The sequence below is a fragment of the Melanostigma gelatinosum genome (assembly GCF_949748355.1).
Source record: "Melanostigma gelatinosum genome assembly, chromosome: 22".
NCBI lineage: Eukaryota > Metazoa > Chordata > Actinopteri > Perciformes > Zoarcidae > Melanostigma > Melanostigma gelatinosum.
This window is the reverse complement of record NC_136655.1, coordinates 13,622,908-13,764,351: the sequence shown is the minus strand read 5'-3', so window position 1 is coordinate 13,764,351 and position 141,444 is coordinate 13,622,908. Positions and strand designations below refer to the sequence as shown.

The 141,444-nt window shown below is 44.5% G+C and overlaps 9 protein-coding genes across 11 annotated transcripts in view; 5 read left to right on the top strand and 4 right to left on the bottom strand.

Annotated features, from left to right (window-relative positions):
- The window catches only part of LOC306796043 (uncharacterized protein), a 28,574-nt gene extending 8,556 nt beyond the window's left edge, over positions 1 to 20,018 (top strand). The window contains exons 2-6 of the mRNA XM_079294816.1: positions 5,329 to 5,808; positions 17,252 to 17,443; positions 17,542 to 17,695; positions 17,795 to 17,980; positions 18,101 to 20,018. Coding sequence (XP_079150942.1) covers positions 5,553 to 5,808; positions 17,252 to 17,443; positions 17,542 to 17,695; positions 17,795 to 17,980; positions 18,101 to 18,425 — 1,113 coding nt within the window. The 5' untranslated portion in view covers positions 5,329 to 5,552 and the 3' untranslated portion in view covers positions 18,426 to 20,018. The remainder of the gene's footprint in view (positions 1 to 5,328; positions 5,809 to 17,251; positions 17,444 to 17,541; positions 17,696 to 17,794; positions 17,981 to 18,100) is intronic.
- Positions 20,019 to 25,803: 5,785 nt separating this feature from the next.
- On the top strand, positions 25,804 to 27,341 carry LOC306796122 (uncharacterized protein; the record flags this gene model as incomplete). Its single annotated transcript, XM_079294897.1, has 3 exons — positions 25,804 to 25,969; positions 26,124 to 26,358; positions 27,269 to 27,341. The coding sequence occupies 3 exons, from the start codon at positions 25,804 to 25,806 to the stop codon at positions 27,339 to 27,341; spliced, it is 474 nt and encodes a 157-aa protein (XP_079151023.1).
- A 1,176-nt stretch (positions 27,342 to 28,517) lies between these two features.
- On the bottom strand, positions 28,518 to 41,700 carry LOC306796020 (basic helix-loop-helix ARNT-like protein 2). The gene is made up of 17 exons (XM_079294787.1): positions 41,455 to 41,700; positions 37,519 to 37,609; positions 37,362 to 37,415; positions 37,230 to 37,271; positions 36,843 to 37,000; positions 36,672 to 36,754; positions 36,485 to 36,577; positions 35,618 to 35,732; positions 35,354 to 35,503; positions 33,760 to 33,994; positions 33,320 to 33,426; positions 32,975 to 33,125; positions 32,656 to 32,708; positions 32,440 to 32,551; positions 31,375 to 31,465; positions 30,904 to 31,126; positions 28,518 to 30,507 (listed from the first exon to the last, which is right to left on the bottom strand). Exons 1-17 carry the CDS (start codon positions 41,495 to 41,497, stop codon positions 30,350 to 30,352), a joined length of 1,959 nt encoding a protein of 652 aa, XP_079150913.1. The 5' UTR covers positions 41,498 to 41,700; the 3' UTR covers positions 28,518 to 30,349.
- A 4,426-nt stretch (positions 41,701 to 46,126) lies between these two features.
- LOC306795981 (serine/threonine-protein kinase 38-like) lies at positions 46,127 to 57,380 on the bottom strand. The gene is made up of 14 exons (XM_079294736.1): positions 57,111 to 57,380; positions 54,217 to 54,356; positions 53,825 to 53,876; positions 53,584 to 53,706; positions 53,367 to 53,450; positions 53,152 to 53,275; positions 52,853 to 53,007; positions 52,650 to 52,752; positions 52,472 to 52,533; positions 52,145 to 52,262; positions 51,172 to 51,295; positions 50,987 to 51,082; positions 50,177 to 50,268; positions 46,127 to 49,947 (listed from the first exon to the last, which is right to left on the bottom strand). The coding sequence occupies exons 2-14, from the start codon at positions 54,342 to 54,344 to the stop codon at positions 49,823 to 49,825; spliced, it is 1,386 nt and encodes a 461-aa protein (XP_079150862.1). The 5' UTR covers positions 54,345 to 54,356; positions 57,111 to 57,380; the 3' UTR covers positions 46,127 to 49,822.
- Positions 57,381 to 59,038: 1,658 nt separating this feature from the next.
- Positions 59,039 to 61,936, bottom strand: med21 (mediator complex subunit 21). Its single transcript, XM_079294163.1, has 4 exons — positions 61,889 to 61,936; positions 61,390 to 61,504; positions 61,093 to 61,193; positions 59,039 to 59,399 (listed from the first exon to the last, which is right to left on the bottom strand). The coding sequence occupies exons 1-4, from the start codon at positions 61,928 to 61,930 to the stop codon at positions 59,220 to 59,222; spliced, it is 438 nt and encodes a 145-aa protein (XP_079150289.1). The 5' UTR covers positions 61,931 to 61,936; the 3' UTR covers positions 59,039 to 59,219.
- A 77-nt stretch (positions 61,937 to 62,013) lies between these two features.
- Positions 62,014 to 65,010, top strand: fgfr1op2 (FGFR1 oncogene partner 2). Its single transcript, XM_079294319.1, has 6 exons — positions 62,014 to 62,302; positions 63,233 to 63,369; positions 63,541 to 63,658; positions 63,831 to 63,973; positions 64,129 to 64,242; positions 64,550 to 65,010. The coding sequence occupies exons 1-6, from the start codon at positions 62,278 to 62,280 to the stop codon at positions 64,685 to 64,687; spliced, it is 675 nt and encodes a 224-aa protein (XP_079150445.1). The 5' UTR covers positions 62,014 to 62,277; the 3' UTR covers positions 64,688 to 65,010.
- A 643-nt stretch (positions 65,011 to 65,653) lies between these two features.
- Positions 65,654 to 77,114, top strand: tm7sf3 (transmembrane 7 superfamily member 3). Its single transcript, XM_079294196.1, has 12 exons — positions 65,654 to 65,883; positions 67,435 to 67,589; positions 70,637 to 70,787; positions 71,117 to 71,237; positions 71,942 to 72,113; positions 72,238 to 72,415; positions 72,883 to 72,969; positions 74,053 to 74,133; positions 74,251 to 74,403; positions 74,503 to 74,603; positions 75,216 to 75,378; positions 75,462 to 77,114. The coding sequence occupies exons 1-12, from the start codon at positions 65,808 to 65,810 to the stop codon at positions 75,713 to 75,715; spliced, it is 1,692 nt and encodes a 563-aa protein (XP_079150322.1). The 5' UTR covers positions 65,654 to 65,807; the 3' UTR covers positions 75,716 to 77,114.
- A 4,209-nt stretch (positions 77,115 to 81,323) lies between these two features.
- gas2l3 (growth arrest-specific 2 like 3) lies at positions 81,324 to 102,864 on the bottom strand. 2 transcript variants are annotated; one of them, XM_079294826.1, is made up of 9 exons: positions 102,819 to 102,864; positions 92,597 to 92,652; positions 88,323 to 88,509; positions 86,734 to 86,852; positions 86,504 to 86,645; positions 85,156 to 85,219; positions 84,941 to 85,082; positions 84,267 to 84,371; positions 81,324 to 83,687 (listed from the first exon to the last, which is right to left on the bottom strand). In XM_079294826.1, the coding sequence occupies exons 2-9, from the start codon at positions 92,618 to 92,620 to the stop codon at positions 82,320 to 82,322; spliced, it is 2,151 nt and encodes a 716-aa protein (XP_079150952.1). In that variant the 5' UTR covers positions 92,621 to 92,652; positions 102,819 to 102,864; the 3' UTR covers positions 81,324 to 82,319. The 2 variants fall into 2 exon arrangements, with proteins under 2 accessions (XP_079150952.1, XP_079150951.1); XM_079294825.1 differs by lacking the exon at positions 102,819 to 102,864 and adding an exon at positions 94,601 to 94,756.
- Positions 102,865 to 111,292: 8,428 nt separating this feature from the next.
- On the top strand, positions 111,293 to 139,598 carry arid2 (AT-rich interactive domain 2). Of its 2 annotated transcripts, none has more exons than XM_079294288.1 (21): positions 111,293 to 111,719; positions 111,843 to 111,936; positions 112,872 to 112,969; positions 122,455 to 122,588; positions 126,199 to 126,417; positions 126,803 to 126,870; positions 127,885 to 127,954; positions 128,295 to 128,545; positions 129,724 to 129,820; positions 129,913 to 130,122; positions 130,322 to 130,486; positions 131,226 to 131,304; positions 131,407 to 131,541; positions 131,679 to 131,890; positions 132,362 to 134,685; positions 136,832 to 136,980; positions 137,055 to 137,193; positions 137,325 to 137,410; positions 137,556 to 137,679; positions 137,813 to 137,904; positions 138,014 to 139,598. In XM_079294288.1, exons 1-21 carry the CDS (start codon positions 111,628 to 111,630, stop codon positions 138,123 to 138,125), a joined length of 4,950 nt encoding a protein of 1,649 aa, XP_079150414.1. In that variant the 5' UTR covers positions 111,293 to 111,627; the 3' UTR covers positions 138,126 to 139,598. The 2 variants fall into 2 exon arrangements, with proteins under 2 accessions (XP_079150414.1, XP_079150413.1); XM_079294287.1 differs by having other exon boundaries at positions 128,283 to 128,545.
- The last annotated feature ends 1,846 nt before the right edge of the window (positions 139,599 to 141,444 follow it).

Below are 141,444 nucleotides of genomic sequence, written 5' to 3'. Positions count from 1 at the left end.
GAACAGTCAACCTGTAAGGAACGTGATTTGTTTTCCCACCAAAATACGCACCACGTGTTGTGAACAGAATGCTGAAGGACTCTTCGAGGACACTCGATGACGATGACGATGTTGTTGATGTGTTATACGCAGTGCAGATCCACTGACAGTAATGAGTCGACTTAGTTTGGGGGCAGACACGTCCGGGGGAAGAAAGCAGTGCGAGCAAAGTATTCTCACTAAAAATAAAACATCAAAAATACTACGTTTACGAAAACGTTCATGAACACCTTTATTCTACCTGAAAATTCTATTTGGACAGCTGAAAATGATTTGAACTATGTACAATGATGTCGTGCCAAAATGACTAAATGGCTAATTTAAGAAGAATCCCACTGGGAAACAACTGCTAATGATCTTTTAGCTCCTCATCTTACCATCGCTAAATGATCCAGCCAGCTGTACTTGTTAAAGCCTGCCCTCTTTTTTAAGGACCCTCGTCTCACAGCACGTTCTCAGCCTAAACTCCTCAAATACGGCAGCTCGCTCAGTGGCCCTGAACTTCAAACTGTGACGCTCTACGTGGCTTTAGTTATGGCGGGAGTAAAGGAGTACGACAGGTTAATATAAAACAATAAAGTCTGCGTCGGGAGGAGGTCTCAGTGGTGGGTTGGCTCCAAAAGCACAGGACTTTCACCCAGGAAACCGCTGTGTGTACCTCGTGAAACCAACGTTCAGGTAACGTAGAACCGCAAAAGGCTCTGTCTAGAGTCGGCGTACGGTTGGTCCGTTCTGGGCTACTGTAGAAACATGGCGGTGCACCATGGCGGACTCTTGTAGATATGGAGAACTTATTCTAAAGCTAACAGAAACACAATGATTCTTAGTTTCACACCAATCAAAGTTTTTTCTGATGAATATCATATTCTATTTCTGCCAGTAGATCCCCCCCCCCCCCCCCTATATCCTACACACTGGACCTTTAAGTTGATGTGGCGAACATGTCAGCAAACTTGTTGAATTGTCATTGAACAGATTAGGCGCAACATTAGCATTCGTTTGGAGTCGTGTTGGAGCACGAGAGATCTCTTTCATGTCACACGTGGTCATTGTATCCCATAATTATTTAAAATAAGTCCAGCTTTAAGTTTGAAGGCATAGAAATGAAGGCGATGGTTCGCAAATGAGGTTTTAGGAAACGAAATGTTCAGACTTTCAAGCTTAGACGCAGACTTAATGTATGCAGAGCAGTGTTAAGTACAAATGAAATCAAAGTTTGACTTTCGACAAATTAAATAAACAGAATATTTCATTACAGGCCAGGCTTCCAGGTTTGGGCTACATGCTGATGTCTGTTTATGAAATATAATCAAAAGTGTCACTGGAATAAACAGTTTAGAGGCTTCCAGGCACCGCAGAGAATCCTGTTTCAGACTGCAGCCCACTCAGAGCTGCTGTTGGCTCATCATCCCCCCGATTCCTCACGGGGGGATCTCCATCATTCGAGCTGCTGCCACAGATTAACCGAACCCTGGTGGGAAAGGGCCGCCTCGTTGGAGGAAAGCCCCTCTGTGACCCGGCACTTCCATACTTAGCACTGATTATTGGCTTTATATGCTGCTGTGCTCAACACACACAAACACACACACACACACAGAGTGTTCATGTGCATGTTTTGTGTTATGTAACAGTATTTAAAGTGCTCTAAGATGTCACATTAGGGATGAGGTTGATAGTGACAGAGCTGCAGATTGCCTCTGCGCCAGTGAGTGTGTGACAGACACATTTATAGTGTTTAATTCTTTTCAAAATAGCGACACTGTACACATTTCCAAACTGCGAAAACGCTGCTGTTGATATTTTAGCAAATGGAGAAGCAGGGAGAAGTCTGCATTGTAATTCAGACTGCAGATATTAAAGCTGCCCTTCACAGCGTTTTAGCTTCTTTTACCTCAAACGTTTTGGTTTGTTGGCCCACAGCTTTACTGATTTGGTTCACATCAACCTCGTCTCCAACCAGGAACATGAATTGTCTTCTGTGGTGGCGGCACATCACCAGGTAAAACGTTTTGGAGAGCTCGTGGCCATTTCACATGTTCCTGCCCAGCACCAAACAGCTGACAGACCCAGCTAGAGACTATAGCATTCAGCAGCTAAAGAGAGAGATGTTTTAGGAGTTAGGAGACAAAACATAATAGGAGAGTCAATATCCAACAACCATTTCAGCTTTCAGCCCGGTCTCACAGAAATAACTACTATGGCTGCCACCACTAAAACTGTAGCGTCCAAACCTTTAGCAGAGTGTAAACCTTGAGTCCTACATGCACATAGCTCACACCGACACCGCTCGTAGGTGAAAGCAAGACGTGTTTTATTGATCCAATTCTCTCGTACAAGTTAGTGAAACGACTTCCTTTCTTCCTAAAAGTACCGCCGATTACCTCGACACACTTTAAAGATCCACAGGTTAATCCACAAGTTGTTCCACAACATAATCCACATAGCACGCTCCATACGACACGGTCGGAAAACTGCGGCTCCATTCTGCTCCAGATACTACCAACTGTCGCAACATCCTTGAAACATTCAAAGTAGAAACAGATGTGATTCAAGTTAAACATGTAAATACAAGTACATATTTTACAGCAAATTGCATTTGGCTCGTACAAAAACAATGCCAATGGAAAGTCAATTCGGATCATTTTCTGTGATGGACACACAAATGAAAAGCATCCACGTGAATATGAAGCGTTGACAGCTAGGGACGTTGTTTTAAACAGTGAGGAAGACTGTTCATGGTGGACGGGAGAGGAGGTGGAAGGGTCAACAAACACAGGGCTTTCAACCAGTTGTTGTGAAGTGATGAGTTTGTGATATTTCTCTTAAATCTAATGTTTGTTTTGTTGCCTAAGCCTTAGTTTACGAACTTATTTTAAGCCCAACCTTGATTTTTCTTGTGTCAGGGACACTAAAACTGTGTCTCAGTAAGCCTCTCCTGTGTCCACTTTGGCAAAGCCGTGGCTGTAAATAATGTAGTTCGTGGCAGCAGAGCCCGCCGCGTCCCTATTTACTGGCCGAACGTTTGATAGACGGCGGTTTTCTCAGACGAAAAGCGCCGGATCTCACTTCATCTGTCTTTCCTCCGCTCTCTGATTGTTGTCCTCCCGCTCTCATGTCATAGCTACCACCTGCTCCTCTCTCGCTCTTCAATTGCTCTGCACCTGTCTCTTTTCTTCTTTTTCTTTCATCTCTTTCTCCTATTTTTGGTCCCACATGCATCAATTATTCACGTCTTCGTATGGACTTTCTTGACTAGAGAGCTATCAACAAGAGCCTCCGGGGTCATCATATCACACCTGAGCATCATCCTGTGACACGTGAAGCATCACATGAGGATGCACACACACACACACACACATACTACCGGTACAGATGCACAAAAGGGAGATAGTGTACACACTCAGAGACGCAGGGGAAGGTAGACAGGTTCAAAAGTCACGTGTTTTCACCTCGTGGTGAAAAACACAAGAGATCCATAAATATGTCATGTGTATATGTTCACCGTACATCTTTCAGCACATGATGCAACACACAACCTTCTGATCTGGAGTCAGACGCGCCACCATTGCGCCACAAGGGCCTGAGCACAATAATTTACAGTTGATAGGGAGAGAAATGATTCGTGTCGTAAGTATATACAACAGCCACAGAATACTGAGGTACTTGATCTGTAATGAAGAGTTGACCTAAGTTGTTATATTCTCTTACCTTGATAAGTCAAACTGTTCCTGTGCCTTACATAGCCGTAGAAAGGCATCCAATGGCTGCTGGCAGTAGGGAACACATTCCTCCTTCAGTTGAATTCATAACACTGTGTCACCTGTAATACATTAACCTGACATCGGAAGCCCTCTTTGGAAAATATTTGGAAAAGGGCAGGCACTTTAAAAAAAGGTGATCGGATGAACCATCTGTCAATCAAACGCTTGCCGAAGCCAGACAGCCAGACGTTTTGCAACTGAAGTACGGTGGAGGGCAATTGCTTGTCATCCACCAAAGATGGCAACCTGAACAAATTGACTTTCCAGATCCATGTACAAAAAAGCAAGTTTAGTGGCCAGATATATGCGTGTGTCTGGTGGAGAAATTGAGCGTGTAATGTTACACCAGTAAGAAAATACGAGTCCCTCCGTTAACTGTGGTCATGGACAGAACGTCTGACAGCACGACATGGACTCAGAGGTTTGACTTTATTGAGTTTTCAAATGGGAACTGCAAACAAGAGCCCAGTGGTTGTCAACTCGTTTACCACGGACATAGTGTTTCGGTTTCACGTGTGACCGTGTTTACGGGTGACTCTCGGCCGAATGTTGCTCGTAGTGAAGGCAGCTGTTAAAAACAGCATTACAACCTCAAAACCGAAACAGCCGTTGCTCTCAAACGAAATTTTGTCAAACTTGTTGTTGGAACATCTATTCTGACAACCGAACACACAACAACCAGACACTTTGATTCTGTTTGAATTCAATGTTTAATGTTTGTTAGATCGTCTGGATGGCTGGGGGCAAAGTGCCGCTTCCGTTGCCAACATACTCGCGCATACTTTTGATGACGTCGGCTGTATAAGGGTCGATGCATCTCCGGTTCTGATAGAACTGACGCTAACCTCTTTAGGAGCCGCCATTGTTGTTTTGCACAAACGCACATTAGCTCTGGCATAGCCTTTAGCTACAGTGGCTTTGTACCTACACTATGTTGCTATAACAATACGTTCTGCTTGGTTTTCAGTCCGCTTCCCAACCAGTTATACTCTCCATACAAACTTTATACAGTCTGGGCAGCTACAAGCGTTCGATTAGCCTGGTGGCTGAGCTGGGGGGGACACAAGCTAACCCCCTAGTGTGGGCTCCATCTGAGAAATCCAGTAGCGAGCATTGATCAGTCTGAATGGTTTCCCGGCAAAAGTCTAAGTGATACCTTTGACCGTCTCCAATCGATGCGCTGCAACTGCAGAGTGAGAGGGAAACGTGCTGAGAGGGGCAGAGAGAGGGGAGAGAGCAGCGACCAGGAATACCAGGACTTTAGGCTGCATGAGGTACAGCTCAGCACAGCTCAGCGAATGAGTTACTGTTATGTAAGAGCTCAAGTCAGCCCAGCGGGAGATCAGAGAGGGAGAGAAAGAGAGAGAGAGAGCAACAGACCGAGAGAGCAGCGAGAGCACGAGCTGAGGGACAGAGAGGAGAGGAAACAGCAGCATGTGAGAGCAGATTACAGCTGGATGTACCGTATACACACACACACACATGCATACATGCACACTCCTTTACTTCCTCTCCTTCTCTGTCATAGCTTCTCGCAGCATCATGAGTGGGAGCGCAGAGGGGGTTTTCCTCTCTCCGCCAAGGGAGTGAGGAGGACAGAGAAGAAGAAGAAGAAGAAGAAGAAGAAGAAGAAGAAGGGGAAAGGAGTGGGAAAAACTAGAAGGGGGAGACAGGAAAAAACAGAGAATGCTGTGAATCCCTCCTCCTTCCTTCCTCTTGCAGAGCTCTTCTCCTTCTTCATCACCTGACCCCATGTCTCCCGAAGTGGGACCCGCCGCTCGGAGCACAGGCGGCCACCTCTGGATGCTCCTGTGCCCGCTGCTCTGTGCTCTGGTCCTGGCTGGGGGCTCCACGCTGAGCTCAGAGGACTCGCAGAGCACCGCTGGCACATCGCCTCTGCCTGAGGACTGGACCGGCACGGCGATCCGGCTGCAGCCAGACCTGCAGACACAGACGGAGGCACAGACGGAGGCTCTGCCAACTCAGAGCACCACCAGCAACTATACAGGTTAGTCAGTCCGACAATCCATTTCTTCATTTTTTTCCCCCTGTAATCTTTCTCATCAGTGTGAGACGAGGTTTCATGATGATTTCTTCTGCAAAACGTGGAAAAAGTTAAATTCACATTGAAAGAATTCTTTTGTGCAGTCAGACCTAAACTTACCAATGTTTGGGCCAAAATTCCCTTTTAAATTGATGTAGGTATGTTCTTTACGCCGGATAAAAGACGAAACCTTTTGCTGCCTTTTAATGGAATAAAAGTAATCTTAAAGCTTGGTTTTAGCTTCTCAAGTGTGAATAGTAGCGGGTTTCTTCGTCTTCGGTGATTGTTAACTGAATGTGTTTTGATTTTGGACCAAAAACACCTCTTCAAATGGGTCAACTTGGGCACTGGGAAATTACCATGGCCATTTTTTTATTCAAGTGATTAATCAAAACAATATTGGCAACTTTTGCAAAAGTTCTCGTCATGGTCACAGACTACATTTTGATTGCCAATACCAAAAATGCTGACTCCATACAGCATATAGATTTAGATATTTACATAATTTATAGTTAAGCCTCTAACATCACAGAACCATTGGCATTAAAAAAATTTAGATTTACAGAAACTAGACTAGTCTGTAAAAGTTCTTGAAACTGTAGCTGTTGATTTTGGTTCTCCTTCTCCTAACCTCAACCCAAGTATCCCCTGTGATACTTAGCCTCAAACTAAACTAAACCTTAACTCCAGAAAGCAATGTGCTCAATCCACTGTGGACACGATCATCAAAATCACATTCTATCCACAAACATGAAAGTGCTTTGAATTTCAGCATTTGCATGGACTCGGTCAAAGCTGGTTTGTAAGTTGTTTTTTTTGCATGAGCTCCGATCCAAGAGACTCGCCATGAAAAAAGTTTTCCCCGAACGAGAAAATACGATGATTTTTACCTCGAAACTTACCCAGAAACTTCGATGCATTCAAGTAAACATGTGCATGCCTTAATGTGTGTGTGTGTGTGTGTGTGTGTGTGTGTTTGCAGTGTTTGTACATGAATGTGTGTTCCCTTGAACATTTATGAGAGTGGGGAGACTTTTGTAAAGTATTTGTAATGTGTTATTATGTCAATATGTCGATACAAGAATCACAATACGACAAACTTCAGTGATTCTACATGTGTGTGCGAATATGCACTTTTGTGTGTGTGTATGTGTGTGTGTGTGTATGTGTGTGTGTGTAGGTGTGTGTATGTGTGTGTGTATGTGTGTGTGTGTGTGTGTGTGTGTGTGTGTGTGTGTGTGGCGGCAGGTGATGCAGTTAAAGACAGTTTGTTACGTCCAGGCTGGAGAGAAAGCTGAAGCGCCGCTCGCATGACTTCACCTCCACTGGAGCATGAGCCGCCTTACTCTTCTCCTCCGCTCCCTCTCTCCGCTCTCTCTCTCTCTCTCTCTCTACACCGTTTATTTTCTCGTCTGTTTCTCTTTTTTCCCACTAATTGTCCTATCGCCTCGTTTCTTCCGTCACTTTCTCTCATTTCTTCTCCTCTCTGAGTGTGTCGCTTCGTCTTTTGTCCTTCCACTCTCTCTCTCTCGCTCTCTATCTCTCTCTCCACCATTTATTATTATGTCACTCGGCCCGCCCCTTCTCTCGCACAGGGCCCATAACCTCACGTGCATGCATAAATAGCACACAGCAGATGACAAAATGCAAACCTCACACACACAAAAGTGCATATTCGCACACCAAAGAGTGTGTGTGTGTGTGTGCGTGTGTGCGTGTGTGTGTGTGTGTGCGTGTGTGCGTGTGACCTTGTAAACAGATTATCCCGAACAGCATTAACAGATAAAAGCAGCGCTCTTCATTTTGTTTACTTCTTTCCACCATATTTCTAGCCTCGGGTCTTACATCACAGCAGCAATGCTGCGTTTATGTTTGGTTTAGTTTCAGCCATTTGAGAATAAAACCAGCCTCAGTTGTCATTTACAGGACAAAAATGAATCCAGTTAAATATAGAAGGCGTTTGTACAGTCAGAGCTTTTATAAAACCAAAAGCGCTGAATGGAGACATATCTCTCCAGGAAGAGTTTACATTATATTGGGTTATAGTGATGCTGTAAGTTGAGTACGTTGAGTTAATGTAGAGATGCTTTAAAACCTAGAAAGGCCACATCTATTGTGTTATGTTGATTTGTATTAATACATAGCAGTTCACAAGGCTTGTTCAATGCCATATCACAGCGAGGTCAAAGGTCAACCCTTTTCCCACCAAAATTAGCATGCATATGTGGTTTTTTTTAACTCAGCAAGACCCGAGAAAAATAGTCAAAATGTTACAATGGTTACTTTTTACTTATGTATCTGTTCAGTCTCTCTTTTTTCACCCTCAGACACTCAAACCAGACTCTGTGATTGCTGGAACAATGGAAAAACTTTCCTTTGTTCCTGTCGAATTTGAAATGAAGTGTGTTTTGTGGCGATCAGGGAGGTAAAATCACTATTGTTGACTGGAGTCTGGTGGCTTTGAGGAGAGCATATTATTAAATATTTTTTACATTAATAAATTATAACAATTGTCCAATATTCATTATATATTCACTTCAATGCACAAAACATAGCCTTGCACAGGAAAAGGGGTGAAAATGTGTGTGTCCATCTGGGTGTCATGTCTCCATCCTGTCGAAGCCGGAACCAATAAATATCATTGATTACTACAGTCATTTGTCCGCTGGTATGATTGTGAATTGTAACCTTTCCCACTAAAGACAAAAGCCAGATGTTTGGGGCGTTGGTGGGTGTCTGCAGAGAAGACACGACCTGAAAGTGTCCTCCGTGCCCAGACCTGCTCCCTGGTTGTTTTTTTAAAATCGATAAAACTGGTGAAGCAGACGCGTGAAGGTTTAGCCCACAGAGCCTTGGAGCACAGGATCAAACGAGAGCTTTCAGACTCCATCAATACAAGCTGTGACTCATTATGCAGCTCGTCCAGGAATCCTCGCCGCCGGCCGTTCTTGGAAGTAAATTGAACAGAGTTCTGCTATTGATTAACTCGTCCTCAGGTGCTCCTCCGTTCACATCAGACTGCGTTTATACACCTTAAACCTGTGAGGTTTATATCTGTGGGTCTCTCTTCCTCTTTTTTTCCCTTACCTCTATGAAATGGGAAGAGTGTTTTCATAGCTTCTGAATCTCCAGTTTTGTTTTATGTCCATGTAAATGTATTATTACAGTAATCACCCATTTTGATCTCAGGTCGATAGGGTCCATCTTGCTCGTTCATATCTCACACTATCCAACAGCTTTCTTATTTACCATAATATCGTTTCATACATAACTTACAATGTAGCCTAAATAAAGTTCAGTGCAGAAAAAGCCATTAAAATAAGTACAGTCCAAAAAAGCAGTCCACAAACACAGCTTATGTCTCCATCTCATAAAATACACTACAAACAACATAAAAGAAAGTTCTACAGCGATGCCAGCAGCCCACTGAGACTGTAGCTACTGAGGCACAGCAGTGCTTTGTGCAAAAATCTAACGTCAGCATGCTAACATGCTCACAACAACCTGCTAATGTGTAGTAGATATAATGTGTACCATCTTAATTAACTGTGCTAGCATGCTAGCATGCTCACAACAACCTGCTAATGTGTAGTAGATATAATGTGTACCATCTTAATTAACTGTGCTAGCATGCTAGCATGCTCACAACAACCTGCTAATGTGTAGTAGATATAATGTGTACCATCTTAATTAACTGTGCTAGCATGCTAGCATGCTCACAACAACCTGCTAATGTGTAGTAGATATAATGTGTACCATCTTAATTAACTGTGCTAGCATGCTAGCATGCTCACAACAACCTGCTAATGTGTAGTAGATATAATGTGTACCATCTTAATTAACTGTGCTAGCATGCTAGCATGCTCACAACAACCTGCTAATGTGGAGTAGATATCATGTTTAACATCTTAATTGCCTGTGTTAGCATGCTAACATATACTAATTAGCAATAATCTGATAGGACTGTAGCTAGTTTTGCAAAAATTGGTCATAAACAAAAGTATTGGCTGATATTTTGACCTCATGGTGGCGCCAGACACAAAGTCACAGGAACGCCAGAGTTATTACAATTGATCAAGTGAACTCAAGTGGTCCAAAAAGCCATCGAGCCACCTGGTTGGCCATAAGAGCGAGAAGCTGCAGCGGGACAGTCGGCCAGGTCGACAACACAACCTATTAACCTGGACAGAGTGTGTGAGATTTAGTGTTAGTCCCTAAATGAGGCCTATATCAGTTACTTAGCAGGCAGTTCGCCTTTCGATCTGGCCAAGCAGGAGTTTACAGTGGATCCCATCCCTGGTATTGTTTTATTCTGTTATATGACTTAAACTTTTGTTGTCCGAAAATACTTATTATACAGACTAATTGCATAGTTTGGTGTCTGAGGGAATGAGCCCCCCCCCCCCCCCCCCCCCTGCTGTATCCATATTCCTTCCAAAAGGAAGCACTGGACAATAAAGCAAGGGCAATGGTGTGCAACTAAGCGGCCTTTCTTGTGGTCCGTCCAAGAATCCAGCTTCTTGGACAAAAGCAAATACCAATGTCCAGTTCTGGATACAGCATCTACCTCCCGATGACAATAAGCTGCTTATTCTTCCCTCTGAGTCTCTTCAGAAAAGATCGTCAGCCAAAAGCCTAAAAGGTAAATGTGAAATGTTAGAATGCCTTTAATCTGATTAACTGTCAGGCAAAGCCAATTACCTTTGTCTATTCCAGGCTATTTCTAGTGCAAGGAATCTCGTCAATGACACGCCAACATCCAGGAGTACAGATGCACAGACTCACTGGTAGCAGGTGGAGTCCAGTGTATTTTGAAGCCAATTACTTCTGTCTATTTGAGGTGATTTTGTTTTTTTCAGGACTGCTTTGGAAGCCATGCTAGAAATCGGATCCACATATTAGCAGTGCAAATAATGGGATCCTGAGTCTTAACTACAGAAGAACCAAATTAGTGCCACACAGAACATTCACTTATGATCAATTCTTCTCAAAGCAAGAGCTAAACTTTGACATATGCAATGTCCGGATCCCTGCAAACACCCATGACCCGCAAGAAGACACGCACACATGCAGTGCCAGGGGCATTTCTGTCAGCGACACACACTATCGTTACTCCAGAGCCCTACAAGCTTAGTGAGCTTCAGACAAAGAGTTCCTTCTGTCTCCTGCATGTCAATCTAATATGGTTGCTGGCAGTGACTCAACTTCATTATTACCTTCCCACGGCTTACAACTAGCGCCATCTCCACTACCTTTTAGCTTTTGCTTCCGGTTTCTTAATAAAGTCTCATCCAAAAAAGAATCGCTCAAAGTGTTTACGATACAAATATTGTTAATTTTATTTCACTCAACTAGCATTTGGCACTCACTGGACACAAGCACTTAAAGTTCAGATAGAGCTGGAGCAGCCGGAGCAGAGGGACCAAAAAACACTCAAGAAGAAGAATCAGACAGCAACATGAGGATGAACGAGATGAAGCTAGTCAGCCGTCAGCCAGGAATGCCGTCTTTCATTAACTTCAACTCAGACTTTTAGCGTCTGGTAGTGTGACTCAGAAGAAGCTCATTTGTAACCGTTTGTTTATCCAGGAAAAACTGACCAAGCATGGAGGAGGGAGAGACTCTCATTCAGTCTGTGTAGCTAAGGTCTAACTTCGAGGGCTTGTTACAAGGCGTGTCACTCACCACTTCTGAGTGTACTTTGTCTCCTTTGACAGACATGAGCGTTCACCAGGTAGGGAGGATCAAAAGATGCAATAAAGTTGCATTTTGGGAAGTGTAGGATCCAGTGGGATCCAGTGTAGCTTGACCCCTACTAGGGCCAGGAGTCAGGATATCTCAGCCTCTGCTGTATGCACAGATTTGGACGATTTATGTCTCACCTGACCGTCGTGAGACAGGTTAGTTTTACCCTACTGATGATGTGTTGTTGCAATAGTAATCCTGTTCGCTCATTCTGTGCATGTGAATGGTTGTGTGTTTGAATCTTTAATGCAGAAAGCTTTATTTAATCACAAAATATTCCGTGTGCTTCCCTGACAGAGACAAGTGGGGAGGGTTTTAGAGAAGAATACAGCAGAGTGGATGTTTGGTTGTCTGTGTCGGGTTGCCAGGTTTGGGAGTCCAGAAGTGTATTAGCGCCCCGCTGGCAGCTGAACACTTTCATTGGCAACCCACAGTTTTCAAGATGACAGAGAAGCTTTTCTGAATGGGAACCGAACTGACGGGAAAGAGCAAACAGAGGGCAGAGTCAACACACACACACACACACACACACACACACACAGCTAATGAATCCCTCCCTCTTTGTCAAACACACACTACCTGGACATAAGTGCAATTTTTAGACACATAAGTTCCATGCTTAGGAGCTGATGCCAGTCACACACATACTCACACAACTTTACTTTCAGCCAAACTGAAGTGAAGAAATAATCAACAACAACCCAAAACCAACACACGTTTTTTCAGCCATTAATACCAGCTTTTATTGATGCTGAGCTCTACTGGGGGAGTTCTGTTTGTTCACTCCACACTGGCGGCATTGTTCTCTGTGTACTATAGCGTGTCGACGAGCAGGAGAGGTGGGTGTTACTTCAGTGTATCTGGGTTTGTACGGATGGCAAAGCTTCCTGCTTCGGCGTGGCAACAGCCAGTGAAAATAAACACCTGAACTAGAATCTTAAAACACACACTGTTACGTAATATGTTCAACATTTTATCTGCCTTCATAGAGGTAAAGGCTTTTTATTTGGCAGGCGTGTGTGTGTGTGTGTGTGTGTGTGTGTGTGTGTGTGTGTGTGTGTGTGTGTGTGTGTGTGTGTGTGTGTGTGTGTGTGTGTGTGTGTGTGTGTGTGTGTGTGTGTGTGTGAGACGAAGCTTAGGAGGTGCATTCCCTGAACCCTTGCGTTAAGTTCCCAGAACACATTTGCATGTACATAAGGCCACTCTCAATAATATATGATAACTCAATATGATAATTTCTCTAAAATCGTATCGTGATGAAATCATATATTGAGATATTGTGATATACAATAACGTAATCCTATTTAATGATAATAACTAGCACATACTTAATTTTTCAGGAAAACAAAAAATAATTCTGCTTATGGGAATACCCCAGTGTAGTTAAACAACTCTCTTAATCAGTTTACTCTGTATATGTGTGCATGCATGTAAACATAGTCAGTGTAAAGTTTGAAAATATTCATTTTTTTTCTCAATAATTTCACTTGAAAACTTTGCACTCGAGTTCTTAATAATATGAGAAAATACTCATTTGTTATTTAATTCACAGAGTATGCATACAAAATAGGCTTTGCCCTGTGGTTATTTCATATAGACTATATATTGTGCTATATTGTGATAAAAGCCTTTATCAAGATATGAAACGATCGATATCAAGATTAACGATGTTAGCCATATCGCCCAGCAATGAACATACATTAGCTAATGTGCTAATGGGGTTTGAGCAAGAGTTTGTAAGCTATATATGCTGTAATATAAACACAACATGATTTGAATGGATGGCCTGAAAGCTAATTAGCTGCTCAGCTGCAGCATCTTAAACAGCATGCAAACCGATCGGCAGACGTGACTTGGGTGTGGCCCCGAAGCTTCAAAACCACCAACAAAACAACACCACGTCACACAGGCTACAGCACACGTTTGTTTGCTTTGTCTCTCACTCTCCATGGTGTAACGCCTGCTCTCTGGCAGCTGTCAATCAAACACGGACACGCCCCTGCGGCTAGCTGAGAGGAAGTGCAGCATTTCTGGTATTGCCTCAAATGATGATATCCATCCATCCATTATCCGCAAACGCTTATCCCATTCAGGGTCTCAAGTGATCATATATTCCCCTTTAAAATAAAAAAACACATTAAACACATTTTATACTACATATAGGGATGATAAAATATGATATCAGTTCGACTTGAACAGACTCTTAGAGTGGAAATTAAAAACACAGTATGTGAGCCAGAGCACCCCGCTTTACTCGGCACAGTACAGCAGTAGTCAGCAAATACCGGCTTGCGTGGCCTTCTCTAATACAAAATGTTTTCTTATTGAGCTGCTGTTAATTCATTTGACTGTAGAAAATGTTAAGCCGTGAAGCCGAATCAAGTTCCAATAAAAACGACTCTTTCGTACCGCGAACAGTAAATAGATAACCGTGTTGCTCTGTGCGGTGAGTGAGTCTTCATAGTAGATAATGAAATGAAAGCTCCTGCTCCTGAAATGAGGTCTGATAAACTCACCAGATGAATCTCAGATGATAATTAAAGCCACCTCATTTTAATTAAACAATATCATAACGCTTTTATTCAAATGCAAATGTCCCTCCCTAGATTTACATCTCTCAAACACAAATGACAGGATTATATTACTTTCACACTGCGACCCTTTTGTTTAGCTGAAAACAAAGAAGATATTTTTTGGCATCGGCAAATAAGATGAATTCACACGTCTATGTCCAGTCTTCATTAAAAGTCACATTTTATTTGCACAACTTTTCTTTGACCAGTGTTGATGACAATTAACTTATGGCTGAGTATATATATGACAGTACATTCAGTTTTTATAAATCTACATGCGAGCAGATGTGATGAGAAGGTGATATGTTAATGATGTCATTGTAATGTGATTACGCAGATGTTTTGAATGGAATCTTATGTCGCTATTGGCCACTACACTTAAACCTTTCTCCCGCTTTTTGCTAAAGTAGTGGCCACTCACACACACACACACACACACACACACACACACACACACACACACACACACACACACACACACACACACACACACACACACACACACACACACACACACACACACACACACACAGTAACAGCATCAGTAAAAGGTAGCCTATTTTGGTTGAAACAGAATGGCTTTTAGTTTCCCCTTTAAAAACAGAGTCAGCTTGTCCTTGTTTCCCTGTACTACCCATTACGCACGTGTCTGATGTGTGTGCCTTGATGTGTATATATATGTGTGTGTGTGTGTGTGTGTCGGGTAGGGGAGGGGATGCTGTCATCGTCACACAGGATCACGGGATCCTCTCCTTCTCTCTCTCTCTACCACTGCAGAAATCCTCCCATCTGTCGTTTCTAATCAGCAGAGAGCAGCTTGCATGTTCACAGGGTCTTACAGTGGGATGACATCTCTCTCTTCCACAAAGTCACTCACACACACACACACACACACAGATTACACTAATACTGACACAGCAAAGCAAACTGCAGCATCACATGCCCTGGCCATCACTCATTAAAACGTCACCATGCTTTAATTGTCTTTCTCTGTTCATTTCTTGCCAAAGCAAGAGGTTTTTTTTAAAGCTGCGCTAATCATGATTTTTAACAATAAAAAAATACCACGTCCAATGGAAAAGCTGTCTCTCTTATCGATGAAACCCACAGAGATTTATCACCCAGCTCTGCAGTTCTTTGCACGTTGTAGCGTCTTTCAGCTCATTGTTTTAGTTTTGCAACCCCAGTTTCAGTTAAGTCTCTCATCGCCACAGCAGGCAGCTGCTTTAAGCAAAGAAAAGCTCTGATAACCCCTTGTGCGCCACCTGCCCAGCCAACAAATAGAACACACACAAAGTTGCCAACCAGCTGGTGAACATAGTGCAGCACTGAGAAGCTTAAGAGTAAGATACTTCCCTCAGGAAAACAGAGCTCAAAGGAGTTACTGTTGGACTTTTGTTCCAGGTGGCCAGAAACACAACTCTAAAATGATTCTGATAAAGCTCCATTTCTGTGTTAGATCGTAAATAGGCAACTGTTTGCTAGCATGTTAGCGATATCAAGTTTAGTCAAAGGTGATAATATGTCAGCGTGTTTACAGCTTGTTACGCTGCCACCCAGTGGCCAACAAAAGTATTAATGCCGCTTTAAAGTAAACAACTCATTTTTACAACGAGAATCTCGTGCAGCGTAGTGTTTCTGAAATGTGTTATATTTTTGGATTGCAATCGAATCATCTGGTATTTTTTCACCCGTAGGATTTTATTATGATTTTAATTAATGTCACGCATACAAAGTAACAAAGTGTGAGTCAGTGATGCGAGTTTAAAAAGCCAGAAAACCCAGCAGCTGGCCAAGTCACCAGCATTGATCAATAACCCTGTCACTGCAGTTATCATATGGTCTCCATGTGGAATGGCGCAGAACTAAACCCTACTTATTTTCAGTTTGAGTGAGGTCTTCCAGGATGTTTGGGATGTTTGGTGCGACTAGCGACACTGTTTACAGGTTTACGTGACATTTCCTGAGAGCCTTGAAAATCCCCGCAGCAGAATCTAACAACAGCTGCCGTATCACGAGACCGCTCGGTGCCACTTGCGTATTGTTGCACAAGGAGGATACAAATAGTTATTTCTGTCTCTCCATCTCTCTATCCAGTGGAGCTGATGATCTCAGACGCCGCAACAGACACTCTGGACCGAGCTGTGTCTGTGTTTGACAAGAGAGAGAGAGGAGAAAAGTAAAAACAAAGAGAGGAGGGATGGAGGAGTAAAAAGAAGCAGGCGGACACAAAGAAAAAGGGGCAGTCAAAAGAGGAATTGGGACAGAGTACACAGAGTCTAAATCTCATGGAGTCTGATAGAAGTAAACATTAGTGGTGTCTCAGAATCAAACAGATGCCATAATCCACTAATGGTCCACAATCAGACACAGTCCAGGACTAAAATAAAATAAAGCAGGAAGAAAGAAAGGGATTTTTTCTATTTCTAGAGTGATACAATTAAATCACTCCACTGATGTTGCGTTCCCGGAAAAAACTCACAGCTGATGACAAGTAAACACCCATAATTTGTGGTTTGCTAGAAGATATCTCTTGTGTCTGTAAATATGAAGCTTCATCAAGAACATTTTATTAAGACCAGGCGGCAACCTCAGGTTCGGAAAAGTGAAGCCAATGCTGACAGTGCCCTAAACCACATTCTCTCTGGCCATCAGGGGGCGACTCGTCTGGTTGCAAAAAGCAGTCCGAGTGTATGGAAGTCGATGAGAAAATGACTCTACTTCTCACCTGATTTATTACCTTAGTAAACATTGTAAACATGAGTTCATGGTTTGAATCCCGAGTCTATTTAGAGTCAAATAGACCATAAAGCGAAGTCTGCTTTGAAGCTACCTTGTGATTGACAGGTCACTACCAAAAAACAAGATGGCGACGGACAAAATTTACAAACTCGAGGCTTTAAAACCGCAATCCACCAACCAATGAGTGACGTCACAACGACCCTGTCCACTTCTTATATACAGTCTATGATGAAGATAGATGAGCGCTCGTGAATCTGAACCGCAGTTCTTCCTTATTCATGTCCCTCGCTCTCAATCACAAGGTGTTTCTTTTGGTCCGTGACCTTTTTGTCCCACCTCGCCCTCAGGTCTGTCCTGTATCCCCGTCCTGCCGCCACGTCGGGGTTCCTTCTACGTGGAGAGCGGCACGGGCATGTCGATCGGCAGCGCGCTGGCCTTCTGGTGCAGGGAGGGATACCAGCTGGTCGGCAGCGAGAAAATCTACTGCAATGTCAGGAACGGAAAACCGCAGTGGAGCAACTACCTGCCTGTCTGCGAAGGTGAGCTGCTTCATTTGGCCACCACCGAACACAGATTTTCTGGGGCATTTGCTGATGGAATAAACTTTAAAAAATATAATTCGTCCCCGCCCCCACAGCGATCCCCAGACCTGAGGACCGTGGTCTGAGAGTGGCTGTGTTGGCTTCAGTGGTCAGTGGCATTGTCATCCTCGCCATGTCCCTGTCCTTCCTCATCTGCTGCCTGCAGGAACGATCCAGTCGGTACCGAGCCAAGAAAGAGGGACAGAGCAGGTAGGACCCGGAGAGAATACAACCCCCCTGCCTGTTACATGTAGTCTTCCCCCTGGTGTGAGAGCACCACCTGAGCCGCTAAATCTATCTCCTCCTCAGGCGCAGAGACAAGCGCTCGTCCCGTCGCAGCGAGTGTTGGCTGGAGAGACAAGAGGGTGAGTGGGAAGCATTCCCTCCTCCCAAGATCTTCCACCTCTCCCAGAGGATGAACCCCCATCTGGCTCCAGACAGCCCCCTCTACCTCACCGGAGGGCTCGGTGGATGTGAGAACAGAGGATACCAGAGGTAAGCTGGAAAGCGGCACTTGAGTCTTGAGAAAAGAAGTTCCCGCACTCTGCTGTTGCTCTGTGTCACAACCTATCGGTCATGCTGCCTTTTTGATTCTTCTTTCTTGCTTTCATACAGGAGTCAGGAGAGTTTGCTGAAGGCCTCCCTGCCCGGACTCTACCGCTCCGAGTCCCAGCTTTACCCACACGTCGTCCTGCAGAGGGTCCCCACTCCGACGGCACCCTCCGCCCCTTCCGCTCCGTCCGCCCCACTCTACCTCCACCTGCCCTCCACCGCCTCCTCGCCCGCCCACGTGACCACCCACGGTCAGCCTCACCTCATGGCCCAATACCCTACGCCGACGTACCCGCCCTACCCCAACACGGCGGTTCCTGCATACCACCCGGCACCGGCGCCCATCTACCCCAACCCCAACCCGACACCACAGCGGCCATGGCAGTAGCCACGCCAGTAGCCACGCCTTCCACCTTCCACAGTTACAGGACGCTGTGCCGTCCCCCGATGAAGCCGTTGGAGCGTTTTGGAGATTACTCCTCCTCGTCCCCGTTTTCTCCCGGAGAAAAGGCTGCAAATGCAAAGCAAAACTGGAGATGCAGCCAGTGTAGAAGTCGTCTCTTTTACTGCATGCTTGCTGAACTTCTCCCGCAGTTTGGACGGAACAGGAACTGAACACTCTAGATGTCCTTAATTCTTGCTGAACTGCTGCTGCTGCTTCTGTGCTCCCTTTAAGAGCACTTCTGTGGAGAGAGTCTTGCTTTTGTCAGAAATTAGAAGACAAGCTTCAAGTAGCTGGTCGACAAGGGAAAACAGGACGTTTTATTTGAAGGTGTACTAATGCAGTTCAACCGTTGACATTTATGAAGGATAGGAAGGCTCTGAAAGGACTTTGATGATGGCCGCCACTGTTTAGGCAGCTCAAATCTCTCAGCAGTGTTTGTTTTTTAATAGTTTAAGAAAAGGATCCCTATCAGCCTTCCTGAAGTCCACGCCATCTACTCCAGACATATCCATATGTTGTTGTTGTTTTGCTTTAAAGCTAAAGACTTAACATGACATTCTGAAACCTGCTGTGTGTTGAACTTGTTAATATGTATTTTCTCACGCTGTGGAGAGAAACAGACTGACGATGTCTTCATGAGTAGCAAACACCGCAAAAATGCCACCGCTGCTGCAGCCACTGAATGCAGCCAACTTTGTGCCGTTCGTGTGGATTTGAAGACACATGTGATCGTTTTCAATTGACCCTTTCTTTCTCACCAGAATCTTGAACTAAATGTCAAAGAAGAAGGTTTTATTTGTCTGTCTGTACTGCAGCAACTCATTCTGTCACAATGATTGATGTCTTATGGTCGTCAGTTTAAAGTCATTCAGGGCCCCTGGTGGGTTTAGGAACATGGAGAATATACATGACTAGTATACACGACTGGAAAACTGATCTGGGTCAAATAATAACTGCAAATACTGATCACAACTTGACTTCATTAAAGGCTTACAGGTATAGGTTCAGATAATAAGCTGAAAAATCATGTCAAACTCAATTTCAAGAGAACCTCCTGCATGATGTAAACTAAGGTTTTCTGTGTAATCATAAGGAGATCAGACTGCTGTTTTGTCCTTGATGCACTAGAAACACAGAGATGCACTGACATGTAAAGTTTGAGCAGCGAGGTGGAGAAACTTCTGGGCCGTGCCGACCTATGAACTCTGATTCGCCTGAGTTCTCGAAAGCGTCCGCTGCAGCTTTTACAGCTAATGTGGATATTGCTCCTGATAACAAATGTTATCTTTAAATGAATAGTGAACCTTGATTATTCCAGTGGTCTACTGTATGTACGTAGATTTTAATCATAAACTCTGTCTGAGAGCCCCTTTACTGTTGCTTTAGTCAGTTCACACTCTAGCTGTGAGCTGTCTTCTTTTTTTATAGAAGGACTCGAGTAGACACACTAACAAATCTGCACTTTACACTTTTTGAAGGGGGAATTTTTAAACCTTTACTGTAAACAAATTGTTGTATAATAATATCAATAATAATACTGCCATACAAGTTGAATAAAGAGACTTTTGTTTAGTTGAACAGTTCATGGGTCAGCATGTGTTTTTCAATGTGTGCTATTCTGACAGCAGAGAGGAAGAAAGGGAGGTAAATAGAAGAAGGAAGAGAGGGACAGTCAGGGTGTTCAGGAGAAGATGGACCTACTTCATCACAGTCGAAATGAGGAGAGGACCTCATCGGCCTGCAGAGCGGCACTGACGCATGAGGAAGATGGAGTGGTCTGTCTGCTCACACTGGACTTAGATGACGAGAAAAAAGAGTCTCAAGCTGGCGTCGGCAGCCGCGTCTCATACTTACCCCCGAGTCATAGATGTGTGATGCTACCATGAGGAAATGGAAAGTTGATGTAGCAGCGAATAGATAGTGAGATAAAGGAGGCTGGCTTCCATGACACGGATCACAAGTGAGAAACAGACATAAATGTTTTCATGAAATCAGGTCTGGAGAAACAAATCTGAAAACAATATATCTCCACCACAAGACTTAGAAGAAGACATTTAAATATCCATAAAGAATTTCTTATCTTTCTTCAAAGCAGAACAGAAATGCAACAAAACAAAAAGAAAGGTAAAGGTGTTACGTACAGCCGACTGCAGGGAGTTGTCAAACTTTAAAACTTGGCGAATGAGAACTGTCCCCATATAGACAGAAGTGACCACAAGCATGGTCTGTGTGCAAAGGAAAACCATCAACATCAGGCAGTCAACACACTGCATCCAATGGAAATGACATATAATGCAAAGACACTTTGCATTAAGGGTGGAAAATCAACACGAAACACCTGCTCATTTGTTTAGTCTGCCCTGTGGATAGTTGTGTGTGTGTCTGCATGTTTCCGGAGTGTTCAGTTGCAAGTGGGCAAGAACTGCAAGACACGCGAGAGGAGAAAGAAGACACACAAAGAGGTTAGTTGGACTCTTCTGTTTAGCTTTGATTTGATTGATTGCAATGTATTACTTGTATATTTTTACTTTAATTCATTCATGGAGATGTTTCAGATCCATCGGCTTACATAAAATGTATCTAATGACTTCTATTTGCAATGGAGTTCAGGCTTTGTAGAGTTTAAGTACCTTTAAATGTATGTTTTTACATATATGTGAATGAGACCAACTTGAAGGGTAATTTCACCCAAATTTCAATGAAACATATTTTCTCACCAGTAGTGGTAGATGGATTCGGTTGTATTTCTCCAGGTTTTGAGATATCACCCTCTGACATTTATGCCTCCACCTCAAAACAAGAGCTCACAACTTTTAATAAATGTAAGAATTGAACAGCTACGTCTCTCTCCAGACACATTTACCCCGTTACTTTACATTGCATGCGTTTGTTTCACCTTCGTGCTGCAAATGAGGCCCTGAGAGCAAAGAACAGAACAGACATCTGGTGAAAGTCTGAAAATACCCTCAAAACTCAGCAGGGATGCTCCACAGTGTTGGTGACTCAATGTGCACAAAGTCTCTTCTATGTCCCAAAATAATCCTCTCAATGTGCTTGAGAGCCCAATGCAAGACACAAACAAGAGTCGGAGAACGTTTTAAGGACGTACAATTTGCAAATCTCTCTCAATTCTACCTCGTCATGTAACTATTTAGGTACAGTTGAGTCATAGGTAATGTCGCTTATCTCCTCTTACAGTGTGCGAGAGTATAAAGGACGAGACACAACGAGAGCGCTACAAATAAATTACACTTATTCATTTTACATTTAGCAAAATGCTTTGAGTGAATTTCAGTTCCCTCTTGTCTAGGGATTTTATTGTGAAAGGTAAGAACAGAAGGAGTGGATCTTGGATGCACTGCCTTTGTCAAGGTTGAAAGGAGTAATAAAGTTTGCTGTTGTTGTACACGTGTACATTTTGATTGTGTTCGTTCCACACAACGTGATTGGTTGATTCCATTATTAAAGGTGTGAAAGCTCAGAAAAATCAACCTTGTTCCAGAGAAAAATTAAAGTTGCTTTTCTGCGGCGTCATTTTCAATTTTCGTATTCTGTGTGAAAGTGCTTATGATAAAAACAACAGTTTGAAAAAATATATTGACTCGCACAAGACAAAAAAAAAACGCCCCCCAGGCTGTAAATGGCTTCGGACAGGATGTCAAATGTTGATAATCACTCTCTTTGACTTTATTATTTCAGGTGTAACACTGTATCAGAAATCGCTGTCGGTGTCGAAGGTAGGTCCACTGCTCCTACCTGCTCTGAGGTATTGTATTCAATGGACCAGGTAGTTTCCAGTTAGAGTTAAACTTGGCATTGGATAAAGACTAAAAGCATAACATATAACACACCACTCTCTTGTTAAACTGTATCTTGTGTCTAAACCTTTGTCTTTCAGGTTCTAGGTGTGAATCTTGTCGCAATGGATCTCATCTACTGTCAAGAAGAGTTGAGCCCACAGAGCTGCCTCGAAAACATGCATACACGATCAGGGGACGGTCAGGATATAAAAAGCATATAATCAGAAATCAATAGTTAAAGTATAATCTAAAGATAAAGTGTATGATCGTTACATAACAAATGTTTAATACATAGAGTGATTTAACAAATGTAAACCTGATAATAATAATATGTGTATCTGAGTATAGTGCAGTCTGAGTGTAGAAAGTACGGAGAAAGAGGAAGTAAGCAGGGTGTTGGCTTCAAGGGATGGGGAAATAATGATGGTTGAGAAGAAAAGACACAAAGCACAATAATGATGAAGGATGAGATCAATAATCATTTTATAAGCAAATGTGTACTAACCAAACCGATTTAACAAATGTAAAAACTGATTAACAAATGTTCTGTGTGACCGGAGCTGCGATGTAAGAAAAGTGTTTTGTCAGGATGAGTTGTCAAAAAGAGAAAGGGGAAGTGCAACAGATGTTGAACACCCAGACAGGGAAGTTGGGGTGATTTCCTCATGCACACACACACAAAAGTTAGGTCATTTTCGAAGCACAGGCACCAGATCAATGATGTCATGTTAATCACGGGCTGAGGGACCCCGTGTTGAGGAAGAGGGGGGAGAGACGCGAGAGGCAGCCCAAAAGTGTTATAAAAGAAGTAACTTGCAAACAGCAAGACGGGAATTCACGATGGGACGCCTACCGAGCCATCCATGGAGAAACCCTGGACCTCGTTCGACAGCCGCGTCCGAGGACTTCGTCTCTGTTCACGGAAAGAAGACCGCCGTTCGTGGACAAAAATTGAAAGACGGAGAATCACCTCTCCCCCCTGCTCGCCTTTACCAACTGGACAACGGAGAAGACGCAGCAGCCCGAGAAAGACTTTGTACTGAGTTTTGAGGACTGTTGAACGGACTCTGCTGCAGAGCAGGAGGACCGAGGGTCTGGCCAGACCTTCGCTCCTAACAACTCCAAAAGAACCTTTTCATCGCACCATTGGACATCCAGCTCCAACCGAGCCGTCTCGGCATCTAAAACTAATGAGTATAATCGAAGAAGAAAATTAACGTAACGAATCAAGTGTAGTGACATTTTATGTGAGCTGTAGCTTTAACCCTTGCAAACTAACTAAATATAACCTGCAATAAAGATCTAATCTGCATTTAAAGTAAATTTCTCAAGTGCATTCATTTGCTCAAGTAGTAAAAAGTTCCTCGTGGCAGTAAAAAGTTAAAGCCATTGTATGTCTAACAACTGAGTTCTGAAAGGTTATCCTAGAGACCGAATCCACTTAACAACCCCTTACGGTTTTAGAAAGAATTAATCCTAGCCGTTAAAACCTAACCTGGCATTTACCAAGAGCACGGATCCATAAGAGGGAAGCTGCCATAACCGACGCGACTGGTAGGAGCGCCCGGGGTCAGGGTGGCCCCTCGACCGAGTGCACTCAGACCGGAGGAAGCAGGGTAGACGTCGGGAGTAACGGCAGTTAGAAGAGCCAGGCGAGTTCCCTCGCAAGAACACCAGCTCGACAATCTTTTAATAGAGAGCTGAGTCAGTAAGTAGCCCCGTATCGGGCCAGAAGTATCCCAGGATCTAACACTACCCAATGCAAGACATTGCCTCTATTGACTTTCAACTTTACTTTCAACCCTAAGAGCAGCAACACAACTCATTCAGGTGAACACTGCCAGAGATTGGTGTCAAAGATAATAATTCTATTTCGGGGTTGGAATGAATTATTTCAGTGAATTGCCGCGGTTTGTATTCGGTGAACTTTCTCTTGCCAATTTGCACCTTTGATCTACTGCAGACCGTCATGTCAGTGCTGACATTTGAGTGAACCAGAGAGTCTAAAATAGAGGAAGTTATCGTATTATCATCTGTGTTGGACCAACCACCTTTACATGTCTCTGCCCCGCCAAAGTATAAACCGCACCCAAAAAGATGCATGGTCGCAGTCAGTTGTGAGACAGAAGTCTGGACTCCCTGGCTCCCTAGCTAGAGTAATTCGCCAAGCAGCCCCGCAAGTATAGTAACACCCCATAATGTAGGGGACACCAAGCTCCCAGCACTTCCTGTTTTGTGAGGGACACTGATGTAAGTCCCTGCATGACTTGCTGATCAGACCAGACAATAAAGCCTTGGTTATACTGCCCGAAAGGACTGTCGCACGGACATGAGCTGATGTGGAATTGTGACAAGAAAACGTTTGGATCTTTTATTCTCCGTGCAGGTTTCTCCTCCATTTTTTCATTTCATTACATTACAGTCATTTAGCAGACGCTTTATCCAAAGCGACTTACAATAAGTGTATTCAGCATAGGTATTCAAGAGAACTAGAACCAGAAGTCATAAGTGCATCTCCTTTTTTAAACGAGCATCTAAGAGCATAAACCAGAGCCACAGTGCAGAAACAAACTAATACGAAAACAACAAGTGCAACAAACTAATATGGATACAATAAGCGCTAGGTGGAAGGCTCAGGGTAGTACTTCTTTAAGAGGTGAGTTTTCAGCCTGTGCCAAAAGATGGGCAGCGACTCTGCTATGCTGACGTCAGTGGGGAGTTCATTACACCACTGAGGGGCCAGGACAGAAAACAGCCGCGACCGGGTCGATTGGCCGAAGGGACCTCTGAGCGACCGGGCAACCAATCCCCCCGAGGCAGCAGAGCGAAGTGGTCGGGCGGGGGTGTAGGGCTTGACCGTGGCCTGGAGATAGGAAGGAGCTGTTCCTTTCACTGCCCTGTAGGCTAGCACCAGAGTCTTAAACTGGATGTGAACTCTTACAGGGAGCCAGTGTAGAGAACGGAGAAGGGAAGTTGTGTGGGAGAACTTGGGCCGATTGAACACCAGATGAGCTGCAGCTTTCTGGACAAGCTCCAGAGGTCTGATGGCCGACGCCGGCGCTCCGGCAAGTAGTGAGTTGCAGTAGTCCAGGCGGGAGATGACAAGAGCCTGGATGAGCACCTGCGCCGTCTCGTCAGTGAGGAAGGGGCGAATCCTCCTGCAATGTTTGCTGAGAATGACAGTTGGTTGTAAGAAAGAAGAGAAACCGCTCTGAAGTTCTTGACATCAGAGGGGTCAACTGATGGTTTCTTCAACCCATCAGTTTTTTCCATCTGAAGAGCTGCTTGTCCTACTTTGTAAATTAGCTTTTCCTTTTTTGTCAGTTTGGTGTGAAATTAGAGTTTTGTGTGAAGTTGGAGTAAGTTAAATGATTTTGTTAGCCCATGTTAATCCTGTCCAAATGGTTTTGGAAAGCCCTCAAATTTGACTGCAATAGCCAAGTGCTAACCCTGTGACTGTCCTTTCAGCCCAACAAAACAATACTACACAACCACTGAATGTTGCAAAAGACATCTCCAATATGTTCAACCTATTTGGCTGTCCCCTGCTGCTGGCCTGTATGTGCATCGAGCGCTACCTGGCTGTGATTAGACCTGTGCTGTACCTCAGAGTGAGGAAGTGGGAGTATGGAATGGCTGTTTCCGCTGTGGTGTGGGCGTTCACCTTGTGCTTCTGTCTCGCTTCAGGTAAGTGTTGGGTGAGAGTTCGGCATGTAAATCATGTTTAAGGATGAAAATGTGTTTTTTTTTTAATTGACTGATGAATTACAGAAAGCGACTTCCCTCCAAAGTCGAATTTAATGTTTTAAGTTGACATTTTCTCTTCCTTGTTTTTTTACAGGTTTAGTGCACAATTTAACTATCATGATGGTGCCTGTCTCCATCATCATCTCCTGCCTCTTCTGCCTAATGCTCGTCTGCCTTGGGGGTGTGATCTTCTCACTGCAGAAGCAAAGTCCTGCCCACACCACACATGGTAACCAAGCCCGCTCTTTGTCACTCCAAAAGAGACGGGCGGTAGATAACGTGTTGGTCGTGGTGGTGCTTGCAGTGATGGCTTACCTCCCCGTCCTGATGTTGGTTCCTGTGGTCTTTTACATATACTTTTCGGGAGATATCATAAAGGACATTTGTAATATTTTGGGAACAGCTTTGCTATCCCCCACATTTGGTATATTCATAGGCCCTCTGTTCTATCTCTCTAAAGCAAGACAGATGTGATGCCTTAGTGGAATACCTGTGAATGTGTGACATATTGTTTTATCTTTTTGTGAGCTGTTATAACTTAAACTATTGTAGCTACGGAAGATATGTAACTTTTAAATAACTCAACCGCACTTTGGGACACAAACACCAGTTTCAATCACCGATCTCCCGGTCCTTTGTTGTGTTTGCTCGACACAGCCACCTCCCTTTCCCTTCCACCTTTTTGGCTTTTTCGCGGGTTATTTGTACGCCAAGTAACTAGCCGGTGAGTAGCCGGCACCATAGTTTTGTCGCCTCAGCGTAACCGCGACGGTTTCATGGTAACACGTGAAGTTACATGTGAAAGCCTTCGATGATAATGTGCGGAAATGTCGTACTATTTATATACCTTCCTGAGATTGGGTTGAATAATCAAGTGAAGAATGGGCAAGAAGTTAGCCTTTTTTTGATAAACGTAAAAATAATTTATGTTGATGAAATAATGTAATGATATAATAGTAATTTTATGACTGAACTTGTTGAGCCTGACGTTGACTTCCTACACTAACCCACTTGAGCGAAATCTCTCTGTCAAACCTGGAACACACTGTCACTACTGTTGACCCACTTTTAAAGAAGGCCTCTTCAGGTCCCTCGGTTTTAAGTCATTTTAGACCCATCTCCAAGCTGCCATTTTTATCAAAGCTTTTAGAAAAGACTGTTTCCACTCAATTTGATTTATTTTATGAAGATCAATGAAATCTTTGAGAAATTTCAGTCAGGCTTTCGCTCTCTTCACAGCACTGAGACTGCTCTGGTCAAGCTCACCAATGACCTTCTGCTTGCAGCCGACACAGGCCTGCATTCCATTTGAATTCTTCTTGACCTCAGCTCGGCCTTTGCTGCAGTGGACCACAATGTCTTAATCAGCCGTCTGAAGAACTATGTTGGCATCAGTGATGTGGAGCTGGATTGGTTGATGTCTTATCTGTTGAACAGGTCATTTAATGTAATGTAATACTTGGAGATGCCTCCACTCGTCTGTGGTGTTCCTCAGGGCTCTATATAGGGTCCCCTGCTGTTGACCATGTACATGTTAGCACTTGGACACGTCAACATAATACGGAGTTTCATTGCTACGCAGATGATACCCAGTTGTACATCCCGGTTAAGCCTGGCTCCAGCACTGTTTCGTCCGACATTTCAAAACATTTAGTGTTGTAAACTTCATACCTCAATATGTAATACAGTTTAAATAGATATAGAATATTGTTATTATCTGTGGGTTTATCTGTGATAGTTTTGTTTTTTAATAAAGTTATGACCAGAAAAAAAAATCATACATTTGGATAAGCGGTTACAGATAATGAATGGATGTTATGGAGGTACAAATATAAGGAAAAAAGTACAATATCATCCGCATAATTCAGATTTTAGTCTCAAAAAAAGACATCTACTGTATCTCAATTATCTCTAATTGCTATGGCCAACATTTCTATTGTTAGTACAGATCTTAGCCTCCGTGAGAAGATAGACTACGATTCTATATTGGGCAACATCGTCGAGCAGCCTGCAAGCTCACACGATGCTTTCAAAATCAGTCTTCCTTTACAGATGAGCTTGAACGCATTTACATGTTATCTTCTTTTTGTGTGCATCAACACCCACGTTAAACCAATATGAACGAACAGCCATGTTTCTTAAAAATAAGACCTCAGTAGTATCTAATATTTTATAGGTGACATGACAGGGATTCATATTTCCTGCAGGTTTGATGTTAATGCATTGTGTAAAGGCCAACTACTCTTCAATAAATATTTTTTGAAATAAATAGTTTGTGCCCCTTGTTTGTCCCTCTTTACCTCCGCATTGTTTCACTGAGGGAAGACTTCATATATCTGATTAGCAACATAGGAGTTATGCACAAGATTCCTTCCTCTGGTAAAAACAACAGCTGCCCAACATGATGTGACAACATTGAAATTGTGGTAAAGACGAAATAGAACTTGGACCATTTATGAAAAATTGTTTTACTTTTAAAAGACTCCAACCTCCATTCCTCGGTACAGCAGATACATCAACGACAACTTTCACGTACAAATATCACAGCATGGCGTGTTCAATATGCTGTAGTGTCCATTACACATATATGGCTTTGACGGCAGCAGCGAACGCCGCCCAACAGTTTTGCTTATAAAGCCAAAGAGAGCACATAAGCGGTTGATTTACAATTGGACCTCGTCAGACACGACATGTGCTCAAGGCAACACAATCACAGTATGCTTTCAAGATTAGAGGAACCAGTGATATAACCAGAGTTTACAGGTGCCGCACACAGAGGCCCGTCAGAGTTTAAAAGTGAAAACACAGATGACTGGCATTTATCGGTTTACCCAAGTTAGGTCATGAGAAAATAAATAGCTTGGTGACGTGATGATTCCTGATCGTGGCCACAACCCGTGCTTATTTAAGGCCAATGAGGGGGTTAAACCCGTTCTCTCTGTTCTACCTCTCCACTGATGAGTTTTTCATTTTGCTCTTTGATTTTGACGACGAATGTAAAAAAAAAAAGAAACAACTGCATTGATCCAGAATAGCTGTTAGTGTGGGGATCTTCTGTTATAAGAGGCTGTTGCGGTAATGGGACATTCAGGCATAGATGGACTGCAACAGTATCGTCTCAATACAAATGCTGTGGCTAATTCATGTGCAGTGTAAGGCTGTTCACATAGTATGTTTGAGCCAACAGCAAGGATAAGACATGACACAACCAAAAAACATGTTGGCTTGTTATCCCATATCTTATGACAACCCATATGAGTTCAGTGCACAATAGATTACCTTCACAGTCCCGTCTCTGAAGTACAATAAATATGTGATCACAGTATAGGCATACTCGGGCTCACTCAATATGAAACCAGACACTTTACCTCAAAGAACGTGTTTTTCCCTGTACCAACAGTTCACAAAGTCAAGATTTCGCCTTGAAAACACATTTCTGCATTTGGTTTTGATAGCGTTAGCACTTACTCATAAAAGCTCTTAAAGCTGTTAGCAATTCAAGCTAGCTGGTGAAATTGTGTGCTGGTGGTGCCAGATGTCGGTCTCTTGTAATTTCTGTGGAAAAAACTTTAAATCAGACATGCTTTCTTATGAATTTCCAAACACAAAGACATTTGAATCATATAGAATTCTTTCAAAAGATACAGTTCATGTGGTTTGTTTGCTTGTGCGAGCTATAATCTTCCAAACGGAGGATAACTGGAACCCTGGTGGTGGTGGGTGTGTGGTGCGATGCCTGACGCATCTTCATTTTGGCAGATTTAATGAGTTTGTAATTCTCCATGAAGAGGAAAAGGGTTCCAGTTCTCACTGGGCACAATATCAAGAAAACATGACTTAACGTGTGCCCTTTAAAAAAACATGGAGCAATCAGACCATGTCCTGAGAGGCATGCAGGTCATCACTGGGTACCAAAGGTTTGGCAGATGTCAAGAGGTTTGAGGAGTTTCTCTAGCAGCACTGCACATGGCAGGAGTCTGATTCTCCTCCAGACCTCGGCCCCTCATGGGGGGCAAGCAGAGCGAGTCTGGGTTTAAGCTGAAGTGTCACTGAGGAAGACACTGAATCACCACAGGCTCCGGGTACAATTTAACCTCACATTCTTTGATGCGAGAGCCGGGGGGAGGGGGGGGCAACAAGGTGATCACAGTCACAATAATTCCCCTCAACCCTTGTTCGGCTCTCCTTTAAGTCCAACACGTCGCGGCCTATGGTACAAGTCCAGTGGGTTCAATTATGCTCAGTCGGGCCACAGAATGAACAAGTGAACGGCCGAGTTCTCTGCGAGAGGGCGTGAGAGCTTGAAGACCGGGCGTCCCTCTAGAAAGGCCAGTGTAACTCCTCGAAGTCCCCCGACTGACCCATGTTCACCTCCGTCTCCAGCAAGCTCATGATGACCGCCATGGCCGCCTCGTCGCTGCTGAAGCTGCTCAGGCCTGGCACCACCATGCTGTCCAAGTCCAGCTGGGACGGCTGGCCTGGGCGAAACAGAGCGAAGAAAGGAAAACTTTAGGGGGGGGGGGAATGCACGGACGTTGTGGGATATTGTTTTAAATGAACCCGTTGTAGTGTCGTAAAAATCGTGAAGGATTAAAGAGTTGAATTTCATGGAACATAGCTGGAGTTTCCTCCTCAGAGCTGTTGGATAACCTAATTGGATCACCTGCTGATTAAGGGCCTGCAGCTGTGAAATGTTGGGTGGGGTCAACAATACAAAGACTGCAGGAGTTTAATTGACAACATAAAGTGTCTAAAGGTCTTTTTGAAGCCTTCGGACAGGATTTTTGGGGGAGCGGCACATTTCTCCTTCTTTGCACAAATGTGGAGAGAAACTGGTAGTTCCTTCGGATTCATGAGTAGCCCGCTGACAGTACCTGAACTCTCAGAAGTTGCGCTGCCGGCGCTCGTTGCGGTCCTCGTTGCGGTCCTCGAGTCAGACTGGGACTGTGAGGAACTGCCTGCCGCCGCCGCCTCCTCTCTGCTGGACGCCTGGAAGTCGTGCGATGTCAAAGCACTGCACAGGGCCTTATGTTTCACCTTTCTCCACTGGAGCGTGGAATTAAACTCAGGAAAATAAGTTGTAGAAGTAGCCGCTGCCTTAATGTATAAATAACACACAGCATCATTAGCACAAACTGGCATATGTCAAAAATGGATTTCCATACAAATTCCATAGACATGCATTTGAATCAAACCTCCTTATGCCACTAAAATTGACAATAAAACAAAGAGGAAACACAGGACATGCCTCTGAAGTGTAATGACGTAGAGGTTTAAAGTCTCCGAATTTTTATTGTAAAATTTAAAAAGATAGTGTAATTTGCCTCATGGTAAAGAGGACTCACACTGGTGCTGGTTTGCGGGGAAGCCAGTGCACATTTCTCCTGGGCCGGGCCAAACGGACTAGAAGCTCTGGTTGATGGGGAGGAGTTCATCCTGTTTAGAAACAGGTCGGAACACAGCATGGGATCGGATTACTTTTGTGAAAATTCCATCTATTACCTAATTTAAATCCTATCACTATTTGATGTACACTACCCCAACATGCCACTTTTAACCCATTGCTCCGTAGGCTCTAAAAATATGTCATATATATATAGATATATACACATATCTATATCTATATATATATATATATATATATATATATATATATATATATAGATATATATATAGATATATACATATATATATATATATATATATATATCTATATATATATATATATATCTATATATATATATATATATATATATATATATATATATATATATATATATATATATATCTATATATATATATATATATATATATATATATATATCTATATATATATATATATATATATCTATATATATATATATATCTATATATATATATATAGATATATACACATATCTATATATATATATAGATATCTATATATATATATATAGATATATATATATCTATATATATATATATAGATATATACACATATCTATATCTATATATATATATATATATATATATATATATATATATATATATATATATATATATATATATATATATATATATATATATATATATATATATCTATCTATCTATCTATATATATATATATATATATATATATATATATAGATATATATATACACATATCTATCTATATATATATGAATATATATATATATATATATATATATACATATATATATACACATACATACATATATATATATATATATATATATATATATATATACATACATATATATACATATACATACATATATATATACATACATATACATATACATACATATATACATATACATACATACACACATACATACATACATACATACATACATACATACATACATACATACATACATACATACATACATACATACATACATACACACCTGTAGGAGTCCATGAGCTCATTTGCGATTTGGGTCCCTATGCTGCCCGCGAAGATCATTGTGCCCACACCGCTGGAAAGGCCGGGAATTATGGGTAACTGCTTTGTGTCCTCTGTGGAATAAGAAGACAGTAGAATCAACTGTTGTGTTTTTTAGTTTTTTGTTAAATCACACACACAAGAGATGAATACTGAATACACGGCATGCATTTCTTACCCTGAAGTGCTTTTGAGCCGCCTGCCTCCTCATCTTTTGTGTGACCACGCCCCCTGCTGGTGCAAAGGAGTATTTATGATGCTATTTAAGGCCATGAATAAACTGTACAGCTGTGCTAGGGCATCATGATGAGAAGCACAATGTGCGCATGAAATCAGCACACAAACAAAGCTTGTGGACAATCAGTGTCATGCAAATTGTACGAAGATCTTATTGTTGTTTTGCAGCTGTAAAACATGAGTGCAAAGCAACAGCTTCGTCCTCCGATTGTGAGACAGGAGACACTTGTCCACATCTTCACGGATGAATCAATACTTACGAGACGACCCTGTTTGAAGACACGATGAACTCGACTTCTTTGGTCCATGGATTTGTGAAACTAAACCACTGACTTTGGAGTGAAACGTAGGAGCCGTACTTCGTTTTGAACTTGTAGCACTGCGTCTCGATCTTCTCTTTGCTTCGAAGAACTGCTCAGAGATATGACACGGGTGTTACAACAGAAAACAGCACAGAGGGTCAATTTGTTGAGCTTCTCCACAACAGAACACACAAGTGCCGCGGTTTTTTAAAAACCCAGATATCTTGTTTTTTGGGGGTACACTCGTCTCAATTGAAATCGTATTTCGGGTTAAAGTTGCCAACTGCGGTTGCTTTCCATCACCTTGCCTGTGTTTCTCCGCGAGGTGCCGCAGGTCGTCCTGGTGGAAGTACTCGTAACAGGACGTGCCGAGAACTTCCTGCGGCAAATAACCGATGACTGTCGTGGCTCTGGGAAAAAGGAGAGGACGCAGAGGGAGTTCAGTTACTCTGGAGACGGAATGCTGAGCCTCTCCGCGTGTAACGTTCAGCAGTCACACATATGGGGAATTTAAATGATTCACTATACTTGTGGTATGAAGAGATTTTTATGCGATGCATAGCTCCTTCTGAGAAACAACGGCAAAGACTATAAGCAAGGATTATATGCACTGACAAAACTCTGGCTGCCAAAGAGGCCCTCCTCGCCACAACTCTGCCATTTCATTCTCAGCGGAACAAATCCATGACTCACGGCGGAGAGACAAATGGTTACTTGTGCAGATGGAGGGCGGGGCAACTCACTGTTGTTCTACAAAAGTGAACTTTCCGTCGATGGCACAGCGGGTGACGAACTCAGAGGGCTTGATGGTGACGTCTTTGGAAGGCTGGTTGGGCACGTGGGTGAGGAGGCGGCACACCGTCACCAGGCAGGTCAGGTTCGAGGTCTCCTTCTCGGCATCGCCCTCCGACTCCGGCTGGCTGCTCGGCCAACTCCGCATGTATCCGGTGCAGTGCAGGGTACAGTATTTGTAAGTGTCTGCGGGCACAAAAACAACAACTTTTGGATATTTGCACATGTCATTTTTTAGGTTTTGATTACCGTCTGCAAAATTGCACATTAATTCAATCAAACGGCTATCAAATGAAGGCTTACGCAAAAATAATCTTTAAAATAAAAATGTACAGTTCAAATTTGTTTTCTTTGACTAAATATATCAGGAGGGCCCCGATGTAAAAGAGCTGTGTATTTAGGGTCTGTTGTAGTGTTAACTTTTTAAAGGAATAAGACTGACGTTGCTTTATTTTTCCTCATTGGAAACGAATCGCATGACAAGACAATAATGTGTTAATACTCAATCAGCCCCAAGCCCATTCAGTCCAAACCAAAGATGGAAATATTTAACAATGGGTGGCAATATTTTGTTTCATTTTTTTTTTTAAAGCTAAAAAAAAAATGGCACTGTAGTTTCAACCAAACGTGACTCGAGCAGGAGTAAATAGTATATATATATATATATATATATATATATATATCTTAATAGTTCAGATAACAGACATGGCTCCAGCATCAGTGGTCAGCTAAGTCATCTAGGGTTGAACCGATATGAGATTGTGAAATGCAAATACATCTGGAGCTGATAGCTTCAATGTTATTGTCAATATTTGTCCATTTGCATGCCAAACACTCCCCCCCCCCCCAAAAAATTTGAAAAGCACGAGTATTTCCTGTGCAATTGTGTAGTTTAGAGAAGAGGAAAGCGTCTGAAATACAGACATCGGTTACAGATCAGCAGCAAACCTCACCCCTCTGGTATTTCACGTCGTAAAATGAGAATCCTTTGGAAGTACTCTGAAAAGTAGGCCACTCTTGGAGCAGCTAGTGGTCATGTGACCTGAAGGGAAGTGGCGGTTTTTCTGTCTCTATCTGTGCATATGTATCTAACAGATCGCTGTATTTTACAGTTACGTGGCTCCATAACATTGATCAGGAGTCCTACAACCTCATGGAGCAGCACTGAGCAGGTTCAGACGGAGGACACTGAATTGTTTTAGCTGATTAGCATCAGCAGTGTTTCATTCATGCTTCACAATGCAAACTGCAAACTGCAGCTGACCTGTCACGATAAATCCACTTCAAACAGGTGATCAGCGTGGCCGGTACGACCTCATTCTTCTTATTCTGCCGATACACATTTAAATGCCGCTCCTTGCATCACCCAAACCCTCCGACGAATGCGCTTTATTTTTGTTGTTCTATTTATATTTGATGTTGATGAATGCGTTCATTATGGGGAACTCGGAGCACAATCGTTGCTGCTGCATGGGTAAATGTTCAGTTCCTTTACTGAACTGACTTGTAGCTAAAAACCCACATTTCCCCGATGATCAGACCCACCTTTCTTTTTGGGGGTACAGGGCAGCACGTGTTTGTCCTCCTGCTTCCCCGCCACCCGACTGTGCTTCATCCGACAGAAGAAGGATCTCCGCGCCCCGGTGGACAAGTGGGGCGGCGTGACGGGGGCGTCCTCCTGCACCTGAACCCCGGCTGCACAGACAGATGACGTACAACGTTAGCCGTCGGCTTTTCTCACTCGTCTTCTACTCTTTCACGTGGTGTTTTTCAACTTCGGCCGTTTCTCCGACCCCGCAACAGACTTACTGGCAGCATCGAGGAGGCGTTGGCAAGGGTACTCCGAAGACGACAGCTGCTCCTTCACCTTGTTGATGTCTTTGGGGTGGATGAAATTGAACAAGCTCTGCCCAGTCAGCTCAAACTGCGAATGTAAAGGACACGCAGCCATTTAGACAACTTTAATATCGAGGTTTTTATTTACTTTGTCTTTGTTCACAGTCCAGCCACCAGTTGCTTGATTGTTGTCGTCACACCGCTCATTGTGTCGACATAGAGCGAATGCATTATGACTGTTAGGGAGTTGCTGCAGCGCGCTAAGTCCCTGAGATAACACGTGCTGCCCTGCAGGCGTGGTGTCAGGTTACTTCACAAGCTTTTCTTTGCTTATTGTCTCCATTCCTCTCTGCTTGTCTGCAAAGCTGGCAAATGTGGACAGGAATGTCGAGCAGGTGTGGCAGCCAATCCCCACTCTGACAAAAGTCTATACAGCTCAGAGATTGCTGGCCTCAGCTACACAAACAGCTGGGAAAGGCACATTAGTGCAAAAGAAACTGATTGTGTGCAAAGACCAAAAAACACACATGTAGAATATAAAAGGATTAAGTACAACACTATATTCCTTTTTACATAGAATTATTTAACTTAATGTTATATTTTCAGTTGTATTGTTGACTGGTCTGATACAATTTGACTACATTTTGTCAGTTTTGTGTCTCTATACACGCATGCCATTTTTTGCCTCATTCTGCAAATTGACATTCAAATGCGAAAAAGAAAAAGTCCAATTCGGGTACACCTAAGTTAAATGTTTGGCATCTCATTAAAGTAGTAAAGTAGCAGGATGGCCTGCTTTTTAATAATTGATGAGTGTGTGATGTAGAGGTGCAAACATACCCGGCTGAGGTTGAGGATCTTGGAGACGGACTCGGAGATGAACAGGACTTTAGCCCGGTCACAACTTACGATTAAGAGGAAACCATCCGCAGCCTGGGAGGAAGGTCGATAAATGGACATATCAATACACAGATAGATTGATGTAGCGATCCCACGGGACTAATCGGGGTCGTACACGAGTACCTACCCTGAGCAGAAGGTGCCTGAGGTCATCGTGAGGCAGGATTGAAGACTTGTGGGTGGTGTTTGTAAAGGCGCTGCTCGACCCAGCTGGAAACAAAAGGGGGAGAGAAGCTTTGAGATGGATCGGAATGGACATCGCTGACATTTTAAATAAAGCGGGTGGGTTCGGAGTTACCTTTGAGGACTTTCAGGTGCTGCACAGCCTTCCGCAGGACCGTGAGCTTGTCGAGTTTCCGAGCCATGGGCTGACAGGCGGGGATCATGGCAGCCAGCTCGTCGATGAGGTTGTTCATCTTATCCCTCCGCCGCTTCTCGATCTGTCGGTGAGGCTCCCTGCAGGCAGAAATCAGACATTTCGACCTACTGTGTCTATTTTGGGGGGGGGGGGGAATAATTACTTGGAGATCATAAAGCAATTATTTAAAAACGATGAAAGTCATTATAGTTGTTGTTTTTTGGTTTTAAACCGACTCACATTACACTGTAAATGAGACCAATCAAAGGCCACAAAGGCTTTTCAAGACACAGACGGCACAATCATTTCATGTCAAAATAGAATTACCTGAAGCATTGGATTTTGACTTGCTGATCCTCTTCCTCAGATCTACAAACAAATGGGATCAAAAATGTAATTCCTTCACCGGTGTTCTCTCATAAGACAGCGTGTGAACGACGCCCCGAGGTGAGCGTGTACCTGCTGAGGTCGTCGTCGTCATCGTCATCATCCAATTGGAGGTCGACGCTGTGCCTGTGAGAGGGGACATATTTCTGGTCAGTAAACAATAAGAGGAATGCATGCATTGTACAGTACAGTGTGTATTTTTCTCTCTTGCTGTGCACGGGTGCCTGACCTCTCCACGTCTCCCTTCCGTTTCCTTGGCAACTCGACAGCTGGCAGCGAGGAGCCTGCTTGGTTGGGGCCTTCCTCCTCTGCAGCGAGATCTGATACGTGAAAACAAACCACCGCGGAGATGTGAGGGACTGCGTGCGAATGAGTCAACCTTGAGAGAGCTCTGTGGCGCTGGCTTGTCGGGTGCCTTATTAATAATTCACCATGAATGAATGTGTGAACAGGACCTGCATCTGCCGCTGGGGTTTGTTGGGTTTGCTGCTCAGAGAGAATAACGAGAATTAGTCAAGACAAGAGTGAAGCGGATTCCGTTTCTTGTTAAGTGCAAATGCCTTGAACAGAAAATGAATTGTTACTTTTACTTTTCAAATGGCCTTAAATGCAGAAGTAAATACAAAAATGTGTATATATTCATAAGCTGGTTGGATAACAGATTGCCAACATGGAAAACTGTGTGTCAACAACAAAGTCAATGCACCATGCTATGGCAGATATATTGGGCTAATTACTGGCAACAGTGGCACCCAATCTGGTTGGCGGTTTTATAATTATTTATAAGTAATGATAGGAGTGAACGTTACTTTAATAAATAGAGTATTAAAACCAGTTATATTGGACTGTTCAGGGCTCAACAATAAGACTTGCATGGGGCCAGTAAAATGCCACATGTCTAGTAAAGCCTTCAATATATTGTATTGCTGTTTTGCCTAAAGCAACAGATCCAAAGAATGTGGAAGCAAATGAAGGGCAGAATTTACATATTGTGAAATACCACTGAATTTATAGACGTTTTAATTTGAAAACCATATATTTGAATTTATGTTTTTAGTGCGGAAGACTTACATTTTCTAAATCAGTGAATCCTAAAGAGTGTACTTAAAATGAATAATTAAATATTTATAAATTGCAGAATCCTAATAATAAATCTAAAAGAGGGGAATTCAATGTGTTTCAATGCAGTCGTATTTGAATTTCAAAATAAAGTCAGTTATGGTCACATTTCACAAATAGGTCAACATAAGTTGCTTATATAATAATAATAATAATAATAATTTGTATTAATATTAACGTTTACCATCATATTTAGTTTTTATTATTTCTTTATTTTAGGCACTCATCCAACTGTTTTTTTTAATGTATTTTACTATTGACAGTCAGCATTAACCATACTATTAATCACTGGCCTTGCTTTGCTTCCATAAAAGTCCTACAAAGCAGCCATGCGCATAGATCTGCATCTGTCAATCCTAATGTTTATGGATGCTTGATGTGGCTGTTTGTCTTATTGTGGGATGGCTTTGTTACAACCTGAGCAGAATCCATCAATATTTCAAAGTGTTTTTGTCCTCAAAAGCCCAACTTTCTTCTTTTGTGAGCAAACAATCAATGACTCATGAATGTGTTTACAGTTGGGGGGGGGGGGTTAATTATTTGAAAGAAAGGCTCTCACTCACTCAGGAATGCTGGTCTAAATGCTGAAAGACTTAAAGGCCCATGCCTGCCAGAAACATTTCTGAGAGCATGACTGACAGAATTCCTCCCTTCCATCTCTCTCGTCTCTCGCCAAACCAACTCTCCCCCCCCCCCACACACACACACACACACACACACATTAAAGGCCTTGGCTCGGCCTTGCTCTATTGTCATCCTTTCTTTCTGCGTGTGCGCTGGCTGACAGTTGCCATTGAAGCTCTTGGCTGTGTCCGTTTGAAGGCTCGTGAGAGTGAATCATATCGTTTGCATGAAGCAGTATCACTGACCTACTTCCCGCTCAGGACTACCAGACTTTAAATTGTGACATTTACATTTCAACGTGACTGTTGATTGTGACTGCCCCGCATTCTCCTGCTTTTTCCTCACGTATGATACGACCTGATACAAAAAGAAATGAACACAGATTTGAGCTGAGCAGATGAGCTGCGATGCCGAAATTATTATTTGTATTTTTCAAGCTATCCTCAACTTTTGCACAGCGATGCATGAATAACACTTCAACAGTGACCCTTTCCACGGGGTCAAAAGTCAAACACAGCTAGCTTTGACCAAAATTGGAACGTGGACCAGACGCATTGCCAGCTCTCCGTTCTGCCGACCGCACCTCTTCCGCAGTGATGCTGCACAACACGCCGCCGCCTCTACCGTCACAGCTTTTCCTGTCTCCTTATTAGTGAGTGGATGACACAGCATATTACTGAAACGTGGATGGACAGGAGCGTAAGAAACTCTGTATGGCTGCGTGGTGCGATGGGTGCGCGAACGATGTGACCTACATGCATTTCCTAACAAGTGTACATTTCATTCCACTGGAATAACATTAATGTTTGTGATAGTGGAAAGTAGAGTATGACCAGCTTTTAATTATAGACTTGATCTATAGCCAGGAAAAGTATGCAAGAACGCCAGGGAGTGCAATGCCCTGAGTTGATGCAATACAAACCAGTACAAAGCTAATTCAGCAATAAAAAGTCAAGATTATAAAATGGCCAATAAATGCCAGACAACTGCCAAACTAACTTCACAGTGGAAAGCATAAAAACTATCTTGCCAATATACATACACACGTACATACGTTTCTATATGTACATATATATTATATTTATATATATATATATATATATATATATATAAACACAGCATTTATCACCTGTGACTCAAACAGTCAGCCTGCACAGTGTTTTTCTAAAGGATGGATAGGCTGCACACAGCTATTGTGCAAAACCGTTCCGACTCAAGCACGCGAGATGCTTCCTTTTGTTGATATTCAGCACCGGATGGCTGTGTCAAGGCCACAGTTTCAAGATCCATCAACACAGCACCTCCATTTGTGTTCTATTCCAAAATGCAATATCACATAACCTCTGTCTAGACTTTTCATTTTCAGAAAAACTGGAATAAGATATTTTGATAAGCGTGTCGCTGGAACTGAAGGAATAGATTAATGACATTACAACACCTCATAATGATTTATATTCATATTGTAGGCTATTAAACTGCTACATAGGGTCTTTCAATGTGTATGGCCCACTAAATAATATGTTCTGGTAGGATACTTTAAAGCGCCTTCGCTACTTCATAGAGTCTAGTTTCGTTGAATGATTGATGAATGATCTTGTGATGGCGTCAAGACGTTTTGACAGCGGACATCGCTGTATTGTTTACCGGTCTACCTCCCTCTGCTGCACAGTGAAGGCAGCGCTGCTCTACTGATCTACTGACCCAATTTTGAAAGAAGCTGCGAGAGAAAAAAAACGGAACCTCGTGGAACCACGTGACAAGCTAAGCTCCCAAAGGACGGTCTTGGTCAAGTTGGGCAAATAAAAAATACCGGTTAATGGAAGAGAGTGGCGATAGAAAATAAATACGGTTAAGCCTTACAAAAATGTTATATATTTTATTAATATTAGGGTATTAGGGTGAAATAGTCACCACGAGGTTTACCCTCCCGAGCAGGAACAAAGCCCACCGTCCGCGCGCGTCCAATCGGAGACGAGCACGTTTATACGGAATAATGAATGCACGAGGCTTCGACCGTAGCGACATCACGCGCGGCACGGTCATCCAATCGGTATTTTCGAGCACAGCACGTTATGAGGCAGGTTTCCTCGGTGCGCCACTCCTCCGTGCACCCGGTGCTGCGGATAGTCACCGTGACATTTAGCTGGTAGCGTCGGCTAGGTGGTGTCGTTATAAGTCGCTTCTGACAGCAACGTCGGTCGCTTCAATGTCACAAAGTTGAGCTGAAGTAAAGTTAAACACAATAAGTACAAATAGTACTTTCTGGAAGCAGTCTCCGCAGCTTTAGTTGTTCTATTTGTCAAATGAAGCTCCAAAAGCCATTGTTCCTCTCCGGTCACTGGTAATACTCGTGACGTTTAGCGAGCTTCAGTGCACACAATAATGGCTGTCGTCCACTAGCGACCCGTCCCATGGCACCTACCTGCCTGCCTGTCCGCCGTCCCGTCGGAGCCGCCGGCCGACATGCCTATAGACTGGAGGCGGTGTGCCCGGTGTTGACTGCGGAGCGCCGCATGCGGAGCCACCAGCTGTAGTAGTAACGGAGGAGCGGGAGCTGCAGAGAACCGGGTGTTGTATAATTGACTTAAATTTCTCCTCAACCGCCTCCTCCCGTATATGTTTTTTTATGTAGCAGGTGGGGTGGGGGGCAGAAAACATGAGGGATGGGTGAGAACGGACCACCCATGTCTAGGAAACAAGGAAACGTTCACACTTGTCTCCTCCTTCATCGTCTTTTTTATGCCCTTGTTTACTTGACAGTTCACACGACGTTTCGCTAGGACAGCTGCTATGCACTCATTTCAGCTGGTCGCACTCATGAATCAGCATCCTTATCATTTAAAAATAAAAGGGGGGAAAAAAACATGTGAAATGTGTTTTTTATTTATTTGTATTCAATGAACTGGTTGACCTAGTTTCGATGAACTGGTTGACCTAGTTTCTCTGCATGAACCTGGATGACCTTTGCACAATTATGTACGCTGCTTTAAATGTATGGTTTCAGAATAGTCTGGGATGTATTTGTATTATTGTATGCATTTTTGTGCGTTTTCATTTTTCCGTTATAAAACATAAACATACAAATGTGACTGTTTTTACAGAATGTTCAAGGATATGTATTTAAGGTCGTATATCATAACTCGCATTCAATGACTGATCTAAGAAGGGATGGTCGAACTGGGCCGTCAGGGTTGGAATGATACCGTGACAACGCTGATCTAATAATCCGATTCATTTCTAATGCACGCCCTGCACCGACGGTGGTGAGAGATTGATTATTCTGTGTCACGCGAGTGTCACCGATCCGACTTCGCTGCTCTCTCGCTTTCCCAGAAACAGAGCGGTGACAGGGAGGAGGTCTCACTCTGTCATTGTTTCCTAGTATGTGTTTCCATGTATGCGTGCGCATACATGTAATTTGACTCCGTACACATTGCTCTCATCGTACATACATACATAGAATATACAATAAACAAGAGAAATATAAAAACAAGGACAACAAAGTACAACATAGAAACTAAGCATAAACATTTAAGTACTATGTACAATATAAATATATATCGAAGAATATATATGAGCATAAAGAACATAATGGACAATGGATTTGGGATATTAGTGCAGAAGGTGGTAATAGTGCAAATGAAGATGCAATATGTCTGATTAATTGTTCATCAGAGTGACGGCCAGTGGAAAGAAGCTGTTCCTGTGGCTGGTGGTTTTGGCGTGCAGTGCCCTGTAGCGTCTACCAGAGGGGAGGAGCTGGAACAGCTTGTGTCCAGGGTGTGAAGGGTCTGCAGTGATTTTCCAGCCCATTTCCTGACTCTGGAGGTGTACAAGTCCAGGATGGGGGGCAGACTGGAACCAAGGATCCTCTCTGAGACCTGACAATCCATTGTAGTCTGTTTCTGTCCTGTTTGGTGGCCGATCCAAACCACTCAGTGATAGAGGAGCAGAGAACAGACTGGATGATGGTGGAGTAGAACAGGATCAGCAGCTCCTGGGACAGTTTCAACTTCCTGAGCTGGCGCAGGAAGTACAGCCTCTGCTGGGCCTTTTTCATGATGTGTTGATGTTGGGGGGCCCACTTTAGTTCCTGGGGGATTGTGGATCCCAGAAACCTGAAGGTCTCCACAGCAGACACAGTGTTGTTGAGTATGGTGAGAGGGGGGGGGCTCCTCCTGAAGTCTACTTGTGGGTAAACCGCATAGACTGTACATAAGAAGGTACACTGTGGCATAAAAATAACCACATGGAAATAAACACGGTGTGATGTTTCGTATGCAAGTTTGATATGAGGACACTATTTGAATTGTATTCTGTTTGAATAGCATTAAAGATATGCTTTTAAGACACAAACATACCCTGAATAATTATCTGTGTCTGATATGGTCCTTCCACACAAAATACAAATGAAATTACAAAGTACAAAACTGTTAAAATGGCATCCTCTACTTCAGTAAAGGTTTTTGTCCCCATGGCGACGTGGACTTCCTTCATACATGATATCAAGTTATATACAATACTGATAATGGGACGATCTTGCTGCGTTTTACATCAATATATTTATCATATGTGATAGAAAATGTTAGTGTGCTAGTACATTTCCACTGATTTAGTATATGTGCCTTCCTCACTAACAAAACTATATGTGACATATGATTGTGTACTGAGGAGTGGTAACAGGACCATATGGGGTGTCTCTGTGCTTTGATAAGGGGAAGTAACCAAATGGGGGTTGCAGTTTAACCAGAGTGTTTAGGTGTGAAGATTCCCAGGGATAATCACAGGTAACAAAGACATGTCTGTGTGACAAGGCTCAGAAGAGGAAGGAGATGACTGGAGGTGTCAATGGGGAGCTTGAAACTGCTGATCAATGCAAATACCTGATGTCTGTGAATTTCTAAAACACAACATCAATCGATGTCAAAAGCGACTAAAGAAGTAAAAGTAGGCTACTTTTGGGAAGTATTTCAATGGTGTCCTCAGTTTTAAAAAAGTCAAAGTGACACGTCTTTTCCAATACTTGACGATCTTCGGCTCTCACCTACATAGTGTAATTCCAGGACTTTGCACGAGACTTTACATAAGACAGAAGGCTCCACGTGCCAACGAGAAACATGTTGACCTATATAGTATATAACTCGACGGTCACGTAGCGAAAGTTAGCTCGGTAACCCATTTTAAAAACCGTATGCAGATGAATTACAGTCCCCGTGCATTTGACCAACCCGGAAACGTCGTAAGTGGACAGGAAACACGAAAAACGTCGCTCTGAGAAACTTTCAGGGGGATATTAGAACTATTTGAGGCAGTAGTAATGATGTTACTGATATTACAAACGGCTATTACTTGTGTGTGGGACACTCAAGAAGAAAAGAAAAAATCCCAACATGGATATATCTGCAGGCATGTGTATGAACTCATTGTGCGGCCATGATTTCATAGGTAGTGTGACCGAGCGTCCTGGGTTCGTGTATGAGGGCGATAATAAGCGGAGTCGGGAGACCACACATCTCTCTTTATTTTTGTTCTTCCCCTTCGACCAGAGGCGGGAGATGCTTTACCTCTACGGCAACCCTGAAGGGACATAACATCTCCAATACAAAACGTTAAACATGACAGTCTGTTACAGTAATACTGTTTAGTCCATATTGGAATTGCTTTCTTAATATCCTAAATTCAGCTATTTTCCTTGCTTCTCTTGAGTGCCCTACACACAATGATTTGTTTTCATTGAGTTAAAAGTTTTACAACTAATTTAGCTTAAACTATATTTACAAATCACTTGAAAAACCTCCTCCAATATCACAGTGTAGCCTTTTCACATTCAAAACAATACGATGTATGAATGGTCCGGGTTTGGCCCGCAGGCCTGTTTGTAGGGTCTGGAATGTCCACCTCCAGGTGGAACTACTTATATGTGTTCGTCTTCGTGTCGTTCCGCCTGTGACCTCACAGTGTCAGTACTCCGCCCAAACATTTAGATGTCCTAGTTGAATCACTGATGTGGTGGTGGATAAAATAAAAAATAAAAAACATGGGGCAACTTTTAAACTGAGGAAAACAACTTTGCATAAGTGGAAAAGGGGGCAATTATTTCCCACAGCCGAACATCACTCATATTCACACAGAAGGTAAATGAGGCTGGAAGTTCAAATGCTCCGACAGCATTACACACCAGACTTATATTTGTATAAAAGTGTGTGACAACACACATCTAGAAATATAATGTATGAATATTAGGTAATGTGTTGTTATTGCTGTCGAATTCATTTTAGGAATGAATAAAAACAGCGATGTCTTTCACTGCAGCAGCATTTGATCCTTTGTTATGAAATCATCAACCGACCTCGGAGATAGCGGTTTGTGCTTTGACAACACCTGGAACAGCTGTGCGCCTTAGCATCCATTCATAAGATCCCGACCAGCTGCACTCGTGTGCATCAGGAGCTCCCTCTAGTGGCCTCAGTAGATCACAGCAACACACTGTGCTGCTTTAAAAACTATTTTTTTCCTCATTTATTTGGTTAATCGGAACTCTGTTTTGGAAATCCTTACTTTTTGTTCAATGCCTTTCCCAAACATAATTTTTTTTTGTCATATATATTTTTGTCTTCCGTGTTTTTGCATCTCTGTTTGATAGTCAGCAGTGTGGAGATAAAACAGGAAACATCTGTATGAAAATACAACACACGCTATATTACTGTAAACTCAGTCAAGAGTAAATCCTACATTCGTACAAATGATCATTGTGAGAGTACTTTGTTGCATCAGTGTACTTTTTCTGTTTTGTATCTGCCACATAGGTTTGTTTTGACTCCGGACACCAAACCTTAGCTATTGTGATTAGTTAGTTTAGGACTGAATGGATGATGTTTACATCCCCTTTTAATAATGTGCTGTAGAGTTAATGTTTTCAAAGCGTTCTCCAGGCCTCCACACATGTGTTTATGGGACATCTAGTCTTAAGTTCCTGAACCACTCCACAATAACAAGAAAAAAAAGACAAACTGTTTAATTTCTATTGTTTTAAGCAATTCATCAACATGAAAACTCATGAATGAGAATGAATATATTAATGAGCATTTCCTCTGTCACTCCACAGTCAGTTTCCTTCAAGTGTCTACAACAATATGCACACAGCGTTACACAAAATACCTCACGACAGTCCTGTGGAGTTTCTCTGTTAAACCTTACACGTGAGAATCTTGAGACTGAATTCTTGCTTTAACAAAGGGGGGGGGGGGGGGTTTACATATTCGCCAAGTCCCTGGGCGCTGAGGTTTCCGAGGCAGAGACAACTTCCATCTAAAACTAGACTCCATAGATGTGAATGGGCCTTTAATCTGCTTTTATCCTTTACGTCTGAGTGAACTGCTTTTCTAAAAGGATAAATACACCTTATCCTCCGATGAGCGGGACTTCTCCAAACATTAATCATGAGATTATTTATTTATATATATATATATATATAGCGAGCTTGTTTGGTCCGTCAGAAATGAATTGTCCGGCTTAACTTGAATATTTCCTGAACTCTTCTCAACCTCGCGGGGAAATGAAGTCAATAATTTAGCTCCCTTTAGATAAAGTGCCACAGTAATGGCTCTCAAGTCATCTCGTACTTATGCTGAAGTGTATGAATGCCAAATGCAGTATTTACCCTCCAGTTTTCATCTAATGTTGAAAGGGGAAAAAGAACACAGAACACGAGTTTGACATTGAACAAGGTCACTCATCACCTCACAACAACAAAAAGCACCGAAATCTACGTGGTGAAAACGTCCTTCTAGTCCCGAGCAGCAGCACTCACACACATTCCTCACGAACAATCGTTAAGTGTTTGGCTGTGAAACCGGACGCTATGAGCACAGCGGTTTGGCCTCTCCCAGGGCGGTTCGTGCTCCAGTGATTAGACACAACCGAGGAATCAGCAGCTGCAGCAATCAGCAAAACCCCCATCATGCATCTGTCGCGCTCCAGTAGGACCACATCTTCCAGACTAGTCGTAGCTTTGATTTGATTTGTATTTGCGTCACAATGACAGATTTGGATTTTTATTGTGTGTGTGTGTGAGACTGGTTTATTATGTTTGTCTATCTGATGTGATGCGTTTGTTTGCATTTAAAGGGACACGACACACTTTTTTTTCACATCAAAGTCAGTTCACTCAATTACATTTGACCATTCTTTTTAAAACATCTCTGGCTTCAACGAGGTGCAACACTAAATCACCGGAGTGCGTCTTTATAGCAGATATGAAAATCATCCAATTTAAATGCACTCAATACTAGGACAAAATCTCATCCATCAACAAACATGAAAAATAATAAATAATGCAGAAATAACACTAATTTGTAGATCGCTTTTGTTGTCTGCAAACAAACAAACAATGCAAGTCCTCATGGAGCTTTCTTGGCTAATTGTAACAGGACTACCTGGTTAAACAGATACAATATAAGGAGAGACAGTACAGGTGTATTACATTTATACACACCGCTCTAATTTATTAAACGGCAAGACCACTTCCCCTATTTCCTCAGAAACAGCATCACAACCGGTTTAATCTGAGAGTCCTGTGTCCAATATGGTAAAGTCCTCAGTAGACACTTCTAGCTTTACTTGCATTTTGACACACTGAACAGATGTGCCAACTGAGAAACATCTGCCTCTGCTCACTCACTCACCCGACAAGCGTAGGAATGGAAAATTATTCCGTAGCCGAGTTTCTCTCGTGCAACGGTGTTTTATTCAAAAGGTAGTTTAACGTTAAGTGCAGTAAGCGACAGCGACATCTGAATGTGCGTTCAGACCGACGGCGTGTGATGATCAGAGTTCTTTGGTTACTATTTTTAGCGCGTCACAACTCTGAGCAGACGCGGTGGTTAAGTGGCTCGTTTTGTTGAGTAAAACAGGCCTGACGTTAGCTTTTTAGGGGGAAGGGGGTGAAAAATAACATTAAATACATCTGGAACCTAACGTACATGTGTCGAACATATCCACAATGTTAAACTAGTCTTATTTTATTTCTAGTTTAGCTTAATCTTCAACAAACACACTTTGTTCGTTGCGTTTGACTAGAGCATCGTATTTATGAGCCCCTTGTTTAATTATCTAACCTGCGTTACCTTCGTTTCATCGCTCTGTCATCACTCTGCAGACACACGCAATAGAAGTGACACATCAGAGCTCTCTTTTTCTTTTTGCTGTCTTAGCATCACTTTTCCCTCCTTCAAACAGCGTTAACATTTCTAAAAGTAATTGACACCCGATGATTAATCTCCGATAACATCGCTAACACATCTGGTTAAATATTCATCTGCTATTTTAAAAAGGCACTTTGCATGTTTCGTCCATCTAAGAAGGAACAGATCGGCCCTCTGGCTCGTTAGAAATAAGATCAGGGGGAATAACTACTGCAGCACAAACGAACACAACTGGCTCTGAAGGCAAGTGAGCCACTCTGGATGCGTGAATCGTGATCGTGAATGGCCGACGCTCCGCTAACGGAGATCAAGCACGGGGAAAACTGCTTTCACACGTTTCCTGGCAACAGGTCTTGCCTCCGCTAGAAAAGCGTCAGAGTTGTCCTAAAGAGCCGACACAGAGTCGCACCGCGATGGTTAAAGGACGGTTCCAGCATATTTGAGTTTTATTTCCTCTCCCTTTAATGTTGATTGTTACTGAAAACAGCGAGACACGTCCAATTCAATCTCCCCATCACAGGCCAAAATAATTATACTACTGTTACAATGAAAACATTTACACTTTAAAATAATTCCCAGCCTGTATTTTCTATAAATAGATTGTCACATTTGAGCTAAAAGCTAACATTAGCATACTAACGTCCACAGACACTGCTAACATGTTGATGTTAACCAGGTTTCCCATGTTCGCCATCTTAGTTTAGCTCGTTAGCACTAGTAGGGCTGGTGCTGATGGGAAAGTCAGTCGTCAGCTTTAGAGATATATTTGGTCAGAAAAAATAATGTAAAAATAAAATATGGGACAAACTATTTTTGACCTGATGACGGCGCTAGAGGAAAAGTTAAGAGATCACAGAAGTTATGACACTTCATCTAATCGTAACAGCTACACTGCTAGCAGGGCTAACAAGCCTGTAACACTAAGGCCTATAAAAACAATGGAGTCAACATTCCTATTTGTCCCAGAATAATTTGATGCTAACTGACCTATTGGGGTCCACTAGCATTTTGCTAACTACCACCACCACAAATGGATGCTACCTTCGTTAGTGGGAGTAAGTCCTAAGTACAAAGCAGAGAGTGAGCCAAACCCCTTGAAATCATGCTGGAACAGTACGGGCGAGAACAAGAGAGAGGTGTACCTGTTCTGACTAACTTATCATTCCGACTACAGCGAATAGAGCTCGTCTTGAGTATTAGAAATGGCGCTTGCATCAGAGCTAATTGAGCCGCCTGAGTAGAAACTATCGCAGTTAATCCTCCGTTCCACTGTCGCTCTCTGGGCAGTGAAGCACCCTCTCCGGACTGTACATGCAGATATGCTGATTTAGTGTCCTAGTTAGTGAGCTGGCCTGAGAGCTGTGGCTAAAGACGGCACGAGTATACGATATAAACAACCGAGGTAATGCGGTAACGCTCCTTCATTTCAGAGCTCGTGGCGTTCTTGCGGCGGCTGAGCAGACCTAAATGACTTGTGATGAGGGTTAAATTTATACCGAGAGGCCCGACGGCGCAGCCTTTCAGCACCAGCGGGGCTCGGCGGCCCGACCCTGTGTCCGTAAACGTCTGTCTGTCCGTCTCCCCGTGTCAGGCCTTCCCTGGCTTCATGTATGTGGGGATGGTGCCTCGCTGAGTCAGACCCTCAAAGCGTTTGTACGTGTAGTTGAGGAACACCCAATCCTTCGATTTGAAGTCCGGCTCTGTCGCGTTGGCTGTTGAGGAACACAGAACAAGAGGTGGTGTTATTATTTTGCCACTGCATCATGTAACCGAAAAGGCCCATTTAGAGCCGTTATAGTATAAAGAGAGTAATCGTTGTTTAGAATCCGTTTCATTCATCAGTCATGACTCATCTATAATCATGCTCTGTCTGAATCAAAACCCCGGGCTAATGCTTCCTGGTTTTCCTGCAGTGCTAGCAGAGGATTCCACGGGACAAACCTGGCTGAAGGATGTCCGATTCGGGGAAGTCGTCAAAGTTTGAGGTGTCGTCGATGCTCTTGATTTCGATGGAGATGGCTGCAGGACGCTCCCTGTGGAGGCAAGACGGGGAGAATCGTGGATGGCCACAGAAATAAGGAATGTTAAACGCCGTTTGTCGTGTGTAGAGGTGCACCGCTGTCCATAGTACTGAAACTGAGCGGAAGAGATCAATGCAGACACAACAGTTTCTCAGTTTGCTTTTGACCCGACAGAAATTACATTTTATCCATTATAGCAGTTCGCAGACAGAAGGATAACAACATTTTTATTAATAGTAATATTATGTAGAAAAATACATCCTGTCCAGATACAATACAACATGGATGAATCTATGGGAGAATTAGTTTCATAAGAACACGTTAGCTAGAGTCAGCGATTAAGGAACTTTATCTCTCTTAGCGTTTCTAGCTGTTATTGCTAAATGTATATTTTGATTGTGCTGAATATGTGCGTATGTGTGTAATTATTCCAGGTCTTTGGCTATCTTGCAACTAAAAAGGTAATAATTCAGGTGTATATTCAAACAAATAAAATGTTTAATAACAAATACAGTAGAATTAATAGGCTGATATCTAAATCACCTACGATATAAATCATGATTCAGTCGGAGAAAGATCAAGTCCGTAAAATCAGACATTCAGCATCCCCATACAGCCCGATGATGGTTTTACCTATTTAAACTGCCTTCTTGGCTTTTGAAGTAAAAGTGACTCAGCGGTTATTCAGACACGTTGCATTGCCACCACATTTATGTCAGTGTTCATGTACCTGATGTGCTCCCAGTCCACCGACTCAAAAAACTGATGACTCTTGATCTCCTCCACGCTCACAGCTCCAACCCTGTTCTCTGAATCAGTGCAATACCTGGAACACACAAACGGCACACCGTCATACAGTATTTGGACAATCATTCACACAAACATGTTCAGCACGCGGCCGTCACGTGAACATACTTTAATATCAAGTCTTTGGCCCTCTCTGAGATGGGGACTTCGGGGGGGAAGACGAGGGTTTCCTTCCAGTTCATCACCTTCCTGTACGTCTCCTGTGGCGTCTCAGAGCAGAAGGGCGGGTAACCTGAACACAGCCAACAAGCATTACAAACGTACGGCAGTACAACCTAAAGTCCACCGACAGCAGCCGGTTAGGTCATGTGTCAATCATACATGCAACATGTAAGATGGCAAGTGATCTACTGTAATTGTTCCTGTGTACAGCAAATATTAAGGGATAGTTCGGATGTTTTGAAGTGGGGCTGTGTGATGTACGGATCCATAATCAGCGTATTACCTACAAGTAGACAGGAGTACCAGTAGAGCGACATACTGCTGTGTACGCGGGCAGCAGCAAAACGGTTTACACAAACAAAATAATCAATATCAGTTTACATGTACGCTAAATTTAGAATATTCTCCCTGCTTTACCGTGAGGTCAGACAGCCCTTTCAGACGTAGAGACTGAAGCAATTATATCCATTCATGCCCTCTTCAAAGCCACCAGACTCGGTAGACCAGCAACTTCTGTGTTCTGCCATGTAAAACTACATGCAGTATGTTGTGGCTTTGAAGAGAGCAGAGAAAATATTGTAAATATAGCGTACTCTTTTTAAAATTTTTATAGGTGGCAAAACAGGTTTTGCTACTGGCCCCGCCCACAGCAGTACATAGCTTTGCACCTGTCTGTTTCTCTAAACTCCATCTACTGTAGTAGTACACAGACTATGGAGAAGTACCTCGATCAACCCCACTTCAAACAAATCAAACTATCCCTTCAAGACATTTCACACATTATTAAATGTGTGGCCCCTGCAATGTTTTCAATACTTCTAAATCTTTTACACATTCAAACAATTATGCCAAATATCTGTGACTTCCATTTTCCAGATTTATTTCCTTCACCTCTCTGTGTTACACACAGACTGCTTACCGATGAGCATTTCGTACATGATGACACCCAGAGACCAATAGTCACACAGCTTGTTGTATCCCGTCTGCATGAAGACTTCAGGAGCAATGTAGTCCGGCGTTCCCACAGTAGAATACGCCTGAAAGTCACAGAAAGACAGAAGGTGAGGGCTCTGGGTTGGAATATATTCATTAGAAAGAAATAAACCAACCAGTAAAACCAAGTAGTCCAACATGTTCCTGTCAGGTTGATTATTTACATTAAGTTAACCAGGATTCAGAGGCTGCTGTGTCAATATTTTCAGAAACGCTTCTTCTTCTTGCACTTCTATTTAGTAAAAGGGCTTACCAGCTGTCTCCGGTTCTTCTTCCAGGTTTCTGCTTTCCTCTTGGAGTTCATATTTTGAAAGGCTGCGAGAGAGTACAGCGAGTGACCACGCCAACAGTTACAGTATATGTTACCACTTATTATAGCGCACATTGATATGCATCTATTTTCATCAATGCTTTATTTCTGGTGAACTCACAGAAGTCACTGGGCGGGTTGTGCGTCAGGTTCCTGTAGAATTCTGTGCGATGAGCCTTCTTCAGTCCCGTACACAGGCCGAAATCAGACAGCTTCATGTGTCCCTGTGAGCAAACAAACATTTAATAAGTCGGCACGCGCACCACGCTGTGCGCGTTTGCCGACAGTCAGTGAGGCGTGTGGGTGTCTGTCGTTGTGTCTCACCCTGGAGTCCAGCAGCAGGTTGTCTGGTTTGATGTCTCTGTGGATGAAGCCCAGCTGGTGGATGGAGTCGATGGCCAGGACCGTCTCCGCGATGTAGAACTGGGTGGCCTCTTCGGACAGAGTGTCCTTCTTCATCAGCAGGGTCATCATGTCGCCTATCAACAAGGGCAGAGGTCGGCACAACATGTTTGTCTGTCCGATTCATCCTGTGTCCAGTTCAGCGAATCTCGGGTTTTAAAAACACTCGACATACTAAATGAGCTCAAATGCTAGGGTCGAACAAACGGATCGGTGCAAACCTCCAGGCAGGAACTCCATGATGAGGTAGAGGTTCCTCTTGTCCTGGAAGCTGTAGAACATCTTGACCACCCAGGCGCCGTCCGCCTCCACCAGAATATCCCGCTCCGCCCGGATATGGGCGACCTGCAGGGAGACAGAAGACAGCGTGAGACGCCGACGGTACAAGAGCCCGAATGCAGCAGCAGCTTCAACATTCTTGATCCGTGGTGCCGACCTGTTCTTTCTCCAGCATGTCGGCCTTTCTCAAAATCTTCATGGCGTAAATGTGCCCCGTGTCTTTCTTCTGCACCAAACGGACCTGAGGGAGACGACATCACAGTTGAGTTCATAAGGAAAGCAAATGGGATTAGCTGTGATTAATTAAAACATGGTGTCGTTTGATTTCTAATAAAGATTTACAAGAGCTTTGGCACGCTTTTCTTCCACCGTACCTCTCCAAAAGCCCCCCGTCCGATAACTTTAAGGGACTCAAAGTCATCCAAGCCAAGTCGCGTCCGCTTCAGTCGCAAGAACTCGGTCTCCTTACGGGCGTGCTGCGAGCGCCGCATTACTTTCTGCAAAACACAAGACAGATAGACAGACAGGGAGTCAACTGAGGAAGTCGAAGAGAAAGAAAAAAAATGAAAGAAAATCATTTGCGGTCCGTAAACGAGACGACGGAGCGCACCGTACCTCCTCATCCGGCAAACCCTCCTCGTCCATGGCCTTCTCCAGCTTCTTCTGCCTGTGAACAATACAGCGTATCACACACACGACGCAAATCTGAACGAGAAAACACCGTACGTCTAGTTGCTTTACAATATACGTCCGACAAGGACGGATTCTATTACTTCAAACAGATCTTGAGAATGTCTTTGAAAGTACAGCAAAAAAAATAAAACTAGAATTACAGCCTCGCTGTCGTGTTGCAGTTTACATCCATGTCTGTCCAAAATGTCGCCACTTCATCATTTTATCCTATTAGACATTTGCATGAAATTGTGATAATTAGCGTATGAATTCTTGAGCTACGGCCAAAAACGTGTCAGTGCGTGAGGTCACGGTGACCTTCTTCCTCTTCTCACCTCATCTCGCGCTCCTCGTGCTGGGTGAGCAGCGTGCTGTAGAAGTTCTCCAGCGTCAGCTTGGCCACAGTCACCCTCTCTCGGGTGTGGTTGCTCATGGGAAGGGTGGCTTCAGTCCCTCCCGTCATGGCCACACTATCCTGCAAGACGATAGAAAATCAATTCAGTCCTCCGTAAAGTATTGTCAACCGTCAGAGAGGAGTTTTACCTTGAGGACCAACACACAGAGCTACGTGGCGTCTAATAAGTTAACCCCTGTGTTTCTGTCCTCTACAGTATTGGATGTAGGGCTGCATGATGTATCGTTTCAGCACTGCGATGTCACATCACAGGACGTGCATGCGAGCAAATGAACTCAAACGCGTAACGCTTTTGCAACTTTCTTTTTGCTGCTTGATACAAAAAGGAAAACTATCACGGATGTTATTTCCCATGACTAATCTACGAGAGAAGTCTGATGGATTAACTGATCTTAAAGTGTGAAATCGGTTGAGTTCCCCTTTAAATATAAAATTAACGAAGTCCTTTAGACTTTCAGATTGAAAATATTATCAAACGCTACAAGGTAACAGAGGACTATCCATTTATCCATTTCAATGAGAACAGCTCTGGAGCAGATCCCTGGCAGGAGTCGGGTCTCCGGTACTAAAATATTCTTGTGACCCCCCAGAGTGGGGACAGGGAATCATGTGCTGGCTGTCTGCATTCCAGGAACTAATCAGTGAACTCTGCACTGATCTTTCGCAGTACGCATTCCTTTGCATCATTACAGCTCTCTGATATCAAAATGACAAAGAACGACTGTAGAACAAAAGTCACCTGAGGAGGCCGGTCATTCTTTCTCGTTCACATGAGAACAGCATTTAAGTTCGTATTCGTGTGAACTATGGGAACTACTTTCTCGAGAAGGGCACATATTGACATCTTCCCTGACCTCGTGTGGGTGGAATTAAAAACCCCAGAGAGCAGACGAAACAAGAAGCAAGAGGTTGTTTGAATAACTAACTAAGCATTAATGATGACGTAAAATAAATTAAAGTAAGCAGATAGAGGGGAAGTTAAATCTTCTTAATCTCAACATGAGCAGATTCGTCAAAAGATTTCAGCAGAACGCAACCAGACAGACTTGATGAGCTCAAGCAGCGATAAAAACAGCCCTGCAGCTCAGAGACAGGACCAATGTTTCGTCTGGTCTCTGGTCCTTTCCCCGTCCGTGACAACAAGATGATTCCTGACTTCTGAGAAAACTCTCTGAATCATCGCTGCCTGGTTTGGGAGGTTTTTGTTGGGAGACACTGGCAAACAAAGCTGTTGTAGAGTTACTGAGGCCGGCACAGATGAGCTGAACATTCCTAGGAAGCTCAGCGTAAAAGGGAGACTGGTAATCACCGATAGAATGACAATCTTGATCAAACACAAAGCGGCACAAGCAGGCTAATCGCAGCTCTTGTGGTCTCACTCAAGTAGCCCATATAGGCGCTATGAGAGGTCACATTTCTGAGAAGGACTGGTGGTATTTTCGGTCAACGAGAATGGTAGAAAATTTGACAGATGTCACTGTTGACAGCTGTAGTAAATTCATACACTTTTCAGCACTCTAGCTTTTGGATTTGAGAGAAAGTTGTTCATGTTTACTGATCTTTTTGGGATTATTTAGACCATAGGAATGACGTATGTGAATATTAAAAATGGGAGTAGCTCCCCTTTAATGTTCACACCTAATGGCTTGGATGTGTTCTGTGCTCGTTTCCCCAGCTAGGTGGAAAACGCCGGGCCGTTAGCTCAGTCTGAAGGGATTCAGTTTGGCCTGAAGTCCTCCAGATCCACCCACGAGCTAAACACACAAGGCTGCACAAGGAAGGCACTATAACAGCAAGCTAAAGCATGCAGCCTGACACAGGGGACAGGATCTGTTGGGCCAAAACTATAATCTACAAATAAAAGTAAACGATTTTGTCACAATGAATAAAAAACGGTTTTACAGCTCGGATGTGCGCGTGTATTTCCATACATCTGGACACACACACACGCACACGCGCACACGACAGGAAGCCCTTTCCGTCCTGAATGAAAAGACTCAGTCATGACGCCAGAGAAAGGAATGGGATGCTCGCGCGCGCACACACACCAAAAATAACATTTTGTCCCAAACGTTGCTTCTCAAGCTTAACGGCCATTTTTGTTTTTCAAAGTCATCTTAACATTTTTTAATGGTAACTTAATGGTATCAATTATTCAGGATTATGCCAAACATTGTGCAGTATTATTTTACACATAATAAGGAAATATGTTTGTTATTCATATCGTTATTCGCAGCATTTGTTTTTCCAGTAGTAATATACACTTTGGAATATGCTTCAGAATTGGAAAGAAACGCCAAAAAAAGATTAATTTCAAATATATTGACAGGTGTGTTTTGTCAATGTTATTTCAAAGCTAAAGTGGGCAAAATAAATGTCAATGTTTGACTTCTTTTTTTTGCACGTTTAATGAGTGTCGTAACTGGAATGCTTTTAATTAAATGTGCTGAATTAAACGTCCTTCGTCCACCTGCGGAGATGGCGCGTTTACCTGCACGAGCTACGGACACACATTAACGGTCTTACAACTCACCTCAATTTAAACTTGTTGTGCCCCCCTGTCACTACCTCTATCTGCCACCACTGCTGCCTGGCACATGATGGCAGACACTATTTAATATTCTTTATTTTGTACGTTAATACTAATACGTTTTAACAATATCAGGTTACTTCATACAGACAGTCTGTTTGTGGTTGTGTTGTGTTAGCTAGCTAGCGGACTGCTATATTCCCTTTACTCTGTCTGGCAGGTTCCATGAAAAATACGACAGCATTCAAATAAAGAGCCTTCTGTGGGAAATATGTTTCACTTACCTCCGTGTCCTGCTCCAGAGTAAATTATTGGCTTGCCGCCACCCCACGATATAAGATAAATATACTGTGTATTTTCTGCCTGGTATTGAGGCAGTGGTCGGCTCGAGGATCCAGAGATTGACCACCCTTCAGAGGAACTTATCAGGCTGCACAGTAAACATCGCCGACATCAACGCCAAATAACAACAAATGTGCGCTGACGTTGACAGCAAGCTAACCTGAAATCATTTTAAATTATTTTGCTTTTTCCATTTGTGCTACCTGACCTCGAATTTCAGCGCTTCAACCGCCTTTATTGCTAAAAAATATATATGAAATAAGCAGCGGGGCTTCTTGGGACCGTGGGACTCATCTGACGCTCCGGCTACGTAACGGCGTCGCATTTGATTGACGTCTGCAAGAACCAATCAGCGATGAACAAAGGAACCTGTGGTTTCTGCTGGCCAATCATACATGCAAAATGCATGAGAATGACATGCGTGTCAGCCAATGAGGAGATATAAACCACCCCGCGAGGGTTGCGTTCCAGGACGCAGGTCCATTTGGCTAGCAAGCATCTGCAGCTATGAAAGGCTGGTCTGTGGCTACAGTAGTTGTAAGCGTTGTTACATAATTGTATTGGTTATGCTCGGTGCAAACCATTAAAAATAAGAACTAATATTATTATGATGCAATTTTAGAATCATGTGATACAAACAACACTGAATTAATTAGTTGCTTCACACATAAATAGCAAATGGCATGTGAACCACAAGAGGCTATCTAAGGTCAATAAGAGGTCACATTGTGATCGAGACTACAAATTGCTGCTTTTTCTTGAAAACAGACGTATAGCAATGATTAATAATACAATTTCACTGCTATACAAATACAAAACTGTAATCAGTACTCATAAACATTTCAAAGGACTCATTTTGTCTCACAATAAAATCACGGTAGATATTTCTATTAAGGCAAGATTTGAGAATTTTGGTAGAACATTTCAAGATGACTGCAGCTTGTTTGGCAAAAAATGTGTAAAACACTTGTTCGCTGTTACAACTAGACACTGCAGATTATGATTTCACACTACAAAGTTGCAATCTAGAAATTCCATAAGAAACTGTCTTGTTTCCTCCAATCATCCCAGCAAGGGCGCTTCGAATGGAAATGCATTTGCCCTCATCTTTGATTTCCTATTAATCAATAAGACAAAGAAGAGGTGTATGCAGTAAATCAAAATAAAACTAACTACAGCAGAAAAAAAGAAGAAAACAAAACACCAACAGGAAACTTGTGTTGACAGTTCAGGCCATGAATGTCCTTATTTGGACGGGTCGAGTGTTTTTTACTGTAAGAGTCATGATGTCAACATGCACAGATGTGGGTGTGCCCTGCTAACACATCTGGGTGTGGTGTCCAGCAGACAAGGCTGTTTTTATATTCCTCACATCAGTGGGGCCCACTGAGCCGTGACACAGCACCTATATTTAGATTTGGGCTATAAACTCTCTGGCCCGGAGCCACTTTTTGATTTGAGTGAAATTAAGGCCACACGTCACCACTGTTGTGTGAACAACGAATTAGAGCTGGATTTTTAAACATTAACAGTTCAACCAAGTATCTTTTAAGACTGTCAGAGGAGACAGAATGACTATTTTATCAAATTTAAAAAGGAATTACATCAATAAACAGTTAATTAGTGAGGCATTATTATGTATTTTCATATTCTATAGATGAAAAATTAATTTTTTAACTCGTACTTATCCTCTGAAACGTGAGTCATTTATGATTTGAGGGAGGGAAACTTCGCTTGTAAGCGCCACATTCAACAATACACATCCTTCGTGATCTGGAGATAAAAACACTTCCAAATTTTTCCCCAAATCAATTTTGTGACACACAAAAAAAATCTGTTTTAAAGATACAAAAAGTTCTGAAGTCTCCACTGTGTTTGTTCAAGCTTTATTTAAAAAAACAAAGACAAAAAAAACTAATTATGTTTCATCGACCGTTTTGGTCTTTGCAGACATATTCTTTGAGTGTTTTGAAGCTTGCAGCTGATGTCTGAGGGTAAAGAGTCAGATTGAGAATTGTCCAGGACTGCGTTATGCACACAGACACAGCGGGTCAGGATTCGGCCGGCGAGGGCTGGCTCGGTGCTCCGTTGCGCGTGCGGAGCTGAGACTGGGCGATGTCAGCCAGCGCGCTCTGGATCTTCTCCAGGAGCACATCGCCGCGGTAAACCACCTCCTCCAGACGAGCTGCTGCGTCATGGTTCTCCTCCTCCAGCTGCCGCAGACTGGCCGCCTGATGAGAGGGAACATGTTGTTTACAACGATAGGGGGCGGAGCTTTCTGTCCATCAAATGACTGATGGGAGAGTGTAAATATTTTCTTTTATATACATGCAAACATACTCTTGTACATTTACTCCTCAAGTATAGTTTTGAGGTTCTCGTACTTCTTTTATATCGGATGACATATGAAGTCTCGTCTACAAACACCATATTGTGTCACGCTTTCATGCCACACATCACAAGTGTATACATAGATTCACTGTACAGTTATTTCCAGCACTCATGTAAGCAACTCCAATTACGTAAGCACTTCTCTATGGCAACACAAGACAATATGCAGAACCAACAACACCTGCACGAAGCAAGCTCAGAATACTACCGGGTACTACCGTTGTATATATTTAGAGGTATTGCATGGGTTTAGTTTAGAATTAGATGCATTTATGTTCTTAATAATGGTATTTTCTACTTCTTTGAGTCTCCTTTAAATGTTAGTTTTGGATCATCATCATCATGCGTGACTTGGCTACAATCTCCCACTAGGATTAACAAAGTACTCCATCTTTCTATCTTTATGTTGGAAAGAGCTTCAAACATAGTGTGCTTATTTGGAACAAGAGGACATTGAGGATATCCATGGGAAGCGTCCTCACATGTCCTCTCATGTCAAGAGTCCAGCAGTGACGGTGTTGGTCTGTCACATTACATAGTCTGTGTATTTCAGCTGTTGAAGACTAACTGGTGTGACTTTGAATCTATAGCGATAAATATCAGTGCTCGAAAAGGAAGTCGTGGTCAGCTGAGATTCATTCAGCTGTCCTCAGTCATTCCAGATACACATCGAGTACTCACTCGTATCACTTGCATTAGTTTTAACCTGTAAGGATGATTGATTTCATCGAATATAACCTTCTATCTTTAGGACAGGAATCAACACGGACACAGAAGCAACCTTTCCTCTCGATTTCCTTTGTGGAGGAAATAGGAAATTAACTTAAAAAGGCTCCTCATAAAAACTCAGTGACCCTGGATAAACACATTAAATATTCTTCTGAGAAGTTGTTGCATCTGATCTGAGACTCCTAAAATCAGGGGGTCTCAAACTGTTTTTCATTTGAGGCCGACTTCTGATATTTATTAATGTTCCGAGGACAAACTTCCCGAATAAATGAGAAAAAATAAAATGCCAAAAACAGGAAAAAAAATGGGATGTAAATACTTGTTCTGCCACTGTCAGCTGTAATGACCTAAATACATATTCTGCTACCCTCACCCATCACCGCCTGTCATAATAAATGGTGGTTGAGAATAGCCACTTTAACTGATCAAACTGTAAACTATCTACACAAAAATTGTGTAACAATGTCATAAAAAAAAATATATATATATATATATATATAAATAAACCGATTGATTAGTGTGTATATGTCAGTAATTGAAAAATGTTCTTCCAGCAGTATATTACTAACCTCTAGGATTCTCACAATTAATAACTAGAAGTGATGCCTGAAAATTGACTGCAATCATTTGGTTATTTATTGTAAACCCATGACATCATTTTCCTTGTCAAATTGTAAAAAGCAGCTGTACAAAGTGTTCACTTGGCTCCCTCTGCTGACTGGAAGCAAGAAACACTAGCTGGGCTTGTGTTGATCATAGAACCTGTAACCGAAATGTCTGAAAGTTAATTGTGCCTGTGCTGACCTGCAGAGCTGCCGTGGACTCCTCACTGGGCAGGGAGTCGATTAGTACATCCACATCTTTGGCTGTTCTGGCGATCAGGGCTGCAAACAGCTGGGCATATTCTGGGGAGGGATAAAATAATAGTAACAGAAATTATGCCAATAGCATTTTAAGTGTTATGGATCAACGTTGATCCCATCTGCCAACATTTCTCAATTTGATAAGGTCAACAGTTGACTGCTGTATCAATGTTAACCAGAAATGGTCAAGAGGCAAGATATATATTAATAAGAAGACAAGAGAAAACAAACAATTCACCTTCGGTTGGGTTCGCTGGCTGATCTTTGTTGATAGCTGTCTGGATGTTGTTGAAGGAGGCAGGAGGCGCACATTGCTGCAGGACGCCGATGGCATTACAGAACTGATCTGCGAGCTGGACACACAAAACAACACCATTTGGACCGTACTTACTTCCATTCAGGAAGCTATAATGTTATTCGTTAATACGCCTAGCAATATACCGTGTCAGTCAGCCACCCGTTAGCTTTATAGTGACATTGCATCACTTTGAGGTTCCAATGTTTTAAGACTCTAACACTGTACCAAATGTGTTTGACTGTGTGCAATATAACCTGAAGCTAAACTTGTTCGTGGTAACGTACCAGGCCCCTGGTCGTTCGCTACCCAGTGATGTAGCCATGTTTACAAAGTTGCTGAACATAATGGAGCCACAAGACACCACCTTCCACCTTCAAATAACATGACCAGTCCAAACAGAGTTATTCTTCTTCAGCGAAATACTATAAATGTGTCCTACCGAGTTGACAGCGTCCTGGAGTTGCGTTAGCCTGTCCGCCATGTTTTCTGTAATAACAAAGTCCCGCTGTTAGTGTCGCGAGAAATGTCCTGATGTCAAAAAACCTCGCGGGATTTTGACGGGATTTAGAAGCTTTGGTTGTCATATTATCGTTTAGGTTTAGTTGTAGCCACTTAAATCACTGCAAGACTGACTTTACTGACTGTCGAGTGTTGAAATCAAGTGCATAGTTCATGTCTGCTGATATATCGTCGTGTTTTAAAAAGGAATAGCGCTGCATCGTCACCTCTAACCCTACTTGTTGCTCCTTGATGGGACTAATGTTAGCGTGTAGCTAACATTAGCTACTAAACATCAACAGGAAGTAACGGCGGACTAGCTAAACTCAAATGTCTTGCACATTGAGTTCCCAAGGTACGACACTTTCTTCTTCAACTATATTTCTAAAGTTAATAAGGAAGACCTGTCAGTCGACTAGTTACAACATGTTTATAATCCCAACCTGAAGTGGATTTGTATGACAGCTGAAATGTGGGTTGTACGTCGGCTAATAAGTTAGCAAAGACTGTTTGTGCTGCTGGTAAAATGTTAACGTTACTCAGTCAGTTAACTGAAGCAAAACAACTTTGCGTAGTTGCCCTGAAGTTTACCACAGCTAAGATAAATATGGCGTACATTAACTAAATGTAACACTTGGAGCAAGGCAGTGTTAGCTTGAGCGAATTAGCTGACACACATCTGACATCAGGGTAGGCTTAGCGACGCGTTAAGAAACATGCTGTTTTAGTTCTTTGATGAGTCATGTATTTTTACTTTATTCTGAACATTGTACCGAACAATGAATTCTAGTTGTATTGATGTTAGTGACTCTAATCTGATCATAGTGTGAAGATTTACAAATGCTTCAGTTTCTGTTAGTGTGACTCTTCACTTGGTCAATAAGTGACGTAATGAATAGCATGATGAGGCACAGTGTGCTTTATCGGCCTCAATTTATTGCCTGAGATAAAAGCCCGATTAAAATACAAAGTACAGACTTTTAAATGCCAATAGTGAAGGCTGGGTAAGTCACATTCGATATAGATATATTTCTATGCAATCATTTTGAACCAATCAGGTATATGCATTCATTGAACCAGGAGGAACGAGATCACATTAGCCCAGCACACACAATGATTTTATTGATCACAAAATGGATTAGTCATTGAGCTTACCTGGTACTTATAACAATCGATAATAATCTCTTAATGGGAACATTACCCTATTATAAAGTAAGGAATCCACTCTTTTCTGTGGTCATTAAACCTTCGTAGTTCCTCGTAATGATGAGTTTTATTTCCTCAGGCATGAACTGCACCGTAGAAAAGGTCCTGGCAGATGCCAAATCATTGGTGGAGAGGCTTCGTAACCATGACAACGCGGCTGAGATGTTAATCGAACAGACGACCTCGCTTAACAAGCGAGTGGAGGCCATGCAACAGGTATGGTATCACATTATGTTTGTGCCAATTCAATAGGAGTGTTCCTTTTATAGATGCTTCAATGCATAATCACTAAAAAACCTGACGAGTGTAAGGCAGTGACATAAATCACTGTTAATTGTAGACTGAAATCTTCCAGTTGTCTAATGGGAGGTGGTTTCTTGTTGGCAGTACCAGGAGGAGATTGACTCGTTGAACCAGGTAGCGCGACATCGTCCTCGTTCTAGTCTGGTCCTAGGAATCCAACAGGAAAACCGTCAGATCAGAGAGCTGCAGCAGGAAAACAAAGGTAGGCATTTGTGGCTTGGCTGCTTTGTGGTCTGTTTCGGAGTGGACTCCCGTTTGTCACAAACACAGAGATGGCTAATCTCTGTGCAGGGCAACGTGAAGTTGACAGATGTTCTTGTGGAGGTTTTCTGCAGTGATGTCTCCTAAAAAGCCTGTGTTTACTCTTCCTGCAGAGTTACGGACGTCGTTAGATGAACACCAGTCCGCGTTAGAGCTCATCATGACCAAATACCGGGAGCAGATGTTCAGGCTCCTGATGGCCAGCAAGAGAGACGACCCCGCCATCGTGACACAGCTGAAGGAGCAGCACACCACGGTCAGTGAGGCCCACTTAATCCTCCTTTCAGGGCCTGCTTATTTGGGATTACTTATGAAACTTGATCGTGAAAAATGTGACAGCTGATGACTAAAGACCTACTTTCCCAACTTCCACTACCTTTTATTTATGTGTTTTGTTTTCCATCTCTGTAGGAAATGCAAGCACACATAGACAAGATCAATGAGATGGCCTCTGTGATGAGGAAGGCGATAGAGGTGGACGAGGGACGAATATGTGAAGACGAGGAAAGGATTAAACAGCTAGAGGTAAAAGAAAATGCCCCGATCTGTTCCACGTGTACTTCTAACAGTTGTCCAAAATAAAATGATGGTGCAGGGTAGGGACTGGAATCCAAACTTGAGAGAAAAATTCTAAGCCTGTTCTTCTGAACCACGCGGCACACTTTCTTTCAAATAATGGGCTTGATTTGGAGCCATCAACGTGCAAATATTCATTGATTGATGCAGCATCAAATGAAAGATCCATGTTAGTAGTAATAGAAGTAGCAGGAGCAGTAGTGGTATTATTTCATCTGAATGCATGGCTGTACGTCTTCTGTTTTGTGCGTCTCAGCTGGAGAACAGCGGCCTCCGAGAGCTGCTGGGAATCAGTCGCGAGGCTTTCCTGGTTCTTAAGAGAGAAGACGCATCAGAGAGCACGTCGCTGTCGCCGCTGCTGACCAGCGCCGACGTCAGCTTACGAAAAAATTAAGAGAGCCCACGAGGGACCGCCCAGCCCCGCCGTCCTGCCCCCGGCTGCTGCTGCTGCCACTATTGTGTACAGCGTCTTGCCACATACCACTTCATCTTTCGCCTGTATACTCTCCCTTCTCCTGGAGCATTTACAGCACGATCCTGCAGAGCTGCATCCTCGTCTGGTGATTCAGACGCAAGCAGTGTGAAAGATGCGTCTCGTCTTTTTTGTTTGTTCGTACTTCTGTTATGTTCAATCGGTTTGCCAGCATGCATGACTCTTTGGTGCCTGCAAGGTTTTAATGTATGAATGGGTAAGAGAAGGGCTTGAGTTGAAATAAATCTATAAACATGTAAATTGTCTCTGTTTTTTGTTTTCTGTGTGGTGACCTGAGCGGGAACTCGACTTCTCGCTTTCACTATATGCATTGTTGTGGCATATTTTCATCAGCACCTTAACAGCAGGAATAGAATCGTCATCCAACACACAGGATCTGCTGTAACATCCAACTTCCCCTTCTGCTGCGGAACTGCAACAAGTCAAGAGAGTAATGTTGGAAAGCATTCCTCCAACATTAGTGTTTATTTCAATATCTGAAGAATATTTCTGTAAATCAAGAACAGCAGCCTTTTTTTTTTTACTGCGTTACATTAATTTTGTGCACATACAATTGTGCTCGTCTTTAGCATAAATTACTTTGACTTTGTGATTAGCTATGGTTTGAGAATATGATATCAAAGAGCTCCCACTCCGCCACCTTTTCCCAGATCCACAAACATCCTTTTAAATGCCGTTAATAAACCCAACCCAACGTTTATAAACGGACATCAAAACACGGACATACAAGAAGTAAGACGCTCCAAGATAATGTAAATCACGTTCAGTCACTGCTTGATTTAAAATGCTGTCTGGACAGGAGGTGGAGCTAGCGCGTGACCCGAGTGCGCGAGTCTCGCGGAAGCGTCGTTCCAGCCGTCGGAGCGCCAGCAGAGGGAGAAGGCTGTCCCGCGGAACCCCTCAGTCCAGTCAAGCATGTCGCTTCTGCAGAGACTTCTGCTCCCCAAACACCGGAGGCTGCGAGGTTACCAATGATTTCACCGACCGGCGGGTAGAAGCGCTTTTGTCGAAGCAAAGGAAAATGTCTCGTTGGACTTGGTGCCCGCTGCTGCTGCTCTGTCTTCCTCTGGCTTGTGAAGTTCAAGCGCAAGTGGAAAGTGAGTTACTACGCACAGCAATTTAATGTAACACTACTTTCACTTTTAGCGATGTTATTTATCTTTCTCAATCTTTAAAACCGATACGTATTGGGTTGCATAGTAGCCAACGTTAACATTGTGTCGCAGGTAACGTGTTAAATACAGTTGTGTGACTCCTTGATGCGTGTAAATCACTGGAGTGTCACTCTGCTGAGCTTGTTATTGCTGTGTAGCTTTAGCCAACTTAGCTAGCAGTGAAATGTCAAATTTTCTCACAAACATACTCAGGGTCATATGTTTATTTAGTCCAGTTTAACCCCCCTCCCCTCAAACACTCATAAAGTGAATTTAATACAGTTATATAGTGTTTTTAAGACTGGGTGTATGTTTTACACATGTTTTAACAGTATATCGGTGTAAGGAGATGTTGTGGGGGGGGGGTCATCACAGAGCAATTCTAACACAACTTGTGTATAGTATTCCTGTGATATTCATATTGGGATGTTAATCAATGTCTCTGCTGTAGGGTGAAGTCACAGATGGCGGCTTTGAGGCTCAAGTAACCGGTGGTTTATGTCACTTTCTGCAACTAGTTTCCATTGACTCAGGGTGGAAAAGCCTCTCAAACGTATGAGGCCCGCTGAAATCAATCCGAGTGGTCTGTGAAAGAGATGAAGTGTCACAGTGCAGAGTGGGAGAAGCTGCTTTGGTGAAGTGTGATGTTTGTTTGACAGATGTTTAAGCGTCACATAGTCTGTTTAATATGTATAGCTTTTTTTAATCTATTGGTCAAACAACATGTGCTTCTCAGATCTCATGAGTGGACGGTTGCTGTTTCAGCGTGATCATCTGATCATGGTACTGATCATTGTGTGCTTTTCTGCACATTCCCCTTCAGATAGACAGTTAATGGTTACTTAGGCGTGAGTACATCCATAGTGGATTCATTTTGACTGTTTCATTTGAATAGAGAGGAAAGAAAACAAAAACAGCATTGACGTAAGCACATGATCAGAGGATGATCGGCTTCACTAATACCGGCCAGTCCAAAGGTTTTCAGATAAAAGTGGAAGATAACGTCGGAAATCACAGAGGACTGACAAATAATGAATTATTTTACTGAATGTTACAATGTAGTTTTTTTTGTAAATATTTTGAAGTGTTTTTGACAACAAACCTCCTAAATGAACAGCTGACATGTTAGCAAGCAGAATTAAAACTAATTGTAGCCCGCTGCTGCAATCTGGACGTTGAAGAAGTTTATACAGCAGTGTTTGAGTCCTGTCAAGCTGTTAAAGAAATACCTCATAACTCAACACAGAGCGCACTTCTCCATTCAGCTTTTTTCTTCTTCTGTAAGATCCTCCTCGATGGGCTGCTGACGTTCAGGTCGCCTTCTCGGCAAAGCACCAGCTGCTGTCTGCGACCTCAGGGAACAAACAGTTTACTCAATGTTGCTATCGTGTTGTCGCTCGGAATCACTGGAGCAGGTTTATAGGCAGCATGCTCCAACCAATCCTCCACAATAAAAGCATGTGATCAATCAGACTTTTCTCCTCTCCGTCACAGACCGGGTGATTTTCCTGCCGGGAACTTTCCAGAACGTGAACGTGTCCCGCAACGAGACGGTGCAGGCCGTGGTGTCCCGGATCGCCCCGGACGTGGCTTACATCACCCTGCAGTTCCACACGCAGCACCGCAACGCCACGCTCTCCTACACCAGGGTGAGAAAGTGCTGACAGCCACTTATTTTATTTTTTTAGCTCCGACTGTTTCATAAGCACCTGTGACAGACGGGAGACCGCTACCCTGGCTCTGTCTGAAAGAAAATCCATGAAACTGATCAAGACAAGGTCTGTGGATTATCTTGAGGAACCGGGTCATGATTTCTGGAAAGATATATTTAGATAATTTTTCGCACTTTGAGCGCCACAAGCCTGGTTCCGTATAGTATTATTGTAATCGACAGAAGGCAGACATCTCCACGGCCGATAACTCTAACACTGGGCAACTCACACCAAAACCAGCTAGATTGATTCACAGCACTACGGGTAAGCGGGGAAACATGTGGTTTTTGATTTTAGGGTGAACTATCCCTTTAAGAAACAAATGTTTTTTATTGCATCACAGATGGGACAAATATTTTTTGAAAGAACATCCTTTTTAGTGAAACAACTTCAACAAGGTAATCATAAATCATAAGGTCCCCCTGCATAGATACAATAAAAAAATAGAAACATAATGTGAGCCTGTTCTTTTCTTACATGATAAAAAACGATCAGGCTTTATCTTTTACCTGTCTACCATGATAACGAGCAAGGCAGCTATTATTTAGGCAGCTGCTGGAGGTAAATATTTGTTCATCTGGAGGCGGGTGCATTGTGGTGCTGAACTGAACGTGCCTGAAATCATCTGGTGCACGCAGCTCATTGTTTTTAAACCAGCCGCACCTTTTAGCACTAGCTTAGCGCCACTAGCTTAGCACCACTGGTCTGAGAGCACACACTGCTGCCTGGCATGTTCGTCACTTAGAGCATGACATTGCTCGAAGTGGATGAAAGCTCAGTGCATAATGTTCTGTTAAATCAGCAAATCAAACGCCTCGTCATTTTTCTAGAGTTTCTCCACATCCTCAATCGAGTGATTCTTTTAGTGGTAACAGTTGTAAAAAATAAAACAGTAAAGTGTGAAATATGTAGGCGCAGGCAGCGAGTTCTACCTCTGATGGATGAATGAGGCTTTGTGAGCGAGGCCGTCTGGCCACTGAGAGGAGTGGCAGTCAGCTGATGTGCAGTCCACTGGTCATGAGCGGCAGACAGAGCGGCCCTGAGGGAAGCCTGCTGGCGTCGGTCCCACAAGTCTCAGGGGACAGCTGGGTTTGGGTCCACGCTGGGGGGGTTGGGGGCTAATTTAGTTGGAAACATTGGAAAACAAGAGAAAGCCAAACAGAGTTGAGCCTGTTGACGCAAATGGACGTCAGCGCTCGAGATGGAGCCGATCTCTATTTCACTCTCCCTTTATTCTTTCATCGCTCCCGCTCACTGCTAGTGTTAACCACAAGATCCTTCTTTTAGTGTTTGATGTTATTTGGTTTATCAGCCAGTGTGGCCGTTGCTGCTCATCACTGTCCATTTCTACTTCCAGCTAACAATCCAGACGCATAAAACTCAGTATGAACCAGATAAACGTCAGTATGTTTTAGATGGATATGAAACTTCATACTACATATAACTGGACATTCAGAATGCGGATCACCGACCATGTTTACATGTTAAAAATATTCTTTTTTTTGCTCTTGTGACAAGAAGAACGGCGATTCTGAATGTTGCCGTACTCTGAATGTTAGTGTGCATGTAAAGTTAATCACTGCGGTATGCGTTTGTGGCGTTTTTAAATACAATCAGTGTAAAACCACAGCAAGTGGAGTCTCACTACCCACTCCAGCGCAACAACAAGACGAGCTTCACACAATGGAGTTGTTGTATGAGCGTACTGTGTGTGTGTGCACAGTGCTTTCAGTGTCACACAACATGTAATTCAGCTCATGCTCGCTGCAAATTATATGGTGTGTTCCCCCAAAAGGATACCGAGCCCTCTGCTGTCTGTCACACATATCACAGTTACTTTGATAGCAGTCGGTTCAACCGTTTGTTTCACATGAGGTAACACACCTTAGAGAGCTAGTTCATGTGAACTGAGAGTTTACCAGTTCAGGACTGCGTCAGACGCACACAAACGCATTTGGTTAAAGGCTGAACATTAACACGGTATGGCTTTAACTTAGCACTGTAATTTGCTCAATTTTTAAAAAACAATTTATTGTGTTTATAAATTGAAACAACTGATTTGTTTTGGAAGTTTCCTCACCCAATTTCTAAGCCTATTACAGTTATTTACAGATATCTGGTATCAGATACCATTGTTTAAAATAAATAAAAACTGTACATTTATAGATCTGTATTTCTTATGTTGTAATGTTTAAGTGAAGCCCGATGCTGCCTTACAAATAAAATGATGATCTCAGTCACTTCCACACAGTGAGGCAGACGGCTTATTGCGCTAACACTGGTGTTGGATCAGTGCTCGGTATCAGCTGATACACAAAGACCAGGTCTCAGTGTTGGGCTGATACAGTCAGATAAGGCTCAAGTTACTTATTTATACAGAACTAAATCCCATTCAAATGAATAAATACACACACACTGCCTGTGAGTAGATGCATTCATTGTTGGTTTCGGCTTTTCATGGGATCTGAACATCAGGCCAACTGATCTGTGAGCTCAACCCTTTGGACTGATTTGAACTTCTTACTCGCTCTGCCAGTGAAATGAATGAATTCACTTTATTAGCAACTAATGCAATTTGTTCAGAATAAGATTCCATTCATTTTAGAGTGTGTTGAGGACACAAAGAGTGAAAAACATGTTGACTTGTTGGTCAGTCTTATCATGAGATCAGCCGTTGTAGAACTGCCGCTGCCTGTAGGAGTGCAGGCTGCAGTGAGTGAGGCGTACTACGGGTTATTACTCAGTAATCCATTAAACAAAGAGCCAAGTGTGTTGTTTTCAGAAGAGAGAGTATTTCAAGTTAATGCTGGCAGGAGATCGTCTCAACCCCCTTTAGTTACATTCATGTCCCCTCAGGATGACTTGTAATGTCCTTAATCTTTCCTCGGGCACCCTGACTGTTTCAAAGTGGTTTTTGCTCGTACTGTTTATTTGCTTTTGCATGTTTCTGCTGACGAGGCGTCGATGTGTCCGTGTGGTTTCAGATGCCAGTCCTGGGTCTCTCTCTGACGGCAGTGGACTCGGGGCTCCTGTCGGCCCTCCAGCCGGGCCAGGCGTCCCTCTCCTTGTTTCTGTCTTCTCCCGACGAGGACACAGTGGCGGGCACCGGGGTCATCCTGCCGTACACCAGCAGCGGTACGTCTTCTGAAACACCGGATCACGCTCGGCGCCTCTTCTGATGTGTGCCGCTCTATCCGAGTCTCGCGTGAGAAGTCAGAAAGAAAACAAGGAAGTTGCAGCTAGAAGAAGCTTAGAGACACTCAGTTGGTGGTAAAGCTTTGACTCAAGGGAAGCTCGTGCCGACCATGAGTGAGCGCTGGCATTGATTGAGCGTGGCTGCTCATGTACCGGCCTAGTGTGTTGAAACACCCGAACAACAAGTCATCCTGATATGGCAGGGGGGGTACCACTCGACCCTCACATGCCCGACGCAGCAACTGATAAAGAATTTTATCTCTTTTCAGATCCGGTCCCTGGAGCTTGTAACACGGAGTTCGACCTGGACGTTGACCCAAACGTCTATATCCTCTACAACCTCTATGAGACCACCATCCGCTTTGCCCCGGCCAACTTAGGCTACGAGAGGTAACGCAACTTCCTGTTGGGCTTGTTTGAACCGCGTCCACAAGAAATCAGGACCTGTAAGCCAAACCGCCGCGCTGTTGATTTCTCATGCTCTCTCTCTTCCTCTTCCTCTTCTGCGGCTCAGAGTACTCGCTTCGTTTTCTCAACAACGTCTGTTCTGTGTCACAAAGCCGTCTTGGTGCAGATAAACAGAGGACTCGTATCATTTCCTGTTGCGTCATTCATTACCTGCCCGTCTGGAGCAGCACAGACTCCACTGTTGTTAAAACTCTCGTGAGGTTTCGGTTATCTGAATGACGCTTTCTGATTTCTTTGCTTGTTGGGCTTTGTGGAGGGAATATCTTGTCGTGGGACAATTTTGGAAATGCCAAACCGCGGGTTGAGGTCCAGCTGCAGGGTTTGTGATTCATCTTCATAAAGTAAGAAGAGGTGTTCCTCCAGCTGTCTCGCCCCCATCTCCAATTAGTTGACTTCTGTTCAAAGCAGCGTCCTTCCTCACAAAGCCAGCTCAACTTGTAGCCCTCCAGCAGCATGAGGCAGGTGTCCTGGATCCACGGAGTGCCCATGAGCAAGGCACTGAGCCTTTCCCTCATTGCTAGTCATACTAGAGGAGAGCCTCAGAGAAGAAAGTACCTCATATACAATAACATAATGAGGTATTATAATAACTGAAGGCAATGTGGTTTGTTCTGGCTCTCCATCAGGGGAGAAACTCCTCCGGCCTGCGACCAATCGACAGAGGCCAACACGCGCTGGCGGCTGCAGTACGACGTCTACCAGTACTTCCTGCCTGAGAACGACCTATCAGAGCGTAGCCTGTTCGGCGGCATTCAGGCCGTGGCGGACATCCAGGGCATGACGAAGAACGGCAAACGGGTGGGACACCACGAACACCACCGTCTTTCTAGCTCTCACAAGAACATGTTTAACGGAAGTTGTGACAAGTGACAGAAGCACAACAGCTGGCGTTCTGCTCACTAACTCCCCCGTCTCCCTGCAGGTCATGACGCTGTTGTCCTCAGACATGAGCACGGCGGTGTTCAACTCCATCCCCGGTCAGGGTGTCATCTACTCGGTGGTGGTAAGAGACCCGCTGATGAACACCTCGGCCTCCTACGTGCCCGTCCACACCTACGCCTGCAGCTTTGCTTCCACTCTGGACGGCTGTCAAACACTCGGTGAGCTGCCGCGTGTCCCACATCCCGGATGTGTTGCTCCCTGGTTCATTATTCTGACGCTTGTGATCTTACATTTTCAGATTATTTCATTGTTTTTGCTTTCATCACACGTGAAACAAGAAACAATCTGCCCCTCCAGGACGTCAGAGAAACAGATTTTGACCTGAAACTCCTTTTTATTCTGAGTGTTTTCAGGTTTTAATCACCGGGTCTGTTTGTTTTGGAGGGGAAGAGACCTCTGCTGATAATTCAGCTCCCGTTAAAATAAACACTGAAGAAATCCTAACTAGGAGGAATTGACTGCAATGGTGGTGACGACATCTCCCATGACCCCATGCTGCTCCAAACCGTCACCAAACGTTATTGGTTTGATTGAGAAGCTTTCTGCAGAGGATAAGGAACGCTGTGAGAGAAGGTTTGACCTTTAGCTGCTCAGTTCATGAGTTATTGTATTATTTTGTTTTTAGGAAAGATTTCTACAAAGATTTTCTTCACCCTCGCAGGCTTGGCCGGCCTGTTTGTCTGTTTCCTCGGGCATCGATTCTTTAAGTGTGGTGAGTAGCATCTCTTTGTCTTTATTATTATACATATATTATGAATTACCCTCGTAATACTAAGCCATTCATCCATTCATACATCCATTATCCGGGTCCTGGGCTTAGCAAGGTGATCCAGAAGTCCCTCGCCTCAACAGCGCTTTCCGAGGCGTTCCCAGCCCAGACGAGCTCTAGAACCCTTCCTGGGGGCCTCTGGGTCTACCCCGGGGCCTCTGGCCAGTCAGAAATGCTCTTAAAAAGGAGGCATCCAGGAGGCAGGGGGTTCCCACGGGAGGGGCTGGACCAATCGCGATTCACAGACCCTTCATCAAATCGGCCGGAAAAGAGTTGTAGCGAAACTGGGGGCCCCGTTCTGGAACCAGACCTGGGAAAGGGAGCCAGGTGGTGAATCTCTGGTGGCTGGGTCTTATTACATGGAGGGCCCACCACTCGTCTGTATAGGCATGGGGATCAGGTGCATTGCTGACTTAATCCAGAGTGAGTTCTAATCGTGGTGATTCGAGCTGTACTTATGTGTGTTTTTTCATCTAACAAAGCATGGAAGCAGCAGTGGAATCCATACAGGACAGCTCAGCCACTTCATTGTTCTGTCAATGAGATTCAACACTTGAGAATCCTGCACCGTGTTCTTAAGCCTGAGAAAACAGGGCTCCCTGTTGTTCCTCAGGCTGCAGTTATGTTTTGGCTTTTTCCCAGACCCAGTTCACTTCAGGGTCGACAGAATAGATGAGTGGGGGTCAGATGTCGTGTTTGTGAGTCTTGAACTTCCCCACGGGGACGTAAAAGAAATGACTCAGACGGGAAGCAAGGCTTTGGTGTGCACACTGCTTCATCTCCCGTAGTTTATCTGCAAGTATGCGCAGCTAGAATGAATATCCGGATCGGCGCTGGCCTACCTCTCGTGTGGTCTCCCCCTCATGTGATGCCCAAAGGTTAGTTGCTCTGTGAACCCATGACTGATCTGCTGCTGCTGCCAGTGGTTGTGGAAGATGCGGTGGGTTCTGTCCTGGTTCTACGGTGACGTGTGAAGTCACTGCGTTTAGTTTACTCTCTCTCTGTTTCTGCCTCTCTGTCACGCAGAGCTGTTTTGCATGGGATTCAGCTTTGGGACGTTTTTCTTCTTTGTGCTGATCGCAAGGACCACAGACCTGGACTATGACAGTGAGTCCCCCCCCCCCCCCCCCCCCACACACACACACACACTTTGATCATTCTCAAAGTTTTCTGTCTGTTTGCATGACAGCCAGTATGTGAGAGTCTGTGTGCGTCTCTCTGCAGTCTGTCTGGCCGTGTCGGCGGTGATCGGCGTGGTGGGCGGAGTCCTGCTGCTGATGAGCTGGTGGCGGTGGGGTTCCGTCATGGCCTGCGTCGTCGTGGTTGGACTGATGCTCGGCTTCCTTGTCGCCTCCGCGGTCCTCTTCACTCCTCTCGGTAGGAGAAACCTGCCGCCGTGACGTCACTGTCTCTTTAACACTGTTGCGTATGATTTATGTACCGAGTGTGTTCCTGTGTGTCGCGGTCTTGTTCCAGGTGACCTCGATCTGTTCAGACACTCTGCTGCCGTTTTCTGGGTGACCTTCTGCTGCATCATGGTCGCCGTTCCGCTCTTCTTCGTGCGTTGGCCCAGAGAGGTAACAGATCTGAGAACAGGTCAGAGCGGAGACGGCCCACTGAGGGTCTGTGTCCCGTTTCTGTCACGTGGGTTTCAGTAGAACACTTTCTGTGTGATTGTAACATTTTACACAAGATTGTTGTGCAATGAAGGTTTAATCTAAAAACATATCTTGTGTGGTTTATTATAATAATGTTGTTATTACAGCACACATCCAAACAAGAAGCACAGTGAAACAAGACTGACATAAAAAGAACAAAGGATGGACGACAGTGACAGTCGCACACATTTCCACGTATATGTATATTTTCAAACAAATATAAATAAGTAGACTACAGATCAAATCTAACAGGATGTAACCATCTCTGTGACTTCCTGTGTGTTCTCCAACAAGCCCAAAACCGCTTCAAACCACTGAGGAGCTTGTGATGTGTAGGATTTAGGATCTTTACTTTGGCGCCATCTAGTGGTGGTATGACAGGATTACACAGTGATCGACAAAATGTGATTTTCTTTTTTTTTAATGCTTTACAGCCAACCGAATCCCTCTATCTAAATAAGAAAGGTAAGAATGGAAGAGTGTTTCTCATTCATCTTGACCAGAGATGTTTTTGTGTTTCTTTGACACCAGGGAAACATCGTCACGTGCGGCGCCGTCGGTGCTTACGCTGTGATTCTGGCCGTCAACGCCTACGTCTACACCAGCCTGTCCTTCATCACACTGAACATCCTCAAGCGCTTCCTCAACAACAACTTCAGTGCCGTGTTCACCGACGTGCCCTTCCAAGCCATCGGTGAGTTCACAACTTTAAAAAGAATCTCAGTGACTTCAATGCTTGGTCTCATCTCAACACCGTCTCCTCCTCCCGTCGTCCAGACTACGCCATGATCACGGTGTGGGTGGTGCTCGGCGTGGGCGGCATCGTCCTGCAGCTGTACCGCGAGCGCACCCGCCCGTTCTTCCCACCCAGCCCGTACCTCATGTGGCTGCAGGAACGAGAGCGCCGCAAGACCAACGTCCTCGACCCGAGCCACCACTTCCCCCCGCTGCCCAACCGCCTCCTGGCCAGAGCGCGGCAGCTCACCAAGAGGATGGAGCCGGCCGGGGAGCACACGCCTCTGCTCCTGTGAGCCGTCTCTGGGGGGGTAAAGAGATCCCTGTGCACTGCGTATTGTACTGGAGAGTTCTGGGTAATCTGGAGGAATGTTGTCCCTCATAACTGGTGCTGGGACTTTAACCCCGGATCAGCTGACTGAAAGACGGTCCCAGTAGGAATGCATCATGAATAACACAGAGGGGTTATACCACTGACTCTGCTGGTGGATTTTGTAAATCCCCAAAAAAGTTTTTTTGGCCAAAGACTGTGACCTTTTTTTGTTTCTCTGAACGCCACTTTTATTTAACACTTAAATCACATTTGAACAAAATCACTAAAACTGTTCAAGAAGATGCTTCTTATCTTTGAATGTCTAAAATGTAGCCGTAGAAGCCTTTCTGTGTCTGTTACGGTACTTACTTCCTGCACTAAAGTCTCAAACTACTAACGATTAGCACAGCGAGGCATTTTATCTGTTCCAATGCAGCCAAATATTTAATTTACTTTTTGTCGCTTAGCTGGCATCCATTCAGAACTTTTGTTGTCGTTTGGTTTTAAACTACACCCTCAGGACAGATTTAAATGAAGAATACTTTGTACCGTAAAGTTGATTTTTAAACTTTTAACAGGTGAAGTGTATGTGACGATTTGATGTTTTAGACTAAACTCTAAGTGCCGTTTCGCCTCGAAAGTTCTGCAGGAGCCACACAGGTCAGTAAAGTGAGGAATGCGCCTCACAAACAAGCCGCAAAAGCAAAACTGACAAAGTGAATAAAAAGTGTAACGTTTTTACACGTTTGCCTTCACACAGAAAAAGAGGAAAAACACACTATTTCATTCACTGTGTGAGAATAGTTAGTTTTCCTTTTGTTTGGACTGAACTTTGCAGTCCGGTCAGTCTTATTGTTATTTGCACACTGGATGTTCACGTACTGGCTGTGACGGTGCTGAGTGATTAACCTGTGAACGTGTTTAAACTGCCGCTTGTGTGCCGGGACTTCTCTCAAGGGTTCACGCTCCGCTTTTAGCCCACAATGCACCGAGACCAGACTCGGTCTTCAAGGCTGTAAATATTTTATTTGGCTTCTTTTTTTCTTTGTTTTTAGTCTGTGGACTTTTTGAAATAAAAAACAACATGCAGACATGTTTATGAAAAACACGGTCTGTGGTTCTTTCCTTCCCTTTTAGAGCATTTAGAGGAAAACCCAAACATTCGACTGCAGCCCAGGACCCTGAAATCAAAGCAGCAAAATGGAATTCAGCCGTCATTCACATTATTTACATCTGTGCTTTTCCTTCTAATCCCAGTTGATAACAGCTGATTCCTTTGAAGCTGACTGTTGTCCCGGTGGACCTCTCTGCTGTGCTGACATGACTTAACCTCCACTGTTCTGTTTGACTTTCAGAAAAAACTAATAATTAGGTCTTGTTTCTTTCGTTATTTATCACGGGGGTGAATAAAAAGAGGATTGGCTCGTGTGGTTTTAAAAGTACATTTATTGCTCTCGCCTTCTATAATCCAATATAAAATCACAACATTCAACCACCCGAACTAACTCAACCCTGGTGTAGTGTTTCTTTAACACCACTGGGGGGCAGCCCTGCACACCATCAAAGGTGATTTCACTTGTTCTGATTATTCAGAGCTCTTTAGCTGTGGGTTCACTCAAATGTACAAAAAAAATCAAGAACTTTTAATGAGTCGTTCAGATGTTTTGTCTGTAACTTTGAGTAAGAGTAACAAGTCAATTTAAGTCCATTTTATGAACGATTTCATAATTTTTCAAACAAAATGCAACAAGGTATCGTTCTACCAACCTCAGAGGCTGAAAATCTCCTGACATACGTGAATTGTTTTATTTATTTACTTTTCTTCATGTTTTATCGTCACTTTAACCCTGAGGATATTTCTACTCCAGTTTGTTGTTGCAATGAAAGCATGAGTCTGCACACGTGCACAGTCCTGAGGTCCAATCAGCCTGAATTTGATCACCTGTGTGGTTTCTCCATGCGGAGTTCAGGGCTCACTTTTTGTCCGCATATACAAGCAAACATTGCTCCAGTCTCGAGTGTTAAAGGGACCAGACCAGCAGCACCACAGAAATATTCATATTTCATACACATTAAAACAAACAGCGTCAACAGTATTTAAGTATTCAGGTTTTTGACTGATTCACTCACAAATAATGCAGCAAACAAATGTTAGAATTCCAATAATCTGGTTCCACTCTTTAGGAGTAATACCAGTGCTCATCTCCTATGCGCCACTTCTCATGTGCGTCAGACAGACAAGCAAGCAAGTTCCTTCCACGAGGACTAAAGGCAAATATTGTTCACATTTTCACCTGTAACATTTGCTGCAGCTTCTATTTACGTGTCCTAGCTAGCTAGCTAGCTAGCTAGCGAGCGGACTCTTGGTTCGCTGAGACTGGAAATGAAGGTTTGAGTAAATTTGTGCTCCTTCAACTGGCTCTTTTACCATTCAGATAATTAAAATAATTCAAGTTGTGTAGACACTGCAGTGTTTCTCAGTTTTTAAAATTTGTTTTCTCAAAGATAATTGAACTTGGCTCGTGTTGGGGTCTGACCAAATGGCTTCAATATGTGCTGTGGACAAAGAGAATCAGGCCTTAACTTTTCCAAGCAAAGGTTTCATCCTGATTTGTAGTTTGAGGAGAGCAAAGGAATGTCACACTAGGGTGTGAATTCCCCCCCCAAAAAAACCTATGGTTCCTGAAGTCACCTGACTGCACCGCTGCAATCTCATTGGCCGAGAGCCAAGGGGCTCCGGGACCCCCTGTGGTTCAGCCACTGTTCTATAAAACTGTCTCCTTCCCCCATCTCCACGCTTTTTCCCTTCGACCTCCGTCGAACAGGGAGCACACCACGCTCTCTTCGCCCGGACCCCCCCGTCCAGGCCACAGAGAATCCAGCTTTCCCCGCCAGCGCGACGCCGGCCACGAGGAAGCAACGCCCTTCTCCCCTCCTCAAACCCTGACAAGCCATTTCGCTGGACGAAACAGCCCGCGATAACGAATCTGCTTCAGAGATCCGTTCAGTGCTTTTTGCTCCTTTTTCTTTTCGTGCACACTCTGGCAGGAAGACGTCTAGGCCTCTCCTGACCGATGATTACCGGTAAGACGCACAGACCACGTCGTCTCAACCGAAGTTAAACTGTCCTCCCTGCAGCGAGGATCGTCTGCGTTTCGCTCCAGAGCGAGCTCACGCCACGACGGCACAGCGCCCGCTGCAAAGCCGCGCTGCAAGCAGCCTGCCCCCCCCCCTTTCTGCCGAAGAAAAAGGACAACTTTGCCACGAACACTTCCACGTTGCAACGAAGCATCGACAAGTAAGATTCTTGGCATTTGGGCATAGCTTAGCTTAAATTAACGTAAGTTTAATTCAGGCCATTCATTTATATGTTGATATTCCCGTGTTTTTCTGTGTTTAAGTTACTGTCGCGTGATATTGAGATATTGCGCAATCATTACGGCGCAGAGAAGCGCCGCTGTATTCGTGTATTAACTGCTATGACTGTTTATTTGGGATTATTTTCATTCATTGTCTTCCACTCCGTGTGGAAGTTCTCTTTTCATTAACTCGACTCTGTGAGTGAGCTGAGGTGCGTGGCTTATCACGGCATAAGTTACCGGCAGTTCAAAGACGACAGCGGTATACGTATGCATGATAGAACCAGCAAACTCAGGCTCACTACAACATCGCACGCCGAAGCGTGATTCACGTCGAGTTCTCGCTCCTTTTTCTCCTTCCTCCTCTCACGTAACACGCACACACACAGCTCCTAGTTCTACCCCTGGGGAACCCCGTTCAAACGAGCGCCTCACATCACGTGCTGCCCAGGCACAGTGATTACATACAGCAGTCCCATTCTGCCATTTTGGCCCGCGTCACTCGACTCCGCCATCTTTGTAGTTTTTAGCTGTAGTTCTTAAGGCCCCTCCCCTTTTGGCCAGCGTCACTCGACGCCGCCATCTTTGTAGTCTCTAGCTGTAGCTGTAAGACTCTTCTTCCTTTTCACCCACAGACCCACACACACACACACACACATACACACACAGACATACACTCTCATCCATTTTATTCATTCTTTAGTTTAGGCATATAAAATTGTATGATAACGTTTGTTGGTTGCAATATTAATTGATTTTATCATTTATTATTTTGATTCAATAAACTCTGTTATACTTTAAGGAGCAGTCGTCTGTGATTACTTGTGCATATGTATTTGATAAGACTGTATGTAGTAGCCTGTGCTCGAACTTAAACCTTCACTGTCACTGAATGTATAGTCATACGCAGACTGTTGACATTATGAGTGACTACTAATTATGAGACTTAGTTTTATCGTTTGGTTATTGGTCCCTGTTCGCAGGGTGGTGCCCCGTTGTTATTAATAATCATTAATAATTGTTACATACATCAATAATTCTATTGATGTCAAGAATTCAGTTTCTTAAATGCTGATAACCCAAACACGCTCCTTTAGATCCCAACACTCGTGAGAGCTGGGGGCGGGATAAGGAGGCGGCTGTGTGATTGAAACCTTCCTCAGCGATTAGTTGTAACACCACGAGACTGCAGTTACTGCAATTTTGCTCAGTTATATTTCTCTGTGGGGCTTTTATTTTGAAATGGGGTTGGGGGGGGGGGGGGGGAGAAGAGATGGACTCCTTGCAGCCTTTTCATGGAGATAAAACAGGGAAACACCTCTCAAACTAATCCTCAAAACTCCCATAACCGTAGCTCATATTGCTCCGATATTAATAATTGAGGGGAAGAATCAGTTGAAGAACAGATCCTGTAAAAATTGTGTCTGTAGTGTAAAAAATGTGGCTTAACTGGCGATCTAGAAATGGGGTACCGTGTTCTGTGGAAGATGTTTTTGAAGCAAAATTTAACATTGGTCTCTATGGAGCAGAAAGTTGGTTTTCCTCTCAATTAACGGCTTCCGTGTCAAATGTGGAAATCTGTGGGATTCTACAGTACTTTTTCTACAAGGACAATATTAGCTACTTCGACATCCAGAAATTATGCATGAAGAGTGAAGATTGTGGACACAGTGTCAAAACACAAATGTTTTTTCACAAGAATCTCAAGCTGCTCTTCACTCTAGCGGTGACATCACGCACTCTAAGCTGCGCAATACACACCCATTATAAAGTCAGAAAAGGGCTGAAAAAAAAAAAAAAATAGAAGTTAAAATGGGACAGTTTAAAAAGTTTAAAAGAGATCAAAAAGCTGAATTATGCAGCAATAGTTAAGAGTTTTCTCAACATTTGAAAGTTGAAATGGTGTCTGTAGCTGAAAGTATGAGGAAGGTGAAGGATTTGAAAGTTTAAGAGGATTTGAACATTTTCTCCATAGAAACCCATTAAAAAAAAAAAGTGCAAAAAGCTTAATAATTCAAAAAAGTTTAAAGATTAAAAATATGACAAGACATAGCATGGGTGTCCTTAAAGAGCTGAACATGTTGATAGTTGAACGGTTTCTGTAGCTTAAAAAAAAATTGAAGAGTTTCAGAAAATGTACGGAAGAAGTTGAATAAACATTCGAAGAACAATAGTTGGAATGCTGTTAAGCATTCCAACAACAAGACAAATGTGACACACTTTAGATAGTCTTTAAAACATTTATTAATCAAAATGACAAAAACAAGAACAAGAGACAGAATCAACATAAAAATTCTGACAAACATGGCGGTTCCTGTAAAGTGCCAAACAAGGAAAAAGAAAAGCTTCACTGATAATATATACATACACACACACACACACACACCACATAGAAAACTACATTTTTACAAACAAAAGAAACTATATAAAAACACGTGCAATTTATCAGTAAAAACCATTAAACCCCGCCCCCCCCGGACCATCTAATACATTCCAATGCCGCTCAGAAACGAGACATTTCTGATGAAGGCACACGACAGGAAGATCCGTTCCTGATGACGCCTTGTCCAGCGCCATCGAGACGAACCTCCCACCTAGATATCAGACACAAGTGTTATGTCCGAATATCCACCAGTGGACAGTACGATCTCACTGGGGAGCAACAATAAATCACCAGAAACCATGATTTGTGTTCCAGTTGTCACTGAACTCCAGAAATGTCACAACTTTGGTAACCTGTCGGAGGAAACTGGACTCCGGAGCTGCTTTGCAATGAATAAAAAAAAAAATCTGTTTACCTGCAAAAGTTTACCGAAGTGCCTTTTACTAAACCATGGCTGTTTCCTGTGATGATGTAATGAGCTAAAATAAGCTTTGAGGTTAGTGTTCGATACAATTATATCCTTTGTTCTGCTAAAGTCAGCAAACACAAATCATTCGTAACGGCTTCACATGTAACGAGTGAAAATGTAAACAAGTTTCAGTGTTTACTAAGTTAGCTGACCGCCCGAAAAAAGACCACTCAATCACCACGGAGACAAGACATACGCGACACCTTTGACCCTGGATTTAAAAGAAATACATAAAAAAAATGTTGAAGACAAAAACAATGGACAAAAACGAGAAGCTTTTTGATGAGGGTTAGTGACGAGAAGAGTGAGTTCCAACAAGTGCTGCTGTGTGACCACCAGCCTGCTGGCTTTGGTGAAGTCTTTGGACGCCGTTGGGTTACGTCCTCTGCCTCCTCCGACTGTTCATTTCAAAATAAGGTTCCTCGCTTTTGCTCTTCTTGCAGACGCCGGGTTCCGTCTTTACAGCTCTGACGTTGGGGCTGGTTTTCTTCAGGGCCAGGGAGAGTCCTGGAGCCGCGTCAGGTTTTAGGGTTGACTTCCCATTGATGGGGTTGGTGGTGGCTGCTTGCTTCCGCCCCACCCTCTGTGCTGTGGCTGGTGTTGTCCGATTGGCTTTGCTGTTGGGAGACGGGCCTGTGTTGCCCCCATGGACCCGCCCGGGGACAGCAGCCGCGCCGCGTGGTGGGGCAGCGCGTGGTGGGGCAGCGCGTGGTGGGGCAGCGCACGGTGGGGCAGCGCGCGGTGGGGCAGCAGCCGCCTTGTTCGGGGCGGGCCCCTTGGCTTTGGCTGCGACCTCTTTGCTCTTCGGCAGGGAGCAGGTAAGCTTCGGCGGCCCCGGGGAAGCCGCCCGTGAACTGGGGGTGGGGGTCCGGGTCTGGGGAGTTGATGTCGCTGCACCTCTTGTGGCCATCCGTACCCGCCTGGCGGCCTCTAGACGGAGGCGCGAGGCCGGGGAGCCCGGACGGCGCTGCGCAAGGAGCCGTGAGCGCTGGCTGGTGCTCGTCGGGGGCCGGGCATCTTTCGGGGCGGGGGCCCGTGCTGGCGCGGTGACGGGGCGGGGCACATAGGCGGCGATGGGAGAGGTGCAGGGGCTGGAGGGTTTGGGGAATTTGGAAGACGGCTCGGGGCAGACGGGGCTCCTGGGATGAGAGGCGGGGCCGCGCGGTGACGGTCTGAGCTTCAGTTTGGAGGCCGGGATCGGATCCGCAGGGCCACTCGATGGAGCCGAGGACGGAGTCGGAGCTCTGCGATGGACCTGCACACCCGGACACCCCGGGCTGGGAGGCTGAGAAGTGCAAGCTTTGGTGGTGGTGGTGGGCAGGGGCAGCTGGGTGGGCTTCCTGGGGGAGGAAGGTGTCGCATGCAGCTTCTTCTTGGGCGCTGAGGCGGCGCCCTTCCTGGGCAACGTGGGCGTGCAGGCCGGAGAGGCGGCGTACGAGCGGCACGCGCCGGTCACAGACGTCGCCTTACAGCCCGAGCCGGAGGAGGAAGACGACGACGAGGCGGAAGAGGAGGACGAGATGAGGTCATCGACGGCGGCGAGGGGGTCCATGTCGGGTGGAGGGGGTGGAGCTGCATTGCCACGGTGACCTCCCAGGCCGGGGGGGCCTTTCTGAAAGGCCAGGATCTTCTGCTCCAGAGTGGTGAACTGCAACACTCGCAGAGGGTCGTACTTCATCAGGAAGCCTCGCAGCGTGTCCCAGCCGCCACCGACGCGCACCATCACGTGTTTCCCATGAAGCATCTGTGTGGGGAAATAAAAATCAGCTGGTAAACACGTTTCCCCCCCAAAGACACGTTTGGTTGATCTTTGCAGGCAGTCAAATCCGAAGTGATGCATTCCTTCCCAAAATAGCCACCGCGGATCTATAAATGAGTCTGTCCTGAGGCTTGGCAGCGCGGACAGCAGCAGAGTAATTATGATGTAATCGTCTAACGCTATCCGCCACTACCGAGTAACGAGCTTACATGTGTCCAATCACAGCCTCCAGAGATGTGGTGAAGACTGTTGCATCACTGCCAGAGCGCGCGCACACACACACACGCTGAGGATTTCCTACTACGTCTCGTAATCGTATTTATGGTTGTACTACACAGTACCGTTAGTTATAGTGTGCTTCTGCTTTTTGCAGGACACAAATTGATCATTACAACTTTTGGCTGCATCTTTATTTATTTTTTCTGTATTTTCAGGATGGAACTACATTCTAAATTTACTGCTACAATAGATATTAATATAACTTAAATACATTTCAAAAGCTCAACAACTCAGCGACTGACTACGGTAAATGATCTGGATCACTGATGTGAAGAGAGCACTCACCCGAATAAAGAGGGTCTTGTCTCCCAGTCGGTAGCGTCCCTCAGACAGGTACTCAATGGAGACTCTGTTGGCACAGTTGCAGGGTGGGTCGTCCATGCCGTGCTCCTACAAGACACACAAGCGGCTCATGATGCGGCCATGTAGGCAGAAATACTGGAATCTCTTTGTAAACATATGCGAGCAGTGACCCGTCGAATTAAACAAATATTTAAAATGCATCTCCCAAGAGGAGACGAGAGACGAGGGCATGAAGACACAGCGGACTAAAATAACTGGCAGCATTTGCTCCAAGCTGCAGCTCACAAACTGCTCATTTGAACGTGTAAAAGGAAATATGCATCTGGGAACAAATACACTAGTTATATGCATTAACCGCCTTCATCTTGAATAAGCTCGGTTATTTTTAGCCCAGCTGTCTCCTCTGAACACTGACGGTATTAGAGCCTCGTTTTGGGGGAATAAACCCACCCCACACTGACGGTGTTAGCATCACAACTTCCATCAGCCATGATTTAGAAAGTGTTGGAGGCGCCCCGCTCGGTGAGAGAGCGGCACATCAACAGTTCCTCTCGTGTGTGTACTCGGTAATGGCAATGGTAGCAGCCATGTAAAGATGAGGGAGGCCGTTCTACTGCAGTACGGTGTTTTAGCTTCCGTTCATGGTCAGAACTCACCCCGGGCCGGTAGAGGCCGCCGTGCTGGCAGCACACGCTGAAGGTTTTGACGGCTGGAGGCGGCTCCTCCGTCAGCAGCAGAGTCTCCTCCAGCTCGATCTCCTTCTCCAGCTTCACCAGCACAGGAGGCTCCACGCCGTACCTGAGGGACACACAGCAGAGTTCACAGCGTCGACCTTTGGCACCTTCTCTTTCTCCTGCGTTCAAACACTCACTTGGAGACGATGCGGCCGATCTCCAGGAGGCAGAGGCAGACTTGCCGGGGCTCCTTGTGCAGCACTGAGGCAGAAAACGCAACAGTTTAGGGTCAGATAATGTGAAGCAGCAGCTGCCATCCCGGGCTTTCTTCAGCAGAACACGACGGAAATCACAAAGGAGGGGGATGAGGTGTGATAATAAAAAATGCACGCGCTACATTCTGGAAACGTGACACTGCGAGCACGCAAGATAAAGTTAGTCCTTCCCTGAGGGGTTGTCGGGTGATTCATGCAGAAGAGGACAGAGCTTTGGGGCGGCAGAACTTTAAAAGTCGCACGAGGATGGTCATTAAACATAAAGCATGAAGTATAATCACAGCAGACGTACGGCCTTTCTGAAACCGCCCCGATCCGTTCTTTCGGAGAGCCATTGCTTGTAATGAAGTGAGTACTCAGGGCGATTGCTCTCCACAATAGATCCTATTAAACCATTAAGAAGTGAGGCTTAAACCACAGAGCTCTGCAAAGGAGCTTACAGCCGCTGTCTAGTCCGTTAACATCCTCCACAACACCGCGTTAACCCGTAAAGAGGAGTTAACTGTGTTCATGTTAGCGGGTGTTCTTACTGAACAGATCAAGTCTTCATCCGAGTAAAGACTTAATTGAACTCCTGAAGGATTTCTCTGCTCTTGCATATGGCAGCACAAGGTGTCTTTTTTTATTACTTTGTCTCAGCTTCCTTTTGCCGTGATTTTAAAACCGTCTTTGACTCAACAAGGCTCGCTACAGGAAGGAAAGCTCGAGAGGGAAACTCATCATGATACCGGTTCCAAGGTTTAAAGCATGGCTGCTGGAAGACGGAATAAAAGGGTCACCGGTCGATTGGGGTGACATTCTTCTGTTGCTTAGTTCTTTTACATTTTGTTGTTGTGACAATCTTTGCCAGCGCACCAGAAGTAGCACTTTAATAAGTTACTGTGGATTCTTGCAACAAGCGAGATGCACATCTACAATAACCAGGAACGGGTTGCCAGGTCGTATCAAACAAACAATGACCTTGTTGCTTAAAGCTCAAAAAAAGGTCACATTTACTGAGACCAACAACGTTAAGGCTGCTACATATATATATATAGATATATCTATATATATATATATCTATATACATACATACATACATATACATACACACATATATATATACACATATACACACGCGAGAGCGAGAGAGAATAGAGTTTAAGTAGAAACGGTTCACTTGAAGAACCAAAACAAACAGAGATGGAGGGCTAATTTAAAATGATGACACACAGAACAGAGAATGATGAAGGAAGTCGATAGTTTTGTTGACATCTGCTGCAGCTCTTACCGAGGCCCTCCGACTCAAACAGGTAGGTCTCCTCCACGCCGGCGCGGCGGCACCAGGCCAGGAAGTTGGCGGTGTTGTCGCGAGCGAAGAAGGATCCTGGAGAGGCGTCCCGCTTGCAGGCGATCTTCCCCGTGGTGAACAGCTGCGAGGGAGTTCATGATTAACAACATCAGGAGTCTGACGTGTGCTGCTGGCTGCCCCTTTGGACGACGGGTCGCCGTCTGACTCACCTTGCAGAGCGCGGAGGGGCAGCTCTGGGCGATCTTCGTCTGCAGCACGCCGATAAGCTGGCACAGCTTCACGCCGTTGTTCAGCTCCTCCATGAATAACTCGGCTCGCACCTCCTCGCCTGCAAAAAGGGAAGAGATGCGCAATTCAACTTTATAAAGGAGGAGATTTGTCTTGTTTTGTAAGTCCAAACCACATCTCCAATACAAAATAATTACAGCCCAGATTTAATACAAAATTACTTTTCTTTCCCCTCTACAGAGTCTTTTGTTTTCGACGTTACAAAAAGACGGCACACTGTCAGTTGCCTTTCAACACGGGACTCCCCTACGCACTCTTACGGGGCTCCCACGACCCCTTGTTGTAAATCACCGCCCTAGGAGACTCAACAAAGGCCATGGGAACTGAACTCACATTGGGGACAAAACCCAGAAGAACAAAAAAGCCATAACTGTGCAACAGAAGAAGTGTTTTTCTCCCCGCTACAACAGTCAGGCCTCGAGGCTTGAAACCGTCACCCGCTGCACGCCACCCGTTTCTCACGGGATTGACGACCAGATCGCTTTTAAAAAGACGAAAAAGAAACGTGGGGCGCAGGTCATGGCGGTCGCGGTACCAATAGCTCATGCAGAGTGTTCGGTGCCTGCCCACATTCCTCATGAGAAATAAAGTGCAACGGTCTGCTTCTTAAAAAACAGTTTCACCCGGCAACAATGGAGTCGGTTCCCAGTCAGCTTCAGTTTCCTCACTGCTCCATTGTATCATCGAGGACAATAGACGTCAGTATAATAGTAGCGGCGGATGAAATGAGGGATTTCGCTTCACTCCCAGTTTCTGTTTGCTGTTGGAAACGGCAGCGTCCAAATCCAATTACATGGGAGTCGATTGCGACTCGGTATTTTTCCTAGCCGGGGGGGGGGAATAGTAAGCATGCAACCCGCCCAGTGTTGATTCACACATCAGGACTTAACAGTACGAGCTGCCAGGTCGTCATTGGCAATCAGTTTGAGTTGTCATCAGTGGCAACCACTTTTAAAAATCAAAGAATTTGGGAACGGCAAACTGCAAAATGTGGACCCCAAAATAAATGCATAATATTTGTTGCATTAGTGATATTGAAGAACTGGAAGCAGACATGTGCTCCATGTGCGTTGACATTTGTTTCAGAGACAATGGCAATGCAAGTTAAGTTGTTTGACTGTGGGGGTGAAAAGGTCGACTTCTGACACAAAAAAAAAAAAAAAAAAGAAAAAAAAAAACCAGGTGAACCTGAAAGAAAAACCAGAAGTAAATTTTTGTCTTTTGAGAGGCTAAGTATCCGCCATCTTTGAGCTGGACAGAAAATGACACTGCAAAGCAAGTACGACATGTACAGTATACGGTTAGAGTCCTGCATGTGCAGAGGTTTGGACAAATCTAATCTGTTGTATGTATCCGTGCCGCTGCACTGTATTTAAGACGATATCAGACAGAAAAAAAATCTGTTTTCCCTGAAAGATGTCAAAACAACATACCAGACCGTCAGAGGGGGGCAAAGAGACTATGAGAGAAAAGAAAACACTGAAAGCTGTAGTCGGCATGCAGCTCTTACCCAGCATGCCGCTGAGCCAGATGGCCAGATCCTCCTGCATGGGTACCAGGGTGGCTTCATGTCGCACCGCCAGCCACTGGTCGTACTGGAAGACGTCTGCGAGCCCGGGGCCGTGCCGCTGAGCCAGCGGGCTGCGAGGGCTCCTGGGGCTCAGCAACGGGGCATCGAACTTCTCGCCGAACCACGCCTGGAGGCGAGGGGAGGGAATAGAGGACGGGAGATTACCAACCATTTATACACACAAAGAACAATCTACGTGTTGGCTGATCAGAGTGCTGTCCTGTCCGTTAGTCGTGCTTTTAAGACATTACACTTTAAAGAAGCGCAGAACCAATTCTCCCCCCTCATGGGGCGATGAGTCCGGGCACGTCCTCCACACTGTACAACAGAAACGCCTTGTGGCTTTTTAACCCTGGATATAGGTTAGCCGGTTCTCCACGTCCAACATATTATCATACTCTAGTTACCATTCAGGCTCGCTCTGTTAGACCATCAGAGATGTTTAAGGGACCCATCCGTGCAGGACGTGTCATGGACACTTCTGTGCTCTGCTGGAGTCCACAGCACGCTCGGAGTAAAAATAAATATTTGTTTTCTTGAACGTCTTTAATCGTGCGCCGAAATAAAACCCATTTCTTTCATTTTGCAGCAAATCTAAAAAGTGAGAAGAGAGACGACTGAATGACGTTGCACTCGACTGCTTAAATGGTTCAGTCCAGGGCTCGGTGCCTGAAGCGGGTGTCCCATCACATCCATCTCTCTACTCCATGTCCTCTCTCGTGCTGCCAATCTGCGCCATCAAGTTAGACAAAAGGAGGACAAATTATGCATCATCTTAAAACTAAAATCGTTGTCAATACCTTAAATGATTCAAAGAGGTATAGAACAACAAAGCTTCTGTTCCTCAAAAACAGCAAGATGTTATTCACATGTTCTTTCTAATTGTTCCCAGGCGACAGGAGGGGCCATCTAGAAACCAGCGGCAGATGTGCACTATGACGACTTCCAGACATTACATAAACCCCCCCCCCCCCCCCCCCCCCCCCCCTCTATTCTGTTGAGATACAGCCTGTAATCTTCGTGTCCATCCCATGTTGTCGAGCAATCCAGAAGCAGTGCGTCCGCTGCAGTGAATGGGTTATTGTGATTAAAACAAGGCCCCGGTGTTGTTGGGGCCTCGAGAAAAATGAAAACTTAAATCTTTCATGTTGAATAACTGAAAACATTTTAACTCCTCAGTGCAGTGATTTAGTATCACACCCCCGTAAAAATGGGGGAATCTCATTGAAAAACGAATTGAAATCGAGGCAGCAGAAGTAAAGATATGCTGACTTTTAGTCTCAAGTGTGGGTCAATCCTACAATTCCCATGATGCAACTCAACGGCATCTTTCTCAGGTCCACCTGCATCCAAAATGACCACTCCTTCCAAACCCCACACTCCAGTTTACAACGCAGGCTTTACCGAGGCCCAAGCCGACATCACCCTGGTGACATCAGGGTTTTTTGTTTTGTTTTTTACTTTCCAACTTTGTAAAGAAGACGGTATACAACAGTTTTCCCAAGCCCAGTAGTACGCTCTGTGACAAGTACGTTGAACTTCATGCCTCTTTAACACTCGACTGACCCATTTAGATTCAATTTGATCAATTTGGCTCAGTGTTAGGATCGGGGACATGCAAACAAATGATTGTCAAAAGCGACGTCATTGCTCTGAGTTATTTTTTTTTCCAGGTTGACCTTTGAACCCAAAACGGTGGTTGGGGGAGGACTGTTGAGCACGCACGTAAAACAAAGCGGGAGAAAGTGGCAAAAACACCTGATGTTCCAAACTGCAAAAAGGTTACCTCACTTCAAAGGGGATGAGCCCCCCTCCCCCACACACACACACACGGCGCGCTGTAGGTTCACAACATATGCACCTTTTCTCCACATCCAGCTAATTAGAAAATAAAGCAGCGTAGTGTAGCGTTTAGAAGTTTCGTAAAAGACGACGGGACAGAGACGTAATGCAGCTTAATCTGTTTTTCTTTCATCACTTCTGGAATGCGGGTTGGCAATCTCGCTACGAAATGCAGCATACCGAGAGGCCTGTATGTTACTATTTATGTGGGAGGGGCTTATCGGATACTCTTAACCTGAGCCACTTGGTACAAAGGATGACGGACCTCTGAAACTATAGCCAATAGCAGCACGGTCAACGGGGAAAGTGGGAATTAGCGATTAATCCCCCCCCCCCAAAAAGAGAATTCATGTAAATCTGGCAAAAACGATGCACATGTTCATGATCTTTTCTCATGATGATGCTGTTCTCCGTCTCATTACACAAGCTGCTCTCATGACTGCATCATCTCGTGCGTCAACGATTCATGTATATGAAGCCTGTAAGCAAGCGGGCGACATGAAAAACCTCACTGCTCTTTTCTCTCGGCTGCTTTGTCCGATGTTCAGCGACTAAAAGTTACATTTTGATCAATCTAAAAAGCACCGCTTCCCACCTATGCAATGGGACATTTGCATAGATTTATATTGACTTCCCAAACATGTCAAACCATGGCCTGGTCGTTGACGTTGCGAGGATCACAACTAAACCCAGAGCGGTTTGGTTTGGCCGGGCTGAACTAACGGGGTCATGCTGCTCTTTTCAAATACGTAGAGGGCATTCTGTTTGGTCATTTAGAGAGAGTGTGTGTGTGTGTGTGTGTGTGTGTGTTTCTCTACAGCTACCGGTCAAAGATGCTACAAGCAGACAACTAGCCCTGCTCATTGACCAGCTTCCGCTCTCTGAACTTGAAATGAAGGATTATGTGTTGAGAAATTCAAAATTCCCATCAAGTAAACTCAGAGGCGGCACGTTTTTAGCCCCTGGGCGACTAGTCGCAGCCATGACAGAAGATGTCTGCCGTTTGCTCAGACATCCGAGGCACGACACCAAAACCTGCAGACATTATCGTTTGCAATTGCATTAATAGATGTGCGCGTATGCTGCTTAAACTCCCATGACTGCATGCGTTTCCAGCACGGGTGAACAGGGCAGTCAAGAGTGCGACCAGTTATCGGCTGCGATCGTGCTCTACATGAGCAGTGAAGCTCCGAGCTGAGCTCGATGAGCAGTCCCGGTCTCTGCAGCGTCACCGCAGCCTGAGATGGATCAATACTCTCACAGGGTGCCTTCGATTACACCCAAAACCCCCCCGCTTTGTTCTAGATTTATTCTCCTGTTTAAGCAGGATTTAACGAAACATGTCCGCACCGCGACAGACAAACGAGAGCATTTGGGCTGTATCTTTTATAGACAATGCTAATTATAAACCACCTACTGTTGTTTTTGGTACAGAATTGGAATGAGATGCACTATAAAATAAGTTGAAACTAAAAGGAGAAGATTATAAAAAAAAAAACACAATTACGGCATCGCCGTTTATGTCCACGTCTGTCCAAAATGTCATCGCTCCATTTTTATCAGATTAAGTAGCAATCATTTTGCCTGTACAACCAAGCAAACTATCTACTGGCAGAGACCAACCCTTTAATTAACACCATCTTTTAGTGCATCTGAAGCGAGATCATCAACAACTTCACAGCCTCGTCAACACGTCGGCATCCGCCCGAGACGTTTCCTACCACATGTTGTGCGCACAGCACTGGGATGCATATTTTTGTATATTCACGGTCCAAGACAGGGCGGGGAGAGCCAGAACTATTCCAAACCAGATGACAGAGAGCGAGAGCGAAGCCTTTTCTCAGAGAGGTGCTTTGCCATGTGACAAATCTGTAACACAATACGTTTGTTGTTTTGGGATGGCTGACATTTCGTTGCAAAGTTGGGGGGGGGTGAAGAAGGAGGTTTTGAATATTCCACCCACTCCCCCTAAAAAATGTGCGGAGAAGCTCCTCGGGGTCCGAGCAGTGGAACGTCTGACACGCACAACAACAGGACGGCGCGCTGAAACACAGGTGGGCTCGCCGCAGTTGTCGAGAGGGAGACAGATGTCTGCACTTCTTTATTTAACCGGAATAACTACGGCAGTCTGGGAAAACTTTCCCCCAAAGTGGCACGCAGATATGTGACTCACTGCCTGGACACAAACAATGATACTGATCGACCCAAAGAGGGCGCTATGTTAAGGTCAAGTCAATGTAGAGATTTGAAAATACAGCCATGTGACGTTTTCTTCGTCCTCTGTCATCTCCAAACTGTACCACTATCCACAATCCAATGTCCCCACCGGGCCAATCAAAGTGCCCCTAATCCAATATAGATGATGAGCCTACCTGGATGCCAGTCTGGACAGCCATGACTGCGATCACGGATGATTCACCTCTTCATTCTGTGGAGATATAAGAAAAAATGATAAAAAAAATTTAAAAAAAAGAAGCATGTTGTACATCTGTCACGTTGCAGTTCAGAGTGTGAATGAGGTTCAGATTGGTCCATATTTTAACAAACATCCTCGCTATGAGTTTGATGAGAAGATTGACACCACCCTCATGTCTGTGTCAAGATGAGCCATGATAGGATGAGCTGCTTAGCTTATTCTAAAGGCAGGAGATTTATTACATACTGTAAGCACTTATTGGTGAACAGCAGCCTGGAGCCGGGACGCCCAGGAGTCTCGTCGTCACCTTGGAGTTACCGGACAACCAGCAGACATGCTGCGCGGACGGATTAATTGAAATAGTCCCACCACCGTGGCCTAAATTCAGATAACTGTAAACAACCAACAATAAACATGGTGAATGGCACCTGTGCATAAATGAGCGTGCTGTCATTAGAATGGAAATCAGCAACCCCCAACAACACCATATAAGGCTCCACATGTCCTATATTGAAGTCCTGCTGTCAGAGATCAATAAATCATTTTAACAGCGTCAGCAGCAGAATCAAAGGACCTGCTAAAGTCAAGGGATGGGGAACAATAACAAGTTAATAGCGTGTCACCTGAATTTCGCACTGTCACTAAAATAAAGAAGAAATGGTTCCATGTGACAAATGTCTCACTACAGCGAGGCCATCGATGACTGCTACTTAAATAGGTCGTTAGGCTATATGAATACTTTAAGAATCATATTTGCCTCTAATTCGATTCGCAGAGTCAAACGGAGTCAGTGGAATTATTTTGTGTAATATATGTCGGTTTTCAATCTCAAAATGTTGTCAGTGCAATCAAATAAACAAACCATGAGGGGAAAGATTTACAAAATTGTACACGACTCCTACAAAGGCTCTGGAAAACTCGTAAAATGTGTTTGTACCCAAGAGAAAATACACAATACGTGAAAATGAGCAAATCTGTTAGAAGAGGTTCTTGCGTGAAGCCAAATGATTTTTAAGCTCCATACAGAACATACTCCGATTATCCCATCTAGTACGAGCAGTCCTTTGCACAATCTTCAGACATGTGGCTCTTCCACCGACGGTACACCTTCACTGTCATAATGATTCCTCTGTAAAAAGCCTCAGCTATCAGGAAGAAAAACAAACACTGCGGTCTCCCTGTATTCACTCTGTAATGAGCGAGTTATCTAATTTACAAGACAGTCAATTTAAAATTCGCAAGGCATCCCAATGAATCGGCTGGAAGAGTAGAATACTATGGCGCTACCATGTAGTGTGATAACGCAGTAACGTTAGAAAGGACAGTTGAACATTGATAGAAGCCGCAAACGAGCACTCGGTGCTGCGAACGGCCCGCTGGGTAAAAAGCGGCCGGGATGTTGTTGTTTTTCCCGACTCGCAGTGAGTTTGAGAGGAGCGGACTTTCCCACGAGGACGTGATGAGGTTAGTCCCACACAGGATGTGAAGGATCACCCCGACGCTCAACTGTCCCCGAGGGTGTGCGTTTGACAAAGAGAGGCAGTGGGTGGGGGGGGGGGGGCAAAAGCAATCACAGGCAAGTGGATCCTAATAACACTGATAATTTGGTCAACACAGCTGAGGCAATAGTCTCCCCCCCCCCTCCCCATGCTCCGCAGACATACAAACATCACCTCACATAAACCCGACAATGTACACAAAGATGGGTTTGTGAAACTTCTAGCCGCATGGTGTTTTACACCCATGTCATCCCGCGCAGAGTGATGACATTTACATGAAAAGCAAAAAATAAAACTCCTGCATCCTCATCTAGAAACGCATTAGGAAGCATCAAGATCACATCCTCTGTTGTTCATCCTGCCTGAGAGTGCTGCGTGCCGTCATCAGACACCAAAATCTGCAGCTCGGGAAGAGAAGATGCAAAGTCAGCGGTCGAGGACGGGATGACGAGGTAACTTACCTCAGGACAAGAAGAAAACAAAACAGAGGTACGGTTGCCGAGCGAGGTAGCTCCGCCAAACAACTGCGATCAGCCTCAAAAGCACATCCTCGTCGGTGCCGAGTTAAAACCCATTTGCGCTGCGCTCTCTGTGCCAGAGCGTCTCTCTCTTCCCTCTGTGGCTCCGCGAGTGAGCGGCGGCGAGAGAATGACAGGGAGGGAGGATGGATGGGAGGAGGAGGAGGTGCAAACAGTGAGCCCTGACTAATGAAGTGGCTACGCTTCGCTAAACCCTGGCCACCCCCCTTCCCCTTTGACCCCCAACAATCCTGTCACGGCGGGACCCTCTCACAAAGCCTCCATTGTTTTCTTAGCTTGCCACACTCCTCCCCACCACACACACATCTACAAGCCAGCAGCCAAACCAGGAACTCCCCAACCAGAACCAGGAAGGATGAAATTAAGTGAGGTGCGTCCTTTTCATCCCCCACCTCCCTCTAGTCCCACCACTACACTTCTCCTCCTCCGACCAGCACTCAGCACAAAGTTTGGGGTGGGAAGCAGGAAAACAGTGAGCTCGTCTCTCCGTTTGGTGATGGCGGTGGACGTCGGCGTCAAGAGAGGACAGCTGCACCTCCATGTGAAACACCAACAAGTTCATTTTCCTTGGAGAGAGCAATCTCTAAAAGAGCGCAAAGAACATGACGTCACACGCTCGAGTCAGACGCACAGATGTTTGTTTTTCCAACAGCTGTTCTGATGACTACAGTGCAGTTTAGCAGACGCATCATTCACCAGGCCCGCTCTGTGAACGCACCGTGATGGTATTACGTCAGGTGTCCTGGGGCACCGGATCACGCGCAAGACTGAATACCCAGGAACATGGAAAGAAGTGGATTCTTCAATGCACCGATGATACCCTGTGCTATTCAAAGAGTCAATGGCAGTCTTTAGAATCTGAAACTCTCGAGCATAGAAATATGAAAAAATGTATGGAAACTGACAAATTTGCGAACCTATCCGCAAATGTGAAAAATGTTTCTGCGCTTGCTTGAGGTGTTTTTTGGTGGAAAACTAATTTCTGAAGGTCTCTCTTCATTTTGTTTCAATCTCAGATAGTTAGAGAGCAACTTGTTTTGGGTTCTCTACGTCTTCTACACTGCTTACTGGCAGATGACCCGACATGCGTAGCTTAAAGAGCCAACTTCTGACCAAACTACGCTGTAGCAGTTTATTCGCTCTAAAACAGTTAATGGAATCCGTATTTCTTTATTGCAACATTTCAAGAGACTCTTAAAATTCTCTTGACAATTGAATGAAAGCGCGGCTACTAAATGATCGAGCTTGATTTGTGGCATCTAGAACGAGCCTGAGAGGATTTCAAAAAGGGTCAGCGAAGTCTTTCAAAGAAACATCCTCAAGGCCTCAAAGGGGAATAAACCAGAAACAGTGACCGAAGGGCGACATTTAGGATTTGAAAAGAGGGAAACAATCCAGAATAGCTCTGCTTCTTTTCAGCATGCAGGCGTGCGAGAAGGCTCCCTCTGAACAACACGGGACAAAAAGGGCAAATCTTTGGCTCCGGACTCCAGTTGTGTGCATCTGGGGCCCCGGCGGAGCCTGAGAGCGTGACTCCCTACAGGGACCAAAGGCACCCACACACAGTCAAATGTCAAGCGCAGAGGAGGGCGAGAGAATCAGAGCCCAAACAAAAAAAAGAAAAAAAAGAGGGGGAGGCAAAGACAAAACACGTTTTATAATGGTGGTGAACTTGGGAGTGGCACGCTGGAAAGGGCAGGGCGCGACACGGTGACACAGAGCACGACCACGCACATTCCCTAAACGGTTGCCGGGAGACAAGACATCGGACAGTGCCGGCACTCTTCTGTCAAACGTGCAGTTTCCTCCGCCGCCGCCTCCCCGCAAGCAAGATGTTAGCTTCCAGAAGACTTGGCAGATTTTCTTTGATTTGTATGCAGCTGTTAGTCCATCATCGCTTGGCCGTTCTGAGAAAGCCCCATCCACAGAACAAGGAGGGGATTCAGAACTTTCCGAGAACCCCAATTCCCCATTCGGTTAGCTCAAACATTAGCGCTTGTTCTGGTGCACATGAGAACCATTCCTGTATTTCTTAAGACACGTTTGGATTAACTGAGTCACTGAGGCAGAGAAACCCGGTACACTAAAGACCCTGGTCAGGTTTGGGTTGATAAACCTGTATTTCTCGTTATGAGCCAAATAAAAAGCCTTGTTGTGGGTTTCATCCCCTCAGGAAAAACACCATTTCCACATGGAATGGACTCAACCACCTTTTAAAAAGGGTCAACTTCAGATGATGTTTCCAGATGTTTGTGTAAAAAAAAGAAAAAAAAGCATTACACATGTATGCAATGAAAGAAACTGCAGATTAGTTGCGCAATATTCAGATTCCATGCAGATCGTAACTGCATTTCCACTAGTGCCAATTAAACTTCAAAGTTGACGTGGTACCAGACCTGCAGGGCTCCGACACACATTCACAAACAAACTAAATAAAGAATGTAATGACGACTGTGTCAATTTGTCTCAGCGCACCCACACATGTTAAAGGGCTGTATCAATGTAAACAAAGTGCTCCAACTAATTTAGCCAACCTTCCTCATTACGAAGCCTGTTTTCTCCTTAAAGTGCTCAATACACAATACACTTCCTCCTGAGTAAATGAAAGGAATTGCCTTTGTCCTAGTACAAATGAGCAATATAATAGACTGGGAGTCTATTAAAGGGAAGGGATCTCGAGCTTCCCTTTAGTCTGAACTAAACATAGATGCTGTATATGTTTTGTTGACGGTGGGGGTGAGACATCTGTCCGCATGCTGCCCACGCAGGTCACCTCTCTCCCTCCCCTCTCTCTGGTCCCAGCTAGTAATAATTTGAGAGGATCAACGCTATTCCAGACAGCAGAGTAGCATCCACCTCCACGACGCTCCGTCATCACAACACACACACACACACACACACACACACCCAGCACGTGGCGCACGCATGCAGCCCGGCGGTGCTCCGGCGGTGCATGAGAGCACCCGTGCATAAGTGCAAAAAAAAAAAGAAAGAGGAATAAATGAGAACGCATTATGTAATGAGTTAAAAGTAGAATGTTCAGGCGCTGATGTCCTTTCGATTTTCCACTACATGGTGCTGTGCATTTGTCAGGGGAGACATGATGACCAAAAAAATAAAACCAAAGTCGACCATGTGCAGTTTAAAGAACGTGCAGTGGTCCCTCACGGGAAAAATATTGTTTTATTTCATTCTCTACAATTAAAGCATGGCTTACAGATGACGTGTCTGACTTGTTTGTATACCCAACAGTAGCTGTGGGCTTTCAGCCACCTTTAATAAATCAAAACACTTTTTTTTTAAAGGGATAATTGGCTCTGCTGTACACACTCCGCATGTGATGGAGTCTTGTCGGATCATCAGGCAAGCTCCCGGACACAAGCTTTTTTTGAGGTTTTCGGCGTGAAGAGGCCCTATTTTTAGGCCTTTCATTTGATAACTTGAGCAGACAGAAACGGATGAGTAATACCTTTGTGTACCCAGTACCCGTGGTGTGAAGTGGCTGCGGGCCAGTGAACCTCCTGCGCTCCTAAAGGGTTCTGCTCGGCCAAACTTCCCCCCCAGAGAATACCAACTCCCCCTCTATTAAACTCCTTCCTGCTGAGCCCTTTGTGTCTGGACTTAATTACCCTGTCGGTGGATCGTTTCATTTGGAGCCTCGGCTTCCCCCCTTTTCATTGCAGATGGGGCCCGGCTGCGAGAGGGGAACTCATTCAGATGAGTAGAATGAAAAAGTAAATATACGTCAACGGCCTGTTGTCGAACAACATCTTCAATGAAACTTAACTTTCTAAAAGCGATTCCCCGGGCCTGTACCAGCTTGCTCATCACCGTGTTCCATGCTAAAGGACGACCCCCCCCCCCCCCTTTCAAGCAGGATTAAACATTTCTTGGCGTCCTTCCTCTCGTCCTTGATAGAGCAGTCTTTTCCTTAGAGGTGAGACACGGTGAGTAAAGTCCATCTTAAAGGCTTGAATGAGTGGGAGCCACCTGCCAATCCCATTTTGATTTGTGCGATGCTAATCCACGGCTCAGAACACGCATCCGGGGTCATCACCGGGATTTCAAAGCCCCTCGCTGCTGACTCAGGATCAGGCTCCCCGCCCTGCCTTACATAACCGTCGCCAGCAAAGGAGCAGACGCGAGCTGATTCAGGATGAGTACAAAAAGGACAATCGGCTTGCATGTGAGCCACCACACAAAACTGTCCTTGGGTCAAACGGAAGATACAATTAGACACATCTGTATCCAAAACATGTCTGTCCATTGACTAGCCCCTTTAAAAACTCTTGTTGCTTTCCAAAGGACATCTTTACGTCGGTCCTGCAGCCTTAGAAAATAGAAAATGTTCATCGTCCCTCAGCAGAAGATACAAGAAGCTAACTGAACACAACATCTAAGATGAGCGGACTTGACAAAGACTCCTCACATTTCAAACCTTGAAATAGCAACACACACACTAAATAACTAATACTCGCCAGTTTACGAGAAGACGATGTCCAAACGGTGCCTCCAATGTTTAACAGTGGCTTCACGAGGAGCTCTATGCTTTATGTTTCGTCGTTCATGAAAACATGAATGAATGAATGGGGGCTGTGTGATGCAGTCAGGTGACATCATATGCACTGGTTTGCATGAAACATGCAGAGGCCGGCGATAGTGTGTCTATGTCACTGCGTCCCACTAAACCACACTTCCTAACTTTGACTGAAAACATTACTTCATGGAGCTACGGACAAACTACAACTCGTCCGTTTCCCACCCACCACGGCACCGTTCTCTGCCAACTGCAAAGCATGGACCAACAGTTTGAAACTTTCCATTTCCACAGTCATCTTCCTCATTCTTAAATACCACCCCCCCCCCCCCCCACACGCACACACACACACACACACACGTCAGCAATCAGTCGGTTGAGTCAATCAGCAGTGTCCAACGCAGGCAGGCACAGCATCCTTTCAGCTGCAGCAGACCTGGCAAGATGCCCGCTCTGAGCCATTTCTGCTGACCTCGTACACACACACACACACACACAGGCCAACTGACTGCAATGACATCATTGCTTCAGTCGCAGCGCAGGCATCAAGCAGGCCAGCAGTTTGAAATACCTGAGCTCACTAGCGCGCCAACCTGACCGTTGACCTTTCCTCTGCTGGTATTTTCAAAACTCTTGCAACCGCCGGTCATCCCATAATGAACCTCGTATCACGTGTTAATTTCAACACACCGGGACGTGAAACTGTTGACAGAGGCGTAGCAGAAGGGAGCAAACGGTCTCAGGGACATTTTGATTGCAAACGTCACTCCCGGCCAGTATAATGGACGTCTGCTACTTTAAACCTACCAGTGTTTTTGGGCTACTCCTTTTCGGTCAACATTGGTTAATCACGTGAACCCTTTCTTTACTGATAACACCTCACGTGGGATATTTTAGATTCTGTTATACCAAAAGTCTTTGTGAGTTCTGTCAATCATCGAGGACTTGTTAACCACAAACTGAGATCCGTAACGTCCAAACAAAACAACCCTTGTTGCCGTGTAAGAAGCTTCACCAGGGTCAGTTTAGATAAGCCTGTGTAGCCTAAACAGCCCCTTCCCCTCTCAGGAGGTCAGGCCAAGGAGACGCGAGAGGGTCGTCAGGCTCAGCCTAATGAGCCACGTTTGTTTGTCACATAATAATCCTAGTTAGTGGGGGGCATTTTTCACCAGCCTCCAGATAAAGATTTTAGTTCTAAAATGTAAAAATATGACTGTATCCACATTAGGATTTAAAATACGCTGATTAATCAGTTATCTTACATCGTAGAAATGTTTATGTCTATTTATATGCTTTACTCGCCAACTATTTACAGTATCCACATGCTGCATGCAGATATATAATAACGAAACACACACACCAGCCCCCACCATTCCCGTCCTGTAAACTGTACCCTAAATAAATGAGGGTAATCCAAGATTTCATTATCATCTCCATTGTGTCCACACGCAGCCCATATATGCATTTTTAACTCATTAAGCCTTCTTTGTCTCATCTGGTGTGTGTGTCCATGGGCCTTGGCCTCAACGTCCTTCGGGAACCCTGGCAGGCCCAAACTGCAGGGCCTGATGCCAAAGATCAAGCAGATGGTGGTTATGAAGATGAAGTTTGAAGTGGGGCTGCTACTCATTCACTGAGAGCTGAGCAGTGACAGCTTGGTCTGAAACAGAGGGCCGTGCTGCATTTCCAGTGATCTGGCCACAGATCTGAAGGACGACGTCATCACGAAGAAGCCCGGTAAACAAGCGTTACATGGACTCAAAAGTAGCTGCTTTATCAGATACTGTTCGTGAACATCACTCCCAGCCCACAATCAAACAAAACCCAGTCAAGCTGGTTAAGTTTGAATGAATGAACGCATGACCTGTATTATTGTACTGCTTTCATCATATGGTCCTACAGAATATGAAATTAAAGCTGCACGAAGGTAGTTTAGATACCGTTTGAAACATTTGACAGTCAACTTCCATTCATTTTTTGGCCACTTGGGGGCAGCTTTCCTCTTACAAACAGTGATTGTTTCCATTGTTCAAGGTAAAAATATCAATAAGCAGCTTTAAATAGTCAGCTCACAGATAAAAATCACCAGACGAAACTAACGCCAGGGAGTCAGAGTGTCTCTGGAGAGTGTTCACTCAGAAAAAAAAAAGAAGTTCATTTTGATTCATGACTTTCCATGGTTGGAGTGCAGACTGACAGCAAGATCTTCTTCGGCAAATAGCAACAATAGCTAAATTAGCTGCTAACGCGTGGCGCACATTCAACTTCAACAGCTGAGCAGGTGAAAGCCAGCAGAGCCAACTGCTGTTTGGGATCAATAGTGGAAATTATTGGACGGTGTGCTGATTAGTTACATAAGTGTGGGACAATGTTGTTGTCACGTTCTGTGTAATGGTGTAAAAGGCAACATCCAATGAACATGTCACTGGATGTGGAAATATTAATTTAGCCATCTGGTCCAAGACCCCCCCAACAACACCGCATCTCCTTACTCAGCGATTATATATATATAGTATTATTCTACATATGTGTATATGTATAGAACGAATGCAGCGAAAGGATCATCAAGCTAAACCACAAGGTGGTTCACAGATATATTGCTGTGGAGAGGACAAAAGGTGCATGGCCAGTGTGAATGGCAGTTCCCTGGTGTGTTTGCAGGAAGCACCTGCAGAGCATTTACTTCCTCCTCTTTCCTTAGACGGGAAACAAGGATTGTCACATGTTCATGTATCCCTCTCTATTGTCGTGGCACAATAGGAAAACCTCCTGCAGGGTAAAGCAGTGCGTGTGTCTGCTTTCATTCCATAAACAGCAGCTTAAAGTGGAATCTATTTCACCCTCCGTCTCTTCCCAATGCAATCACCACAAACAACACTCACTTAATCCCACGATCAGCCACTGCAGCCACACATTATTACCATGCAACACCTCAGAGACCATTTCACACAACTGCACCTGTAAACTACTGATTCTCTTACCCGTTTATTCCCACCTGTCAATCAAAGGCAAGCGCGTGCAGGTCTGTTTCACACTCACCAGAAGCACGCTCAGACCAGTCAATGTCAATTAAGTGTCATTACGTAACAGTGGAATCGGTACAGGGCAGGGTTGTGACTTTAAACTGCAGCCTTGTTTGAAATGCAATTGTGGCTCGCGCGAAAGAAGACCGTGCATCGTTTATTTAAAACATTTGAGCCACAAACAGAACCACCGCCTTTAGGTGAAAGTGACGTCACTGTCACTGATAGCTAGCTGCGTGTTCGACGTTTTAGTCAAAAAAGCAACAAAAATCAAACATAGACATGAAGCTTAACGTGCATTATACTTCAAACACTGCGTTAACTCTGAGTTCCTGTCAGCTTGCCAAGACAAGTATCTATATTTGAGTGGGACGTATTAGTTTAACAACACACTGGACTTCACTTGGACACAAAATAACTATTGTGAGCATTTTTGCCAGCAGCTTCCACGAGGCTCCCTCATTTTGGGGAGAAACGGGAGGAAAACCTTTTTTTCTCTCTCTCCTCACAGGGCGAAAACTTTTCGGACAAACTGAACCCTTTTATTTCTACGGAAATGAAGGAAAAGTTTGAGACTTACCAGCAACAGTGACGGGTGTGGAGTTTTCAAGCAGAAAGTCTGTGCTCTCCGCTGCTGTGTGTTATGGGCAGCGCTGTTCGAATCAGCCAATCAGAGCGCCCGTTCCGCCGGGGGCGGGGCCACGAGCTCACCTGAGTGTGATTTTACTGAATGATGAAAACCCACTCATGTAAATGAAATATAAGTGCCTAAATAAAGCTATGAAAGCATCCTAAATGTTAGAATAAGTTTGCTATATGAATTACGAGTGAGTAGATAGAGATTTTACGTTTTTTCCCCCCTTTTCACATTGTTTTTATGCAGTCATTTACTTCTCAGCTCCTCTCATCTGTTTTAGGAATCCAACCACTTTCTACTATCACTGTATGCTCTTCACTTTTAAAGAGTATGACTATTGATAAGAAACTGCTTATGAGCATGATTTTGAACCGATAGGTCATTTCCAGCTCATGCAACATAAACATTAAGAGTGACCTTATTTGGCCCAATAACAATGCTTTATATACTCATTTTCTGCATTTTGACACCTTCTACAAATGTGTAAGTTCAGTTTGTGTCAAAGGAAAAAGTTGCTACATCCCAAAAGAAACAAAATATTTGATGAAAAATAAGACATCATTCTTGGCTTTAAAGCACAAGGGTTCATTTTGGTATCAGCCCACTGCCTTTTGACAGGAATGTTGTCCAAGTGCAACATAAGTTCATGGGGACTACCAACACGGACATGCTCAGAAGAAGATGGACAGTTGGGAAAGAACGAGACACATAATGCGATGTATAAAGACCAAGTGTGAAATTTCTATAAAATAAAATTAGGGTGAGGCATGGCTTTTTATGGACATAAGGCTGTTTTTTGGAATAACCGGAGGACACCATGACGGCTGGTTCACATTGTGCAGTGGGGGAAACCATTGAATTTAAACCAGTATCACCTCGACTGTCGTAAAGGCCCCTTGTTGCTTGTAGACCCCTGATAGGAATGTAATGATGTTGACGTCCACAGCTTCGCCACACAAACATCACTGACCCGTCGTTTCCAAACACACGGGCCTACTTCATGTTGACCAATGAGGAGGATGAGAACCTTTCAGCCAGCTATCTCTCCAGGGGCTGTCCACGGCTGCCTCGTCCCATGAGGGGGCAAGGAGGACAGGTTCGTGTTGAGTTTCAGCCGCACCCTTTGCCATTGTGGTGTGAAACCATGGCAGCCTCCGCTTCAACCTTTTTTTTTTGTCATAAATACTTCAGGAAACAGCCAGTCTTCCAGCTGACCCCTTTTAAACTCCCTGAAACTGGATATAGATGACGACTAACAGAAACTTTCATTGTGAAGAATCTAAACTCAAACTTTGTTGGCAGTGCAGTGTTTGTGTGCAGATTAAACATTCCCCTTGTGTGCCTGAGCTCACTGAACTGCAGGTTTTCTTCTAAACACAGTGTTCAACCTCACTGACCTGATAAGCTGCTGATAAGTAACTGTATGGAAGATAAATGGTGCTTTTTAACAAGGGACTTTGGTTGGATTCTTGATTGAAAAGAAATGCTGCTGGCAAATCATAAAAATTAACCACATATGAAGGTTATTGGAGTCCTTTCTACATCATTTCAGTGCAAGGATTCAGTCACAATTTGAATGAAATAAAACTCCCTCTCTTTACTCATCGAGATGCAAATAATGAAGCGGCTCATGTCAGCCAAAGTCCGTCGTTCAATGTAAGTTAACACACGATATGAGTGAGATATTGTCAGTGCATTTGTTTTTGTTTCAAGACTCACACAACCAACTCTGAACGCAGCATTACAAACTACACATCTTTTATATGCTGTTTTTTCACAGCAGACATTTTGACTCGTTTAAAGCAGGTGTTACTAATAATAACACTAACGAACACATGTAGTAGCATATTCATGTGTTGGTTTCCAGGAACCCTGTTTGACATATTTTGACTTACTTTTTAGTTAATAAATCACTTTGTTTGTTAATTATTCCCGTTTTTGCCACAGTAGAGCCGGGGCTGTGACGGTCACGACAGTGTGACAGTGAGAGCCAGCACGCGTAACAGAGTTCATGATTCCACTTGCCATCACTGGCCATTGGTTGCTAGTATTACTATATTATTTAAGTTATTGCTAATCCTTATCATTTTCATGTTATTTCCTTGTTTAAATATCATTTACAACGTATCATTAGTTCCCCATGGAGACAAGTGGGTTGTGTGTAACAGCACCCTCTGCTGGCTGCTTGCAGACTCTAGCGGTGCGCCCAGCTTTCATGAACTAGTCTGAAGCAAACTGTTTTCATGGTAGGTTGACCTGTGACAAGCTCCGTTGTGAAACATCTCATTCGATGTCTGATGTACATATATATACATATATATAGAGAGAGATATATAGAGATGTCTAGAAGTCACTTTTTGTTCGTATAATTGTTTTAATTTATAATTTCTAGAGCAAATGGTTGCAAATGATTTAGCATTTAGCATTTAGCATGAGTAACATGCTAACAACAGTTAGCTTAAGTATTTGTCCCTTTGATTTAACAGTGTTCCGGAGCTTGTGACCACAACGTTGTCTGTGAGAGTCACTGAAGCTGTTCTGTCTTTTACCAGCTATCCATATTCTGTCATATCAATAAACGTCTGGTTGGAGCCATCAAAAGATATCGCGTCCTGAATTAAACACAACGCAACGGAGAGTCCGCAACTGCTACACACGCAACCCAAACCTGGACCCTGAAACTGGAACAGCCAATTGGAATTCAGCCGTCGTTAATTCTATTTGATGCACCTTTCAGTCGGAAAGGTGACCCGTCATCCTGAAACACAGAATCCACTCTGGCCTGTAAAGCAGAAAGGTCCACTGATAGACACTGAGACTGTTATATCAACAACATACAGTGTGTCTGGAGTCAGCTTGAATAATTACAGAACCGTGGTACCATTAAGGTGGAAGTAAAACCACTTGAGCTGAAAGTGACATCAATTTACCAAAGTTTGCAGTTTAGTTAAAATCCTTTGGTGCGTGAATTGTACCATTTCCTGTGGCACAAACCCCGAAAAAGGTAATCTGGAGGTGCATACATCGAATTTTCACATATGGTCAAATCTCTGAGTAATTGCAGTTGTCATGTTATACCATACAGTAAGTGTTTTGAAAAGCATGTGAGTTTATGATGTGTATCTGGGCTGGATCACTATATGTAAAATAAATAAGAAATAGTGTCACAGCCCAGTATGGTAAATAAAAAATTCAGTAATTACATTAAAAGCAATGTCAGTAAAAGCTATATTTCATGAGCAACATCCTTGCGCTCATCTAGCTCCCAACCTTTAAACACAACTGCCACCTAGTGATGAAAAACACACCCAGAAGACGTTTTGGCACATCAACGTATGACAATCACAAGTTGAAATACTTATTTCAGGAGTAATTAAATCAACAATGGCTACTACTTAAAAGGCAGGTCCACTTTATTGAAGAGGCGGTGAAAATTAACATTTCAAGCAACCAGCAGAATTATGAATTATATTATAGTCATACACATAACCTACAAACAATTAAAACAACAATCTTATATTTCTGAATCGACTCATTCATTCTTTTTGCAATCACAACTAATTAACAAAAAATCATGCTTTTTAAAATTACTCCTTTTAAATGATCCTGGTGATTTATCTATTTATTGAAAGACAGAAGTCCAGTGGAACTGAACTAACTTCTTTTATAAAGTCACTGAGAACTTCTCAACAGGGGCAGTTTGATTTCAGGCTCTCCTCTCTTTAACAGCACTGGAATGAATCTCTTATGTCTCTGACTGAGAAACTGCTGTTTGAGACGAGCTCAGGGCAACGAGCTCAACTCACCAGCATGAAGCATTGTCTCTGAGTCTGCAACAGGACAAGATAGGATCCACATTGGGGAAATAGTTGTTCTGTACAGAAACGGAGCACAAGTTCTTGATGGTTCTAAAAATACCATGTTATGTTAATTTATTACTGTTTAGTTCAATTTGAGCTACAACAAGATGGATATAATCTAAACCAATACAAAGGATAAAATGTGTTCTGATCTTTTATTTACATTTTTAAAAAGCACACATCTGTACGCTTGACAGCACAGTTCAAAATGGGATCATGTCGATTATTTTACTGTAATTTGTCAATTTGGGATGCAGATGACAATGATTCGTCCTTCTGTGGCATTTATGGGTGGCATTTGTGTCTCCTTGCAACCTAGTAACAATAGCAAACTATTTTTTTTAAAACAGCATAACTGAAAGGGACAATGTTGTACATTATTATTTGTAAATTTGGGCATTTCATATAATTGTTGGCTGTCAAATATCGATTATTCAGCTCCGAGTGCAATTTTTATGAAGAGGCATTTTGCTGTTTGTCATGAATAAACTTGCACTTGTCATTGAGTCATCATTTTGTTGCATCCTTGTTTGTGTTTTGTGCTGTTTTGTATTATACCGTGTTTCGTGTATTTTCATAGAAGACGGGCATTGCGTGTTAGTTTCGGTTATAAATGCTTTTGCTTTTGTGGTCTATTGTCCATAAAAGTAAACATTAAATACATATATTTAATGCGTGGCAAAATTGTATTCATGACATTAATTTCTCAATATTTAATCCATTAAAATCTTAATCAAATAATATAAATTCAAAAAAAGTTCCAGCACTCAAAAAAACTTTTAAAATGACATCACTGTACTGCTGTATTCACCCACTGCTCAGTCCCCTCATCCCCCAGCATGCATCTGTGACTGTATCTAGTTTGAAAAAAATCAAAAAAAAGAAATCTCTCAACTGATCCCTCCAAGTACAATGTGTTCCTCACGCGGCGAGGCGGACCATCACTCAGGACGAGTTTCCCGCGCCCGCCAGAAGATGGAGCCATTTCCCACCAAATGACTCGACCGAGGTGGTGGTGGTGGTGGTGGGGGGGGGCATCACTTCAGAGAGACACTGACCATCGGGTGTGGAGGAGACCGCAAGGGAGCAGGGAGGTGTAAGGACGTTACACGCACTTAGCGTCCCACTGGGATCTTTTTGTCTGGGTGCGTGGAGGCAGCTTGGGCTTACTGGCCCCGTTTGCGCCATATGCCACCAGGGGCGGGCTGTCACATGCGATGAGGACGTGCGCGTGATGGCATAACTGACCGTGCAGCTTTCAAGTGCACACTCACAGTCACCGCACAGCATTCATCACTTCAAAATAAAAAAAGAAGCATTTAACTGAGTGGTGTCAGGGATGGAACCGAAGTTCAAGCTGCTTTTTGTTTGCATATTTTAAGGCGTATATTTACGGTTAATGTGTACCTTTATGGCATTAGTTCGTAATATAGGTGTATGACTGTCATATGAATGTAACATATGATCTTTTAAGGATAAGTGCATTGACTAATGCCTGTAAAAACATATCTGATTCTTTATAGATATGGACAGGATGATAATTTGCTGGAAGTCAGTTAATACACCTGTTCATTCCATACTATGATTATTGATTTCAAGGCCTTCTGTGAAACTGTTTGAGAATGAAAAGGTCAGACTGCCGTGCATTAATCTGACACTTGAGATCTCATATGGGAATTTTATTGCTCGCAACATTTCCATGTTTTTGCCCCCGCAATATCATGCCTCATATACAGCATCTTCATCGTGTCTGTGTGCATGGAGCAAAGGGGTTTTGCTGTACAATGCAACATCCCCACATTAGATATTACGTTCAATCCAGCCAGACATTCCTTTAAAATATGTCAACAAGTTTAAATTCACAAGCTGGAATTAAATGTAACGTTTTGTTATGTGATCTAGGGCCCAAAAGGTAAATAATGCAAGACAATAGAGATGTAAATCGTCATAAAGAAAATGTATCACTGTAGATCTTTCATGCATTTTCACCACTTGCTATATATCATTACTACATTGAATACTTAAAATGTATATAAATCTGTCAACTCAATACATTCACAAGCACACATTTGATGCAAAACGGAAAAGCTGCATTGAAATAATTGAATAATCCCCAACTGCACCTTATGGCTGCTATAGGAAATGCCTTTATGTATGAGGTAGGCCATTTTACAGCAAAGCATTCACGATATTATCAGTGTTTCCCCATTGTTGCTTGAACTATTGTATTCTATTCAACCAACCGAAGTCCTACTTATTTTGTATGGCGAATGTGTACGTAGTCAAGAGTGGCAAGTAATAAGATAGGAGAAGTGAATAAACAGAAACCATTAATGTCTCCGTATGGCAATATTAATATCTGTGAAGCAGCCTATACAAAGATGGCTTTCACATAAAGCACGCCATCGTCCGACCTGTACACTGCAACGTCACACCGACAGAAGTAGCAGAGACTCACAATACAGAGTGCTGTCATCTTTTTACGACCTACCGAGAAGTCACATCATTATTAAACAGCGTGGACTGTTTAAAACCCACCTAATAACTGGAAATGCAAAGCGAATATACGTCCACGTTACGCACATACGGTGGCTAACCACCGTGTTAGCTAGCTACACCAGCGTGCCTGAAACGATTTTAACGGCAACCCAACGTTAAATTAATTGGCAGGAAGTATCTTGTAGTGTTCAGCGTTTGATGCTACATATAGCTAGCTAAATGACGACAACTGCAACATTATGTTTACTGTGGGAGCTTCTATGTGAACTGCACGCATCCGGAGGTAACTGACTTAGCAATATTAGCAGTGTTAATAAGGGCCTGTAACCTGTAGCGGCCAAACGATACGCATAGACTTCCGTCAATAGAGCGCTAATCATATTGACTAGTACCGAAACACATCAGCAGACACGCTGTTTGTTAACGTGCTATGCTAGTGGATAAGTGGATTAAAACAAACGGCTCACAACAGGTTCGTCGTAATGTTGCTAAGTTAGCTAACGTGTGCTAAGCTAACAGGCTAGCGCACCACCGACTCGTTAGCCCATAGTTCGGTTCGACGGGTGGGAGAGTCTAAACAGGCTCGAGGTGAACTCGCGTTTGCCGCAGTTTGTTTGCAAAAAAAAACGGAGCAGTATTTTGAAAACCACACGCACTTTTCCGCTGTCTAGTGTCAATTCCTCAAAATGGGGTCTGCTAACGTACGTCTCCGCCATTTTGTGACAGGTTTTTCATTGAGCAAAGGGGTACGTGTAATGGTTGAATGTAACCCCATCAAGGAGATATCCGCTTGGCAGTTACAGGGAGAAGGGATCAGGAGTAATTTTCAACCACCCTGTGAGATAAAAGACGTGTTGAGGTGGTCAGCCAGGGGATAGCGGCTGCCTACCGCAGTGTTAAGATAAAAATAAACACCAAACAAGTTAGTGACCATATGTAAACCACCAATGATGTTGACAACAAATAACTATAAATAGATGCGTTGGCAGATATTGATCACAATGTGTAGTGGAAGACGTATACATTTATAATTTACATCATAATATAGCCTATTTATTGCCCAGGATTTCCAAAATCAACAAGATTGCAACACAAGTGGCACTTGATGTAGAAACATCCCAAATCATGCTCAAAGGGTAATTACAATTGACTTCACGTTTTCAATTAAGAGTTCAAACCCAGGTTGCACTGAATTACTGTTTAAAATGGCACGACACACAGAGATATCTGATTATTTAAGTCCCTCAATAAATATATTTGGAGTGAGTACGACAGTCATAATGCATGACCGCCTATGCAAGAATATATCATTTTCAGAAAATGGAAATGCATGAATGTCAAAATATATTTAGTGTAGTGGTAAATTTGCCTTTAGATGATCATTAAAAAAACAAGTAAACAATCATTACTCATGATCAAGTACTTCACCCTCCTTACATATATGAAGGATTTATTTATTGTGGAAGTATTTTTTCCCACATATCATACCTTATTTTGGTGTAGAATAGTGGATTGAAAATAAAATAAAATGTCAGACAATACTACAGACTACTGCAGTGCTGGTTTTAAGTGGCTGCATGGTATTTTTAAATATTGCTGTGGAGTATGAAATTGTTTGTTTCCTATTGGAAATACTCTGTCATAATTTACCTAACAGGCTATTGGTGCAGTCGAAGTCAGTTATACTAAAGGCTTTAAGTCAGCCTTGGAAAAGTAATATTTTACAGATATAAAAAATTAAGTAGGGTCGCCCTCTATTACACGCCTGGTTGGGATAACAAGGGAGCTATGTTAATTAGTGTTATCCCCTCCCCCCACGGGACATTTCCAAGTACCTCCTGACCCGTTTTCCAAACAGAGAAACGAGTTGTCAGACGGTCCCTAAAAAAGAAAACAGTCTCTATTGTTCCAGCACCCGCTCTCCGCTCTGGAGGGTGCAGTGCCGCCTATGGCCACAGAGGGCGCTGCACGCATGTCAGTCCGGGCTCCTCGGCCTCCACATCTTTTTGTCTGAGAACTGCATCCCTCTGCCGCTCTACAGTGTGCGATAGCCTCGGAGCTGCGTCCGTAACACACTGTCAAACCACTCCAAACGAATACAACCGCGACCAAAAGCATTAATTCTACACATTCGGCCATGGCGTCTGCAGTCTGCCGGTGAATCGGTCGTATTTGTGACTGTTCGTCGGAACTTAGTCCGGGGTTGAATTCGGGCTCGCTTTCTGTGTGCATCAGTCTTTATTAGCGAGCTGCCGCTCTTCTTGCTATCAGCTATTTCTTTAACTTTTTAAACACTCAGCTTCGCGAATGACTGAGCGCCGGCGGAGTATGGGATCCTTGGTGTCTTAAGAAGCGTCTGAAGTGGGGTTTAACCGTTTTTGCATGCAAAAACAATGGCAAATTCGACGGGGAAAAATCTACTAGATCAGCGAAGGAAAGGACAGGCTTTCCTGGACGAGCTGCGGCAATTTCACCAAAGCAGAGGGTGAGATTGGGGCGTCTTTATTCCCAAGAAATGCAACTTTAAATCTTAATTGCATTCGGCCGTGAGTTAACCCAAACTGTTATTTAAACACGTATGCCTTTATTTCTTGTGTTATCCCCTCAGATCGCCGTTCAGGAAGATTCCTATCGTGGGTGGGAAAGAGCTGGACCTGAATGCTCTCTATGTCAGAGTCGTCGCTTTAGGTGGATTTGCTAAGGTGAGTGGGAACTAAAAGTGGATTTCTCTCCACACTGCGTGGACTCCCCGGTGGACGACTCTACAACTCGGTCGCGAGAAGCCCGGGACAAGTGTAAACCCTCCACACAAACGATAGTGGGTCTGCGTTGGCCTTGTGCTAGTTCTCCATGTATCTCTATGCACTGTGGTGGCTTGTGTTGTTGTGTGCTTTGAATCGAGAGTCCCGACCGCTCGGCAGTCAGAGTGTAGTCTGAGCGGACTCGAAATTAGCGGGCACGTTTAACATCGATTATCGGCACGGAGACCGGCCCCGGGAAACACCGCGTAGCACGCGGCGCCTCGCCCGGGGTTTTTTACCAGTGGTTTCCACCCGGGGGGAAGCTTGATAGCGCTTTCTCGCCATAGCCATCTTTCTTTCGGCTTCATGGCTGATCTCAAAATGTAGGCCTCACAGGCCCGTGTAGTGAACACGGTAAACGGTGCAAAAACCCGCTCCGACAACCGAACGGCTCTCCGCACGCCGAAGCGTTCGTGTATAGGCGAGGCGGTTAGTTTGAGTTTAGCCTCGGTCGGTTTTAATGCAAAAAAAATTGAAAAAGTCAAGTTAGCTTGTTAGCTACGGTGCTAACTAGCCTCAACAGTAGCGATACTATCCTAAAGGGAGTCAGTTGTACTTACTGATGTGACAAATGTAAATATGTTAGGATAACTGGTATATTAGCAGCTAATTTAACGATATTCTACCAAATGCGAGCCACTGGTGGGTAATTTGAAAGACACTATTTTAAAATATATTTTCAGCAGTTGGAGGAAGTTATTGATTAATGATTGGCCTCATGGGGGGGAACCTGTAGCCGACCAGATGGTTACAGTGAAACCGCTCTTTTTTGTGTTGTTGCCGCTGGAAGTGCTTGTTATCTCCCTAACGGACTCGTTTCTCTCCTCTCCTTCCAGGTCTCTGACAAAAACCAATGGATCGAACTCGGGGACGAGTTCAACTTTCCGAGGAGTTGCTCTAACGCTGCATTTGCTTTAAAACAGTACTACCTTCGGTAAGTAGCACGGCCACGCAGCTCTCCTCCCAGGTAGCATGTGGGGAGTGTTTACAAAACGAGGAGATGCAGCCAGCAGGATCTCGAGCCTCTACTAGGAAGCAGCACGAGCGCGATATTATGACGTGCAATTAAAGCATGGGCCATAATAGTGTGTGTGTATTTGTCATGACATGGTGGATTACCTCGGTGGCCAACAATCTGAACCATCTTTTATGAAAAATATAAGTGTATGGCCAAATGTTTTCTTCTGTAATTTGTTAAGTCTGGAACAGAGTTATGAAGAACACCTTTGAGGAGCATCTGTCCGTGATGACCCTACACCATACACTAATGGCAGTTATTTCTTTCTGAAAACGCTGTGGTGCCTGGGTACGATACAGCTACTACGGGCCGAGCAGCTCCGGGCTCTTTAACCTGTGTAACATTCAGGCTCCCTTAAAGTCTCCACACAGTCAGCTGCTGGTGATGGGAGTCTGGTGGAAATGCAGCTCTCCTCAACAGCTGGCGTTTGTTGTTGTTTTTTGACGGTAGCTGCCTTCTCCATACTTCTTTTATTTTTTATTTTTTTGCTCCTCCCCTCTACCTCATGCAATGATTGTTCCCATCACTAGCACCTGCCTGCAGGGAATTACACCCCTGTAGCAACCTCTCATGGATGTGTTACAGGCAACTGCAGGTCGCTGGTTGATGTACAAGTAGCGGCCAATAATTTGTATTTTTATTTTTTATTTTTTACTAAGTTGGTGCGAGCTGTTGGGAGCGTAGCAGCTCGTTTGATTGCCAACTGGACGCGTCTGATGAGACTTGTTGCTCCACAAAAGTAAACCTCAGCGATGGCTGCAGGGGCGCTGAGCAACTCGGGCACATGGAGGGCATGTGGTGCTGCTGATGTTGGTGGAGGTCTTTCTGAGGGCCAAAATGGCCACATTTAGTGTAAAGGACGGAATACTTAACAAAGCGTTTTTTCTCTAAAGCAGAGGATTATGTAATAGTCTGCTTAGATGTCCGGACGGCTGACTAGACGGTTGTTTAGGCCTGTTCTCCGAGCGGAAGTAGCTGCAGTGCAAAGGTGTTGAGTTTCTGTGATCTGATTCCATGTGTGAACTTACCTTCAGCGGCTCAGTAAACCACTAATATTCAGATATCCGTCTTTGTCTGACAGGCTTAGTTTTGAGTGTGTCAAAAGTCGCAGGAAGTCAACTGCTTTGTTGAACCTCTATAATACTTAAAAGTTGGACACAGTTCGGCCGCCTAATGCGTCGTTTATCTGACAGCCGAGTCGACCGACCGGCTGGATATCGCCAGCCGGCCGCCGGAGCTTCTCTGTAGAATTTGTCTGAGGCAGTGCGGTGGATGGCAGAGGCAGCAGGCGGCTAGACTGGTCTTGCCTCAACTAAGGCAGATAAATAGACTGTCGTCGCCTCCCCCATGCTGCTTTTTTTGCTGACAGAGTAGAGAAATTAGGTGTTTCTTTTTCCCTCCAGTTTTTCTATGCATAAGCAGGCTAATGATCACTCTGTGTGTGTGTGTGTGTGTGTGTGTGTGGGGGGCGGGGGGTCAGAGGTCATAGCCAGTTCTGAGGTAGATATGCGCAAAGGTTCAGATTCACTGTATTGCTCAAGGACACTTAAGCCGGGTGGATGTTTGCTAATGGCATGTGTTAATCTTGACCAGCCTGCCGAATGACCATCTGGAACTGGGCTTTTTTATTTTTTAAAGCAGTGTGTGCAAATGTCTAAGACTTTGTACTGCCAACCGAAATAATAATAGATGCTGAGATCCCTTGAAAGCAGCGTCTCGTAACATTTAATGGGATAGTTTTTTGGCTCAGTTTTTTGGAATCTGGAATTTCAACTTCAAGTTGACAACTCAAGTTGTAGTTTTTTTCTTCTTTTTTACCTGAGGGATTAAAATGAGTTCGCAGGAAGGACTGAAGGATACTCCCTTGCTGCAGGGATGCCTTTTCTGATACGGGACGGTCTGTCTGTGGACCGCGTCTCCCCGTCTGAATGAGTCGGACGGTCACAGAGTAGAAAGCAGCACCGGGGTTCCGTGCCAGCTCCCGCTGCCGTCTACTTGATATCTGAATGTCACCCGGTAATAAGTGAGGGGCGCTTGCTAGAAAATGTTATTCCCAGCTCGTTTTCAACCTGTTGAAGCGCCGCTCAGACACCAGTCCCACCAACGGAGCCGGTTTCACTTCCAGCTTCGGAGGGAGGAAGGGTTCAGACACACTAAGGGCATGGTTTATCTCTGGCAGCTCTGTTTTTCTTTTCTTTTTTGCACTTCATTAGCAAGATTGAAGCAAAAGATATCGACTTAAATGAGACGTTAGGGTGCGAGAGAGAGAAAATTGTCCATTTTAAAGGGGCAGGTGTTGGATATAATAGCGACCATGGTGAGAACTTCCACTGGCCATAAACATGCTTTAAAGTTGGAAGAATTGAGGAAAAATGTAAATAGTTTTACAACATAACACACACTGTCTTTAATAGTCTGTGATGTTCAGGGACGACCTGTTTGCCCCAGGTCTATTCCCGTGACTCCAGAGAACCTTTTCACATTTCCGTAATTCGACATGTTCTACATCTGAACTCCGTTTCCACGGATTGGGTTAGAGTTACCGGCGGCTATACTAATTTGGATGATTCTCAGTCCACGCCTTTCCCTCCTCCATTAGTCGTTTCATATGATTTGGGGCACTGAGCTCTCAACCAGAGTCCTGATTGTTTTGTTTTTTTTCTTTTTCACTTCCGAGTAGAAGAAGAAAGAAGAAACATTCCTTTATTAGTCCCACAGTGGGGAAATTATTCTCTGCACTTGACCCATCCCTGTATATATAGGGAGCAGTGGGCTGCCAATGGCAGGCGCCCGGGGAGCAGTTAGGGGTACAGTGTCTTGCTCAGGGACACTTCGACAAAGCCGAGGATCGAACCGGTGACCTTTCGGTTGGCGGACAACCCTCTCTACCCAGGAAGCCACGGTCGCCCCTTAAGTAGTGAATGAAAGTCGTTTGGCAATGAGGCGTCTGGTGTTGCTGGAGTCTCTGACTTCTTTTTCCAAACTGCAGCACAGAAGCAAAGTCAGGTGACGGACACCCCGGCTCCACCTTTGTTTGCCCGCTCCGCTGCGTCCCCATCGGGAGGAAATCGGGCCCAAGGAGGCACCGATATCCAGGAAACCTGCCGCCTCTATTCTGGTAGCTCACATTGCCTTGACGAGGTTTGAACACGCGGTCGGGAAAATGTGCGGGAGACAAAATCGTTTGTTTTCACAATTTAAATCTGGGGGAGTGTTGCCCTGTGATGTTGTGAGGAATAATATTGGCATTGTTTTGAACTGAACTCTGATTTAATGAGGGCATGTAGCAGTGATCTATTCAAGGTGTTTTGATTCAGCGGTGTTCGGGCTCAGGAGTACGGTGCAGATCCAGTTTCCCCGTTTTAACGCCACGCTGTAATCCAAGCAAGCGAGGCCTCCAGCTCTGCAGCCCAGGACTGTTTCTACTGTCCACAGTGATTACAGGAAAAAAACAAACCACCCTTTGACGACTCTTTCTGCTGAATTAACTACCGCCAACCAAGTAATGTGGTTGTTTTCTTCAGAGTAAAACATGCTGCTTCCTATACAGCGAAGTAATCACACCACACTTTCGTCTCTCACCCTGTCATCCTGGCTGTTTGCGGTATAGTGAAGCCGACGCAATCACGTTCACGGGTTTACTCATTCCAGGCGACATTTGAATCTTTCACTTCGTTGACGTTAACGCCGGACTAGAAGCCCAAGTGTTTCTCTACCGCTTCCACCACTTTTAGGTCCCTAAACTTCTCACGACCCCGACAATTAGAAGGTATTTTAGTTGCAGCGTGATTTTGAGCGTGATGTACTTTTCCTTTTTTGTTTTCCCGCCAGCTGCAAGTGGATTATAATTAATAGTATAATAGTATAATCCAAAAAAAATTTTTTAAAGGTCTCCTGTGACCCCGTGTCACACAATGACTCCGGAACTACAGATTGAGAAACTCTCTGGTTGAACATTGAGGCTGCAGAGTTCAAATGCACAGTGAACCTTTTATTTGTAGTTACGAGTTAGAGACACGAGGCAATCACTGAAAATGTATCGCAGGCATTGGAAGTCTTTCCTAGGCCACTGTATCTATTAATGTGTCCACTCATCTATTTTCATGCCAAAGTAGCACTTGACGTCAACTGTGCAGAACCACGGAGGTGCAGGTGCAACGTCAACAGTCTCGCTTTCCAGATAACATACTTTCACACCTGATGTGGTGGAAGACGACATGTGATATCGCTGTTTCTACTGTCAAGAAGAGAAAACCAAAACACTGAACTCTTGCCCAGCCCGTCACCGCAGACACACTCCGCTACCTTTTTTCTGCTCGGCCGGTGTTAATTCTCACACCCGGCTCTGAGATTATTCCGGGTAGCATCGTTCCTGCCGGCCCCTCTCTGCTCCCCTCCCCCTCCTCTCCGTCTGAAACATCTGGACGAAGTGGCCTTTGATCTGCCTCGCATTAGCCGCGTCTGTATTCCTCCCCGCCTCGTCCGAGCTGCTGCTCGGACTTCAGAGATGCTCCGATGACGGATAGTTGTGGATAAAGACGGAGCTGTGTGGACCAGCGTGTGTCTCAGTCTGCCTTTTTTTTTTAATGCAGCATAATAAGAGACTTTTCAAAAAAAATAAGAGCGCGAGAGCAAACTTGCTGTCAAAGATAACATCTCTTGAGACTTTGTGTTTTTTCGGCCCGTCTGCCCTCCAGCAGCGTGGGCCATCACTGATAGTCTAATCTGCTTCTCTCAGTTTCCTTGTTAACCAGCAGATTGCTACATCCGCCTTGTGCTTGTCGGTGGGCCTAGAATCCGGCTCTACTGTTTCATTAGGTGGATGATATGGTTAAAATGTTTGCTGTGGGTGTAATGTAGGCTACAGCTCTTCAGTAGAAGAGGAGTCGCTTCATTTTCTAAGTGCATTCGACACATAACTGGAGTTTGTTCTGTCCGTTTAGTCCGTCCTAAGTAACAAGAAACGTTCTCTGCCAAACTGGTGATTGGTCCAGGAGCGTCAGGGTTTTTTGGAAGGGGGTGGGGCATTTTCAAAGTTTTATTGTGCTAATTTAATAGTCTGCCTCATTGAGCAGTAAATAATGATCCTGTAAAGCGCGAGTCAAAATCATGTGCGTATTGCTGTAGGGCTTTTTTGTGTGCGTTCTTGTTGTGCCGATTTCCCAAATATTCACCGATAAAAGCACTACAAACATGTCTGAGGATTACACAAAGAAGGCCAATTGTAATTCAAATGCTGGGTTTAACAAATGTAATCTATACAAGTAAATATTTTGCAGCCATATCAAATTGTTTACAGGATATTAAACCTTTAATTCCTTATGTACTACTTGACTTCTTTCTTTACAGGGCTTGTATAGAGGCAATACAGAATATATTAGGATTGTGAGATAGGAGATTACAGTTGAACACTATTCCTCCTCAGCATTGTGGAGGTTGGTTTATGGCTTATTTTCTGCTTCATAGTATACATTTTGTTTGTATGCCCTCTGGCGTTTCGTAGCGTGATGCTACTAACAGCGTGTTGAGCATGAGCGCCTTTGTGTGCGCTCGGAGCTCGCACTACGATGCCACAAAGCTTCTGTGGTTTCTGTCCGATCGCTTGGCGTCGAGAAGCAAGTGTCGTTTAAGAACTAGGCCAAAACCTGCGCGTGCAGTTGTGCAACCCTGATTGTTTAGTGGCACTGTTATGTTACTCTTCGTTATGTTACTGTTCAGGGACGGCCTAAATGAAGTCTGATCCTGAACACCGTCCTGTCCGCTACCACCGCTCACCTTGTCAACAAACCCTTTTTTTTGTTTTCCCTATGTCCCTCACATGGGTGCAACCTGCTAAATTCATGGAGTCGTGTCATTCCCCTAAACTGTCACCATTAACGTCAGTTTACAGCACCGTAGGGACTCAACACAACAGATGTAGGCAGCTATCGTCCACTTGGTTTTTGTTCAAGGTGTCATGACAAAAATACAAATAAAGTTAAGCATCAGTCACACAATAAGGGAAATGGTGAAATCCACACACTAAACAGCAGCTGCAGATGGGCGGTGTCTGTCTTAAATGTCTTGTGATCACGCTGTCAAACAGACAGCAGTCATGTCAGGAATGATCTTTGTGAGGAATGTGTGGATTCGTGAAAAGAAAAGAGCTTTTTCCTCTAATATAGCCTCCTGATAGAACGGTCGCACAAAAGTCCAGCTGACACAAGGGAAAGCATCTTTTCCTTGACTTGTGTCTTCTAGTTTGAACCCAGGATGTGCTGCTAACCACTGACTCATGCCCGTGCCATCCAGATTGACACGGCTGATAACTGGAATGGAAACAACGGCTGTTAAAAGGGTCCAGTTGTATTGCAAGGGGCTTATTTTTTATATTCATTTATTTTCCCGCGACCTCCATCATCATTCATGCATTCGCCACACGAGTGAAACGGACCCATGAGTCACAGGGATACCATCAGAGCACAGAGATAGTATTGCAGTCACTTCCTTCACGCTCTGGTGTGACTTTAAGTCTGCTTCCAGGCAACAAGTAAGGGATCCGGCTTTTACAGAGTTTTCCTCCAGTGGCTCCGCCTTCGGCAAACTGCCCGTGATTATTGACAAACATTTCGGCCCGGAAATTGGTGGTGGTGTTAGTGTGTGTGTGTGTGTGTGTGGTGTGTGTGTATTTGCATGCCTGCGTTCATGTCCAGCAGGGGGCAATGGACTCCCACACACCGAGGGCATTTGGGCAGCAATGGAAGCTGGGAGTATAACTGCACAGCAGTAAGGTGTGTGTGTGTTGGGGGTGGGTGGGTGTGTGTGTGTGTCCCCCCCCCCCCCCCCCCCCTCCTGCACTTGTTACTTTGGAGGGAAAACGTGCCTCAGTGTTGGCGGTGGTTTCTGTTGGTGGGTAGTTGCATGCTACTCAAGGTGTGGAGGGGGGCGGGGGTTGTTCCTCTCTTCATGCCTGTGTGAAAAAGGGGAAGTGCAGACATGAGCAGCTGCAGTCAACTCCCCCTCCTCCCGGGCCCCCACCTGTCTTTACCCGCAGCCCTTTTCTCTTGCTTGTGCCCAGACAGCGGTTGATGATGCTGCAGTCGGGGCTGGGGCCTCTCTCCCCCCCCTCTATGAACAAATGAAGGCTGAGTGTATTTATAGTCCGGCGTGTCACCCAGCAGCCAGCGGATGGGGGATTACCTCGGCCGCGATGAACAAGCGGAGCATCATTCAGTAACGGGCGCTCACTCTGTGACTCACGGCCACACAGGCAGGGTTCACCACACTGTCGCCGCTGAGGTATCGCTCGTGTGTTTTTGTTTGCGTCTCTCGCTCCACATTGTTATGGGGTGTTTAGAAAGAATCCAAGAGAGCGTGCTCAATGAGAATAAGTGCAAACTTGTCAAGGATGGCCGTTTTAAGAGGAGCTCGATGTTGGTGCTGCAGCCGGTTCACTCGTTTCCACTGCAGGCTGTTGCACCTTTTCAGATGAGAAGTGGCGTTATTCAAATCCCCCCCCCCCCCACGTTTTACATAATTGTATTCAAAGTGGCTTGATCTAACCCGACCTCCTGCACTTCCACGACAAGCCAACCTGACCACAGCTGTAAACGTCTGAAAGATGTTGAATTTTTAGGATTGAAATGCATGAAAATCTGCTCTCTTGTTTTGTGGCGGGGACTCGTTTTTCATTTCTCATGCCACCGACTGACACTGCCCTGTCATGCAACGACCTGCTTATCACATGCTGTGTGGTGCTCCTTTTTTTTTCTTCTTTTTTTTTTGGGCTCACTTTCTGTGTGGATCATGCTTCACTTAACACCTTTGAGTCCTTGAAAGCACCACGGGCTCGCTGCAAGTGATTTTCCATGGGCTTTGTCGAGCTAAAAAAAACTAGTAAAGCGAGGTGAAAGCTATCGAATTGCATTTTTACAATGAAACTCCTGAGCTGTGTCATTTGCACTGGATGTGTGATGGTGTCCTTCTTGCGTACACTGAAGTAGATTTGTGTATTACCTCGACTTAAAGACGTACTGTTGTAGTACTAGTTTGAATGTGTTACCATGGAATCTGTTGAATTCCTTCAGCTGATAAGCCTGTTAACATTTGTGCTTCTTATTGAATCATGCGCGCTCCAGGGAGGGCTTTTTGACCTGCAGTGCCGATGTCACGCCGAGTGTCCGTTTACGTCGGGCTAATGTGCGGCAGCAGAGTCTTTGTGACGGAGCTTTCTATAGAAAAAGGTGACTGTTGTTTGAGTATTTTCTGTCTGGCACCAACAACAGGTTTTTCCTCAACTGCTGGGTGGGACGTGGACGTTGGTGGCGGCACACAGCGGGTGTGCTGTATGGCTTTGTGAATTCAAACCTGTTTCTATTCTGTAGCTTTTAAATCACACTGAGAAGGTTGGAGTTGAACATATTGAATTGCCTTCAAGGCAGCGCAAAGATTAGCTTAACACAGGGCGCACCATTGATTGTAGTTTATTATTTACCATATAACGGTCTGTTTCATTTTAAACAAACAGTTATATGTGCTCTGTAACTATTTTGCAAAAAAAAGTACTTTTGACATTTTGTGTTTCATGTTGCCGTGAATGTAGTCTATCTCGGAGTAAACGTGTTCTAGTCAAGATTCTAATAGAAATACACCGATTGCAATAGTATTTGCCAATTTCCAATTTTATAAAAGTCGAATCTGACATTTAGGATTTTCTTTCCGTCTAAAAACTATGATTCACAGCGTACACAAACTGTTCTTTCACGGCCAATTCAACTGTACGTCCATAATAAAAGATCGAGTATTATTCTGTCTGTCACTCAGACATACCTCAAAATAAAAGTGATCCAGGTGTCTGCACAAATGAAATGCGAGCTTTTCACTCTTCTTCTTCACTCACACTGAAGAGATTCCACACCGACAGCGGTGTGTGTGTGTGTGTGTGTGTGTGTGGCTGTGACGTTACTGTGCAGCGCGACGTAAAACCCGCCGCGCTGCACACGTGTGTAAATCTGGCCGGATACAGACCGTTTCACAGTCGTAAACAATCCAAATGTGTCCCAGTTTGTTTCCTGTTGCAGTGAATGACACGAGCCGACAGGAAGTAAACACTCACCCTCACTGTTGCCTTGCAACGGAAAGCCATTGAAATGGTCCATGTAGGACCGACAACCAGCCAAATTGGACCTATTGTTTGGTGCATTTCTAATTGTTGGTGTCTAGTCGATAGAAGCTGTCGCCAATCAGAGCTCCAAAATGCACTGACTGTCAGTGGCTTGTTGGGGGTTTGTACTCATCATCACAGAGAAATGATGCTCCATCAACTTCAAAAGAAGGGAAATGTGTCTGCATAATTCAAAACAACAACACCTTAAGTGTTAAGTCTGGGCTCATCGTCTGTTTCTTTCTTTCTCCCTCTGCAGATACTTGGAGAAGTATGAGAAAGTCCACCACTTCGGCGAGGACGATGAAGAAGCGCAGCCGGGGAATCCCAAAGTCTCTCTTCCAATCGGTGCAATTCCCAGCTCTTACAACTACCAGCAACACATCGTATCAGGTGGGCAGAGACTCTGTGTGTGCTCTTAGTATTCAGAAGCGCTCTCGTATTCTCTCTGTTCACCAGTTCACTCTGCTATTCTGTCTGGGTCACGCCTGCTCCAGGTTCATGGGTTCACTTTCTATTTACATCCTCTCTGGTTTTCTGTCTCGCTGCTTCTTCTTTGAAGGTCTGTCTGTCTGTCTGTCTGTTGGTACAGATCCTTTATTCTTGCCTTTTGCTCTGGTCCTTTCTAACTTCTCTGCAAGTCTTTGGCCATTTGTTTCTTGGCGCGTAATCTCCACGGTGCTCTTTATTCATGACGCACTGAGGTGCTCACGTTACTCTGCAGCACCAACTATTGAACTTCCCACTCCCCTCATCATTCAAAGTTACTAACCAGGCCGAGGACCCCCGCCACAGCTGAGCTTTCAGCCGTTTGCCCTCCTGTACTTCCACATTCATCACTTCTCGTTTCATTCAGCTCTCACCTCGCTGAGCGCCGCTGTGTTTGAATCAAGGCTGTGAAATGCGTTGTTTATGCCCCTTTTTATTTATTTCTTTTTCTCTCTGAAGTTGCCTACGCGCACCCAAGTATTGACCACCGGTTAGAACTTTTTAAACCGAAGCAAAGAACTGCCTCTGAGGAACCGCATTGTATTTCTAAAGCTTAAAGTTGTGCTCGCCGAGGCCTCCGTTAGCCGCCGAGCCGCTCCTCTGAGGTCATCGACCATTATTGATGAAGGGGAAGGAGGGAAGCACTTGTTGGCTTCCCCTCAGAGCCTCCAGCCTGTTTTTAGTGTAACCAACCGGCCGTCTGCCCGCTGAGCAGAGTGACTCCACAACACGCCGGGGGCTGGGAAAGGACACGCGGCAACCAGCGCTGAGCTTTTGTCTGTGACTGAATGTTTTTTCTCTCATTCACTACCCAGATGAGTCTGACTTTGAAGAACACAATGGGTTGTTTCTCTCTCTCGTGCAGTTGAGTCTGCAACTCTCTTTGAAAGCTTGTTACTGTAGTTGGAGTGACGGTGCTCGAGTAAGGCTTTGCGGTAGGAGCGCTGGAGGGGACCTTTTTTTGGGGGGATTTAGCAATTTTGCAGACAAGCTCAGGTGACACACACACACACACACACTGCTGTATTATGGCTGAAACTGTTACTTTAGTAATCTGAGGAATAAAAACTGTAAAGCTGCTAAAATCAGTGTTTTTGCCCTCAACTACTTTTACCGTTTTATGTTGATAAAGTGTTAAAAAAATACTTCAGTATGCCCTCATGGAACAGCTTGTTTTAGTAAGTAAACGTAATTTATAATAGCAACCAGAATCTTTTTGGAGTTTTTAACCAAAAAGCATCAAATCCCCACATTTTAGAAGCTTGAAACGGGGAATGTTTGAGATTTATTTCTTTAGAATTTTTTTTAATTTTTGGTCAACGCATCGATTAATCCGCTAGTCGTCGGGCTCTGATTGGAGTATTTACCGGCTAAATAACCAGGTGTTTTCTTTAGGAGTTGGTGGGGACCAAAAGCGGAGCTTTTACCCGAAACCTAGCTTAGCATTTCTGTATATTTTCTTGTTGCTCATCTTATAGACAAATGCATTGATGTCGATACATTGGCAGGAAGCTAATATTGGCTGATTATCTTTTTTTTTTTTTGACTGTTCCAGTTTCATAACTCACATCTTTGTCTCGCGACGTCGTTTAATCTACTCGTAAAGACGTCTCTGTCACATGTTGAGCTTCAGTCCTCTGCACCTCTGGCTCACTGCAGGAGCAGACAGCAGGCAGGTGTTTGAATGGAGCCGTCGCCGCTCTAGTAGCAACTCTGTTGAATCCCATTCGCCCGCACAAACCTTTTTTTTTTCTTTTTCTTTTTTTTCATTCACTTGGCAGGACTCTTCTCTGCTCTACAATTGGGTCCCAGAGGCATGAGTCTTTGGGGGCGACCGTGGCTTACGGGGTAGAGAGGGTTGTCCGCCAACCAAAAGGTCACGGTTCGATCCTCGGCTGCACAGTGTCCTGTGTCGAAGTGTCCCTGAGCAAGACACTGTACCCCTAACTGCTCCCTGGGCGCCTGTCATTGGCAGCCCACTGCTCCCTATATATGGAAATGATCGAGGACGGGAGAAAAACGGGAGAAAAACGCGGGCTTTGTTAACGCATACGATGGTGCTCTCGCAGACCGGATCATCTGTCATTCAGAGCTGTTGAACACCATTCGAGTCATGATTCCTTCCCCGCAATTTAGGATTAGCAGCCTTCTTAATTATGAAAGCCCATCGCAGAGGTGGACCGAGTCAAAAGACGAACACAATTCAAAGTTGGAGAGTTTCGCCTCATCAAGCTCATTTGGACTGAAGGCTCTACGGCCCATTTGGTTCGCTTGAACTCGGTTAAAGGGAAAAATAAATCAGAACTAGAAAAAGCATTTCCTGCAACAGCAAAAGTTATAGTAGTAGTAGCAGCAGTAGTAGTAATACTATATTAGCAGCAGCAGTAGTAGTCGCAGTATTAGTAAGAGCATTCATTATTTCAACAAAAAAAGCCTAATTTTGAGCTTAATGTTTACATACAGTTAATCCATGAGGCTTTTATTTTGAAAGGGTGGGACTGGGTGGGGGAGGGAGGGGGAGAGGAGACATAATCATAATGTTTGACACATAAACAGAGGTTATGAAATGACAGGCTTCATCACAAGCAGTTCAGTTAGAATTCACTCTCTGGGGCTTTTATTTTGAAGTGGGGGAGAAGGGGAGAGGAGACAGAATCATAATGTTAGATAAACACAAACCGGTTATTAAATGACAGGCTCATCACAAGCATTTCAGTTAGGATTCATTCTGTGGGGCTTTTATTTAAAAATGGCGTGTGTGTGTGTGTAATTGGCTCAATTGCGAACACCTGTGTGCCTGAAGCCATTTCCAGCCAGGAGATAAAACAGGGATTATTCTCCATAGAGAGATCCCATTGAAAATAAAAAGCTTAATAATTAAAAAATTGAATTAACAGCAGTCCAACAATAAATATTTGAAGAACAGTTGGAATGCTTCACAGCATTCCAACAATTAAACCGGCTGCCGGTGTGTGGACACAACGGGGCAACCTAAGGCTTTTACTCTGCTACGTTCACATGATGCAACCGTTACTTTGAAAATGCTCCGTTTCTTCATCTCCTCCAGAGACGAGCGGTTTCAGGCCAACGATGGTTTATATACATTGACGCGTCCTGGAGATAACTAACGAGAGGCTTGTTTTGAAGAGAGGTTGTTCGAGGAGCGACCCGCCTTTACCTTCTTATAGAATTTGTCTTAGTAGAAATACAAAGACAGCCGAACCTTGAACCCCTTTACTAGAGTAGAGTGTGGAACTGAGCGTGCGTAATCGTAGCATGAATGGAAACGCACGCTTGTGATTAGTGTAAGTTGGGGCAAAGTGTGTCTGAGGCTTAACGCCTTTTTCTTGGCTTTAAATGCAACATACATTAAATGTGTTGACATTTGTTACATGCTCAAACTTTAATTCATGAGCTGCATGTTGGAAAATCCATACGTTTGTACTATTCTTATTATTATTATTGTTAATGTGGATGTGCCCTGAGATGCGTTTTTTCTTTTTCTCTCCTCCAGACTATCTCCGCCAAAGCTATGGACTGTCTTCGGACTTCGTTCCGCCGTGTGACTACAACAAACTGGTGCTGTCCCTCCTCTCGGGGCTCCCCAACGAGGTGGACTTTGCTGTCAACGTTTGCACTCTGCTGTCCAATGAGAGCAAGCATGCCATGCAGCTGGACAAGGACCCCAAGCTGGTCACGCTGCTGCTGGCCCACGCCGGCGTCTTCGACGACTGTACGTTCCCCTCGGATTGTGCTCTTAGTTCAGATGCTGAACAGCAGTATATATATATATAAGTGGTTTTAGAGCTCCAGACTACAAAAAAACATAGCTTTGGACGGTTGATTCTCTCCATTTAATTAGCGTAGAGATTAACTGTTGTAAACTGTCGTTTGATTTAAGGTATCCAAAGGTGGATTCCTCACTTTATTGAGGAAAATCTTGTTTTCATTTTAATTGCGCGGCCCAATTAGCTGCCAGCCTTCTCCCCTCTTTGTTCTCTGATCAAAGGTCCGCCGTTCTCATCATTTATCAAGAGGGAATTGAAGAACAAGGGAATAGAGACAAATCCCACTGAACTGAGTTCATACTCTAAACCTCCCTCTTTGCCTTTCCGCAGCGCTAGGCAGCTTCTCCGGGGTGTTCGGGACTGACTGGAAGGAGAAAACCTCCCGGGACTTTGTCAGGGTAAAGCAGAATAAGACTCTTCTTATTTGTGTGACCTTTGTGTGTCTTCTTCTAAATGAAGTGTGTCTTGGTTTTGGCCTTTTTATATTTAGCTATCAAACACTGCTTTCACTGAGAAAGCCACAAAGCATCTTTCACTCTTCGCAGCGTGAAGATTTGTCAGAAAATCTTGTTTTTTTTTCCCCAACAGAGGAACCTCTGAGAGCGCTCATCTCCGAGAGCCTTTAAATCAAAACGGAGGTCAATTTCGCTTTGATCTCACTCAATTTAAGAGGCATGCATGAAAAGTAAAGACGTGACTCAGAAATAATGCAATGTAGTACTTCATCTATCTCTTTCAGTAACACTTTGACCATTGTCTGGGGGAAGGCTGCTCTCCTACTCAGATTATTTTAACAGCACAGTGCAAGTTTTGATTATCGTGTGTAGAAATGTCTTTAAATCTCCACAGAGAATTATTAACATGTAGTGGTGCTGGTGCTAGATTAAAGGGGAACAATGTCAATGTCTGTTTCGAGGTCAAACATGTTGTGTAAAGCCTTAAGAGGCTCCAGAGGGAGCTCTGTGACATCTGATAAATGTCCTCAAGTGATTTCACTTGAGTTGGTGTCGGTCGGAGCTAAAGGCTACAAGTTTAAAAATGGAAAAAAATGTGGAGGTGTGGAGTAGGGATGTCACCTAGAACCGATACTGTGGAACCAAGTTGATGCCCAAATTCTGTAACCGTGAGCTAGTTAACGTTAGCTGTTAGCAGCCGGCAGCGTGGTCCTGCGCGGCTAAATAACGGAGCGAACGGCTAACGTACGGAGGTTACACTGTGATGCGTTCAAGCTCCATTCAGTAAATGAGTATTGGGCAAAGGTAATATGATAACAGATCATACATATATACACAGCTGTGCTGCATCAATTTTGATCCTTATTAACTTGAGATTGATGGTTTTGGCTGAGATTGAATTGTTATTATTATTATCATCATAGCCGTTCGATGCTAACAGCTGCTGTTCTTCTGCAGTTCTGGAAAGAGGTGGTGGAGGATGTCGAAATCCGGGAGCTGATCTGGGACAAGAACAGCCCAGCACAAGGTAAAGGCGCTTGGTGCTAGAAGCCACAGGAAGCAGAGAAAGGGAACTCTTCTGTGTGCTCCCACTGTGTATTTATTGACACTTCCAATGCTGTGACATGCACACGTGTGCGTTGCTTTGTTTACTGCAACTTCCCTTCCCAGTGTCGCTTGCGTAATACCTGTGAGTGGGATGTGTGCTGTTGTGTTTGAACCCCCCCCCCCCCCCAAACTCAGTGTTTCACATTCCTTTTTACGAAGGATTGGCACTACAAGATTTAATAATCGGGTGCACCAGTTGGAGAAATGTTACACCAGCTTCTGATGAACGGAATCGATAAAAAGAGCAGTTCTCTCTGCAGATGGTACGTCGAGGGAGGAGCGCTGGCAGAGCCTCTTCCACCCGCCGCGGAACCAGGGCATCAGTGACATGGAGGCCCAGCGGGTCCTGCAGATTGCCGTTATCCTGCGGAACCTCTCCTTCGAGGAGGCCAACGTCAAGCTGCTGGCGGCCAACCGAACGTGCCTGCGCTTCCTTCTGCTCTGTGCCCATTGTAACCTCATCTCACTACGACAGCTCGGACTCGACACGTTGGGCAACGTGGCTGCCGAGGTTGGTCCGCTGTTAAAATATCACAAGCAGAACGTCAAAAAGAGCGAGCAGATGATTTTGTGGTTACGGTAGTTCAGTGATGTAGTAAAAACCGTGTCTGATGAGCGGGATTTCTCTCCAAATGTAGGTTACTGTGACAGCGTTAACGGTCTCGTCTTAAGCCAGTTTAGTTCATGTATGGCATCGGCTTCGTTTAAAGGAAACGTAAACCGTGTATTACACTCTTCAGTGGTCCGAACTGATTTAATTGACCAGCAACTGTCCAATCGTAGCACTTCAACGGTAGCTGCCGCTCTGGATTCCTCCACATGTTTCATCAGGCTGTAGCAAAAGCGATGCTCCGTATTTGAAGCATTTGGAGAATCTTTTATTTTGAGAATGGATTCAACTGTCTGTTCATCTGCTCGTTGCTTCCGCTCGTGCAGATCAGATGCTTTGACCTTTCGTGAACACAAACGATGTTTCGTTGGCTAACTTCTAAAATCAAGTTTTACATATTTGACTGTGAATTCTGAGTTTCTAGCTGTTACATATGTACATTCATCTCAAACCTTGAAGTCTAAAAGGCTGAAACGTAGAGCACTTTGGTGAAGTAATAGCCGTCAGAGGGAGAAATGCATCACAGGGGCTCGCTCGAATGTTGATCTCACATTTATTGTTATGCATGTGGATGAGAGCCGACGTCTATTTTTAGAAACTGCATGCATAGGGTCCCTGATAGCATCGGTTAAGCCTTTGATGCCATTAATTGGATGGTTGGGTTTAAGCCAGTTAGCACATTCGTCAGATACGATACTGCAAAGCCTTCTGTTGTAACACGACTACCGGTACTAGAGCGCCCGTTTTAGTTGCCTATATGTTGTGACCCAAGAACACAAATCATAAACGTCACGAAATAATAACTGTGGTTTGGCTTGTGGCCAACCTGCAGATTTTAAGCATAGCAACGGGGCCTTTCTTCTGTTTGGTTCAGTGAGGTTCAGCCTCTGCCCGGGGCCTACAGGTGGAAGCTAGCCTTCAGCTGTATCTGGTACATTCTATGCAGCGTGCATTGTCCCCGCTGACTAAACGATGAAATAGTCGTTATTCGTGTCAGGTCTCATTGTCCTATGGGAGGTTGTAATATGTATCGTAGATGTTGCGGATCGTTGAATGAATCTCTTCTGATTTCACTGAAGCTCCAGCTGGATCCCGTTGACTTTCGGACGACTCATCTGATCTTTCACACCATCACCAAATGTTTGATGTCCAGGGACCGGTTTCTCAAAATGAGGGGTGAGTTATCCGGCGGGGCCACTGCGGTGACGTCCTGGTGTCAGAATGCCGTGTGAAGCTTCTTAAGTTAAATGCGTGTCTCGTTTTTTTAGCCATGGAAATCCTGGGCAACCTCAGCAAGGCAGAGGACAACGGCGTGCTCATCTGCGAGTACGTGGACCAGGACTCGTACCGGGAGGTGATCATGCTCCTCACGCTGCCGGACCTCATGCTCCTCATGGCCTCCTTGGAGGTGCTGTACCTGCTGGCCCAGCTCGGAGAGATTCCCTGCAGCAAGATCGCCTCCGTCGACCACAGCATAGGTATGACTCGTCTACTGTCGTATGTTTTGTTTTGGTTTTAAACGCACCATGACCGTCAACTTGGCTCGATGCCTTGAGATCTTAAAGGATCCGGTTTGCTGGAATAAAGCATTTCTTTGCTCTGCTAAATGGCGGGTATGTGGCCAGGCTCAGTGCTGATGCTTGTGTACTGTCTTCTTCCTCCTCCTCCCCGGGCCAGACCTGTTGGTGCGGTTAGTATCGGTTGACCTCCACACGTTTGGACCAGACGCCCTGACGGCTGTGCGGTTGATCGAGCATCAGGCCAGCGCCGACCAGGCGGCCGAGGCCCGACCACAGCTGGTAGAGCAGGTCCCTGCAGCCGTGCAGGGAGCAGCAGCGCCTGGTGAGTGTCTGTCCGTCACACTAAATCTCTCCCCCATTTGAGGAGTGGGTCCATCGAGTTTTTAGAAATAATATACGTAACGTAAAGAGAGAAAAAAACCCGCCTTTTTGATTATTCTGACTTTGCTCAGACTCCAGGATGGTAGGAGTGTTTCTACACAAAGGCATTTAAACAATAAGTCATTCAAATCAATGTCAACAACACTCATTGAATGTAACAAATACAGAATCGCTGACATCATTTTCTGTGTCACTCCGATAAGTTGCTTGGATTTTGTTTTTAAGGTGAAAAACAGTACACAGTGGTTGGCAATTTTCTGATCTCCTAATTCTTCTGTGGTAATTAATAAAGATGGCCAGAGTCCAGCAGTTTTCCATATTTGTGATGAAGTAGAAAAAATAAAGATGAGATTAGAGTTGAAGATGAACACCTATTTAGTTTTAGATCTCTCTCCCTTTTTAAGTGTTTGCTCATATTCTAGTGGGCAGAGACAAAGGAATGAGATTCCAGTCCTCACTGCAGCACAAGTGTTTAATGAACAGGTGTCCCTTGGATCCTGGAAGTACCCATCCTTATGCTGTCAGTGTGCTGCAAAGTTATTAGTTTGCTGACATCTAGTGGACACCCTGGGGAGTACTACACACTTAGACAAGTTCACCACATTCTCTTGTTGAGCATAAACACAGCTATACAGAAACATAAACCTAAATGTTTTTTCTTCTTTCTTTTGTCTTTTCAGTAACGCGGGTCCCGGTTCAGTCCACCCAACCCCCACCTGGTATTGTTGAACTCGACGGGGAAAAATTTACACTGCAGTGGTAAGATGAAGTCCCCTGTAGATGCTGATATTCTAGCTAAAGAGAAATACAGTTAGGATGTTTTTTTGCTTGCGTAGTAACAACTCTGTCTGTCTCCAACAGGCTGAACGCACACTTTGAGACAAACCCAGAGGGCTCCGTGTCTCGATCAGAAATGTACTCGGAGTACCTGGCCACGTGTAGTAAAATGGGACGAAGCAACATCTTGAACTCCACCGGCTTCCTCAAAAGTCTGCGGTCAGTCCCGTTTCCCCCCCAATGTCTGAAGTCCAATTTGTTTTCTACAGCTGTAATAAAACATAACTGCTTTGAGTTTTAATTGGAAAGATACCAGCAAACGTTTCCATTTTGTCGATGAACCTGCGTCTCCACAGGACCGTGTTTCCCAACCACACAATGCGGCGGCAAGACGAGGCCAAGACCAGCGGTCAGCTTCACATTCTCCTGGTAGGGCTGAGGCGCCGGGCGATCCCTCTGCCCATCCAGCTGTACTACCAGCAGCCCCAGCAGCAGAACCCGGCAGCAGCTCCAACACCTCCGGCAGCCCGGCACCAAGCCCCTGGCGACCCTCAGGCCCCGCCTCCAGGTAGAATGAGTCATGTTTACGCTTTTTCATTCAAATAAATGAAAGCTTCAGGTTTAGCCCAGTCACTGAATATGCTGACTAGGACAGACGAGGTATAGATATCAGAAGCTAAAGACCTATGGAGGAGAAGACATTACAGAAAAGTGATATTGTGCGGAAGGATGCTGCCAGTCTTACAGAGAGAGCTGCGGAAAGGTGAGACCGAGACGGTTGAACTAATTACAAAGGTGAACATATTGAGGAAATGGTTGCAGGAAAATAAGTTGGTTGAAGGAGCTTACTGTGGTAAAATGAGAGGAAGGCTTCTAAGCTGCATCACATATCCTGAAGCTAAACACAGAAGACATTTGGCAGAGTTTTGTGTCTGGAAATATTAAGATGCAAACAGATTAAAAGAGTCTTTGTAGACGAGGAAAAGTAGCAGCATCTTGGATCTGATCAGTTCTGTGTTTGTGTGTTGCGTGTGACCAGGCTTACCTCTCGGGCCTCCAAGTCTTGGACCCCAGTTTGTCCGGGTGATGGGCCCCAACCTTGGCACCGCTGGTGCCGCCTTGACTGCACAGGAACCTCCTCATGCGAGCCACCCGACTGTTTCCCGCCACCCGGTGCCCCTGCAGGCTTCACCAAATCCTCTGGCAGCAGTGCAGCAGCAACCGGTCCGACCCGGTGTAGTGGTCCAGATCCCGACGTCGGCGCCGGCCACCCAGAACCACAGCCCCCAGAACCCTGCGACTCAGCAGCACTCCCCCATGCTCCCCACGGGGACACCTGTCACGCTATTTCAGCAGGTACCCCAGGGCCACATCCTCACCGCCAGGGTGCACGGCGTGTGCCCTCCGATCACCCAGCGCCCAGCCCTGCCTCAAACCCCTCCCCTGTCTGGGCCTCAAGGCGGAGCTCCCCAGATGGAGCCTCAGGGTGTTGCCGCAGCATCGACGCTCTCTTCTGCCATCCAGGTGGGGGGTGGGGGTCAGGTGTTTAGCATCGCGAGTGTGGCCAATTCCCAGGGGTCACGCGTCGCATTTCAGAATATCGCCCCCAAGCCGGCGCCGAGCCAGTCGGGCGGACCGGCGGCCATGATGGCCACTCCCAACCAGCAGCAGTCGCAGAGCCTCGTAATAGTCGGTCCCAACCCCCAGCAGAACCCAGCCTACACCCCTGCCATACACCAGATCGTTCTTGCCAACCCCTCCGCCATCCCCGGCCCCCAGACGATCCAGATAGCAGGGCAGCCCGGAGCTGCTTCCAGCCCCTGCCCCCCTCCTGCTTCTCGTTCCAACACCCAGGTCCAGCCCGCACTGTCCATGAAACGGCACCAACAGCAGCTCCAGCTTATTTCTCAAACTCTCCCCACTCAGCCTACCTCCACCGAGTCCAGCTTGATCAAACAGCTACTGCTTCCAAAGCGAGGGCCTTCTACTCCGGGAGGAAAGCTCATCCTACCCGCTCCACAGGTGCCCCCTCCGAACAGCACGATGGCGCCCAGTCCGCAGGTCATCTACCAGACGAGCTACAGCACCCAGAGTCCCTGTCCTCAACCTCAGCAGCTCAATGTCCAGCTGGTTCCTGGTCAGCTTCCCGCTGTAGGAGCCCCAGCCCTCCAGACGGTCCAGCTCTTGCCAGGCCAGCTCATTTCCACAAGTAGCCCGGGAGCAGCTACCATCATCCAGGGCCCCACAGCAGCTGGACAAGTCACATTCACCGTGGTCCCCACCACTGGCTTCACCACCTCTACCGCCGCCGTTGTCAGCCAGGGTGCTATGGCTCCGGGAGTCCCCCCTCCTCCGTTCTCTACTGCATCAGTGCTCCACCACGCCCCTCCGGCTCCACCACCACTGCCAGCTCCCCTCAGAGGAGACAAGATCATCTGTCAAAAGGAGGAAGAGGCCAAGGACGCCACGGGGCTGCACATCCATGAGAGGAAGATAGAGGTGATGGAGAACTCGTCTTTGGCAGAAGGAGACTCCAACGGCAAAACCAGTAATGGAGACGTTGCTGCGGGTGCCAAGCTGCTAAATGGTCGGAAGTGCATGGAGTCTAATCTACCTCCATACCACTCAGGAAACACCCAGGGGGCCCTCAATGGCCCGGCTACGGAGGGCCACCCTGCTAATGGGAAGCAGGCCCTCTCCCCCAGCCTGAACACCCCTCTGGAGGGAAACCCCGACCCCAAAAAGACTCTGGTCAATGGGGTGTGTGACTTTGATCGGGTTGACGGTGGCGGCAACTTAAACAAAAACATTCCAAATCACATTGCTTCCAAACAGTACTTGGGGAACGGGGAGGTGGGCCCTGCTGAGAAGAGTCCAGGGTCAGACGCCCTTCTTTCTAGTCCTCCTCCCCCCCAGCAGGACACTGCCAAAGCCCAGCAGGCCGAGCGCCTGGCGAACGGACCCCAGGCAGTAGGCAACAGGCCTCCCTCGGAAATAACCAATGGGCCTTTGGGGCCGGGCCACGGCGGGCCTGCACTAAGACAGCAACTGCTCCCCAACTCCCCCCTCCCCCCCGCTTTTACCGTTACCTCCCAGAGTCCCGCCAACGGAGTGGCCTCCGAGGCCCGGGGTCTCAAGAGGCCCGCCGAGAGCGAGGACCGCGGCGGGGCGGCATCGTCCTCGGGCATCCCCAACAAAGTGGGGGTGCGGATCATCACCATCAGCGACCCAAACAACGCCGGCAGCAGTGCCACCATGGTGGCGGTGCCGGCAGGAACGGACCCAAGCACAGTAGCCAAAGTAGCAATAGAGAACGCCACTCAGCAGAGGAACTGCTCGCTCACACTGGCAGCTGGCTCGACGGTGAGTCACTGGAGGGTTCGTCTCACAGTAAGCCGCGTTTGTCTCGTCGTCTAGTAGCGTGGCTCCATGTCAGCATGTCTGTGACACGAGAGTCACGTCTGTGGATACTATGTTTGTTACTAAATACATTTTTGCCTCGGGCAGGGTGCAAAATGGACTTTGTTGTCCAACGGCCAAATGGCAAGGGAATAGATTACCATTGTTTCTTCTGGCCAGTGAGTGATGCACATATACTGGTAATCACCAGATCACATTATATGTTGACTTAACAGGCATCTCCCACCGTAAAACATTATGCCAAATCTTAAAATATTCACTATATATTTTTTGTCTTGCATCAACCAAAATGCCTCTTCTGGAGTTGAATGTTGCCAGACAGAATTGTGTCCACACAAACTGCAACATGCACTCGTTGTGGTCTGTTGTTGGCAGCTGTATACTATCCATTTTAGGATTTGGGGGGGGGGGGGGGGGGGTTAATGCGTTTTACACGTTCTAAAACTAAATGCAGCTGTAGCAGTTTGTGGTCGTGCTCTTACTTGAGATGCAGCTATTATTTGACAGATCTTTTTAATACGTAGACCACACTATAACATGATTCAAGGCACCATGACCACAGATTAGTTTCCTCCTCCCTCTGTCTTAATGCGTTGCGTATGTCCTCTGCTGCGGAACAGAATGAAGTTCCACCAGCAGAGAGTCTGTGGGGAATACAGCAACAAAAGCCAGGAAGGGGCCACTGGTAGTCCTTTGGCATTTTAGCACCGAGCAAAAATGACAGAAGGACGTTTTATTGTTTTTTGTTAGTGTGCCAACGCTTCTCATCTGCGAGTTGCCACAAAATACACAAATGCGCGTCGTGGGTAAAACATGGCCCAGATCACACCATGCTCATCCTGTAAAGTCCCAACATTTTACATGTTTTAGTACGAGTCCTAGATTTGATTGTGAATTAGACGGTTATGTAACTGATATGTTATGTTCTAGATGTGTAATATTTTAGTGTCGGACGGAATAACAAATGTTCAGTTGCTTGGAAGTCTGTTTCGGAGATGGAAGGAAGAAGTCTGTTTTGGTTCAGGCTGACTGAGACCTGTGTGCTGCAGGTTGGAGTAGTACTATTTTTTTCAATACAATATTTTTCTGCTGCTTTAATTTAAGATTTGAATATAGTTTGGTATGCTACAGAGGTCTATTACTGCATTATGGTGTGTGAAAGAACAGAATTCAGTCCATGTTGGTGGTGTTACACCAGGGCTTTCCCACAACGCTATGGAGGAGCCAGCCAGTAGGGGCCGAGGGGGCTCCAGCATGTCTCATTACATGTCATTATTCCATCATACACACTGATCTGAATTATTTCACATTTGAATGAGTTTGCCTACCCGATTGAAAACGTGCAGTTGTTATAAAGCAGAATTATTGTGCATTTGTTAGTCCATTTAGTCCACACGGTCTGTAAATATCTCTAAATATTTAATACAACGCTTACCTCTAACTGATCAAAACTTTTGAATTTGTCTATTTATTGACACCAGCTGAACTAATGAATGACTTTATATCTAGTAACCCGTCTAATCAGGATGTCCACTGAGTGTCTAATTCTAATTCTTAATGTGTTTTGTCATCAATAATTATCAAACCCTGAAGACGAATCGCCGCTCTCCATCATCACGCTCTCGTTGGTTTAAAGCTCGTTAAATGGACAAACTGTTGATCAAGATTATTTAATTAGAATCAAAAATGAATATATTAAAGTAGCCGACTGGACTTTAATGAGTAATCCGTGTTTATGGAAAGCTGTTTCCACTGGAGAAGACCCTGGACAAAACAGAGCGGGCATCAACTTCCTCTGTAACAAAACAAATATGCACTTACTGGACGTCGCTTGTGAGTCCCCGTTTGGAGGTTAAGAAGGTGGGGCCAGTTAAGACCATGTGGCTCCCACCGATACCCACCTCCTATAGCAAAGCAGCTGAGAGAGCAACTTGTGCCAACAGACAGGCCCGGGTTACATCTCAGCCAACAGCTCTAGTGTTACCATTGCAGCTGGTACTATTTTTGTAACAGTCTTGACAAATGACTTCCCTATTAGCAGGACAAACATTTATTTTATGCTAATTCATCCTCCCCGACTCTCCCACAGCCTGCAGTTACCCCGCCCCCTGCATCCCAGCCCGCCCCGGGCGGTAACCACAGCCCGCACCTCTCGGCGCAGCAGAGCCCCGCAGCGCCGCCGGAGCAGAGCAGGAAAGCCGGGCAGAACTTCAAGTGTCTGTGGCAGTCCTGTAAACGGTACGTGTTGGAGGCCGCCGTGCGTAATTGTCCTCGCCGAGTGTCCGCTGATCACGTCTCCTTTCTCCTCTCAGGTGGTTCGAGACGCCGTCGCGGGTGTTTTACCACGCCGCCATGCAGCACGGCGGAAAAGGCGTGTACGGGGGGCATTGTCAATGGGAGGGGTGTGAACCCTTTCCCCGGCAGAGACTGTCCTTCATCACGCATCTACAGGTGAGACTCCCTCCTCTTCCTCTGTGGCCGGTCGTACAGGAAGTCTCTGTTCGCTCAGTGTTTTTGTACCATCGCCGCATCAACATGAAATAATCCCAACGATAAATCTGTTTCCACTCGTTCTTTTCCAGGACAAGCACTGTTCTCGAGAGGCTTTGCTGGCTGGACTCAAACTAGAGGAGCAGCAGGCGCAAAGTCCCAATCAGACTTCTTCCCAGTAAGTGCACCTTTGTTTATTCATCTTGATGCATGATTGGTGCCTGAGAACTACACAAACCAGGAATACTGCATGTGAATAGCCGCGTACCCGTGCTGCTGTTTGACAAATAACCTTAATGACGTGCGCTTGATGTGTCATTAAGGACTTCGCCGGCGGCAGGCAGCACTCCGACACCGCGAGCACCGAAAGCAATCGTGAATCACCCGAGCGCAGCTCTCATGGCCCTTCGCAGAGGCTCTCGAAACCTGGTCTTCAGGGACTTCACTGTGAGTAGAACAAGGCCCACCGTTCCCTCTCCACATGTCCAAATAAGTGCCCGTCTTCTACTGCCCCTCCTTCTTATCCTCACTCATCTCTAAGAAGTGGAAACCATGAATATATCTTTTGTTCCTCTCCCAGGATGAGAAAGAGGGACCAGTGACCAAACACATACGACTAACTGCTGCCTTAACGTTAAAGAACATCGCCAAGCACTCTGACTGTGGTCGCATGTAAGTGTCCTTCTGCCTTTGAGGATGTTCCCTTACCTTGTGACCAGAAATATGTCAAAATAAAATGGTGTTGAGCTGAAATGTTCTTTCTCTTGGCCCCGTCTCTAAGGTTGGTGAAGAGGCATGAGACGCACCTGTCCGTGCTGGCGCTAAGTAACATGGAGGTTTCCACCACGCTCGCCAAATGCCTTTACGAACTCACGCGCTCGCTTCAGGCTTAACGCTTAAAAAAAAAAAAAAGACAACCTCGACTCCTCTCCTGAGACGAGAGGAGGAAGCCACCGCCGGTGAGCCGTAGCGGGTCTGCAGAGGGGGCGAGGGGAGCGGGAACCGGAACGAAGACCCTCCTTCTGCCGCGCCTCACCTCTTTCCTTGCCAACCTGTGTTCCAACCCCCCGCCCTCCCCTATCCACCCAAAAACACACACAAAAAAACTGCCACGGGGGTCTTCCACCAGCTGCCCACCAGGGGGGGCTCTTTAAAACTGCTCCACCGACGAAACCCCAAACATGAGCACATTTCGTTTAGGTTATTATTGTTCTGTTTCCTCTTCGTCCCGTGAACAAGCTGTGTGCTGGAGTGAGTGGCGGTCGACTGAAGAGTACGGCTGGACGGTGGGGGGGGGAGGGGCTATTGTAGGTGTCCCACAGGGGTTGGGTGGAGGAGGACTCTGCTGGCAACTGGCACAGATGTTTTTTTCTTTTGTTTTTTTTTTCTTTAGAAACTTGGTAGCTTGGTTTTCTTACTTGAGTCAATATATTTTCACTTATTTATTATTGAAATGAATACCATTACAATTAATGAAAAAGAATCTTGTAAATATGTTGTGAATATATATAAAGAAGATCCTCTTTCATGCCGATGCAGCCACTGGAGAACTTGCTCTGTGGAGTAATAGAAGCATTACTTTGGTAGAATTGAATAAAGTAGTGTGTTTTCGTTTGTTGCTTTTTTTTATGATCCCTGGTCACTTGTATCTAATGTGATTCTATACTCAGCAGTGGATGAATGTACTTAAAAACCTGTAAATAATTCTGCAAAGGTACTGATGCTGTAAAAGCTTAGGGAGGGGGTAAAAAACAGTTTTTTGTGGAACTGTGACATTTTTTGTATTATAATACCTTGTAGAACTCATTTTGCTGGCTGAAAGAGTATGGAATAATATATGTCATTTTGTAGAAGAAAAAAAAATATTGAAGGTATTCTCTTCCCTTCCTCTTCCCTCACACGCCTCTCCCCTCAACACACACAAGTAACATATATCCACTGTAAGCGTTTTGTCATTGTACGGGCCACAGTGCGCGTACCAAAATTTTTTTGTATTTGTAAATTGGTTTAAATACATGGAGTTTTTATACAGGTTTTCGCCTGTGTTCTTTGCTTTACGTGCAGGTATGATATTTTCTTCACTACTTTTTTCTATCTTAATATAGTGTGGAGTTTTATTGTACTATTTTTTCATTCTTAATACCATGCCACATTCCGGCTCACGTCCTCAGACTGTCCTCTCTACCGTGTGTTGTGTAACATTTATGACTGCCTGTCGTATTAGCATCTGACCGGGGCGACCCTACCATCCTCATTTCTGCGGTGTCAGTAGGATGTGACTATACATAGACCTAACAGTCTGTTAGAGATTGGCTTTATTTACTTTGGTGACTTTATAGTTTTTAAATAAAACACTGAACATTTTGCTTTGGTTTTTTACACTTGATTCTTTACAACCCCACCCCCAAATTTCCTGTCGCTCAAAGCACGTACAGGAGTCGATGAAGAGCAGGGATTCCTAACCAGGGGTACTTGTATTCATGCAGCAGGGGGTACATGGAAAGATTGTGGAGTACCTCAACCAACTTTTTAACTAACACCTGACTAACTGTTGCGATCGGCAGTGCATGAGAAGAAGTGAGTTGAGGTCTGAACAGCCAATAATGAATAGTTAAGACTATGGGCAAAAGGTTGAAATGGTCTGCTAAAAGTAATTAATACACATTTTCAAGTAGTTCTGGTTAAAATAGCTAAAAGTAATGCATAAACGGTTACAATAGCTAAAAGTTTGGAATAAATGGTTAAAATAGCTAAAAGTAATGAATAAACTGTTACAATATTTAGCTTAAAGTAACTAATAAATGGTTGAAATGGATTACTGAAAGTATTAGTTGACTACTTGGCTAAAAATGATTTATATACATTCAGTGTATATCTGTTACTTTAAGCTTTTTCAAAAAAAAAAGTTCAAATAAGTGATGGTTGTAGAGCTACGTAATGGGTAAACGGTTTAATATTTGGCTAACTATGTTAGCTAAAGGTAGCATAATGGACATGCTTGTAATGGTTAGCTAAAAGTAATGGATTAACGGTTGTAATCATTAGCTGAAAGCAAAGTATTGAATGAATAAATGAAGAGTAATGCGAACTTGACCAAACTGACTGGAACATTGAACAGTTCATTTTATAAAGACATTATTGTAACAACAGCCACTTTTACAGAGACATTTGAAAATGAATTCAAATAACCATGTTTGGAAGATGTCACCAGCTGAAGTTCATCTGACAAAAAGAGTCTGAGGACCTACTGGTGTAGAGAACTCCAACTGAAGCCGAGCCAGGATTCATCCCGGCTCCCTGTGTTGTGTGCTAAATAAGAGACGTCTGAACAGATGCCAGTGGTTTTAACATTCAGCACTCATTTTCTATGGCTGGTATAGTGGGGACTTCAAACCGCCCTCTTTTCTGATATGACCGAACAAGCTCCATTTGCTTCCAAGCTTATCCTTTTGTTCTGCCTAACCACTGGACGCTTTCCTTTGGCTTGTTCCTTTCAACATAATTGAAATGTTAATGACTTTACTGCGCGCTCCACTTCCCACAGCTCCCTAAACATACTTTGTGCTTATCTTACATTACACAGAACTTTCGGAAATTCATCAAAAGACTTTACACTCGCATTTTGTGAAGCGCTCGAAACACAATGTGAGATCCTGATGTTGCTTTATTTTTGCTTCTGTCTTTGATCAGCGGTCATTGCTGTTTCCTGAGGTGGTTTAAATAGCTGGTGTTCCCTTTTCCGTCATGGTAGCTATCACTGCTAATTTAAACAACCATAGATTTAAGACGTGGTTTGTGTCGCCATCAAATCCTTGCGTTAAATAATGGATTGAATTAAGAAGGCGTGCTGTAATAGTCCTCCACTTTTTTGACATTGAGATGGTTCGGTTCCATTATATCGTCGCAGTGAGCCACCATGTGCAATACCAGGACCCTGAAACTGCAGCAGCTAAATGGAATTAAACCATAATTAACTTTATTGGTTTCACCTGTGCTTCTGCAGCACTTTCTACATTTAAACTATCAAAATTTAGTGAGCCAGCATGCACAACACCAAAAAGAGGGAAGGGTCATTACGTCATCGTGACAGCATTGTCATTTTGCATTGGTACCAGACTTTAGTGACAATTTTATTGAAGTGAATCTCACTATAACCAATCATATTTGTGTTGTTGCACCTTTGACCGAAAAACACATGTTGACTGACGTTTT

What these genes read in the sequence shown, in the direction of transcription:
- LOC306796020 (XM_079294787.1), bottom strand. Translation starts at nt 41,497, where the DNA reads ATGTCGGCCGGCGGCTCCGACGGGACGGCGGACAGGCAGGCAG. An exon ending in TCAGGCACCTTCTGCTCAGG is followed by an intron (nt 36,578 to 36,671) that starts GTAGGTACTCGT and finishes CCTTCCTCCCAG; the next exon opens with GCTGCGGATGGTTTCCTCTT. An exon ending in CGCAACTTCTGAGAGTTCAG is followed by an intron (nt 30,508 to 30,903) that starts GTACTGTCAGCG and finishes TGTTTCGCCCAG; the next exon opens with GCCAGCCGTCCCAGCTGGAC.
- LOC306795981 (XM_079294736.1), bottom strand. Translation starts at nt 54,344, where the DNA reads ATGACGGGAGGGACTGAAGCCACCCTTCCCATGAGCAACCACACCCGA. An exon ending in CACGAGGAGCGCGAGATGAG is followed by an intron (nt 53,877 to 54,216) that starts GTGAGAAGAGGA and finishes TATTGTTCACAG; the next exon opens with GCAGAAGAAGCTGGAGAAGG. An exon ending in GTGGACTGGGAGCACATCAG is followed by an intron (nt 50,269 to 50,986) that starts GTACATGAACAC and finishes TTGCCTCCACAG; the next exon opens with GGAGCGTCCTGCAGCCATCT.
- med21 (XM_079294163.1), bottom strand. Translation starts at nt 61,930, where the DNA reads ATGGCGGACAGGCTAACGCAACTCCAGGACGCTGTCAACTCG. An exon ending in TCCAGGACGCTGTCAACTCG is followed by an intron (nt 61,505 to 61,888) that starts GTAGGACACATT and finishes TTGTGTGTCCAG; the next exon opens with CTCGCAGATCAGTTCTGTAA. An exon ending in AGTCCACGGCAGCTCTGCAG is followed by an intron (nt 59,400 to 61,092) that starts GTCAGCACAGGC and finishes CCCTCTCATCAG; the next exon opens with GCGGCCAGTCTGCGGCAGCT.
- fgfr1op2 (XM_079294319.1), top strand. Translation starts at nt 62,278, where the DNA reads ATGTCTTGCACATTGAGTTCCCAAG. An exon ending in TGAAGGAGCAGCACACCACG is followed by an intron (nt 63,974 to 64,128) that starts GTCAGTGAGGCC and finishes CCATCTCTGTAG; the next exon opens with GAAATGCAAGCACACATAGA. An exon ending in AAAGGATTAAACAGCTAGAG is followed by an intron (nt 64,243 to 64,549) that starts GTAAAAGAAAAT and finishes TGTGCGTCTCAG; the next exon opens with CTGGAGAACAGCGGCCTCCG.
- tm7sf3 (XM_079294196.1), top strand. Translation starts at nt 65,808, where the DNA reads ATGTCTCGTTGGACTTGGTGCCCGCTGCTGCTGCTCTGTCTTCCTCTG. An exon ending in GCATCGATTCTTTAAGTGTG is followed by an intron (nt 72,970 to 74,052) that starts GTGAGTAGCATC and finishes TCTGTCACGCAG; the next exon opens with AGCTGTTTTGCATGGGATTC. An exon ending in CACAGACCTGGACTATGACA is followed by an intron (nt 74,134 to 74,250) that starts GTGAGTCCCCCC and finishes GTCTCTCTGCAG; the next exon opens with TCTGTCTGGCCGTGTCGGCG.
- gas2l3 (XM_079294826.1), bottom strand. Translation starts at nt 92,620, where the DNA reads ATGGCTGTCCAGACTGGCATCCAG. An exon ending in CTGTCCAGACTGGCATCCAG is followed by an intron (nt 88,510 to 92,596) that starts GTAGGCTCATCA and finishes CCTCGCCTCCAG; the next exon opens with GCGTGGTTCGGCGAGAAGTT. An exon ending in CTGGCTCAGCGGCATGCTGG is followed by an intron (nt 86,853 to 88,322) that starts GTAAGAGCTGCA and finishes CCCTTTTTGCAG; the next exon opens with GCGAGGAGGTGCGAGCCGAG.
- arid2 (XM_079294287.1), top strand. Translation starts at nt 111,628, where the DNA reads ATGGCAAATTCGACGGGGAAAAATCTACTAGATCAGCGAAGGAAAGGA. An exon ending in CTTTAGGTGGATTTGCTAAG is followed by an intron (nt 111,937 to 112,871) that starts GTGAGTGGGAAC and finishes CTCTCCTTCCAG; the next exon opens with GTCTCTGACAAAAACCAATG. An exon ending in CACTGGCAGCTGGCTCGACG is followed by an intron (nt 134,686 to 136,831) that starts GTGAGTCACTGG and finishes ACTCTCCCACAG; the next exon opens with CCTGCAGTTACCCCGCCCCC.